This window comes from Ictalurus furcatus, chromosome 25 (assembly GCF_023375685.1).
Source record: "Ictalurus furcatus strain D&B chromosome 25, Billie_1.0, whole genome shotgun sequence".
Lineage (NCBI taxonomy): Eukaryota > Metazoa > Chordata > Actinopteri > Siluriformes > Ictaluridae > Ictalurus > Ictalurus furcatus.
In genome coordinates, this window is record NC_071279.1 from 408,131 (window position 1) to 534,848 (window position 126,718).

The 126,718-nt window shown below is 41.5% G+C and overlaps 5 protein-coding genes across 11 annotated transcripts; 3 read left to right on the forward strand and 2 right to left on the reverse strand.

Annotated features, from left to right (window-relative positions):
- Window positions 1-5,667: 5,667 nt before the first annotated feature.
- On the reverse strand, window positions 5,668-28,852 carry cnih3 (cornichon family AMPA receptor auxiliary protein 3). The gene is made up of 5 exons (XM_053614615.1): window positions 28,536-28,852; window positions 19,918-19,986; window positions 18,061-18,108; window positions 8,928-9,040; window positions 5,668-6,407 (listed from the first exon to the last, which is right to left on the reverse strand). Exons 1-5 carry the CDS (start codon window positions 28,611-28,613, stop codon window positions 6,260-6,262), a joined length of 456 nt encoding a protein of 151 aa, XP_053470590.1. The 5' UTR covers window positions 28,614-28,852; the 3' UTR covers window positions 5,668-6,259.
- Window positions 28,853-35,499: 6,647 nt separating this feature from the next.
- On the forward strand, window positions 35,500-50,325 carry ptchd4 (patched domain containing 4). Its single transcript, XM_053613974.1, has 3 exons — window positions 35,500-36,445; window positions 42,023-42,503; window positions 47,544-50,325. Exons 1-3 carry the CDS (start codon window positions 35,888-35,890, stop codon window positions 49,193-49,195), a joined length of 2,691 nt encoding a protein of 896 aa, XP_053469949.1. The 5' UTR covers window positions 35,500-35,887; the 3' UTR covers window positions 49,196-50,325.
- Window positions 50,326-55,388: 5,063 nt separating this feature from the next.
- cd2ap (CD2-associated protein) lies at window positions 55,389-79,069 on the reverse strand. Of its 2 annotated transcripts, XM_053613972.1 has the most exons (19): window positions 78,754-79,069; window positions 72,925-73,085; window positions 67,559-67,736; window positions 66,598-66,698; window positions 66,269-66,389; window positions 65,754-65,917; window positions 64,744-64,837; window positions 64,336-64,430; window positions 64,090-64,188; window positions 62,678-62,731; window positions 62,250-62,286; window positions 61,548-61,610; window positions 59,862-60,015; window positions 59,628-59,737; window positions 58,950-59,065; window positions 58,136-58,216; window positions 57,644-57,813; window positions 57,390-57,453; window positions 55,389-56,826 (listed from the first exon to the last, which is right to left on the reverse strand). In XM_053613972.1, the coding sequence occupies exons 1-19, from the start codon at window positions 78,755-78,757 to the stop codon at window positions 56,785-56,787; spliced, it is 1,908 nt and encodes a 635-aa protein (XP_053469947.1). In that variant the 5' UTR covers window positions 78,758-79,069; the 3' UTR covers window positions 55,389-56,784. The 2 variants fall into 2 exon arrangements, with proteins under 2 accessions (XP_053469947.1, XP_053469948.1); XM_053613973.1 differs by lacking the exon at window positions 64,090-64,188.
- A 6,071-nt stretch (window positions 79,070-85,140) lies between these two features.
- tnfrsf21 (tumor necrosis factor receptor superfamily, member 21) lies at window positions 85,141-105,334 on the forward strand. Of its 2 annotated transcripts, none has more exons than XM_053614350.1 (6): window positions 85,141-86,000; window positions 88,259-88,877; window positions 89,762-90,208; window positions 97,222-97,487; window positions 99,451-99,664; window positions 101,004-105,334. In XM_053614350.1, exons 1-6 carry the CDS (start codon window positions 85,977-85,979, stop codon window positions 101,231-101,233), a joined length of 1,800 nt encoding a protein of 599 aa, XP_053470325.1. In that variant the 5' UTR covers window positions 85,141-85,976; the 3' UTR covers window positions 101,234-105,334. The 2 variants fall into 2 exon arrangements, with proteins under 2 accessions (XP_053470325.1, XP_053470326.1); XM_053614351.1 differs by having other exon boundaries at window positions 89,765-90,208.
- Window positions 105,335-105,604: 270 nt separating this feature from the next.
- Window positions 105,605-120,453, forward strand: LOC128601337 (adhesion G protein-coupled receptor F5). Of its 5 annotated transcripts, XM_053614469.1 has the most exons (20): window positions 105,605-106,000; window positions 106,224-106,293; window positions 108,013-108,116; window positions 109,703-109,751; window positions 111,150-111,284; window positions 111,617-111,790; window positions 112,139-112,183; window positions 113,315-113,421; window positions 113,663-113,727; window positions 113,862-113,998; window positions 114,229-114,429; window positions 114,961-115,164; window positions 115,342-115,500; window positions 116,527-116,705; window positions 116,783-116,959; window positions 117,570-118,925; window positions 119,322-119,363; window positions 119,871-119,930; window positions 120,087-120,150; window positions 120,260-120,453. In XM_053614469.1, exons 3-20 carry the CDS (start codon window positions 108,015-108,017, stop codon window positions 120,340-120,342), a joined length of 3,339 nt encoding a protein of 1,112 aa, XP_053470444.1. In that variant the 5' UTR covers window positions 105,605-106,000; window positions 106,224-106,293; window positions 108,013-108,014; the 3' UTR covers window positions 120,343-120,453. The 5 variants fall into 5 exon arrangements, with proteins under 5 accessions (XP_053470444.1, XP_053470442.1, XP_053470443.1 ...); XM_053614467.1 differs by having other exon boundaries at window positions 105,605-106,293; XM_053614468.1 differs by lacking the exon at window positions 106,224-106,293 and having other exon boundaries at window positions 105,605-106,005.
- The last annotated feature ends 6,265 nt before the right edge of the window (window positions 120,454-126,718 follow it).

Consider the following 126,718-nt stretch of genomic DNA (forward strand, 5'->3'; position numbering starts at 1 on the left):
GTTTCAGGCATTTGTTAATGATGTCTTCTGGGACAAGTTGATCAAGCCTGCATTGAAGACATTGTGATTTTTTTTTTCCAGGAAATTGGAATATCATATCTAGTACATTAAAAAGTCTTGCACAGACTCATGGCCAACCATCTATTCACCAAAGATAAGAAGTATGCGTTTCACAATCTCTAAGTCACTTCCATGGGAAACCTTATCAGCAACGACTCTTAAACATTTTTAAACACTCTGAACTCAAACTGCACTGGTGAGTGTTGAAGTGGTTCCTTTCCCAACCTCGAGGATCCACAGTTAAATTTAACCCAATTGCCTTCTTGTGGGTGGCTGTGGATCAGGTGGTAGAGCGGGTTGTCCACTAATCGTAAGGTTGGCGGTTCGATTCCTGGCCCACATGACTCCACATGACTCCACATGCCGAAGTGTCCTTGGGCAAGACACTGAACCCCAAGTTGCTCCCAATGGCAAGTTAGTGTCTTGCACGGCAGCTCTGCTACCATTGGTGTGTGTGTGTGTGTGTGTGTAGGGTTGCTGTCCTCCACAAGATACACTGGCAAGTAGTCCTCAGCGAGTTGTACCACCTCTTCCTTCTGGGTGCGACCTGTCAGTCCGACATCCTGCTGTCGGTTCAGGCAGTCTGGCACTGAACTGTTAACCCTTTATCTCCACTCACGCACAGGTGCATGCTCATCACTACCACTTATTGGTGAATGAGACAATGTAAAGTGCTTTGTAGAACCGCTAAGGTTTAAAAAAAAAAAAAAAAGCACTATATCAGTGCAGACCATTTACCATTCTCTTCACAAAAGCTCAAACCAGCGGAGACAGCTATGACATATCAGAAACAGAGAATTACTGGCTGTAGTGTCTCTTCCTGATTCTCACAGACACAGCGGCATCTACAGTACTTCATAGACCTGGAGGGATGCTGTCCTGTACACATCTGGGTCACATCTGGGTCCCCTGCTCAAGACATCCTGGAGCTGAGGCTAATCAGGGAATTTGTGAAACAAATATGTGAGTTTAGTCCATAGTCCAATGCCATCTTAAACTAACCTGAGTTACAGAGGACGTGATGTGGAGGGAGGAGAGGTGGAGCTGGGATGTGAGAATGACATCACAGTTTGTAAGTGGCATTGCAGTGCAAAGCACAATAGAGCTCGGATCAGAAAACAGGACGATAAAAAGCCCCGCCCCGCTTCGGTCTCGAAGTCAGATATAAACAGGAAATTGTGTATGAATGTGTGCTTTGGATCAAAAGATCCAATACGAAAACTTTATCACTTTATCATTGCAAATCAAATTGACCTTACATTTACACCATGTGTGACCGTTTAACATCGCGTGATTCTTTCCTTAGGTTATGTATAATTGACCCAAAACACTGTACATAGATTTATTACCAAAAATTTACATAGCTCAAGAACTAGGACTAGTGTGCTCACGTTATCAAGTATTAGACTCCAGCAATGGCATAAAGTTCAGAAACTCTTGGTTTTTGGGGGTTTTTTTCAGTTATTATTATTATTTTTTATTTTTAAGGCCCTACTTTATCCAGTGTCATAGTCTACAGCAACAGGCGGTCGGATGTAATAAATAAATAACTAAATAAATAGAATATCGCAATGTAAAAATAAAGAAATGAGCTCAGAACCTGAAAAACAGTCTGAAATATGTGGAAACTAAAAAAAAAAAAACAGAATTAAAATTTGAAAGAAAATTAGAAGACAGTATATACATGGTCACGTCATGTTTTTTTAGCTTATGAGACACTGGAGGGACGCAGCTAAAGAGACTAGATGAGTCTGGGACAGGATCATGGCCAGAGAATAGAGGCAGGAATAGAGGCAGCGCCAATGACAGAGTCGAGATCAGAGCCTCAGACTACACTGGGGCAGGTTTAGGAGAAGGAACGGAGTATGGCGCAGAAACAAGGCTGAGTCAGAGATGTGATATAAAAGATTGAAAACCAGCTTAAATTAGAACAATACAGTGTTCAATTACAGTGTCAGAATACACCTGGAAAACATGGAGACAAAGAAAGTAGGAAATCGTATTTAATAGCACAATACAGGATGAGTTATTCCATTCCATGATTTTAAAATAGTATTTATTTCATTTCATGTACAAATATAATCGACCGTTATCAGATAGACACGTACTCCATAGATATAAAATGCCTGGTCATCATACATTATGTGTAACTACACAAGGCAATGACAGCTGTATTACAAACAACTAAAACAAGTTAATTATCCTTAAACAAGTTTCAACCAACATCAGAAAGGATTCATTTTCATTAAAAAAAAAATGTGTTACAATAATCATTGTGGTTACAACTTGTGTTGTGAAACGTTACAAGAAGAATAAACAATCAAAGCTTTACAATAAGTACTTCCTTTCATTAAGGAGCCGAACAAAAGGTGTGGTGACTAACAAAAAAGAGGGATAGATAGATACTTAAACCAACCAACAAACAAATGGATCTATCTATCTATCTATCTATCGATCTATCTATCTATCGATCTATCTATCGATCGATCTATCTATCGATCAATCTATCTATCTATTGATCTATCTGTTTAATTAAATCATTAATGAATGGATATTTTCAGGCAATACTGCTGAAAGTGTTTGTTGGAGATTCTCAATTTAGTTTGTATTAAACATTCACTTCATATCTCCATTGTGAATTCATTAAGTACTGAATTAATTTCTATGCATTGTTGCTGTTATGGCAAAAAACTACAACAACATAAAAAAAACCATGTGAAATTCTAACCTTGCAAAAATGAAAAATTCCAGACGCTCATTTTTCAGGCTGCATTCAACTCAGTTTTCTTCACCCCCTGAATGGAAAAACTGCTGCCTGGAGCTTTTTATGCTGATACAATCAGGGATATATATATATATATATATATATATACAGCTGTGGAAAAAATGAAGAGACCACTGTAAATTTTTCTTAAATGAGCATCTCTACATGCACACCAGCCATTCCATTCTGTTGCATTTCAACACAGGCACACATCACTCTACTGAGGTATCTGAATGAGGTACTGATTAGGTGATCACCTGAACCAAATCTTACTTAACGAGGAAAAGTATAAAAACCACCGCTGTGGTCATCACTATCCTCTTGTAACAGGCCCAGCTGGATGACAAAGACAGTGCTAGTCGTACCTCAAAAGTAACTGGAATAAAAAATAAAAAAAATACATAACTACTGACCATGCTAAAAGAGTTGAAAAGGAAAGTTTTGAGTGTGGAAAAGAAGGGTTCAGTTCTGGCTTTACTGGAAGAGGGATACGGTGAGGGTCAGGTTCCATCCTTAAAATTTCAAAGCGCAGTACATAAGAACAAGGTCAAGCAGCAGACACTGGAGACAACAAAGAGAGGGCGAAAACAACTCTCCGCTGACCGGGAAGACCGCCAACTCATTCAAATGTCGCTCAACAACCGTGGGATGACATCAAGTGACCTACAAAAACAATGGCAAGCTGGGGTGAAGTGCACGGCGAGGACGGTTCGAAACGGGCTCGTAGGGGCAGGGCTGAAGTCGTACAAAGATAGAAAAGCTCTACATCAATGAGGTTTGCAAAAGACCGTAAGGATTGGACCGTAGAGGACTGGAGTAAGATCTTCTCTGATAAGTCAGCTTTTCCCAACACCTGCTCATCCAGTGGTTAGACGGAGACCTGGAGAGGCCTACAAGCCACGGCTTCTCGCGCTACTCTGACATTTGGTGGAGGATCGGTGATGATCTGGGGCTGCTTCAGCAAGGCTAGAATCAGGCAGGTTTGTCTTTGTGAAGGTTGTCCTCAAAGAAAACTTGCTTCCTTCTGCTCTGACAATGTTCCCCAACTCTGAGGATTGGTTTTTCAATGCCAAGACACTTGTGCCAAGACACATGGTTTTTCAATGCCAAAACCATGTGAAATTCTAACCTTGCAAAAATGAAAAATTCCAGACGCTCATTTTTCAGGCTGCATTCAACTCAGTTTTCTTCACCCCCTGAATGGAAAAACTGCTGCCTGGAGCTTTGACTGAAATCAGGTCACTGAAAGCTGTGACTGGAAATCAGGGTTATTCCACCAAATATGGCTTTCTTTACTCTTCCGGAGTCAAAACATTAGTATTGTGTTGTTTAAAAAATGAACGTATTTTCTTTGTGTTATTCAAGGTCTGACAACACTGCATCTTTTTGTTGTTGTTATTTTGACCATTTTCTCTAAATAAATACTCTAAATGACTCAAATATTTTTTTTATTTGGAATTCGGGGAGAAATGTTGTCGATAGTTTATAGAATAAAACAAAAAATGTTCATTTTCCCCTCAAACACATTACCTAGAAATAGTAAAACCAGAGAAACTAATCATTTTGCAGTGGTCTCAATTTTCCCCCCAGAGCTGTGTATATAGTACCCACTAATATTTGCACCCTTGGTACATATGAGCAACGATCTGGAGAGGTTCTGTATGGAGGAACGCTCTCAGATCCCTCGCCATGTATTCTCCAACCTCATCAGGCGTTATAGGAGAAGACTCATTATCAAGACTCGTTATCTTGGCAAAGGGAGGCAGCACATTTTAGTATTGACTAAAAGGGTGCCAATAATTATTAAACACCTATCTTTAACACAGATTTTTTTTTTTATAAACCTATGTTGTGTTTGCAATAGTTTGATATCCATGACAGCAGCGTATTTATGTGAAATTTGGTAAACAAAAAAAAAATTAAAAAATCAAAAGGTTAAAAAATAAAGACAATTTTTCACAGCTTTCTTTGCTCATATTTACCAAGGGTGCCAATATTAATACACTGTACACACACACACATATATATATATATATATATATATATATATATATATATATATAGATCAAATAAAGCAGCCTGAACACTGTAACCATAATATGACCACTAACTAGTCCAAACTTTTACCAGCTAACGATCTACACCATGTAGCTTAGTTAGCTATCCTGCTTTTGAATATTATTAATAATAAAGGTGAGATTTATTTCTCAATATTTTGTCTAACGATGAAAGAAGAGACATTTTGGCTACTGTAAACAGCTGCAGTTGCAGACCATGACCAAAAACAAACAAATATGTTATTGTTAGTGACTTATTGCCTGAAATGAATAATAGCGTGAAACGTACTAAATACAGGAAGACTTGAGTGTAATTCTGTATTCTCAGTATCGTATAGAAATAATAATAATAATAATGTATAAATAATAATGTATTCTCTGTATCATATGTAAATATAGATTATTTAACTTTTTATCCTTTTAAAACAACTAACTACAGCAAAATACACAAATATCCACAAAACGTATGTGTTTCCTTTGAAAACTGCTTTTGGTCTTCACACTGTACACTGGCCTGGTAAAAATCCACCATTTTGCTTAGGCTTCCCGTCATTTCCCATAACACCTGTTTAAATTTCATATTTATCCTGGATATGTCGAAGGACACGTGATACGTCAGAGTGCAACGTTAATTCCACGTGTGCTACATGTATTATCCCAAGTGCCTCACGCTGCGCAGCTCGTAGGATTTCCGGAATTTCATGCTTTCATAGCCACACAGTCGAAGCCGTATTTCTTCAGCTCGCCAAACAATTACGTGTTTTTAAAAGGTTCTCGTTTGAGGTCCAGTGATTAGTTTTAATGCTACAACGTTTGAGAAAGTCCCAATATTTCCCCTCTGTGCCAAGAGCTCTGTTATGAGGTCACCAAATTGTAGATCATACTGGAAGACAAGAACGGAAAACGATTACATTCAGCTCATGCACAATTCATAAGAACACCTTCATAAGAAAAGGAGGAATAATAACAACAACAACAACAACAACAACAACAATAATAATAACAATAATAATGTCTCAATTCAATACTGCAGCGTTTATGCGAAACCAAGAGATGCTGATTATAAAGCAATTTAGAAGCATAAAGCAAAACAGACTGACGGGAGATACAGCCAATCAGCAACCACATACTGTGCGTATATTGTATGCTGTAGCCTTATAAATTCCCTTCACTGGAACTAAGACGCCCAAACACAAAGACACAAATTATTTTCTTATGCTACATGCTATTTATTACAGGTAGCTTCTACTACAGCAAACAGATATTTATCAGTGAAGGTATAATAATAATCACGTTTAGTTTTTTTAAATAAATTCCATTATTCAGACGTCACTTGAGCAGGTTGCAGCATTACAGTGGCGGTGTTAATGGTAGACACTCACCAGTAGAGATAATAGAAGAAGGAAAGCACGAAAAAGGACATCTTGCACCACGCCTCTTTCTGACAGAACTTAAGCGTGTCATCGTCCATGACACTCGCTGGGTCGTAAAGCAGCTCCTTGGTGTCTGTGGGGCTGTGGAAGTACCTGCCGAAAACGGGGAAGAACACACGGTGGGTAGCACTCAACATTAGATCGTTTCCCTCTTGCTGGGTAATACTCCACACAATCACAACTTTTGGATGGTTCGATTTCCCTCAACGCATTCAGCTGGAGCTTGTAAATGTGCAATCAGGGTTCGAACTATACTGAATCTCCTGTGGGTTCCCAGCTGGAGTCGTTCACTGTCAGAGCAAAGAGAATGTGACATAACATCTGTGCGCTACAATCTACTGCAAAGCACAACGCCTTCGAAAAATATATATCACGGGGTACTGTGATAAAGAGAGTTTCAAAAACTCAATCATTTCATATTTACACCGCATCTGCAATGTTTTATGCCATTTCCACATGTAATTTACCAACACCGGGAGTATATAACATAATTATAATGATCATTTTTAACCTTTTGACCCCTGGGTAAAGGTAACCGGATTTAAAAAGACGCTTCAGGAAGCTGCACTGTTTTTACTATCATTTTATGTCCTTTCATTTCATTTCACTATTTGCAAAGGCGTGCACCAGCAGTTATACTTGCCCTTTTCTAGCAAGGGGTTACAGGTGATAAACATAGCTGCTGTTAGTTCAGGCATGTAAAATATATCATATAAAATGTTTACAAATATATAAAAATATATCAACTGTCCAACGGATGGCTAAAAAGACCGTGTGGCGATGCCTTTGACAGGGAAGGTCTCAAGGTCTCGTTGCTGAGGTTAGTCGGGTATATAATTCCAGTTCAAATGCAGCAAGAGAGACAGTTTGGAGAGATTTTCTGCTCCCTCGCTCTGGTCCTTCATGAGAAAGAAAGCATCAGAAGCCATATAATATCTTGTATAGTATCTACCAACAATTAACAATATAGTAACAGACTATAAACGTGGTTAAATAATGCAATAATACCACAAAGGCTAGCACATTAACAACTAGTAAATATGCACAGTAGTGTCAAAGGCACAGAACTACAATACCCATCAGCCACTGCACAGCACCTGACCTGCACCTGAATCATGCTGTGGGATAATGAGCGCTGTGTATATAAGTCCTGTCTTGTTTTTCCGTTGTTCCGCCTTGCCCTCAGCCCTCGCCCGTGAATGTAGTTCACCTCGTGTTCCGTTGTTGTTTGAGTAACCTAGCACTAAAACGCAGAACTATATCACAAGGCCAACTTTTATAACTGTGCCGTGAAAGCTGACCCAAAAACACAGGAAGACAAACAAGCAGACCAGGCCAAACGGGCAGATGATCAGCTGACTGGTGAAAACAACAAGGTTCTGGACTGGTAGGTGGTGTGGTGAGGGTGGAGGCGTAGGATCATGAGAATTGTAGCCTACTACTTTGGGAGGTGCAGACACTGGTATAACAATCACTTCTTCACATATATTTATAACATAAACAGTGAGGAGTAAAGCAGAAGTATCAACAAGTATCACTCTTTTAACCCTAACCCTAATTCATATCTCACTCTTTTAACCCTAACACTCCTCATGCCTCACTCCTCATCTATCACTCTTTTAACCCTAATTCATGTGTCACTCTTTTAACCCTATATCTCACTCCCCATGTCTCACTCCTCATGTATCACTCTTTTAACGCTAACCCTAATTCGTCACTCTTTTAACCCTAACCCTCCTCATGTCTCACTCCTCGTGTCTCACTCTTTTAACCCTAACACTCCTCATGTCTCACTCCTCATGTATCACTCTTTAACCCTAACCCTAATTCATGTCTCATTTTTTAACCCTAACCCTAACATTCCTCATGTCTCAGTCCTCACGTCTCACTCTTTTAACCCTAAGCCTAACACTCCTTATGTCTCACTCTTTTAACCCTAACCCTAACACTCCTCATGTATCACTCTTTTAACCCTAACCCTAATTCATGGCTCACTCTTATAATCCATGTATCACTCTTTTAACCCTTACCCAGCATGCTCTGTTAGTGAGTGTAAAGCTGTAAGGGTTTTTGTTGTTGGTTTTTTTTTTTTTTTTAACCAAATTAACACACTGGCACTGTCCATGTGATGTGCATGCACCTGAGCCCCACAGCCAAGAGCAATAGAGCGTCTCCCTCACTTTCAGTAAATGACAGGACTGCAGCAGTATTTCCTTTAAAACGTTTGACAGTATATAGAGTCTCTAAACAGACTTAATAAGAGGCCTGAGCTACACCAGCGTTAGAAAGTTCACTCATTTCAACTAGAATGTTCATTCTTTAAAAACTAGACCGTTTCTTCAGGTTTCCCGATTATTGTATACAATCGTAATGGTGGTGTGTCATCACACTTCCAATTCTGATTGGTTAGACCATGGTATCATTTATCAAAGGTGATTCTTTTCTATTAATGCATAATTAATTTTTGTTTCATTTTTCACTTCCCATAACAATTCTAGCTTTAGATACCGCAAACAATATCGAGTTTCACTAAGCATCAATAACGGTTTGCCTGAAAATATCATTTTTTGACAAAATCAAAATAATTTAAAGGAAGTCAGCTCAGATGTTTACCTCCATGTGTTGTAGAAAAGCAGAGGGATGTTGAGGCCCACAGTTAGCCACTCTTGGGCACACATGAACATGATACAGAAGAGACCATGGATTGAATACTCTGGAAGCACCAGCTGGTGGAAAGACAGACAAACAGTGATCATTACCATTACTGTGGATTTTATGGTAACCCAGTACCCTAGAACATCTGAACAAAACAAAAGTACAACAAAGTAAACTTTATAAATAGACTTACTATTTCATATACTTTATACTTAAATATAAGTGGCATCTTTGGTATGTGAGAAAAATGCACTTGAACTTAGCCACACCCCTTACGGGTGAAAACACTCCAACTTTAGCACACAGCCTCAGAATCTAGCCCTCAACAGCCTTTTGCAGGTTTTGTGGATATCCATCATATATATCATGTGTTGTAGCTGTTTGAGTAAATGAATGGAATAATTAATTGGTAGGCAGCAGCCACATGCTTTACAAATGTCCACAGATTTTAAATAATACCACAATTTGGAAGATCTGGCAAAAAATCCTAGGAATAGGAACCTAAAGGAACCTATTATTCAAGTTTTGTGATGATTTCTCATTTTTAACCCTTTCAAATGCCTGCTCAAATCTGATTGGCGTCTGATTGGTGGCCATCTTTTTTTGTTCAATTCTCAATGTGAACACAGTGGACTGTACAGTCAAAGGTTAGTAAGAAATTTGAGACTGTCAGGACAGAACAGTCAGAACACACCATGGGCAAAACATGGTCGCTATGGACCACACATCACAAGATACCTTAGCATGCTCAATCACCTGATTTCTAACCATAAACACCTGTTCCTAATCATTACTAGCATTTTATATATATATGACTTTTACACACACTATCACTGCACAGTAAATGCTCAGTTTGTGTTCAGTGTTCTGGTTCTTTTAACTTTTGCTAGCCTTTTGACATTCACGGTTCGCCTAGGTCCTGGTTATCTTGTTTGTGCCTCGCTTGACCCATTTTGTGACCCTGATCTTGCCTCATGTATTGGATTTGTATACCTGGAATTTCATTAAAATCACCTTCATGTGCATCTGTCTCAGCCTTCTACCTTATGACTTTGCAGACAACATGGATGCAGCAGGAGAGCCTGATTAGCAGGATGTGCTCATGGGCAGCGGAGGCAGCAGCTTGCAGACCTCAGCGCCAAGGTGAATCTCCTTTCTCAAGCCCTTGCCTACACCACTTCACTCCACACTCCAGTTTTGGAAGCCAGCCCACCGATGCCAGCATCGTACAAATTCTCAGGTGACACGTCCCTCTGCAAGGGCTTCTTACTGCAATGCTTGATGTATTTTGCCAGTTTTGAGGGAATGCCTGAGCCAAAAGTTATTGCACGCTTCATGAACGTGCTCACCAGCAAAGTGCTGAAGTTGGCAATGGTGGTGTGGGAACAAAGGGACGAGTACATGACCTTGTATGAGCAATTCACGGAGGTGTTCCCAGGTGTGTTTGATCGTCGGAACAAAAGCGGTTGGTGAGCAGCTCCTGACAATTAACCAAGGTGTTCGACTGGTTGCGGGGTTTGCTCTTGAGTTCTGCACAACTGTGGAGGGCAGTGGATGGAACGATGCACCCCTGAAAGTTTCGCTTATGTCTTCACCCGGAAGTGTTAACTGAAATGGCATACCGTGATGAACCGCTTGCTCTCAATGCCCTCATTACTTTTGCTATCCTCCTTGACCACCTACTCCACAGACGTCGCCCCCACTGGAAGGCTGGGGTCCCCCAGGGAGCAATCACCAACCTGTGTTGTGAACAGTAGGCTATGGTGGTATATATTCAGGCCCTCCAACAGGGGTACATCTGCACATCCACATCTCCTGCTTCCTTGGGTTTCTTCTTGGTGGAAAAGAAAGGGGGTGGCCTCCAGCCATGCATTGACTATCAAGGACTAAATCAACAGTCACTGTCTAGTACTGGTAACCTCTGCCCCTTTTCCCAGAAGTCCTTGACTTTCACTCAGACCTTCATAAATTGAACCTCTGCAGTGCTTAAAACATGGTGCATAAACAGGAGGGGGATGAATGGAAAACAGCGTTTAGCACTACGTCTAGCCACTAGAGTACTGTGAGATGATATATGAGCTCTCTTGCACTACTTCAGCCTTTCAATGCTTAATCAACAACATCCTACAGGACATGTTGAGGAAATACCTTATAGCATATATCGGAGGAGAAAAGTGAGTTTCATTAACACACCATCTCGTTCCAGGGATACATCATCAGTCCAGATGGAGTTACCATGGGCCAGGCCAAGGTGGTTGCCATCACTGAATGGCCAACACCAAAGATGATAAAGAACCTGCAACCATTCCTCCCCAATTTCTAACAGCATTTCATTCAGGGTTTCAATTTCATCGCTCACCCCCTTATATCGGTCCTCAGGAAGGGGCCCAAACTCCTGGTCTGGAACTCCTCAGCCGAGAAGGCCCAAAGCCATGTTTACTACTGCTCCCATCCTCCAACATCCTGACCCTTCGAAACCCTTTTTTCATTAAAGTAGATGCTTCTGAGATGGGGGTGGGAGCCGTCCTGTCCCAGAGGTTCGGACAGAAGCCAAAATTACATACAGTAGCATTCTGCTCCAAGGAGTTATACCTTGACAAAGAAAACTACAACGTCAGAAACAGGGAGCTGTTAAACACTGGCTGTAGGGGGCCACTTACCTGTTCATGATACTCACCGGCCACAAAAACCTAGAGTACCTCAGGTCTGTGAAACACCTGAACCCCGTCAAGTCCGGTTATCCTAATTCTTCACCCGGTTCCAGTTCATCCTTTCGTACCAGCCCAATTCCAAGAACACCAAAGCAGACACTCTGTTACGTATGTGCATAGTCGAACCAAGAGAGAGCAGCATAGAGCCTACTCTTCCCCGTCCTGCTTCATGGGTGTCATCAACTGGGAACTGGACCAGACCATCACTTGCACCCTGCAGCAACGCTTCTCATTTAAATCAAAAATTATATTTTGGTCTCCTCCATCCACAAAACATTTTCAATTAGACTTCTGGCTCGTCCACGTGATCTTTAGTAAACTGCAGATGTGCAGCAATGTTCTTTTTGGAGAGCAGTAGCTTTCTCCTTGTAACCCTGCCATGCACACCGTTGTTGTTCAGTGTTCTGCTGATGGTGGACTCACAAACATTAACATCAGTTAATGTGAGAGAGGACTTTAGTTGCTTAGAAGTTTGAGACCTCACGGACTATTACACATCGTGCTCTTGGAGAGATCTTTGTTGGTCTCCACTCCTGGGGAGGGGAACAATGGTGTTAAATTTCCTCCATTTGTACACAATCTGTTGACTGTGGATTGGTGGAGTCCAAACTCTTTAGAGATGGTTTTGTGACCTTTTCCACCATGATGAGCTTCAACAACTCTTTTTTTTTTCTGAGGTCCTCAGAAATCTCCTTTGTTTGTACCATGATACACTTCCACAAACACGTGTTGTGAAGATCAGACTCCTGTAAAGATAGATTCCTGTTCTTAAATAAAACAGGGCGCTCACTCATTCACACCTGACTCTAATTTCACCTTCAAATGAACCTGCTTAAAGCACCACTGTATATACTGTACATTGCCCTCATCTAACTGGCACAAGAGGTGTGATATGATGAGTTTGATTTCAATAATCATAGTCTTATTAAAGCCCTATGCCCTTTCTTCTATATGCCTTGGCACTGAGTTCAACGAGGCAAAACCAGCCATGTTTTGCAGCAATGTCAAGTACAAAGCAAGAATCATAAATACAGGCAACTTCAACACACTTATCTTTTGTCTCGTGTTCAATGTCAGCAGGGAGCAGTATTTTCAAATCACCACAACACAGTTTGGTTGGCATACTGCATGTACATCTTAAAACTGAATACATGAAAACAATTAAAACTATACAATTCAGACTACAGTCTGCTGGGAACGGGTCTAATTAATGCTACTGAGAAAATCGAGCTCCTGAGTCTAGGAACGTCAAGGGTCTATCAAGTGCACTTTCCTCGCACTACTCAGTATTACAGGGATGTGAATGAGTGGCACTTCATGCCTCACTTACCTAATAAGTGACTACTCACCTGCTACTCTCTCTCTCACTCTCTCTCTCTCTCACTCTCTATTTCTAGTTCTATTTCTGCATCCTCACTAGCTGCTTTTTTTAGTGCTCAACAATTAACAGGTTTTTTTCTTCCTGCTAATTTCTACTTGTGGCAAAATATCCTCATGCACTGGGTGTCAAAAGAGCTCCTACTCTTCAATTACTGTCTTTTTCTTTTAACAGTGGCAATAATTAAGCACAACAATAAATACACACATTTTCTCCTTGAAGGACTCCTATGCTCCCAATATAGGACTGCCTGTGAACTGATTTTTCCATGAAGTTGTTCAGACTTTGCATTCCTTTGAGAAATTTGTCACTGAAGCTGTGGCTTCTTCCAGGTTGGAAAATGTTAAGTGTAGTAACACAAATGCTACAAACTACTGTTTACTATACTAACAACAAAAAAAAGTAAGTACACATTTTTAAGCCAGTAACAAAAGACCTATATAAGATTCCATAAACAATATAAATGAAATATAAAACGTTTTTGTTCTCTATTAATCTTTTAATGAAAAAAATTAATGTTTTTTCCTTCTTTATGATCACAGAAGTGTTGAGTCCGAGTCCACCTTTGTCAAGTTCGAGACCAATCGAGTCCAAAATGGCCGAGTCCAGACGAATCCAGAAAGAAATTAAATTGAAAAAAGTTTTGTAATTGCAATTATAAACTCAACACTGAGCTGTTAAATGAATATTTTAACCTTCACAACCCAATGGTAACATAAAACGTAACAGAAAATACCACTTTTACATCTTACCATTGCCATTTAATATTTTTATTTCATGTCATCGGCACCTCAACTAGTTTCAATGTAAAATAAAATAGACTTCACTGTATGACATATACAGTGATTCTTATTAAATTTACTAAAATTAACTAAGATAGTTAGTTACATGTGTCCCAGAAGGCAAAAAACTAATAATTTACACTGATCATCCCATTCCAAAGTTTACACCCCCCTCACTCTTAATGTATCGTGTTGCCTCTTGAGCATCAGTGAATGTTTGCACCTTTATATGATAGTCATGTACGAGTCCCTCAGTGTGAAAAGATGGATCTCAACACCATAAAGCCGCTGTTGGAAAGGACTCAAATATACAGAAGATGCTGGAAAAGCAAAGAATGAGCAGGACCTGGAGGATTTTTCTGAAGATTCATAGCACACTATATGAGATAATATCTCATGGACCCTAATGTGTGGATCTCCTCCTCAAACGTCAACTCACCACCATTTTCTCAAGTGTTCGTTTATACTAAGCTAATGTAAATATTTTACTCATTTTATCTTGCATTCATTTAACCAGTGAAGAAATAGTAACTCCAGTTCAACTTTTCAGTTAAAATGGATTTATTTAATCAATCACGAAAAATATATTAGAACTTCAAAACGGCAACACCAACAAAAAAAGCTTACAAATTCAACAAAAACATTATTATTGATGTGGAATTTACACATGGACGGATCTTCATAGAATGCTGCGAAGTCAATTGTCCAGGTCACATGTAGCCTTTGATCGCCAGCAAAAAAAAAGGTTCACAGGTCTTCAGTGGTTCACATTTCAAATCAGTATCCTGAATACAGAGAGGATAAAATAAGAGAAGATGTTAGTCTACACTGATGCATTCATTCACATTCATCATGATGACAACTGTTCTCATTCTCAAGACTGCAGATTGTGATTTTTCTTTTTAGTATTGTCATGGAATGAAGGCTGAGACGGATGCAGTTGCGGTTTTATTAGAATTGCGGGAAGAAAAAGCCGAAACGTGAGTCACATCCGAGAACTGGAAACGGGCAGAGGTCAGGCGATGTACGAACAACAACGCTAGGGAGAATCCAAAAAATACAAACTAGGGAACAGAATGAGATCAAGAACCGGAGAAAAACAAAACAAAACAAAACAAAACAAAACAAAACAAAACAGCTTGGTAAAGACAGGCGGGTACACGCTGGACAATACTTCACACTAAACAAAGATACACAATGGTTTAAATATACAAACCAATCAAGGGGCAAACAGAATGCAGGTGAGAGTAATTAGGAAACACAAGGGAGACAGACAGTGACAGGACATGGGAGCAGACAAGCAATGAATCAAAACAAAACACATTTGGCAAGGAAATACGTATGGGTAAATGATATATATTTTATTCACTAGCTGTCTAAAGTGTATGCAAAAGTGTACAGTGTGTTACTAGTCATAAGGAAAAAAACTAAAGGCTAAGCAAAAGTCAGAGGAGATGGCAGCAGACACTTCAGGAGTCACCTCAGGTCATGTGCCCATAAACACACCAAAGCCATCATTTCATTGCTGTGATATGGGATTTTGCAAATCAGAAATACATTTGGCCATGTTTGAGCAGATTGCTCGGAAGATGATGGACAAGTAGTGAAAAAAACAGTTTATGACATCATTCAAAATGGTGGACAGTCAACATGGCTGACATAATCCAAGTGAAAAAAAACCAATGAGTTTTCAATGAATTTCAAAAATCACTGACAGGACGTACACTCGATATTTTTAATGTTGGTGTGTGTTCACTTTGGCCTATTCCAGGGAATCGTAGGGAAAGTAGAACTGTGGATTTAGCACAAGTCTTTCAAATGATCTAAAGAAATACATTAAAGCTACTATAACACTTCACCACTAGGTGGCACTAGAGCAAAACTTCTTCTGGTACGTTCAGAGTGTGGTCCTGAATATACATAAGAAGTTTGGTGCTGATATGTAAATGTATTGCAGAGATATAACTTAGGATCCTGTATTTTGCCTTTGCGGCAACACTGCGGGAGAACGGTTAAGATGATATGATCCAAATGTTAATCATTTTTTGGTGCAATTTGTAGGAGGAGTAGAGAAAATACTGATTAGATTAGAACATCTAATTAAATGGAAATTGACGTCCTAGGGTCCATTGAACTGGCACTGAAATTTTGGCCAAACTGTTCAAAAGGGCATAAACATGTTTTTGAAATTTGGCCAAACTTTGACCTGTTGGTGCTGCTAGAGCTTTGGGAGCTTGGGGTCCAGATTTGGTGTATTTGTAGCTGAATGTGTCCTGAAGCTGTGTACCAAATTTCACAACTTTTTACCACACAGTTCTATGGGCTGCCATAGACACCCTAGCCAGAATAATAATAATACTAAGCAGAAAAACAATGGGTGCCTAATGAGAGCCTTGAATTCTGTCATTTTTGTCTGCATGGTCTGAAGATTCTATTTTTGTTAAAACTGGTCGAACGGTCTAGCAGGATTTGAAAATGTAGGTTTTCAAAGCAGTTCAAAATGGCAACCAGCAAGTTCGGTCGACCATGGTATTGGTATCACTGTTCTCGGCATGACTCGAGGAATCTATCAAGATCAGCCTCATGACAATAGGCAAAAGTAATCAAATGCTATTAGCATTTCTTTTTTTATTTTTTATTTCATACATTAGCTAATAGGCTACCTATCGATTCTGTCACATACATACTGTATATTACCGTAAATACAGAATATAATGAATAAGATAAATACAGAATAATATAATAAGAATATAATATAATATAATTATATCATACAGTAATAATCTTACATTCAGACGTTTGTTACCAAGTATATACACCTAATTTTTCTAAACAATTTCATTAGGCAGCATTTATCTTAACAAGCTATCAAGCTTAATCAACAAAAAGTTGACTAGCTGCACACTAACAAACTGAATGCCAAATAAATTAACCACTTTAGCTGCAATATTAACATATTTAACCTTTTAATGTTTCTACTGAACCACAACGTTTGTCATTTATTTTAAAAATCAATAAATGTTCAGCGATACTTACCCCATGAGGAAAGTCCATCCTGTCGAACCAGTCCATTAAGTTCTCACGCACTACATTTTTCAATTCTTCATGCTTCTCCTCCAGTTTCTCTCTTTCTATTTATTTATTTTATTTACATTAAATAAATAAATATGCCTATGATATAAATAATAAAACGACTAAATGCAGCAATATATACAATAAACGTGTCAATATTGTGAAATAATTCAATCAATATGTAATACTGGAATCACAATTATGAAATATTAAGTATTATTATTATTAAAAGAGCATTATGAAAAAAGTAACCTTTAAAACCTTCATGTAATAAAAAATAACATCACTGAGCATGTCAAAATATGAATTACTTATTTCATTTTGATTAAACGATATTGCGTAGTTGTTTTTTTTTACCTTACGGTTTGGCAAATCAATTTCAAAACCATCAAACCCCTTATATATTGCATAATATTGAGCATAATGCATGATATGGTGTGTTTCTTCAGATTTTGCAGTCTTGTTCCGTTCCAGTCTCATTTCTTGCGAGACAGCTACACAATTTTACACCAAATGGATCCATTTTAGATGCAGAATAACTCAATGAATTTAATATGCATATGGTCTGGTTAACTCTCTGATACTGATTGCAATCCATCCTGATCCCATCAATCCATCCAACTTTATTTAAAAAATTCTTTATTTTTGTTATCGCATCACATGCCTAAGCATGCAATTGGTCGATAATATGTGTGCTCTCAGACTAGCTGACTCCTGTTGACCGACCAGTCTGGGAGACCTGCCAATGCCTGCTGACCTGCCAGCCAGACCAAGCTGGTCAAGCTGGGAGGCAAAGTGGCCAACCTACTAGACCACACTAACACCAGCTAGACCAGGCTGGGAGACCAGTTAAACCAGCCTAATCCAGCTAAAACCAGTAAACCATTTTAGGCTGGTCTAAGCTGTTTTTTCAAGCATGGATTATGGGAAGAAACATTATAGCCACAACTGAACTAAGGGTTGGAGTAAATAATGTAGGCATTGTTTGGATAGTAAGCACCTAGTTTAACCTAGCTTAAAGCACCTAGAGGATCTAGTATAACCACAATATATAAAATCATAACGTCTGTTTGTGCTCAAAGCTGCCATGATTGGATATTTCTCATTAAACGTTGAATAGACAGATATGGTATAACAGTATAATTTACCTTTCGGAGCAGACAGCATATTCGCTCAATGTTCCGAAGTCTTTCACGCTGTGGAGAGAAACAAAGACATGTTAAGTCAGATCTGTCCATCGCCCTCATTTCGGCAAATCTGGCCAGTTGTCTGTAATTCTGCTTCCTGCATAAAGCAGAAATTTAAGCACCAAGAGAGGATGTAAAATAAGCTCCTTTTCCTGGCAGAATTTCAATTTTGCCCATCACCTCAATCCCTCAGCGATGACGCAGTACTTACTCGTGCTGCACTCGACCCTGACACAGTTGGACAAGAAAAGCACATCAGGATACTTTTTATTGACTACAGTTCAACATTTAACAGAACTGTACCAGCTGAACTGACATTAAAGTGAAGTAGGCTGGCAGGTCCATCTCCAATTAGGTATTGGACCTTCTGTCTAACAGACCCCAGACGGTAAGTTTTGGCCACATAGACAGTAAGTATGGGAATTCCCCTGGGCTGCTGCCTCAGCCCCCTGCTGTACATTCTGTTCACCCATGACTGTAGCCAGATACAGCATCAGCAATATCCTCAAGTTTGCAGACGACACAATGAGTCTGCCTACAGGAGGAAGATTCTAGACCTGTCCACCTTGTGCCAAAATACCAACCTGACTCTGAAGGTCAGGAAGAACAGAGGGGCTTACATTCCTGTCAACATCAACGGTTCACCTGTGGAAATTATCAGCAGCTTTAGATATCAGACTCGGAATCTTTACCCCCTAAACACCAGCAGCATCCTCAGAGAGGCACAGCAATGTCTGTCCCTTCTTAGGAGACATAAGACTTTGTGTGGTCAACTTACACACTGGAGAGTGTCCTGATTGGGAACATCACAGCGTGGTTTGACTATCTGAGCACAAACAACCATAGAACCTCAGTGAGAACTGCATCAGAAATCATTATTTACTTACTCAGAAGCAGGACGAGAGCCCAGTCTATAATTATGGACTCCTCTCACTGCACTCGTGCCTTGTTCACCCCCAAATTAATCACCTCCATAGCATTACAAAACAGTGTTTCTTCTCACAGAACTGCTGCTGACTGGGCATGTTTTTGTTTTTCCTTACCAATCTGTGTAAACTCTAGAGACTGTTACGTGTGAAATTCCCAGAAGATCAGCAGTTTCTGAAATACCAGCCTGTCTGGCACCAACAATCATGACACAGTAAAAGTAACTGAAATCACATTTATTCCCCATTCTGATGGCTGACGTGAACATTAACTGATCTGATTTGAAGCTCTTAATGCACATAACATCTGCATGATGACATGTGTTGCTTCTGCTATCACATGATGGGATGAGCAGGTGGACAGGTGTTCTCACACTTGATTATCATCCCATTAACTGAATACACCTGACTCTAATTTCATATTAACTGCTAATCCTAGGCGTTTACATACTTTTGCCACTCTCAGATATGTAATATTGGTTCATTTTCCTCAATAAATAAATGACCATGGATAAGATCTTTGTCTCATTTGTGTAACTGGGTTTTCTTTGTCTACTTTCAGGACTTGTGTGAAAATCTGTCGATGTTTTAGGACATGTTTATGCAGAAATATAGAAAATTCTAAAGGGGTCATAAACTTTCAAGCACCACTGTAGGCTTAAATTCAAGCATTAGTTTAAATTCAATAGCTGGCAGCTTGACAAGTTACAATTACAAAGTACTACAACTTCCCCAACAGTGTGAAAATACTATTTTATTACCGCAGTCTACTGCCATGTACCCTCACACACGCACACGCACACACACACACATGCTCACACACTTCATTTGTATGGAGAAGCAGGCCAGTACAAGTAACATCACCATCATTAAGTCTTTAAAAAGTACTTACAGCATGGAATGGATTGCCCTGATCAATTGGGACTTTAAAGTCCGCATGGAGCTCATCAAAGGCTGTAATCTAAATACAGAGAAAAGAACAGATCGTTAGAAATATATAAATATATATAATATACAGTACTGCGCACAAGTTTTAGGCACCCTATTTCTTTATTTTAGTATGCACTTTGTTATAAATTTTTTATTATATGACTTCTACATTATCAAGTCAGTACTAAAACATTTTAGATTCCCAAACATGAGCTTTCTAGCAGAAAATTCCATGTTACAGAAAAATGTTTGGATGTCAGTAAAGAAAGCAGCGTATTAAGAGGTAAGAGACACTTTTCAGATATAAAACACACACAATGACGGCTGCTGCGTTTCGCTACAGAAATAAGAAGCGAGTGCGACAGTCAAAGTCTCCAGAAGAACCGTGCCTGGTTCTGCAACACGCTCGATAACACTTATAGCTCATGTCCTTATTAAACTGCACTAATAGTACCGGAGACGACTATTTTTATTTATTTATTTGTTTGTTTGTTACACCAAACATTGACTTTGTTTCATTTACTACTGTTTACTGTACTTTACGGTATATTTTTAATGGAGAAACATTTAATTGAATTATTTTGAAGGCGTCTTCGCTCTACAGCATTTCTTTGCTTGTGCCTAAACATTTTGTTTATATTTATATATAATGTGAAAAATTTGGCAGCATGGAGGTCAAGAGTGTTAGTTAATGTTCACATCAAACACCAGAATGAAGAAAAAGTGTGATGGTGATGGAACCAATGGTTGGTGGTCCCAGACAGGGATTTTCACACACACACACACACACACACACACACACACACAACAGCCTCTAGAGTTTACACAGAATAGTACAAAAAAAAAAACTAAATAAAACATCCAGTGAGCAGAGGGTCTGCAGGCTGAAACACCTTGTTGTTGATGAACGAGATCAGAAGAGAATAATCAGACTGGTCTGATCTTACCGGAAGTCTATACTATATACTCAAATAACCACTCTTTACAACCGTGGTGAGCAGAAAAGCATCTCAGAACGCAAAAATTCATCTTGAGGTGAATGGACTATAACAGCAGAGAACCACAACAAGGTTCTACTCCCGTCAGCCGAGAACAAGAGATTCAGAAAAGACCCGGTGATTATTTATTTATTTATTTATTTATTTATTTTCAACTGTACAATTTGGGTGAGCCTGTGCTTGTGATAGCCTCAGATTCCTGTTCATGATATCCCTCGGGAACTCGACGTGGTCTTCTGTTGTAGCCCATCCACCTCAGGGTTTGATGTCTTGTGCATGCTGAGATGCTTTTCTGCTCACCATGGTTGTAAAGAGTGATCACTTGAGTTAGTATAGTTGATTAGATGTTTTGCATTGTGTGTATTATATTATATATAATTGAAGAAATGTATTCAAGATGCTGAATTAGAGTAATCTAATCATAAAACATCAACTGTGTGACATTCCAGTGTTTGAGTCCTTCCCATCCGCACCACACTGCAGTGTTGGAGCTGTAGATACGTTAAATCTCACCTTCCCAAACTCCCAAACTTCCCAAACTCTTGTATTTCAGCATGGCCAGATGTTTGTTCTGCTCAGCTCTGATGGAGTTGGAAGAAAGATATGATGAACGCCCGATATATTTGGGTCCAGGGCATCTTGACGAGTTCTGACAGCTTTGTACTAACTGCAGCGTAACGCTGATTTCTCACTGACGTGTGAAGCTTGCAGGCTTGGAGAATACTGCTGACATTACATTCCTCTGACAATGCGTGGTCACAGCAGGGAGTAGAGCAAACAGCATGCATGCTGCTGAGCCCTCTAAGAAGAATAAGATACTTAAATATACCTTCACGTAAACTGGGTGAACTTTGACCTCAGTGCCAAGGCATGAAATCCAAGCATACTTTCAGTTAGCTTAAAACTCCTGCAATGCCAGGGTCTGTATGCACTCCCTTATCTGGACAGTCCTAACAGCAGGGGATGAGCCAGACAATGTGTTTGATACAATGGTGCAACCTACCCTAAAGAAAAATAAAGCTGCTCTGAACAGCCATCAGCTACTAAAACACAGGCCAAGACACGGTCTACCAACTGGATCAGTCCGGCCTGTGTTTTGGCAGCTGGTGGCTGGTCAGACAAAGCTGGAGTTGCTAGGGTAGGACTAAAACGTCAATCACAATAAAGGTTCCATTGTCGGTTGCGCAGTTCATTGGCATGAGGTCTTAAATCACGTAGCAGGCGAGCCTTCCGGATGGGAAGACACCGCCATCTCAATTTCGCATACAGTCATGCAGTTTCAGTGTTAGCCGAATGCTCCGTGCCCATCAGCCATATCACAAAGGCCTGTACTGCTAGTAGTGACAAGGGCATGTGCATGCACCCTCCGGCGTTGGTCCAGTGCATGTTTCCTCGTTTGGGATGTGCCCTTTCATTAAGTGTTCTCCCTGTAAAGAGGGAAACTGTACTGACAGACGCCTCCATAGGTTGCCATCATATCAAAGTCTTTGAAATGAAATTTGTGTCTAATTCTGCAAAATCTTCAGGGGGTCACACACTCTAGTTCAGACTGACAACACGTAAGACGGTGGTGTCTTACATCAACCACCAAGGGTGCATAAAACTGCAAGCAATGTTGAGGTTGACAAGCAGATGTACAAGTAGACAAATGCACAATCCCACCTCTGCCTTGCGTACGTGGCGTTTGCATGTTCTCTTTGTGCTTTGGGGGTTTCTCCCGGGTACTCTAGTTTCCTCCACTGGTCCAAAGACGTGCATTATAGGCCAACTGGCATGTCCAAATTGTCCGTAGTGTGTGAATGAGTGTGTGTGTGCGATTGTGCCCTGTGATAAGTTGGCACCCTGTCCAGGGTTTCCCGTGCCCCGAGTTCCCTGCAACCCCGTGTAGAAAAAGCGGTGCTGAAAATGGACGGATGGATGTTATGGTCCAAACAGTTGTCCATGACTATTCTGCATAAATTTGCTTACTAGTGCATCCCTTTGCTATGGAATACAGAATGAAACAGGCATTCCCTCTATCACTTAAAATCCAGTCCATATCCTGCATTATTCATGATCGGCCATTCTATAATAATTGCATACAAATCCATCTTTCAAAAAAGTAAGTGGCCTTTGATGCAGAAAACACAAGTGACACATGAATAATTGAACAGCTCTCTTTAAATGTTAACAAAGATTGAAACACACTTGAACTGGGTCAGTTTCCTCAGTCTGTTCCTGCAAACAGTAACGAGTAATTTGATTAAAATCTTCATTAAGTCTTAATATTTAAGACCCTTTTCAATGCTGTCTAATCATGCAGACATGAACACATTAGCCCCAAAATGCAGGAAAGTCATGAAAAAATAAACCAGTATGAAATGTTCTGGAAAAAAGTAGATTAACACTGAGCGATGTAGCCAATACAACCACAGTCTATGTTCTTGAGAAAAATTTGTTTTTAAAGGGGCATATGTAGAATGAAGAACTAATAGGTTCTTCCAACACAAGTTTTATCAGCCTACCGATACACTTCATTTTTCTGTGCCCTATATTTCCCCTTCCAGTGCTCTATCTGTTCATAAGGACAACTGACTTTTATATTAATTCACTGAATGTGTCACACTCCTTTTCCATCTAGATTTCATTGAATCCTTTTTAATCAGATCATTTCAGCAGACTATCAGTAGAAATACAGAATAGAGCAGAAGGATCATTACAAATCTAAAACTGATCAGTGTTTGAGCTTTGATCAACAGCTACAGCCGTTTAGGTCACTGGTTTTACAGTTATTACAACATAGATTCTTCATATTGCTCCAATGGAAAATAGTAATAGATAATAGTAATAACAGGACAACAAACTGTAACTTTATTCCACTTAACAGCTGTTAAATGTCAGGTATAGGTCTTCAATCAGTAATGAGATTCAGTCTTTCTTTAATTATTAATGTACCTTTGTCTTGGGTTGCTTTTATTATTATTATTATTATTATTATTATTATTATTATTATTATTATAATTCTTCTTCTTCTTCTTCTTCACTATGGCAGCCAATAGAACTGTCCGGTACAAAGTTGTGAAATTTGGCACACTGATTGGGGAAGGTCTTAGGAACATTCTGACCAAATTTTGGCCAAGTGCTGCCAACGTTCTAGCGCCACCATCGGGTAAAATTGTAGCCTAATTTGGAAGTACATTTATGGTCATACCTTTTGAACCATGTGTCCACAATTTAAAAGCCTGGCTCTGGGTCGGGACGAGTTCAACGCACCCTACTATGGCAATTTATGCCTAATTAGATTTTCTGCCATCTTGGATTTTTTCAAAAACTGTTTTTCGCTAATCCTCCTACAAACGTTGTCCAATCATCACCAGATTTCGCACACGTCATATTCTGAGTAAGCCTCACAAAAGTTACTAAATGAGTTTTGAATACTCCAAACGGTTTGCCCGTAATGGGTGGGCAAATCTGCTGGTGACGCTGCCAAACAGGAAGTGAGTCTGCATTTCAACAATGAATTGCGCACTGACACAAAACTTAGTAGGCAACTTCAGGACCATGCAACAAATTTTGTGACAGCGCCACTTACTGGTCAAAAGTTACAATAACATGCCAAAAATTCCACCATTTTCCGTGGTAAAAACATACACGTCATGAGTGAAACAACAAATCACTCTTGAATTGATCTGCCTGAAGTTCTGGCTCTTCTTTCCTGTGATTGCTTGGCAACAATTGTAGTGCATCTGTGAATGTCTGGGTGTTGGCCCCCAAAAATGCTGCTTGCAGCTTTAACTATTATTATTATTATTATAATTATTATTATTATTGATAAAAACTTATATAGATGTACCAAAAGAAAAGAAAAGCTCATTTGGGAACACTTATTATAACGTGATGTGCAGTTTTATCTGCTAAGAATTTCCGTATCTGTTCTTCTGAAGGTTGAGGACAATAACATGATGAACAGGTTGCTCTCTCTCCTCAACTCGACTGCCTCAAAATGTACCGCCTCACCATTTTATCAGGTACACCTACCATCTAGGTTACTCAGTAAGTGTATACTGACTGCTGCTGTGCACAATTTGTCCACAACCCCAGTGAAACGAAACCACCGCAGGACCCGTGCTGACAATGCTCTGCACAGGACTAACACTGATATAGTGGTGACACAGCTGTGTGTAGTGCTGGTATGTGTGTATCAGGCTCAGGAGCATTACTGGGGGGTTTTTTGTGTGGTTTTTTTACACTATATATGACTGGCTACTTCAAAATACACAAAACACAAATCCTGAAAATGACTGGGAACTCTGAGTCCAGTCCTCATCCAACTCTGCAGAAGGAACACAACAGAAACGCACTAAAGAATAGAATCGTGCAAATTTGATCACATAAACAAAAAATTGCAATAAAAAAAGTGTGATTAAATGTGATTAACTGCTGCATACATTTTTTGAAGGTCTGTTTCCACTAGGTTTTGGAATATTCACTCTCTATGTTTACTTAGAGAATAGAGAAAATAAACTTTTCATTCAAAAACCATACAGAAGGCGATAGTGTGTGCACACTGCCATGCCACATACGGATCTAATGAGCTACAGCCGTCATTGAGAATTTGAATGGCCCTGCTGTGGTTAGGAGGCACTTCATCTTTAACACTAAATTAATCTTTTAACACTAAGCACTGCCATGAGCATCTCAAATTCACTCACTTCTTCAACAGCTCATGATTAACAGGATACTAAGCAACGATCATATTTGTACCTATGCACAGCGTCGTCTTGATGCGTCTATGTCCGATCTCACTCAAGATAAATTTTACTATTGGTATTAGTGCAGTAAAATATAAGTGAATCTAAGCATGGGGTTTAAAAGGACACACAGATGATTGGACCACTGTACTGTACATCATTTATGAATAAGATTGTCTGTAATGACTGTAATGGGTATTTTCTTTAAATATGATATGATATTTTATGATAAAGCATGCAGAATGGAAACTTCCTTTTCAGTAAATAAAACTCCACAGAGCTTGTCCTGCAAATCACTGAATCAAAGAAAAGGCAAAACAATAATCCCCGTTAACACTTGAATCGCTTAAACAAACTCAGGATGAGTGAGTGAGCGTGAGTGAGAGAGAGAGTGAGTGAATGAGTGAGAGAGTGAATGAGTGAGACAGTGAGTGAGTGAATGAGTGAGTGAATGAGTGAGTGAATGAGTGAGTGAATGAGTGAGTGAGTGAGAGTGTGAGTGAATGAGTGAGTGAATGAGTGAGTGAATGAGTGAGTGAGAGAGTGAGTGAATGAGTGAGTGAATGAGTGAGTGAGTGAGTGAGTGAGTGAGTGAGAGAGTGAGTGAGTGAGTGAGAGAGTGAGTGAATGAGTGAGTGAGTGAATGAGTGAGTGAATGAGTGAGTGAGTGAATGAGTGAGTGAGTGAGAGAATGAGTGAGTGAATGAGTGAGTGAGTGAATGAGTGAGTGAGTGAGAGAATGAGTGAGAGAGTGAGAGAGTGAGTGAGAGAGTGAGTTGGAGAGTGAGTGAGTGAGTGAGTGACAGAGAGAGTGAGTGAATGAGTGAGTGAGTGAGTGAGAGAGTGAGTGAGTGAGTGAATGAGTGAGAGAGTGAGTGAGTGACTGTGAGAGAGTGAGTGAGAGTAAGTGAGTGAGTGAGTGAATGAGTGAGAGAGTGACTGTGTGAGAGAGTGAGTGAGTGACTGTGAGAGAGTGAGTGAGAGAGAGTGAGAGAGTGAGTGAGTGAGTGAATGAGTGAGAGAGTGAGTGAGTGAGAGAGTGAGTGAGTGAATGAGTGAGTGAGTGAGTGAGTGATTGAATGAGTAAGAGAGTGAGTGAATGAGTGAGAGTGAGTGAGTGAGTGAGAGAGTGAGTGAGTGAATGAGTGAGTGAGTGAATGAGTGAGTGAATGAGTGAGTGAGAGAATGAGTGAGAGAGTGAGTGACTGTGCGAGAGAGTGAATGAGTGAGTGAGTGAGAGAGTGAGTGAGTGAGTGAGAGAGTGAGTTGGAGAGTGAGTGAGAGAGAGAGTGAGTGAATGAGAGAGTGTGTGAGTGAGAGAGAGAGTGAGTGAGTGAGAGAGTGAGTGACTGTGTGAGAGAGTGAGTGAGTGAATGAGTGAGTGAGTGAGAGAATGAGTGAGAGAGTGAGTGACTGTGTGAGAGAGTGAATGAGTGAGAGAGTGAGTGAGTGAATGAGTGAATGAGTGAGAGCGTGAGAGAGTCAGTGAGTGAATGAGTGAGAGTGTGAGAGAGTGAATGAGTGAATGAGTGAGAGCGTGAGTGAGTGAGAGAGTGAGTGAGTGAGTGAGTGAATGAGTGAGAGCGTGAGTGAGTGAGAGAGTGAGTGAGTGAGTGAGTGAGAGAGTCAGTGGGTGAATGAGTGAATGAGTGAGAGTGTGAGAGAGTGAGTGAGTGAGAGAGTGAGTGAGTGAGAGAGTGAGTGAGAGAGTGAGCGACTGTGTGAGAGAGTGAATGAGTGAGAGAGTGAGAGAGTGAGTGAGAGAGTAAGTGACTGTGTGAGAGAGTGAATGAGTGAGAGAGTGAGTGACTGTGTGAGTGAGTGAGTGAGTGAGAGAGTGAGTGACTGTGTGAGTGAGTGAGTGAGTGAGAGAGTGAGTGACTGTGTGAGTGAGTGAGTGAGTGAGTGAGTGAGAGAGTCAGTGAGTGAATGAGTGAGAGTGTGAGAGAGAGAGTGAGTGAGTGAGTGAGTGAGTGAGTGAATGAGTGAGTGAGTGAGAGAGAGAGTGAGAGAGTGAGTTGGGCCAAATCTTGCCCAGGGAGATGGACATATGATGCGTAAGCTACGTGCAAAGAAAACAGGAACAGAGAAAAACCCCAAACAAGCTGGAGACACATCATTTCTGTATTGTGTGGAAACAAAAGGTGTATATATATATATATATCAGCAATGAATTTGCACACTCAGAAATTTTGGTACGTGCCTTCAGGACCATGCCCTGAGGCTATGCAACAAATTTTGTCACAGCACCACTTACTGGTCAAAAGTTACAACAACATGCCAAAGAATGATTCCATGGAACTGCCATTTTGTCCAATCTTCCCCAAATTCGGCTCACATCATCTTAAGACCTGTCTAAACTTACACAAAGTGGAAGTTTCAGAAAATTATGGATGGGTTTATTATTATTTATTTATTTATTTTCCCCCCTTCATTTTGTCATGATCAGATCATTCCCCAGGTAAAACCTGTTTTGTACTCTGTAAGGGTGAACCTGTGATCACGAACCTAATGACCCAATCTCTCAGTCTCACTGATCAGCTCATTAAGACTTATCCACAGGAATCATGTTTATGCTTATCACTGTGATAGCTGTATTTGCATTACAGAGGTTATAGCCTCATCATATCTGCATCATATGATTCTACACAGAAATATAAATGGGTTCAAGCAAGTAAGCTAAGCACAAGTTCTCATAAGTCAAGAGATCATCTGAATCTACTGATCTACTAATAACCAAACGCACATAGACACTTAGAGATGAAGTCAAGGCATATCTATTAATCACAGACCTGAATGATGGTACTGTCTGAGCATGAGATACACAGGTAATGACAGATGCCAGCACTTACATGCCAGATGGCGAAGAAGATGAGGGAAGCGCAGAGGACGAGGGAAAGCATGTAACAGAAGGCAGCGAACGTGAACATTACTGATTATTATTTTAATTTCCAAACGCGGCGGCAGGAAAATAAAAACAAATAGAACTATTGGGAAGAGTGAGTGAGAGAGAGAGAGAGAGAGAGAGAGCTTTAAGCTTCAAACATCTTTCTCCAGACCAGCGACACGGCTCCTCTAATGATCAAGGCGGGTCTTTTTTTTTTTTTAAATAGACATTCTGACGTCAAAACGTACTAAAGTAAAATCCCATGATTGCAATCGCACGAGGAACGCAAGGAAGAACGAAGATCAAAGGCGCGTGCGGTTATCCTGTCTGTTGTGTTAGAGAGATTACTGCGGGAGGAGAGAGAGAGAGAGAGAGAGAGAGAGAGAGAGAGAGAGATGGGGTTGAATTAAACAGGTGGATGTACAGATCCCTCCCTCATCCCCACTCTCTTTGTCTGGATCTTCAACGCAACTCATCTGCTCTAAAACTGTACACTGTGTGCCGTTTTGTGATTGAACTAAATTGCTTGAAATGATTGTTAAACATGAGATTTAACACAAAAAACCCCGCCTTTCGTTCCTTTCCAGGGTACGTACTTCGTTTTCCAACCTCGCCAAGTCTTCCTCAACTACATACTAGGGCGCCATCTTGCGGACAGACTTTGAAATGGCATTTATTTTGTTGAGGAAAATGATCTAATATGACATATCTGTGAGTGAGTGTGAGAATTTTCTACTTTTCTGCATAAATATGACCTAAAACATCATCAGAGTTTCACACAAGTCCTAAAAGTAGATAAAGACAATTATGCTTGGTCATTTATTTATGGAGGAAAATGATCTAATATGACACATCTGTGAGTGAGTGTGCTTTCAGTATGTGGTGTGACCCCTTGTGCAGTAATAACTGCAGATAAACGTTTGGGGTAACTGTTGATCAGTCCTGCACATCGGCTTGGAGGAGTTTTATCCCGTTCCTCAGTACAGAACAGCTTCAACTCTGGGATGTTGGTGGGTTTCCTCACATGAACTGCTCGATTCAGGTTCTTCTACAACATTTCTACTGGATTAAGGTCAGGACTTTGACTTGGATGTTCCAAAACATTACCTTTATTCTTCTTTAACCGTTCTTTGGTAGAACGACATCGCTGGTATAATTCAGAACTCATTGTTCCATCAATGATGGCGAGTCGTCCTGGTCCAGATGCAGCAAAACAGGTCCAAACCCTGACACTACCACCACCATGTTTCACAGATGGGATAAGGTTCTTCTGCTGGAATGCAGTGTTTTCCTTTCTCCAAACATAACGCTTCTCATTTAAAACAAAAAGTTCTATTTTGTTCTCATCCTTCCGCAAAACATTTTCCATTAGACTTCTGGCTCGTCCATGTGATCTTTAGTAAACTGCAGAAGGGCACGATCTGTCTGACTGTGGATTGGTGGAGTCCAAACTCTTTAGAGATGGTTTTGTGACCTTTTCCACCATGATGAGCTTCAACAACTCTTTTTCTGAGGTCCTCAGAAATCTCCTTTGTTCATATCATGATACACTTCCACAGACACGTGTTGTGAAGATCAGACTCTGATAGACCCCTGTTCCTTAAATAAAACAGGACGCTCACTCACTCACACCTGACTCTAATTTCACCTTCAGATTAAACCGATAATCCTAGACGTTCACATACTTCACATTTCCCCACTCAGATCTGGAATACGGGATCATTTCCCTCAGATATCTTTGTCTCATTTGTTGAACTGGGTTCTTTTTGTCTACTTTTAAGAGTTGTGTGAAAATCTGATGATGTTTTAGGTCATATTTATGCAGATATGTGGAAAATTCCTATACATGTGAAATCCACACACTAGCATGTCCAATGAATCCGATATGGGGCTATTGTGAGTTACTGAACATTGGGGCAATAGCCTTTTTTCCCTTCATAGGCCCAGCGTGGGTTTTCTGTGGGGAGCCCACACTCTGAAATGGCCACATAAATGTGGTTTTGCCCACACTGGGCCACTAACCTTTCTCCACTAGTATGCCCACATCATGCCACACGTGGGGCCAATGTACAAATCCCTAATGGCTGTGAGCCGATATATAGTCACCATAACCTGATTGTACATCACCAGGAGACAATAACTCAAGTCATCCATCTCACCAAGTCATATGCATTATCGGAAGCCTTGAAAAATGTTTTCATTACGTTACCATAAAGAAACCACCCACGTCTTTTTTTTAATGAGTTACGGATTGTGTATTTATACAGATGGAGGGTTTAAACCCAAAGATAAAATGGGTTTGCAATTAAAAGATATGTATGTAATTATATAATGCATGATACATCAGTAAAACCCCAGTCTAAAAGTATTTAATAGTATAAAATTATTACTAGTATAAAAGTAATATCTGTGTATGTTTTATATAAAAGTGTCCTGAAATTCCCAATGAAATGAGTCGAGGGCCTCGGTTTAATTCCGTATGTTGACGTACAGTGTTTCCTTTTGAAGCAGGAAGTCAGACTGATGGCGTGCTGAAGTGCTTGACTGATTTACACAACAGCCAATAGTGTTCAAGATATGCCACATTCCCCTAACACCTCCTGTTCCTTTTTTTCCAGTAAGAAGAAGAAATTTGTTAAATTCATCTGGAACAAGAGATGCTCCAGGCTCTACCTATCACTTCTGTATCTCCCATACGAAAGAGGTGGGCTGCAACTTCCTAAACTTTTATGGTACTTTAAGGCAGTCCAGCCGAGTTCAGCATGATTTTGGTTTGCCGACCGATCTCATATTCGATGGTTTCAGATTGAAAGAAAAGGCACAGGAAGGTTTGAGTCTTGAATATATTCTGATTCTTTAAAGAGACTCGAACAGAATACACGTAACTAGTTTGCTAAAATGGGACTCCTGTCTTCCAAACAGTTCCACTTTCACCTCATCAGTCCACAGGACATTCTCCCAAAAGGTTTGAGGATCATCAAGGTGTGTTCTGGTGAAATTCAGACGAGTCTTAATGTTCTTCTGGGTTAGCAGTGGTTTTCACTTCACCACTCTTCCATGGAGCCGTTTTCCCCCAGTGTCTTTCTGATAGTGGAGTCATGAACAGTGACCTTTATTGATGTAAGAGAGGCCTGTAGGTCCTTTGATGTTGTCCTTGGCTCTTTTGGGACTTCCTGGATGAGTCGTCGCTGTGCTCTTGGAGGAATTTTGGAAGGTCGGACACTTCTGGGAAGGTTCACTACCGTGCTGAGTTTTTCCATTTGGAGATAACAGCTCTCACTGTGGTTCTTTGGAGTCCCAGAGCTTTTGAAATAGCTTTGTCACCCTTCCCAGACTGATGTACTTCAATCACCTTCTTCCTCATCATTTCTGGAATCTCTTTCAGCTTTGGTGTAGTGTGTTATGAGTAAGACCTTTTAACCAACTTCATGCTGATGAGAAAGTTCTATTTAAGTGTAGATGTGATTGAACAGGGTTTGCAGTAATCAGGTCTGGTTGTGTCTAGTCCAGCTGATCTCCATTATCAATGCACTTTCATAGAGTTGGGGAATAAGTAACTACGGGGGCAAATACATTTTCACACAGGCCCAATTGGTATTGGGTAACATTTTTGCTTCAGTAAATAACATTATCATTTAAAAACTGAATTGTGTGTTTACTCAGACTGCCTCTGTTTTATCTCAGATTTAGTTTTCATTTCTGAAACAGCTGTATAACCAAAATTTGTTGTGTGCCATGTCACAAAGATGCCACTCATAGTTAAACAAAGTAAAATAATAATAATAATAAAATAATTATAAGTGATGGTTTTACAATGCCGATACATAGGAGGTAATCACAAAAAAAACGTTGAAAAATGAAAAACGCTCAAGCCACCACTTGAGATGGAAAGACCCGAATACAAAAGTTTGTCGTCACATTCATCAATTTTGGAGGGACATCCTATTCTTGATGATGTCACTGTATTGCTCTAGCTTCTTTTCCACTTCAGCCTTCATGGCGTTCCATAGTACATCTGACGTTTTGTACCCATCTTAAGCTGATCTTTATTAGGGTTTTAATCAGAATCGTTCATTGACGACAGGTGTATGATAATTACGTGTGAATTTGGTTGGTTATGTGGCTATATCACATTAAAGGTGAAAAAAAAGAAAAAAGATCTTATACAATTTATTTTTACGTGACATTTTTACATCAGAAACTAGGCACGTGAAGACTATTTTATATTCACTTACGTTTTGTTTGAGGATCTGAAACAATTAAATCTGGCAAATATACTACAAAAAAACCTGAAGAAATCAGGAATGGGGCTAATACTTTTTCATGATGTACTGTAGATGTCGATTCCTGCGTTGTCTGCTTTGACATAGAGTTCAGTTCTGACATTCATAAAAACCTGTTGGAGAGCGAAAGTGGGTTGGTTGTGACCTCAAAATATGTAAGGCTCTTACTACATTATTTCCATCCATTTTGCTCACAGGTATTCCACCTAGCCTAATGACGTCTCCCACCAATCCCAGCGCTCCTGTAGTCCTCCGTTATGGCCACTGGGGAGTCCTTTGGCTGTTTTATAATGAGCACCACATGGATGGAACTCAACTAGTAATCAACACACCAGCACCACAACTCTGTAATGACGAATAGTCCTGATTAGTCCCTGTAGCTCTGTCTGAGCTGAGCCATCCCACCTCGCTGGATTACACACCCTCAGGTCATGAAATTAGTTTTCATGAAGAAAAGAAATTTCACCGTACTGTAATGTATATGTGACAAAAATTCACAATTCTTCTTAATTTTGCACATAATCATTCTCTAACAACGGCTCATGGAAGGTCCAAGTGTGGAGTTTGTTAGAAGCTCAAAAACTACTCAGTAACAGAGTGCAGGTCAAAAACAAATCCGAATGAGCCAGCGGAATCACAACAATAACACTTGCCGTTAAAAAATAAATAAAAATTCCAAATACCAGGAAATCCAAACAAATGGCTCATGAATGCAGAACAAGAACAAACGCAATGTGAGGTCATGTTCGTGTCTCTGAATGAGGAGGAGCCATGAAGTTATTGATTACAAATGAGCTGGGTGAACAGGAAGTGGACTACTTTCCGGTGGTGTGGACCTCTGGTGGTGTGGATCTCCGGTGTTGTGGACCTCTGGTGGTGTGGACCTCCGGTGGTGTGGACCTCCGGTGGTGTGGACCTCCGGTGGTGTGGACCTCTGGTGGTGTGGACCTCTGGTGGTGTGGACCTTTACACTGTATGCTAGTAGCGTGTAATTTAGTAGCTATTTAAAATAAACTGAAAGGTATTTCTGTCTGGCATGGTTGTGGTTTCTAGCTAGAAACACTACAAAACACAGTATTGGTATACAGTGTTTTGACTGTAATCTGAAGAGCACATGATGATATTTCCAGTCAGTTAAAACCCAAACCTTGTAAATTCCTAAACTTTAGATCATTTATATGCAGTGGTAATGCATGTTTATAATAATCGGACAGTCTATCGTCACAGATATGTGCGTGTTCTATTTAGTAAACCAGTGAAATTAAGCACATAAATGAATGTCACATGGCCAACGCACGGGCCACATTGGTTTGGGTGTAAAATGTACTTTATGGACATGAAAGTATTACGTGAAATGAATGAATATGTGATCCTAAATAAACTGACAATCCCAATTACAGTTGTACCTTATTATTATTATTATTATTATTATTATTATTATTATTATACTGCCTTTCCCTTTTCCCTACTTCTAAACCTGGAAGTGTTTAATGTGTCTAGTTTAATATCCATGGAATGGTCCCGTCATTCACTTTAATACTGGTAGACCTCCCATACTCATTTTGTGCAACCATAGCAACCATAGTGCTGGGGTGTTTCATACATCCATTCATGCATTAATTATATCCTCTCTTTACTGAACCATGCCGGACATCATGAAATATATACGATTCAAATATAAACGTATGCAGACGATTCGAACTACCTTATTACTGTTACATGCTATAAGCTCATCTTTATATAAACTCGGCAAAATCAACAACAACGACAAAGAATGAAAGGTCCTCTCACATTCACCTGCTTTTATTTCCAGCAAATTTCTTAACGTGTGTAAATATTTCGCACCAGATTGGTCAGTTCTTGCTGTGAGATGTTCCCCCACTCTTCCACTAAGGCACCTGCACGTCCTCCATCACATCTTTGTGGGGGGACACATGGTTGGTTACATGTCATTTTCCACTGCGAGGACGATTAGCTGTCCTTCCTGTCTCACTGTAGCGGCGTCTTACATTACAGACATCGCAGTTTATTGCTCTGAACACATCTGCAGTCCTCACGCCTCCCTGCAGCAGGTCTATGGCATGTTCACGCAGGTGAGCAGGAACCCTAGATGTCTTCCTTCAGGTGTTTTTCACAGTCAGTAGAAAGGTCTCTTTAGTGTCCGTAACTTATTGTGACCGTAATCACCTGTTTTTCCTAGCACAAGCTTTTTGGGGTCAACTTCCTGTTGATGCTGATAGAAATAAATCATGTTGTTTTAAGGGCTTAGAAAAACATATTTGACCTATATGTTTGCATGTGGAAATTCTCTACATAACCTGTCCAGTTTACCTTCAGCAGAAAGCTGTGCAATTAAATTATTTTTCATTGCACATGTGATCACTGGAATGTTTCACTATCCCTCCCAGATGAGCACGTCTAGGCCTACATTAACATCTCCAGAGGAAGCCAGAGCTAATTCAGACATTGACTGTATCTGGTGGATTCTGGGTCATATTCACATTCATATTCAGTTCAAGTTCATATATCACAGCCAAGTAATCAAGAGTTCTGCAGCGCCGCTTTACGTTCATCCAGACTAGAAAAGAGCACAAAACCTGGCTTGGGTGTTTAGGATGGAGAAACTCTTCCAAAAATAACCTGCCTTGCCTCAGTGGACCACAGTACAGTACAGAGCTACAGTGAAGCACATCAATCCGTCGATGCTGGAGCTGGAATGAGGAATAATGGAACACACACACTGCTGTAACCAGAGTGAGATTAACGCGTATCGGGTGGAGGAGGGAGGCATGTCTTGAGCAGAAACTAAAAAAAGCACACGCGCGCGCGCGCGCATACATACGCGCACACACACACACACACACACACATACAAACACGCACGCACGCACACAAAGGGTAGCCGATCAATAATCTGTTTTTTGCACACCGCAGCATGGGAGCGCGTGTCACATGCACTTGCTAGGTAAAAGCAACAGAGGAGGAGGTGGTGGAGGAGGAGAAAGAGGAGGAGGTGGTGGTGGAGGAGGAGGTGGATGATGCTGCGGCAAGCGATCTACGGCGCGCTCAAAGCCTCGTTCTACTGGCTCGGCTTGTTCGTGAGCCGGCACCCGGTATTCTTCCTGACCGTGCCCGCCGTCCTCACGGCGCTGCTGGGCGGCGCGGCGCTGCGTGGATTCGCGCCCGAGGCTGACCTGGAGCGGCTGCTCGCGCCCGCGCACAGCCTCGCCAAGGTCGAGCGGCGCCTCGCCGACAGCCTGTTCCCGGTGGAGCGCTCGAAACACCGCCTCTACTCGGACCTGCACACGCCGGGCCGCTACGGCCGCCTCATCTTGCTCGCGAAACGCGGCGCCAACGTGCTCGAGCTGGCCGAGCAGGTGCTGCGCGTGCACCGGCACGTGCTGGAACTGCGCGTCGCGCACCGCGGCTTCAACTACACGTTCGCGCACCTCTGCGTGCTCGACGGCCAGCGCGAGCCGCGCCGATGCGTCCTCGATGATATAATCGCGATCTTCGAGGACATCCGCGAGGCCATTCTAAACAACAACACGTTCGCTAAAGTGCCCGTGAGCTACCCGAACACCACGTTAAGGGTAAGAGGGGTGTCGCTTTAAAAAATACTTTCATATTCAATGTGTCAATATTATTGGGCTACTAATAAACTATTTGCATTTGCACGTGCGATATGCTAATGACTGCACTATGCAATAGGCCAAATCCATTCTACTTTATCACTCCAGCCGCCGTGATAGCTATATTTACACAATCTGTTGATATATTACGTGTTATATGATTCATACAGACACATATTCCGTGGTCTACACAGTGCAGCTGGAGAATAAAGATCACTGCCGCTGGTCGAGAGCGCGTGTGTGCGCGCGCGTGTGCGTGTGTTTATGGGAATGCTAAAGCTCTGTGAACGCTATGCTATGTAAGAGTGAAACTGCAGTACAGCAGCAGCCTATGAAACGCAGACTGTAGTGACGTTACCGCTACCGCAGCTCGCAGGGAAACCCTCGGAATGATGGTGGTCCCATATCCAGGTCTATGCAGTTGATGTTATGAATCAGCTGCATAGACCTGCATTGCACACAAGCTCAGTGCACGCGCGCCCGCGTGCGCGCGTGTGTGTGTGTGTGTGAGCGGATGGATATGTTTTGCTGTAGCAGTGCTCAGTAGTGAGGTTACAGTTTAGGGTTCGCGTGCACTCAGTGTGCATTGGATCATTTCCTTTCATGACACTGATCCACGTCTTAAATGTCGTTTACAACAGCAAAACTACAGTCCAAGTCAAATGATTGTCCCATTTTTGTTTTGTAGGTTGCACACAACTCTAGCCTACAGTTAGTGATGCACATTTTCACAAAATCACAGTGAAACCTACTGACTCTGAAAATAAGGTCAGAGGTCATGTATTCCAGCATGTCTAGGCCGTGTTCATGCGCTTACATACACCTCAATCTTTTCAGCCGTGCATGTCGATCCAGTTTATTTCTATGTGTTCTGAAACTTTAAACCGTCCTACTGTCCTGCTGTGGTGTTGTCGTTTTTTTAAAAACACCTAACCACTCGAGTGGCTCCTTCTGATTGGTTGTGGATGGATTTAAACTCGTGCAAAAAAAAGGGGACTTTTTTTTTAGCTTGAGGTGGCAACAGTTGTGACATGAAGTTCTGGAAATGGCAGGTTAATCACAACAAGTTTACCATGCAGTCAGGAAATCACGTTTTCAAATATTCCTAAACCCCCCTACTAGTCCCGGTGGTCTTTTCGGCCCTGGCGGGAATCACTTTGATCGCACCGATCCTTTAACACGACCACGCTGTGTTTAATCCGTATGGAATATTGAGCTTTCTACCACGTTCGTGAATCCGTCCGACTGGTTGGAAGGTGCCGATTCGTTTTCTTTGACGAGTAGTGCCGGCTGTAATTCAACGTTAACACGCTTGTTCGAATACTTTATCGTTTCTATAGTAACAACTCATCCACAGTGACTTATGGTACACGGTGGAGACGCTGAATAATCTAAGACGAAACCCATGATATTATTGATCAAGGTCTTTTAATCTTCATTTTTAACGTCTGTGGAAGGAGTCTCCAGTGTCAGCGCTCTGGAAAGTCTTTAGGGTGAAGGACTTCCCACTTATATGTCAAGCTGTGTTTTGCGAGTTCGAGTAGGTTTTATTGTCATTCCTTTCATTACAAACTGTAGGAGAGTATGGTTGCGTGTGACCCGAGTTCCCCAGAATCACGGGAGCGTGAGACGTCGTAACACAGTGACAGACGGTGCAAAGGGCCATCCAGCTGTCCATTTTCGTGAGGAGCCTGGAACCTTCTCGAACCCTGGTGTTGAATCCGACTTCCTGTGGGAATAAACTGTTGTGGAGTTTACACCTGCGTTCATTCCTGAAATGATTCAATTCAATTTTATTTCTATAGCGCTTTTTAAAGAAATATATAAATTCAGGATATACATTATAGATGTATGAATTTATCCCTAACGAGCAGCCAGAGGCGACAGCGGTGAGGAAAAAACCCCCTGAGACGATATGAGGAAGAAACCTCGAGAGGAACCCGTCCTCATCCAGGTGACACCGGATAGTGCGGTTGTAAATAATTTCCCTTTTATAACTGCAAAAAAGTGCAATTGTATAAACAGGTGCTTACAGCAGTGCTTGGAAGTTTGTGAACCCGTTAGAATTTTCTACATATCTGCATAAATATGACCTAAAACATCATCAGGTTTTCACACAACTCTTAAAAGTAGACAAAGAGAACCCAGTTAAACAAATGAGACAAAGATATCTGAGGGAAATGATCCCGTATTCCAGATCTGAGTGGGGAAATGTGAAGTATGTGAACGTCTAGGATTATCAGTTTAATCTGAAGGTGAAATTAGAGTCAGGTGTGAGTGAGTGAGCGTCCTGTTTTATTTAAAGAACAGGGATCTATCAGAGTCTGATCTTCATAACACGTGTCTGTGGAAGTGTATCATGATATGAACAAACGAGATTTCATAGGAGAAAAGGTCACAAAACCATCTCTAAAGAGTTTGGACTCCACCAATCCACAGTCAGACAGATTGTGTACAAATGGAGGAAATTTAACACCATTGTTCCCCTCCCCAGGAGTGGAGACCAACAAAGATCACTCCAAGAGAAAGACGTGTAATAGTCTGCGAGGTCACAAAGGAACGCAGGGTAACTTCTAACCAACTAAAGTCCTCTCTCACATTGGCTGATGTTAATGTTCATGAGTCCACCATCAGGAGAACGCTGAACAACAACGGTGTGCATGGCAGGGTTACAAGGAGAAAGCTACTGCTCTCCAAAAAGAGCATTTCCACCCTTCTGCAGTTTGTTAAAGATCACATGGACGAGACAGAAGTGTAATGGAAAATGTTTTGCGGAAGGATGAGACCAAGATAGAACTTTTTGGTTTAATTGAGAAGTGTTATGTTTGGAGAAAGGAAAACACTGCATTCCAGCAGAAGAACCTTATCCCATCTGTGAAACATGGTGGTGGTAGTGTCAGGGTTTGGACCTGTTTTGCTGCATCTGGACCAGGACGACTCGCCATCACTGATGGAACAATGAGTTCTGAATTATACCAACAAACACTAAAGGAAAATATCAGAACATGAGTCCATGAACTGAATCTGAAGAGAAAGTGGGTCATGCAGCAAGACAACGATCCTAAACACACGAGTCGTTCTACCAAAGAACGCTTAAAGAAGAATAAAGTTAATGTTTTGGAACGTCCAAGTCAAAGTCCTGACCTTAATATAATAGAAATGTTGTGAAGAACCTGAAGCGAGCAGTTCATGTGAGGAAACCCACCAACATCCCAGAGTTGAAGCTGTTCTGTACTGAGGAACGGGATAAAACTCCTCCGAGCCGACGTGCAGGACTGATCAACAGTTACCCCAAACGTTTATCTGCAGTTATTACTGCACAAGGGGTCACACCACATACTGAAAACACACTCACTCACAGATGTGTCATATTAGATCATTTCCCTCCATAAATAAATGACCAAGTATAATTGTCTTTATCTACTTTGAGGACTTGTGTGAAACTCTGATGATGTTTTAGGTCATATTTATGCAGAAAAGTAGAAAATTCGAACAAACTTTCAAGTCCTGCTGTACTTATGAATATGATCATCAGAGGAATTTCTGAATTCATTATAGTTGTAACTTAAGGTTTATTGTGTTGAAGTGTTCGTTGATTGAGACTTGAGCGCAAAACTGGTTGTAGCAATTGCAGTCCTAAGACTATCCAAGGAAGAACATCTACAGCCATCTTAATTTTTTCTATGTGGTTCCATCCACAATAATCCCATGATCTCCCAGTGATGGTTAGGCTGTCCATGTGCGGCCACCTTAGCAGCAGTGAGCTATTTACAGGTGATGAGAACTCCAAACAGAAGTAGGATCAGGATGGATGAGACACGTCTGGAGTGTAGCTCAACAGACAGAATGGGGGAGGGGAGGAATCATGCTCTTCTCCTATCATAGCGCGTCTGCCTCAAGGTTCGAAGTGTTGTGCATTCTGACATGCTCAGTAACCATTGTAAATAACGCTTATCGAGTGACCGTAGCTTTCCTGTCAGCTCAAACTGTTCTGGATATTCGCCTCAGGGCGTTTCCACCTGCAGAACTGCAGCTCACTGGATGCTTTTTTCTTAATGCTTAAATTGAATGATATTAAAGGGTAAAGAAAGTTAAGAGATATATCTGATTTATTCGGATCGGTGATCAAATGTTCTGGGACAGGAGCAATGCAAACAAGCCCTTAAAGAGCCTTCCCCCCAAACTGCAGCGTAATACCAATATCGATGCATGTAGCTTGCAGGCTATAAAAATGTGGCTGACTATTCATTATCCTAGCTTTGACACAGCAGAAAGTGAAGTGAACAGCAGGACATGGAAAAGAAAGAAAGAGAAAGGTAAGGTACGCTTTGTTGCATTGTGACAGCAGGAAAAGAAATGCGCAGAAGGCCATTGAACGGCCGGACTGAACGCCTTTACAAAGTTAGAATGGAGAGGAGTTTGAAGTGGGCATGTGAGAAATGTTAGCTGCAATGCAACAGTGCAGTGAACTACAGACTTCAGAGGAGCTTACTAAGGAAGCCTCACATACAAAGACAGACCCTGAGGTAGTCAGTGTCTGCTTCTTATTCTCTAAACTCGAATAACACTCCCAGGCTGAGAGCGCTCCTAGGCCACCGTATTGCAGGAGTGCAGCTCAGCAGCAGCAGCGAATGCGCCGCAGGCTTGCGTTAAGGCTGCCTGAATGAATCTGAAGCTTCTAGTGAACATAGCTGATGTTTTGGAGCCTGACTTTGTGTAGCCAAACCACTTCCATACTAGTCCACTAGTGAAATGCATTATATGGTGCATTATTTTCTAATTCACTGCGACGGTTTTCTTTACAAAAGAAAGATTTTTATTGACAACAACTTGAGTGAAAAGTAGAATCTTTTCTTGACGAGTTTGTCGCGAAAACTCATGATCCGTTTTTAGATCCAATCCGTCGGCGTGTCGTCTGAACGTGTGCTTTGACTAGCAGTTGACACGGTCCATATCAGGCGTTTGCTATGCGTTTAAAACGTAAACACTTGTGAGTTCGACTTTTCCACTGGTTACAGAGCTAGTGCTGGTAGAAATCGAGGGAAAAGCCTTCTTTATTCATGCATTTTGAGAAATGAACAGATGTAATATTAAACATTGACATACTTATAGCTTTATGCTCGTCATCGAGGTCTAAAATGGTCCTACATTTGATATTGGTGAACAGTGAAGCAACACATTTTGCTTTACTATGCTAATTATTCTCCTGGCTAGTAGTTTGTTAGCAAGCCATATACAGAAGTTATTGCACTTTTGCACGGAATCACTGCTTGTAAAAAAAATAAAACCTGCTCAAATCGGCAATAAAAAATAGCTTCAATTGCATTGTGTTTGCAAAGTCTGCTCCACGCTGTACCCTCCTCCGCATCTGCTAAAAGTGGCCATTCGAGTAACGGAGCCGGTGTACAGTCCAGCTGATATGTAATCCTGATGGACGTTAATGTGAGTGTGTAAAAACACACACATTGGAGCATGGGTGGGGTCATTATTAAGACTATCATACCGATAGGTTTTTTGTCCCCTCTCTTTTCTCTCCAGGATGGCCGAGTGGCATTTATCGGGCACCAGCTGGGCAGCGTTGTGCTGGCATCACATGGGCGTGAGCGGCACGTCAAGTCTGCACGGGCTGTCCAGATCACCTACTACCTACGTCGGCTGGCTCCCACGGTACAGGATGCTATTGCTGAGAAATGGGAGAACGAGTTTGGTAAGATGGCGCAACATTTAGCAACAGCCAGCCCTGACCTGCACGTGCAGGCGTTAACATCGTTTGGTCTGTGGCGCGACTTCCATGCGACGGGGGCACTGGCGAAGGGCGAGGTGCTGGTGGGCCTGGTACTGGTGCTGCTGGCTGCCACCATCTCCAGCTCTATGCGTGACTGTCTACGTGGGAAGCCCTTCCTGGGGCTGCTCGGTGTGCTGACTGTCTGCAGCGCCAATGTCACCGCTGCTGGCATCTTTTTCATCTCACATGGCAAGTTCAACTCCACGCTGCTCGGTATCCCCTTCTTTGCCATGGGTATGTGCTGCTTTTCTTCCTTGTTGCATGTGATTGTGCTAATTGCTATAATTGTCTTCTTAAAAGCATTTTTTTAAAAACTTTTGTTGTTCCTGGAATAAAAAAAAAGGATAAAAACATATCGAGTTTTTTTTTTGTATTTAGAGTACGAGATCTCTTTAAGGGTTCGTTATGGGGGGGGGTCATTCAAATGAATCGCTTTCAATGGACAAAAACAGGACGGTAAATCCGTTAGATTATGTATTCTCTACTTCACTTGTAGCGCTATATCTATTTACCCTCGCCGACCACTTTAATAGGAACACTTGTGTGAATCAACACCATTGCTCATTCATGCTATTATCCACTCAGCCAATCAGCGCAGGAGGCACGGACGTTGGTGCCTGGCTGGTTTGAGTACAGAACGTTTCCTTTTCTTTTTTTATTGCGCTTTTTTTTATTTCCTAAACTTATCTGAGACTTTTAACTGTACATTTCTCAGCTCTGAGCACGAGTTGCAGAAGTCCGTCCCTGCCACATGATGGTCTGATTAGATAACAGCATGAACGAGAGGCAGTACTTGTAGCCAGTGAGAGTATGCTGCACATTATATATCAGAATTCAGAAAGGAACTGCGGTGCTGTAGATGTAGTAAACCGGACGCCTGCCTGGAGCAGACAGTATGGCAGTCCATCTGCATTCTCCGACGGCAGCACAGCTGATGTCTGGGTGGGAAAAAGCGGTGTCGTGTATGGGGTCTGTATTGGGGTACTATGAAAACATGTTCACACACAGAGGCTTTCCTGTGGTTGTGCTCATACACGTCAGGCGAGTAGCGTTTATACAGTATGTGCGATAAGACAACATTTATTAGCAAGAATGAGCAAGACAGAGGGGGTCAGAGGCAAGGGAAAACTCCCTGGAATTGTATAAATAAATACAATACAATAAATGACCATGAAGAAATAATACTGAACTCATTATTATTATTAGAAAATATTATTACCATCATACAAATTTTCACTTGGATTTCATAACACCAAGATCTGACACATTCAGGCCAGAGCAACAGCACACATTACACATCCTGCATAGTGTAGGCCGGGTGAAAATATGGAGGAGAACCATTCCGTCAGCATTCCTTCACCGCAGCCTCGAAGACTGTCGCTGCCGGGGTCTTCCGCAGGATCTTCCTCGGTTCTCCGTCAGTGTTAAAACAACGACAACCGCATCAGCGTCTGCATCCACTCGTCAGCCTGAACACGTCTATCTATTTGTTCAGCTGAAGATTTGGCGTTCACACGTGGTTCCAACTGGCGGCTAGACAACACTGATTTGCCGCACACGTCACTAGAAGCTAGTCTTGTGCCCGGGATATCCCGCCCGCTCCAGGATTAGCAAATCGTCCGAATAAGTTCAGCCCGTGTGTGCTGACTGGACAGACTCGAGCAGCATGAAATTTGTGTCATTATGAAATAAATGTCATATTTTTTAGCGTAAATACTTTTTGAAACTGAAATATGACAGTGTTACTATGAAAATGAACATGCTGAAATATTTGATAATGAGTTGAGTATTATTTATTGTTTGACGTATTTATTGCTGTATTTCCTACTCACGTTATTATTTCTGTCATACACATATGAATTCAATTCATTTGGACTAAAAACAAATTACTAAGGACATAATGACAGAGGAAGAAACATGGAGAACCAGGCACAAAATGGACCTCATCGCCTTCTGGGTGACGCTCATATGCAGCGCAGTCCACTAATATCGGCACCCTTGGTGAATATGAGCAAAGAAGGCTGTGAAAAATTGTTTTTATTGTTTAACCTTTTGATCTTTTGTTCAAATAATTCACATAAAGACTCTGCTCTCATGGATATCAAACAACTACAAACACAACACAGGTTTATAAAAAAAATCTTTGTTAAATATAGGTGTGCAACAATTATTGGCACCCTTTTAGTCAATACTGCCAAGATAACAGCTCTGAGTCTTCTCCTATAACGCCTGATGAGGTTGGAGAATACATGGCGAGGGATCTGAGAGCGTTCCTCCATACAGAATCTCTCCAGATCCTTCACATTTCGAGGTCCACGCTGGTGGACTCTCCTCTTCAGTTCACCCCACAGGTGTTCTATGGGGTTCAGGTCAGGGGACTGGGATGGTCATGGCAGGACCTTGATTTTGTGGTCAGTAAACCATTTGTGTGTTGATTTTGATGATGTTTTGGATCATTGTCCTGCTGGAAGATCCAACCACGGCCCATTTGAATCTTTCTGGCAGAGGCGGTCAGGTTTTCATTTAATATCTGTTGATATTGATAGAGTCCATGATGCCATGTATCCTAACAAAATGTCCAGGTCCTCTGGCAGAAAAACAGCCCCAAAACATTAAAGATCCGCCTCCATATTTAACCGTGGGCATGAGGTACTTTTCCATATGGCTACCTCTCTGTGTGCTCCAAAACCACCTCTGGTGTTTATTACCAAAAAGCTCTATTCTGGTTTCATCTGCCCATAGAACCCGATCCCATTTGAAGTTCCAGTAGTGTCGGCACACTGAAGACGCTCGAGTTTGTTTTTGGATGAGAGTAGAGGCTTTTTTCTTGAGACCCTTCCAAACAGCTTGTGGTGATGTAGGTGACTTCAGATTGTAGTTTTGGAGACTTTCTGACCCCAAGACACGACTAACTTCTGCAGTTCTCCAGCTGTGATCCTTGGAGATGTTTTATCCACTTGAACCGTCCTCTTCAGTGCGTTGAGACGATATAGACACACGTCCAATTCCAGGTCGATTCATAACATTTCCAGTCGACTGGAACTTCTTCATTATTGCCCTGATGGTGGAAATGGGCATTTTCAATGCTTGTGCTATTTTCTTATAGACACGCCCCATTGTGTGAAGCTCAACAACCTTTTACTGCACATCACAGCTATATTCCTCGCTCTTACCCATCGTTATGAATGACTAAGGGAATTTGGCCTGTGTGTTACCTCATATTTATACCCCTGTGAAACAGGAAGTCATGGTTGAACAATTTCCTGTTCCTACTGTACTAAAAAACGTACAATATCAATAAGAATATACTTCATTGTTGTACACCTACATTTATTTATAATATATATATTTATATATTTATATTCATTTTTTTATAAACCTGTGTTGTTTGCAATTGTTTGATATCCACGAGAGCCGAGGATTTTTGTGAATACTTTTTGAACAATAAAGATGATTTTTCACAGCCTTCTTTTGCTCATTGCACCAAGGGTGCCAATATTAGTGGAGGGCAGTGAGGTATAGAAAAGGATTTACAGCACTGCACGTATTGAAGGAATGTTAAATGTTTGGTGTGCTCCTGTAATGAATAGAAGGGGAGTCAAAGGCGCACGGCGGTTTTTGTGCGAAGTCTCTAGTATACCCAGTTGAGATTATCCACAGCATCAGGAGGTGAGTCATAAATGCAGATCCGTCCAAGACAGGAGCAGGAGTGATGCACTACTCAGTAAATCTCTGTAATATTCAGTGGTGCAATAAATCTTTTATTTCAGACGGATTAAATGTAGCAGAGAGAGAGAGAGAGAAAGAGAGAGAGAGAGAGAGAGAGAGAGAGAGTGCATTTTCTTACCTGAGGAAGCCTGTGGAGGACGGGAAGTGATGGGAAAAGAAAGAGACATGTCTTGCTGAGACTGTGGCTATTTATACCATGAAAGATTAACTCCAACCCAAGATCTATGAGCAATGAAACTGATCCTTTCCTGAATTTCGAAGGGAGAAGGAATAGCTCTGGTCAGCATGATCTGGAACATGGAAGGGTCCATAACTACCGTGTTAGTACAGGCATGACCCTGAGACACCTGCATCCCTCCAAGCAACTCAAGACCACCGTCCAACTCCATGCAGTTCGACTGAATTTGATTTGCATAGCACTTTTAACAATAGCAGGTTCACAGAAATTGGGATGTATATTTATATTTGAATATTTATATGATGGCACTCAGGGACATAAAATGTCCACTCCACCATCAAAGCATCCCAGTTCACTCTGTATGTACGTGAACCCCTGAGCTGTAGATTTACCCAAGATGCATGTTCTCAATCTTGGGGGTCCCAGTTTCATGAACCTTCATTCAGTTTGGAGCTGGTCTTAAGTCAGTTTTTTAACCCAGACTGCAGCATGTTAATTAAAACAGCCTTTATGCTCAGGAAAATACGGCGTGAAATGCAGTCTGTGAACCGACTACACTAAACTTAAACAGGTTCCACTGTTTATTGCTTTTCCTACTGAGACAGTGTGGAGAGATGCATTTATCTACAACTTCCTGCAGAAATTCAACTCAATACTAAACAGTGAGAAAAAAAAAACCCAGTATATTTGTGGATAAATCGAAATAACTGCTGACTCATCATCATCATCATCATCATCGTCATCGTCATCGTCGTCCAATCGCCTGGCTGCGATGGCTCTACTGATGGAGTTTCAGAACTTCCTCAACCCGCTCTACAGTATAAATCCGTCACTATAACTAGTCCTCTCGAACATCCGGAAGCAGACATCTAATGCTCCAGTCTTCTCCATCAGACTGGCTGTTAGTCTCAGTTATCACGAACGAAAGACAAATAGCTACGCACGCCACACACAGGAAGTAGTGAGGATGTTCCGTTTATATCAAGGAGGAATGTGTGTGGGGAATCTGGTGGGAGGTGAAGTCTCTAAAGGCAACCATTTGTTGAAAAAATTATAGAAGCAGAAGGAAAAAAAAAGATGAAAGACAAATTCCTTGATCTCAGGACAGCTTTTGATATATATTTCTAGCTAGAGAACTTTCTCAATTTCTCGCCTTCAAACGAGTGAGGACCTCTTTGTTTAGTCAGGGATTTGATTAAATGGCTTGTCTCTTAGGTAGTGGCACAGTACTGCGAGTTTCATGGACATAGAATGTATTGCTAAACTGCGATTTTTTCACCCTTTCTCACACAAACTTTACGCTCCAGGGTGTGCTAATGCCTTTGTTAGTATATTTAAATACCTGAAATGTTTGTCTTTCTCCACAGGGCACGGAACCAAAGGAGTGTTCGAGCTCCTGGCTGGCTGGAGAAGAACCCGGGAGAGTCTGCCGTTCAAAGAGCGAGTGGCAGACGCCTTTGCCGATGTGATGGTATGCTACACCATGACGAGCTCGTTGTATATCATCACGTTCGGCATGGGCGCCAGTCCTTTCACCAACATCGAGTCCGTGAAAGTGTTCTGTCAGAGCATGTGCGTGGCCATCCTGGTCAATTACTTCTACGTCTTTTCCTTTTACGGCTCCTGCCTGGTGTTTGCTGGCCAACTCGAACAGAATCGCTACCACAGTGTTTTCTGCTGCAAAATCCCCTCTGTAGAATACCTGGACCGCCAGCCCACATGGTTCAAGACCATGATGAGTGATGGCCATGATCTTTCCACACACCATGACAGTATGCCCTACCAGAATCACTTTATTCAGCACTTCCTGAGGGAGCATTACACAGAGTGGATTACTAACACATATGTCAAGCCCTTTGTGGTCATCCTCTACCTGATCTATGCCTCCTTTTCATTCATGGGATGTTTACAAATCAGTGACGGCTACAATATAGTGAATTTACTCTCCAGCAACTCACCCAGTGTGTCGTTTGCCCTGACCCAGCAGAAACTGTTCAGCAACTATAGCCCAGTGATAGGATTCTACATCTATGAGCCTATTGAATACTGGAACTCCACAGTACAGGAGCACCTCAAGACACTAGGGCAGGGTTTCAATAAGATTTCCTGGATTGATAATTACTTTAATTATTTGAAGGTCACAAATGTCAGCGCATCAACCAAAAGCGATTTCATCAATATTCTCAAGACGGCATTTCTTAGAAGACCGGAGTATCAGCACTTCACGGAAGACATCATTTTCTCAAAAAATGGCGATGAGTATGACATCATTGCATCCAGGATGTACCTGGTAGCGAGAACCACTGAGAAGACAAGGGAGGAGGTGGTGGAGCTGCTGGAGAGACTCAGACCCCTCTCTCTTATAAACAGCATCAAGTTCATCGTCTTCAACCCCACCTTTGTGTTCATGGACCGCTACAGTTCCTCAGTTGTCTCCCCAATTCTAACATCAGGTTTCAGTGTCCTGACCATCCTCATCCTCACATTCTTCCTCGTCATTAACCCCTTAGGGAACTTCTGGTTGATTTTGACCGTCACTTCTGTGGAGCTGGGTGTCCTAGGCCTCATGACACTCTGGAATGTAGATATGGACAGTATCTCTATCCTGTGCCTTATTTATACTCTGAACTTTGCCATGGATCACTGTGCCCCTCACCTCTACACGTTTGTACTGGCCACCGAGCACACCAGGACTCAGTGCATCAAGATTTCGCTCGAAGAGCATGGGGCAGCCATTTTGCAGAATGCCTCGTGCTTTGTGATTGGGATAATGCCCCTGCTCTTTGTGCCTTCCAACCTGACCTACACACTGTTCAAGTGCTCACTACTCACCACCGGATGTACAGTGCTGCACTGTTTCATCATCCTCCCGGTCTTCTTGACTTTTTTCCCTCCCTCCAAGAAAAGGCACAAGAAAAAGAAACGGGCGAAGCGGAAAGAGCGCGAGAGGGAGCGAGAGAGGGAGGAGATCGAGTGCATCGAAGTCAGAGAGAACCCCGACCATGTGACCAGCGTCTGAGACGTTTGTGCGAGTGTAACCGGGAGCGTCCCGTCCACTCGGACGGCGCGAGATTACATGTAGCGTTTCGCAGTCATGTGGGTCGAAGTGGATCCACCTTTTCGAGTGACCCCTCAACAGCTCCACGAATACTAATAGGCACACTTGCTATCTAGAGCAAGAAGGTCTTCTTATGTTGCACCATTCATCCCAGACTAGTCTATAGCATCTGCCTGCTTCTGTGGACAGGTCACCTGTTATTTCCGTGATTGAAATGATATCACGACCTGCTAAAACCAACGCCGAGCTGTTTCTCGAGCATGGCCGGGAGTAGATCGAGAGAGTAGTACTAATACTAATAAGTCTGAAATTGTCCAAAATTGTAGCCGATGTACTAAATATGGCTGATATGTTTAGAAATGAAAGGCTGAAAAGAATACATTTCAGATGACTGAAAACCCTGAATATGTATTTTTCACTAGACAAAATGTATAGAGTTGAAATTCAGTCACTATTGTCCTGGTTATCAAATACGTGCGAGGGCTAACGAGTAAGTGTTCATACATGTAGCATGACATTATTATTATTATTATTATTATTATTATTATTAGAAAGTTTATCGAAGTTGAGCAGAGCAGATGTTATACACTGTCCATTCAAATGAACAAACGAACATGAAGGTACAATTTCGTGACATTACGTTGGAACCGGATGTCCTTGTTGGAATTCTGTCTGTGTTTCCGTTCGTTTTGCAGCATTTCGAAGGCGTAATACGAGACACGACAACTACGGGCTGAGAATGACGCGAACAAACGTTTCGAGTCATGTCCAAAACAGCAGGTGGATAAAATAGACAGTACAATAGATATTGAAAGTTGCAGCGAAAGAAGTTTTCCAAATGAATACTCGTTACAGTCAGCGCCAGACTTTTACATCCAGTGTTTATTCACCCACATGATGTTGTTGTTTTTTTACTTACTAGTAAGACAGTATACGATCCAAGCATCTGAGAGTAATGCAAATGTTGTAGAATTAGATATGCACCAGTTGAAAAGAAGACAGTGCAAAATAGTTGTAGGAAGAACAGCGTCTGCAGGAACTAAACACTGTAGTAGGACTTATTGCTAGAACATAGAGAAATATTAGTTACAAAGCAGTCCGTCAACTAAAACGAGAAATAATACAGAACAATAACAGTAGTGTACTGAGTAAATTACTATGGGCTTTATTACAACAGTACATTTTTATTTATTTATTTTTAAAGTTACAATACGTACCCTGTCATTAAAGAAATATAATGTTGTCAGGCGTAATTTTTTTATTTTAATCATTGCCTAATATAAGGATTATGGTTCTTTTGATTTTGAACAGAAACTAATGAGCTGATATAACGTATTATTACAGGTAGTTCAACCTCAGTTTTAGAACAGAAACATCAAACATTTGAAAGTTGTTTTTTTTTTGAGTATTTAAAGTTATTTTAGGGGTTAGTATTTTTAATTTATCCTTGTTTGTGATGAAAGCCTTGGGTAAATATTGTTGTCTGGGCAAAATGCTAGCTATTGGCTACAAAAAAAAAAAACCACACGCTGAAATATCGGTGAATCTTTTCTTGTTAAAACATTGGATTCGCAACAATTTGTATGAGAGTTTTATTTGTGAAAACGAGCGTGTGAGATTACTGCCGGAGATCAACGAGCTGTTTCCAGCGTTAGATCCGTTCGCCGTGACCGCGCCAGTCGAAGGGTCTAATAGTGAAGGTACTGGGGAATTATTCCAAAGGCAGATAAACTGTAAAAGAGCCACATTTTAATCAGTGTGTTAGGCAACATGTCAATCTGGAAGAATTCACATCGAAGAGTCCGCTCCCGTTAAAATGTTACAGGTGATGAAGGTTAGGGCATAATGAGCAGGTGTGTCTTTTATTCTGTCTTAATTTGTATGTAATTCAACGGCATCTTATTAACTCGTTCGAATGCCTGCTTTCTGTCGAGACAGGCGGATTATGTGGACCAAACAGGTGAAAGTGAGAGTGAATGTATTCAGCGGTGCTTGAAAGTTTGGGAACCCTTTCGAAGTTTCTAGATTTCTGCATAAATGTGAGCTAAAACATCGTGAGATTTTCACACAAGTCATAAAAGTGGCTAAAGAGAACCCAAATTAAACAAGGGAGACAACAATATCATACCTGGTCATTTATTTATTGAGGAAAATGATCCAATATTACATATCGAGTCAATTCTAAAGGGTTCACAAACTTTCAAGCACCCCTGTAGCAATTGCGGAACAATACATCGAATACAACACTAAACCCGTTTTTGAACGAGCAGTGGCTTATTGAAGACGACGGGTACGGTTTCTCAGAATGTCAGGCATCGAACACCGCGTGTAAACGTCCACCGTGTTCATCTGACCAGCCGTCGAAGCCGATGGAGATCTTGATGTGTACACAACGATGGCGTCACTATCTAATTTTATGTAGGAAGAGGGCATGCCAATGAAGTAGGCTATATAAAGAAAAGAAATGCATTCAATCATATACTTCCCAAGAACGACTGACTGCATGTAATGTACGTATGCATGTATTTAGTTACTGTGCATTTCTGTTTGTTTTTACATTTCGAGAAATGTAAATGCTTTTGTTTTAAACCAATATCATCTTGTTAGTAATTTATCTGTGTTGTACTAATGATGTGTGTATGTGTGCATATATATATACACATATATATTATATATATATATACACACACACACACACACACACACACACACACACAAAATTGTATAGGATTTTATAGTTTTTTTAAAGAAATGAAAAGTGAAAGATTTTTTTCTATCTAAAACTCTTAATATAAAAAGTGCAATAAAATGTGAAAATAAAAGCTGAGTAGGTCAGTAATAAATTATGGAATGTCAACTGCATTCTCAAATCATTTCTTTCCATACATGATACATGATAAACGTCAAATATTATCTTCCGGAGCCAACTGCCCAGGTGCCCTGTCCGCTGAAAGGTAAGGATAGCCTCCTCCTATTCCTTTCTACCTTGCTAATGCGTTCTTCTTTATTTGGAGTGTTTTTCCTACAACACTTGATAGAATTGTCAAAACTGGAACAAGCTTCTCCGTCCAAGCACCTTGTTAGCCAAAAACCTAGCGATGACCAACAAGGGTCCCCCACAGAACAGTCCGAGATGCTCTTTAGCTTATTAAATCAATCAATCAATAAATAAATAAATAAATCTGCATCTTGGCGACAGACACGGCTTATCTCAAGTCAATGATCAGGAGCTGAGATTATGCAACTCCATCTCGATTATTGACTACAGTATTTCTCAACAGAACCGTCTTCGTACAGTAGCTCAGTGACCGATTAGCTTCGGAATGTTCTTCTAAGCTGATAATTACCTACAAATTTTGATATAATTACCAGTTGAGCCAGCATTTTCAACATTATCAGCCTGAACGTGGACCCCAATGTCAGTGACAGATCCATGTCTTTGGCTCAGTGAAAGGAGTCCAAACGTTGGCTCTCAGGTAATGCAGGACATTCCTAACAGAAGGGGCCTGGTTGGGAGAAGTACCCCATCACAGAGATTTAATCGCTATGGATGCCACCGTACTGGAGGCTTGTAAGGACAAATCAAGCAGCTCTAATTGAGGGCAGGTTATTATGGCTCTGAAGTTCTTCTTGCAAGTATTCAGATGACAAAATATACTGATCTGCATAGTTGTTATAAAATACCTAGATCAACAATCAGGGTGGCAAACTGTTGAGCATGTGTATCCGCCGTGAGCGGAATCTCCTCACCGAGAACCCAGCAATGACTGGGTCATTCTCACTGAGAACATCTGCTGGGCTCCAACAGCAGAAGACCATACTGGGTTCCACTCCCGTCAGCCAAGAACAGGAATTTGAGGCTACAATGGGCAGGCCACACCTGGTCCTTTTCCAGTCTTCAACGGTCCGGTGTGGGCGTGTCTGTGCTCATGACGGACTCGGATTCTTGTTCAGAACTGGATATTACATTTGCATGCATTTCATGATACATGGAAAACTATGGTTTTGATTTGACACTTAGAAAGAAGGAGAACTGGCCAGTAACCCCAGACCAAATCCAGTGTTGAATCAAATGAGTAACACAGCATGTCTGTTTGGGGACAAGTACACCATGGGACCGCTCCTGTCTCCTGGGACAGCTGCTGTGTGTGATATTCTGTCAGGTTAGTACAACCAATTAGACACAAAACATGACAAATAGGCCAATTTGGCCAAATGTTTCTTGTCTGCGTTCTTGCCCAGGTTCTCTCTCTGGAATCGGAGAGAGTTCTGACGTCCACCCATATAGAACCATGGAGAACCATGGAGAACTTGCAAACCAGATGGATTTTAGCCACATATCCCAGTTCCTAGCACCCTCAAGAAGGACCATTTTGTCTTTGAAGGTTTGATTCAGTCTGGAGATTGCTAGGAAGTGACTTAATGCCAACAATCCGTGCATATTTTCTAGTGCGTGGAACATAGTGCCATGATCAATCAGATTGATTGTGACTCACAATTTCCACAGAATTCCCCCACAACATGCTGAGACCTAGAGAAGGCACAGCTGTAGTCCACAAGAATAAATACTAAGTGGTGTTCCATTATCTAATGGCCCGATGAGATCCGTACCGAATGCTTTCCACACCAAACGGATCTTGATTAAGGAAAGTGGCTCCCTCGCCAGCACGAAAGAGACTTGCTCCAGAGAGCCCATGATCTTTCTGGCTACCCAACAAAACCACCCATCTTCGTCAAGGGTGATGTGGGCCACATCTGGAGCACTGCAGAAAGATCCAAAGAATCTCCGCCTCCTCAGCTTCCTCAAATAACAAATGCAGAAGCACCACATCTTTCACCACATCCTGTGATGATGTTGACTCGTACACTCAGTGGCAGTTATAACCTTCTTGAAGAATTCTACCTGAAGCAACGGGTATATACGTATATACGTACCGGACACAATTTCTGCCGTCTTGTATCTTAGCAACTGCTCTTCGCAGACGAAGTTGTACACAATTAGTTGTAAATTCCCCACAAAGGCTACTGTGGGGACAATGCTTTTGCCGTGTAGGAATTTTGCTGCCATCATACACAGACCCAATTTCAGACATTGCTGAGGCCAGAGATGAGCATGGTGGTTCGACTGAAAGATATCCTCAGTATGGATGACTTTCATGTACATGGCAGTAGATATAGCATCCTGATGCTCCTCTGATACAGAGGAGTCACTGGGTTATAAGGAGGGCTGGTGGCGTTTCAGCACCTCTATCGTCAACGTCTGCAGCCGAGTCATTAATTCACCTACAAATTACCTTACTGACCGTTTCTGGGCTTGACATCACGCCCATCAGTCAATGCCAGACATGGTCATTTATCCCAAATGGTTTGGCTCAGAGCCAGGTTCTAATCAGATAAAACGTCTTCAATTTGTTAGGGAGCATAAAGATTGGGCTGTGGAGCAACGGAAAAAGGCCATGTGGTCTGATGAGTCCAGCAGAATTACCCTACTCCAAAGTGACGGACACGTCAGGGTTAGAAGGCAAGCGTGTGAAGGGATGCACCCATCATGCATAGTGCCTACTCTACCGTACACGCCTCTGGAGGCAGTGGTACAATCTGGGGTTGCTTCAGGGACATGTTCCAGGATGACAATGCCAAGATTCATCAGGTTCATATTGTCAAAGCGTGGTTCAGGGAGCACGGGGAATCATTTCAACCCTATTGAAAGTCTTTGGGATGCGCCGGAGATGTGTTTTTTATTTATTTATTTATTTATTTATTTTTTAAATGGAGTGTTTTGACGGTACTCTCACTTCCTCAACGCAAGCTCTTCTCTGGCCAAGAATGAACGCAGCACTGTAATCAAATTTTACAGTGTGAGATGAAAGGAGGCTATCCCCAGCTTGGAGGACAGGATACCTATGGCGGAGAGCTTAGTAACAAGCTGTTAAGGAGATAGCTCCATATGGTGGTACATGTGGTCCAAGATGTGTGCGAGGAGACAAGAAGAAGGAGAAGAAAGGGAAAAAAGAACACGCTGTATTACGGCTACGGCTGACGATTTTCACCATTCTGACGGAGAATAAAATGTATTTGTACTGCACGCTGCACCCCACAGGGGTTTCTGGGAGTACTACGTACACAAGCACCGGACAGTATTAGACTCGTCTGATTTCTGTACATAAAGACATTTATTTAGCTTGGAAAAAAAATTAAAGAAAAAGAAAACAAAAATCTCAGTTCATGCAATTCAGTTACAAAAATCATGTAAACTTGGAGATACGTGCTAAATGTCTGCACAACAGTTTCCCCAACATTTAAAAAAAATAATAATAAAAATGGAATGTTAATGCCAATTACACGACAGAATTAAACTGGAAAAAAACAAAAAACAAAACCGAACAGCAGAATTTATTTCATTTAACTGGACATTGTTTAGATGTGTTTATTTTATTGCTATAGGGATTAAAATCACACCCACACACACACACCCACACACACACACACACACCCACACACACCCACACACACCCACACACACCCACACACACCCACACACACCCACACACACCCACACACACACACTCTCTCTCTCTCCATGATGCGGAATACTTACAACCCTTTCTCACAGGAGTAAAGAGGCCTGAAGAGAGGGTACACTTCTAGTGTACTCAAACAAACAACAATGTTCAATCTCTCGAAAGTTAAGACAAATATATGATTCGTTACATAAATATATCCGATATGTACGTCTGCGCCAACCTTCCTATTGATACAACCCAAGATCGAGGTGGCTGCTAAGACATTTCACTGATACGCCATCCACAGTGTTTTGGAGATTTAATAACATAGGAATGTAGATTTTTCCTTTCTTTCCCTACCTGCGTATACGTGTGTACGTATATATATATTCCCATTCGTTGTAATGGCTGATTAAAAAAGATATATATATATATATGTCTTGCTGCAAAGCTAAGCAATAAACGAGCTTCCAATATTAACACTTTGTAAAACAGGCACGATAGTGTCACCCTGGATGAAAAGGTTAGGGAACAATTACAAGAAAAAGACCCCGCTTGACAAAGCGACAGAATATACGGTTAAGGATACAGCAGCAGAGTAGGTTATATATTATATATATATTCCAGAGTAATCTGAAGAGGAGAATATCAGAGGATTATTGCTGCAATCGTAATAGCTTGGAAATCTACACCCCGTCACATAAAAAAAAAAAAAAAAAGAATCCCATCCATGACTTTATACAGCTTCAGTAGTAATAAACTGCAAATTCGGCCACATGACCATGGAGCCTGCAGATCCAGCACAGTAGTTTATAATAAGGCCTCAAATGTTGTTGGCAAATAAAAAGAAAAAAGACAGCAAGAAAAAACATATACATCAGTCTTAATTGCACCGTTCTATACCATAAAAAAAACAAAAAAACACGCTCATTATGTGCAAATGTCAATCTTACAATTTCTGGAGTAGGTCAGAGACTCGAAGGATTAAGGGAACGATGCTAGCATCAGGTGGTGACGGCTTTCCGTCAGCAGCACAGGAGTCCCGCCTTATGTTGATTGTACCTGCTTTTTTAATTTCTCTATCTCCATCTGAAAATGAGAAACGCGCATTAATAACGGTTCTCTGGATGAAAAGACGACCACAAATCCACATCGGTGATCTGTAAAGCCATCTCAGATCTCTTCCTTATAATACCTTATATACACCTTATAATACATCTCAGCTGTGCAATCACAGGCCACTTACTGCTGTGCAGATTATAAATAAATCCGTGATTACGAACTCTCACTAAGAGCAAAAATCTATAGGTGATAGAGAGAGAGTGATAGAGAGAGAGTGCGAGAGAGAGAGAGAGAGTGAGAGAGAGAGAGTGATAGAGAGAGAGTGCGAGAGAGAGAGTGAGAGTGAGAGAGTGATAGAGAGAGAGCGAGAGAGAGAGTGAGAGTGAGAGAGAGAGCGAGAGAGTGATAGAGACAGCGAGAGTGAGAGAGCGAGAGAGCGAGAGAGTGTGAGATAGAGAGTGAGAGAGTGATAGAGACAGCGAGAGAGAGAGTGAGAGAGAGAGTGAGAGAGAGCGACAGAGTGTGAGACAGAGATTGAGAGAGAGACACACACACAGAGATAAAACATGGTTCCACTGAGAGAGATTTACCTGTAGAGCGACCCGCTTCAGCCGCTCTTCATCCAGCTCGCTTCTTAAGTCTGAAAGTTCTCTCCTGAAGTTATGAAACACACGTTATATCTTTATTATTATTATTATGATGATATTATTTTTATTATTATATCTTTACAGATGAAAGCCTTATTAATAAGAACAAGTCACACACCACACTGCACATGATCTATCGATCCAAGCGTTCAATAAGAGCCGTGAGTGATTTAAAGAGACGTCACGTCTCATCTTACGTCTGCTGTGTCTTCAGTAACTCCACGGAGAGCAGCAGCTCCTTAATCTGAGTCCTGAGCTCCTCCAGTTCTCTGCCTTTCTCCTCCTCCACCACAGCTTTCGCTTTGGGCTCAGGAAAGGAACAATTCGCCGCCTTATGCGCGCCGGACGATGGCGCTAAGGTGGAAGGCTGTACAAAGACGAGTCAAATGAAGAAATGACACACGAGTGTGGAGGGAAATAAATAAAATAATTCAATCCTACTCTCGCCGGACACGGACTATAGAAGGTTTGAGGCTATTCTGGCTTTCGCACGAGGACCGTCTGTGTCACGGTACCGTAACGCCACATGGTGCTCACATTCACGTTATGGCACAGCATGCGTTCAAACACGGTGCTGTTCCTTCCTGGCTGACTTGTTTTTACTTTAACTCCACAGTAAGAAGGGTTTTCCCCCGCGCTCCCACACATGATGATCGTAATGATGGATCAGCTGATCAAAGCTAGCCTACCTTGGACAGTTCACACGACTTTGGTCTTGGGGCTTCCTCTTCTTCTGGTTTTGGAGTGTTCTCGCCGGCGTCTTTGCTCGGCTGTGAGACGTACACAAACCGCATTTCACAAACGTGGAGCGTGGACATCATGACACGATGAGATAATAAGAGCATACATGCCACGCAAATGCCGCCGAGAGTTTCCCTATATGAATGATCTCTCTGTGAGCCTTCTGAAACAGTCAATTATATACATTAATATTTATTTATATAAATATATATATATATTTATTTTCCCCAACATACACTGCAACCAATCTGTGTCAGTCCTACAGTCTGTTCTATTTCACAGCGTATAAACGCTATTAAAACAGTGTCTTTAATTATTACGTGCACAGTAACGATTCATTAAATGCACTAATACTGATTATTAAAACAGATCGTCACACTTACAGAGCACACATACGCATAAAAGAGCATTCGTCCCTGCGTTCTACCATTCCATCTACACTGAAAAGGTTTCGAATCGCACTGTTCTGCAAATCGCAGAAATCTAGAAGAATCCAGATGAAGGGAAAACGTAGCTTTTCTAAAAAAAAAGGTTACATTTTTAAAATAAAAATAAATAAATAAATAATGCTGATTGTAATCTGATCTCCTGAGTTTCAATTCCACAAAATACAGTGCCACTTTATATGATCAGGGATTCCCATGTGGTGACTGTTCGGTACAGTGCTTTTCATCGTGCCTTCGACCTACTTTATCCTCCAGGCTCAGGTGGATTAAATGCACAAAAAAAAAAGGGAAATAAAAACGGCACGGTTTTACTCACAGACTGGCCTCCGACGAACTGGGCCGGGAGTCGCCTGCCAGGCATCTTTGGTCTGTTTGCAGTCGGGTGAGACAGCTTCTCCGAGGTAGAGGACACGTCGTCGAAACTCATTAGATCTAACAGATAAGCGAAGACGAGCGAGAAAGGCGTGGTTACAGCCTAAACATTACTAGATCACAAATCAGACTTCTGCCAAAAATTATTCAATAAATAAAATAAAATAAAATAAAAATCTCAATTTCAACTGAATCCAAACCTACACACTGTACACCAGCTCACTAAACTCGTCAAACATGAGCAGGTCTCGGTTTTTTACCGTACTAATACCCTGCAGTGCAGTCTGGGACACAGCCTTTAAAAACATCCCATTAAACTAGTCACCCACCGCCATGACGTTCCAACGGCTGCTGTCTGTATTCATCTATAGCAGATATACCTAAATACAGGGTATTACACAGGATATTATAAATATGAAATAACGCGGGATCTCCGGATGACGGGCGAACACTTTACCGTAGCCTGAGAGTACGCTGTAAATAAAAGTGCTGTAGATACGGTAATACCACTGCGTACTATTTTTTTTTTTAAATAAAGAAATTTAAAATGTAATTGGCCCTTAAAATAAATTCTTTACTGATTTCTTTTAGCTGCGTCTTTATTTTAAAAGATGTTACACACCCAAGGTGGCGGTCTTCTCAGACCAGTCCCCAGACAGCGTTTTTGGTTTGCTGGGTAACGACGGCTCGAAGTCTGACTTTGGTCGTGTGTGGGGAACCTCCCCATTATGCCTGTGGAGAAATAAACAACGGGGTTGAATTCGTTATTATTATTATTATTATTACTTCCTAGTAGAGAACATTTTTTAGCTAGATTAGAAAGAAAGATACATCCACAATGTGTAGAATCACTCACTTCGCTACTGGAGACGGAACGAGAGGTTTTTCAGGTCGTTTGGGCTGCAGTGCCGCCGGACGCAGCAGTCCTTTTCCCGGAGGAGGAACGGGCTTTTTAGGGGGCACAAGGGGAGCAGCCGGCTTGACGGGTTTCTCCGGTACAGCCCTGTCAACTTTTCATCGTAAAAGACCGGTAAATAAGATTATTGTTCGAGTGACAGGAGTTGGAGGGAGAAATACCATAAAGAAGAAAACGATTCAATTGAGAACGGCGATTGCTCGCAGGTGTAAAGATTAACATAAAGATTCACAGAGCACAGAGCTGCAGATACGCAAGGGTTTCATCCTACAGTGTGAAGATTATTCAGAAAGAGACGGCAAGACCAGGAAGACATTTCAACACGAGCAAAATGAAACTTCAGATTAATTTTAGAAAGAAAAATAAATAGAAACGGGGAGTGAACTCTTTTGGGGATGAATGTGACTTGTTTTAGCTGTTATTTAAACTGGTAATACTACTGAAATAAAGATTATGACTTGTGTTTACTTGTGTTTGGGAAAATGACCTTTATTATACGACCTTCATTCTTTTGGTGTTTCACTCCATTCTGGTGTGTTTTGTGAAATGTCTGCATGATGCCCTTTTGAGACATTTCCACAGTGCGACTGCGTACACGTTCTACTTTAAAACCGGGCTTTCCTAACCACAAGCACGGAAACCGTTCATTTCACTTTTAGTCTTATTTCAAACGCTCTCGATAACGTTTTTATCTCGTTCCCGACTTCATATCGTATATATTCATATACTCACATGAAGCCGTGTCAGTGACTAGCGATCCTACCGGAGGGGACGCTTTAAGCTTTCGAAAAGTGTTCAGACAGAATCACAAATAAAAATAACGTTTATTTATTCATTTATTTATTATACAGTTATATTTAACATTAGAGACCTGAAAGCTAGCCCGTGCTGGTAACATCGCTAGAAACTGAAACGACTCAATACCGAATATTAAGGCAGAATTCATGCAGTGAATTAGAATTGAATACACTTTCGATTTTATTTGAATAGACTGTTTATATTTAAATTAAATGTGGGGGAAATATAAATATATTTATATATATATATATATATATATATATATATATATATATATATATATATATATATATATATATATATATATATATATATAATTTATTTCATTTTGGCCAAAGTATTCCTTTACCTTTTGGGTACATAACATATTGGTCGTGTTTGATTAGATTTAATTAGATTTAATTAATTGCTTCATCAACATCACCTCAAAATAATACAGAATACACAAAAATGAACCCATCGTTTTAAATCCGCATCACACTGAGGACGTACTTTAGCTTTACTTTATTTATTTTTACATAAAGCTGCACTCTAGAACGCTACGAATACTAATGGTGGCAATATATATTTTACTGAAATACCAGCAGGCTAACTTAAATTTTTTAATTCATTTTCTAAAAAGTTTTCACAGTTAGATATTTTGTACCCTGACTAATGAAAAGAAGCTAAACAGGAAAAATAAATCTATATAAACATGGGGTTGACGCATTAGGTTAAAGACAGGTTGCAGACAGGTTGAACATTAGGTTAAACCCACAGGTTGTTGTTTTTTTGAGGATGTTTTTTTTTTTTGGAAAGTTTTCGACAGTAATGTCTGATCCCACGTACCTTTATCCTCATGTCGTGGCTGTGTGGGCTTCTTGTCAGCACTCGGGACGTCTGGCTTTAGTGCTGTAAAACGAAACATGGTGCATTAGCTGGCCCTCTCCCTCGCTCCCGCTTAACACTACAGACGGTGCACACGTACAACAAACAAAAGAAGAAAACCACATGCAAAAGCAGATATGCTGCAAACGCAGGCGCTGATTCAGTTTCCTGTGGGGGAAGATTCATGCCTCTTGCTGGGTTTACAGTACCGACGAAACGATACAACGCCGTGAAACGCTTCAAAAATACACAACGCTTCATCTTTACTGCGTGGTGAATTTGATTTTATTTTCCACAGCAATGTGGAGGGAAAAGAAACCAAAAAGAAACAGACGAGAAATCGGGAACAGTACAGGAAATGAAAGACAACGTACAAGAGGGGCATGATGAAATCACAGATGCTTTTTCAGCAGAAGAAAAAGGCAACAGCCGCGTGTTTCCTTCAGCTGTACACGCAGGTTGTACAGCTGGAAGGACTGTTTTTGGAAGGCAGCGTAAAGGACGGTTCTAAAGTTCCTTATTGCGATCGAATCTGAAGACAGCGTCGCACACAATGTGTCAGAACACTTTATTCAGGGGCATCGAAAAAACTTTACAACACCTTCACGTAAATACAAAAATAAATCATAAAAACACGTGACAGGAGAAAGTGTTATAACATACCTGCAGATTTGGATGGTGGTGGAGGCTTCTTTGGTTTCTGTAGAGAAACAGAGACAGTGCTGTATTTTATAGTGATAAATCTGACTCATTGCACTATGGGGGGGGGGACGACAATGGGAGCCGGGGGTGGGGGGGATCAATGGGAGCCGGGGGGGGGGGGGGGGGGGGTTGGTTTAGGGAGTGGATGGGGGCATGCTTCAATCCCAGGTTTTAAATATTTGATCATCTTTATTTGTTATGATGGCTTTTGATGACTGTTTGTTATGATCTAATTGTAAGTATTATTGTATCTTAATTGTGGTTAAGCTCGACGCTGGGGAGCGCAGTCGACCGTTTTCGGATCACAGTCTCGCATGGCCAAGCACGCAAGTTAAGGAAAAAAACAAAAAGTGGTGTTCTACATTCCACTCAATATAAAGTCTCCTTACCTCTTCCGGTTCGTGTTTGGGAGTCTGCTTAACTGAGCCTTTGGATACAAGTGTCTAAACAACATGAAAGAACAGAAACGGTGGAGGATGAGGAGAAGCACAGCAGTCAGGAACAACTCACATAAAACGACATAAAACACAGCTAGTTACTAGCTAGCGTACTTAGCACAGACCTAAGGTCACTTTACGGACCTCGAACAGAACCACAAGGAAAATGAGCTTTTACAGTTATTTTTATTCAACAGAAATATCAATAGATGTGAGATTCTCCTGTGGTAAAAGTAAGTACACCCTTGGCCTCAGAAGCTAGTATTGCCCCCTTTAGCAGAAATATCTTCTTGTAGGTGTTCTGTATACTTGTCCACCAGGCTCGCTGGAATTCTTGACCACTCGTCCATGCAATATTCTTTCAGTTGTAAGATGTTTGAGGATTTTCTTGCATGTTCTGCACGTTTCACATCCCCCCACAACACCTCAATGGGATTCAAATCCGGGCTTTGACTCGATTGTTCCATAACCCTCCATTTCTTCTTCTTGAGACGTTCCTTGGTGGATTTGATTCTACAACTTTCAGACAGATGGGCTCACATTATCTTCACGCACTCTTTGATATGACGCAGAATTCATAATTGAATCAATGAATGCAAGCTGTTCACTCCCTGAGGCAGTGAAGCAACCCCAAACCATAACATTTCCACCACCGTGCTTCACAGTTGGTATGAGGTGTTTCTCCTGAAAAGCTGTCTTTGGTCTGCACCAAACATGTCTGCTGTTACTGTGACCAAACAACTCTATCTTTGATTCGTCTGTCCAGCACATTATTCCAAAAGGTCTGGGCTTTGTCTATATGCTCATTGACAAACTGTAGTCCTGCAAAGGCTTTTTCCTGACACGCCTCCCACGCAGGTCAAATCTGTGCAATCTCTTTCTGATTGTAGAAGCATGCACTTTCACCCCAACAGCTGTGAGACTCACTAGCAGATCCTGTGATGAAATTTTGGGGTTCTTGGAGACTTCTTTTTGCATCAGACGGTCTGATCTTGGGCTGAATTTGCTGGGACGGTCAGTCCTGGACTAATTAGCAATCGTTTGAAATCTGCGCCATGTGTAGATGATTTTCCTTACAGCGGGATGGTGTATTTCAAATAATTTGGAGATCTTTTTAAATCTGTGACTGGTCAGATGTCCACACACTTTTGGCAATATGGTGTAGATTTGTGAACCATCAGCATAAAAGTGACATGTTAGACCATAATGAAGGAACCAAGGGGAATAATAACAAAGACAATAAACAGGAGAGGCCCCGAAAAGTTGAACTGTGAATAAGACCAGAATCTAAAGGTTGGACAATACAACAGGCCTACAATGACCAAGAGCAGCGGTATCTAGTGTGTATACTATTCACACTTTACCTCTTTTTCTGACTCTGAAATCAGCACCACAAAGTTGTCTGGAAACACTCCCTCTCTACCATTCACCTCTCCTCTCCACCAGCCTGGCTCCCCTGTATCCTAAAATACACGGCACATCGTGTTTAAACGACAGATCTCCATCTCAACGAGACTGTATCTACTCTTAAATTATCTGCCACTGCTTATGGAGGAAAAAAAAAACAAACATTAAGCAAAAGTTTTAAGAACGTAACTGATCAGACTCACCTTACTTAGTAGATGAACGATTTCACCTTCCTTAACGTCTAGCTCGTCCTGGTTCGTCGCTTCATAATTATAAATGGCCTTGCAGTATTCCTTTACTGTGAACAGAAACGAAACAGAAGCAGTCTAGCGTCATCACACACGAGGCAGAAGAATGCGTTAACGTTGTGCCGAGCTACAAGAGTGAAATCACGCAAGGTTATGAACAGAGTGACCTTAAACCTACTCTGACCTCTGACCTCAGACCTACTTAAACCGTTTTTCATTAAGAAGTACATACTGTTTTCAGGTTTATTTCAGCAGGGTGAATAACGTGCTCTGAGATGTCGACGACACCAAATAAACAAAGTCATCCGAACCGCACGAATGCTTTAGTCTGAGCTGAAAGATGAGAAATGCCCAGGTACTCACCTTTACCTTTGCTGTCTGCGTCTTTCTCCAGTTTGTGAGCATCTGACGTGTTTATGGGGCTGGGCTTAGCGGCTGACGGTAATGATGGGATAGGCTGAAATAAAAACACAAGCACAGACGGGGTTACTGCTGCAATGGCCACTGAGATGAAGACACCCTCAATCACATACGCTCAAAGAAAGATGTTATTTTAGATATTGTTATTGATATATATATTAGAGAGAGAGAGAGAGAGGGAGACGGTCTGAAGAGAGCCAAGTCCTACCTCTTTTTCCATGTTACCTGACTACAATTAGTACGCAGAGAAGTGGTGTATTTGTTGCTTGAGAACGGCAAATACGCGAAACATTTCTCTCTTCTAAAGTAGGATCTCGGTCATTAAACGCAGACCCGCTTTAAAGAGGCAAAAACCTCATGGAGCTAGAAAAAAAACGAACTGAAAAACAGAAGCGCGACAGAAATCCGACGCATCAAAAGTGGGTCACGATCACATGCCTGCAAAACAATCTGCTCGGAAAACCGAAAGGAACTTCCGGTGAAGTCACGGACATCTACGATTACCGCTCCGTGATCCGACGCCCGTGCGTCGACGCGAAGGATGTGGATGTGAGGAGACTCCAGTTCCAGTTCATCCACAAAAGGTGATGAGTCAGTGGGGTTGAGGTCAGGGCTCTGTGCAGGACACTCAGGAGTTCTTCCACCTTCTTCCAACCTTCACGGATCACGCTGGATCAGTGTTTGGGCCTCTTAGCGAAACTGTAATGCTTCGGCATACAGAGACGTTCTATCCAATGGTGTGCTTCAGACTTTGTGGGAAGAACCTCAGGTGTGTGTCCACATACTTTTGGCCCAAACAGTGTATTAATGAATGAATGAATTTGACAGCATGAATGTGTAGCGGGAAGTGCCTCTGAATTACCGGAACCGTCACTAAAAACACTGACGCTTGTTTTAGGCATTAGTTTGAACTTGGCTCTGAAGAGAAAAGTTGAGAGAGAAAGCAGGCTTACCTTTTCTCTCTTTTCGTCCGATTCCGAAGACGAGCGAGGTTTGAGCTTCACCGAGCCTTCGCGGAAAATGTCGCCGAACCCAACGCCTTTGATCTTTTTAGGCTGTGCGATGACCCCGTTTCCAGGGTGAGGGGAAGCTGGACTGGAGACGTCATCTTTACTGTCTACACACCCACACACACACACACACACACACACACACACACACACACACGACCTGGTTAGCATACACTTATAACCAGACGTTTTGTGCTTGGGGGGAGGAAAAGAAAAGAAAAACTTGTTTGAACACAATAAACATTGCCTTCATGCATGAAAATCACTCAATAGCAACACTACAACAGCAAAGCCTCCTGGGAAACGACTCTGAGTCACCGAGTCGTGTATAAGATTAAACGGGGAGTGTGTGCGAGAGTCTAACACACTCGAACGCGCTCCAACAAAAAGAACAAGAGCCTACTTTGAGGCCTGTTAGGACATGCCCTGATGGAGGAACAGTCTCAACTTCGCACTACCTGGCTCGTCAGCCACGTCGTTGCTCTCGCCGTCCTCGCTCGTCTCGATTTCTTTCACAAAGTTGGATGGGAAGAGGCCGGTCTTCCCGTTCATGATCCCACTCCACCAACCTTCCTCCACCTAAACACACACACACACACACACACACACACACACACACACACACAGTACTACTACATATGTACATGAATTCGATTAAAGAAACACGACATGCATATCTACCATTAAACAAACATTTCATCACGACTTGTGGAAAATCACTGGTGTAAGGGGACATTATGGGACAATTATACATATACCCTGTTGGACACACCGAACCGTCCCTTACCTCCTCAGAGATGTCGATGATCTCGCCCACCTTCAGCTCCAACTCGTCCTCGTTCTGCGGCACATACTCGAAAAGGACTTTACACTGACGTCTTTTCGGCTCTGCAGCAACACACACACACACAAACCCACACACACACACACACCCACACCCACACACACACACACACACACACACCACACCCAACCAGGGCACATTTTTTCATACGATTCACAATGCCCGAGAGGGAAAAATAAAATAATTAACACCGCATGACGTTCCTACTTTCAGACACATCTTCCAGATTTTGGTAGAAAACAGGACAGTTTTCCATCGCTAAGGGCATCAGCTACAGGAAATAAATATTACTAATAAAAATATTTATTTACTTATTAAAAGTTTGCATACAGGTTATACAGAAACACGTAGTTTATATATATATATATTTCTAATTATCATTATGATTATTGCTACACATTGAAATAACGACGTAATTCGAGGGATGTCCACGACATCTCCAAAAAGCGCTCACGTCCTCACGGAACTCGTAAACCAGGAACCACGCCGTCGTGCAGAAACGATCGAAATGTAGTTAAATAAATATTTCTCTTCGTACAGTTCGTACAAACGACTGTAATTCGTGTGGTGAAAATAAACGAAGGACCTACACAGCGTATGCATTTTGAAAAACGTCCACACCGTCGCCCTGGCGTACAGGAACGCCTCGCTCCCGAGCACGAGGACGTGAACGGCTCCGAGTAGATGTCGTCTGGTAATTACGGTCGTTCCGGCACGGCAAGAACGCGGCGAATGCCCCCGATAAACAACACGTGAATGGATTTCTATTCCATGAGAGATTTTATGACCCTGTTTATCACACCTCCATCGTTATAGCCAGGTTTACAGGGTAACCTCGCCCGAGACGAGATTTCACACGCCATCTTCGGCGAGACGGCTGTGCGAGAAGGGTGGAGAGACTCACTCTTTTTGGACGTTCGAGGCTGGAAACCCAGACCTCCTGTCGGAATGCCGTACGTGCTGATCCTCTGCACCAGGCTGGCCACGTTTCCTGACGACCTTCGCTGTGGCTGCGCAACCTCCCTCACTTCCTTCACCTCCTTCGCCTCCTTCGTTTCCTCTTTCGAGTCTTTCCTCAACTCCTGCACGCAGAGAAAGACAGATTAAAGTGACGTTAAGGATTTTGGGTCGATCAAACTTGAAATTATGATTTTTTTTAATAGTAGACTGCATGATTAATTCATATTTTTTAACCTTTCTGTGTTCGTGAGTAGGACTTAAACGGGCAAGCCGCTTAAATTATTTAGTAAAAAAAAGGAAGGGGCTGATTCGATTTGAAACCTAACTCTCCACTCATAACTGGATAGCACCGCGTATAGGAGTGCACGTGGTCAAATGTGACTCGTGAGCTGAATGTTCAAACCACTACACCTGGCCAGATTATGGATGTAGTTCTCATGTCTACTCTATAGTATGAAGAAAAGAGAAGGGGAAAGAAAAAAAGAAAAAAAAAAAGGTTAAGGTCGCTTGTCTCTGCGTTATTCGTTCCTGTGGGAAACTCGATCCCCTGACTCAGAGCTGAGAATACAAATCACAAGCTTCATCCGGGAGCAAAGTGCAACCTGGTGCTCTGAAAGGAACTGGCAATAATTTACTACGGGGAAAGATACTGGTCACAGGTTATCGACCTGCGGTGGATATAATAAACCTACACACCCCTGTTCAAACGGCAAAATAAATGAACCATGTCAGAACCTTTTCCCACCCTCAAAGTCAAACCCAATCAGACACATTTGAGGGAAAAGTAGGAGGGGACAAACACATTACAATAACCCTCTTATAATGGGGGGCGTGGCTGTGTTCAGAATGAACCAATCACATTCGATCTCATGTTCAACAGTAATTATCGTACAGCAGTCATCGAATGATATTATTCCGTCTTCACATCTTCTTGGTCTCATCTCACTGGTCCTGGAAGCCCTGGTCCACAAAGAGCTGACAAAGCATGTACCGGGTCTCGCTGTCGAAAGGAATCGATCAGGAGAGGGGTATAAAAAAAAAACGTCCAAAACATTAGATGTACTTCGGAACACCGTGAACGCCGGCATCGACAAGTGGAGAAAACGCTGCACCACAGTGACATCACCAAGAACAGGACGAACCTCCAAAAGACAAAAACTTACTAAAAGAGGCTGCCGAGAGACCTGCAGCAACATTAAAGGAGCTGCAGGAACATCTGACACGCACTGATTAATCCCTCGTATTCTTCACACGTCTGGGCGATGGGGTAGGGTGACTAGATGACTAGACGGAAGCCCTTTCTCACAAAAAAAAAAAAACCACACACCCAAGCTCAACTAAATCACCCCAAACCATGTGGCAAAATGTGTTCTAGTCTGATAAGACCAATTTCAAAAGGTGTGTTTGGTTGAACAACATAAAGAAATCACCACCGAATGAACACCATCCCCACGATGAAGCGCGGTGGTGGCAGCATCACGCTGTAGCGCTGCTGTTCTTCAGCCAGAACTGGGGATTTTACCAGGCTGGAGGGAATCATGAATATCTACAAATAACCGTCGATTTTAGTGAAAAACCTTCAGGTATCTGCTCGTAAACTAAAGATGGAAAGGAACATCACCTTTCAGCACGTCAACGACCCGAAGCATACATCCAAATCAACAAAGGAACGGCTTCACCTAAAGAAGATCAGTGTTTTTGAATGACCTAGCCCGAGCCCAGACTCTGTGGGGTGACCTGAAGAAAGAGCGGGAAAGTCACGCTGACAGACTCGTACCCGAAAAGACTGAAATGGAACCTATGAGCAAAAAAAAGCACTTATACGCCACACACTAGCTGCCCTCAGTCAGGCCCTCATTTACTGAAGTTTTGCATTTGTAAACTCACATGCAAACTTTATAACCCGTACACAAAACTGTGCAAATTACTTTACTAACAGTTTTATGAGCTTTCACATAAAATAGAAAAAAATTCAATAAAAAAATTATACAGGGCTGTGTATAAAACAGATTAGCACGGCACGGTTGAATTCTCGACTCTGATTGGTCAGAAGGTGTGTGTTATTATCGTAGGACAGTAGTTCCGGCTGGAACACGAACAACAGGTTTACATGAACGCGCTCGAGAGAGAACGACTGTTTATCGGAGCAAGGAACCGATTTTCTGACTTCCACAACGATAAAACCGTTAAAATGTGCCGATGCGATGTGTCGTTCAGTAATACTTTTTTTTTATTGATAAATTGCGGTGGAATAAGAGGAATAACACATTCCAGACCATGCGGTTATATATAGGAAAATAATCCAAATGGGGGTGGTACCAGTAACTCCGCCTCACACCACCCCAGCATCTGCTCCATGCACACTCTCCACTGGTGTCCCACAAGGCTCAGTACTTGGTTTCTCTTCTGTTCTCCCTTTATACTCGATCTCTTGGTGAGGTCATATCCTCCCTCCGATCCTCACACTCTGCTCGACTAGTCGCACCGTCTCTCAGGGTCCCTCCGCTGTTCTGGAACCAGGAGGTGGAATGAACCAGCTAGATGTTCGAACAGCTGAGTCTTCAAGCGACGTCTAAAGACCTACCTCTTCATGACGTGTTCAAGTTATTATTATTTTTTTTAATTGTAGTTTCGTCTTGTGTGTTTTTCTGACTATAGGAAGGTTAAGCCCGACTGATGGTACTCTTAGTCGCTCTGGGTTTGGGTGTCTGCCAAATGGCATAAAAGTAAATGCAAATAAATTATGATGTTTATAATATAACTGCATGGGTGTTATTCCTTACTTAATTTTACACCTGCATTGTGCTTTACTCAGCTTGAAAGCCACTATGGTTGGGCATTTCAGACAAAATTACTTATTCAAATTTTCAAGCAATTTTCGAATGTTTACACTGCTGCCCCAACACGTCTAACACACGACGACAAGCCTTTATCTGCTGTACATCTGGATCTGCGCTTTCATATATGCTAGATTCCTTACACATAAAGTGAAATATTTCAAGGTTTATTTTGTTTTAATCTTGATGATTACAGCTCATGGAAATCAATAATGGAGTCTCTCAAAATATCAGAATAAAGAATTTATAATGCAGAAATTTCGAGCTGAGAAGACTCTAATCAGATAATTAACTCAAAACACCTGTGAAGTAGGGATGCACCGAATGTTCGGCACCCGAAATAAGTGAAAAGGCCGAAGAAATCTGACCGAACAATGATGTGTTTAATGACGCGCCAAACAGCCTAGCAACCAGAGTGAGATGCGCGAATTTCACGACCTCCACTTCCGGCAGCGCGCTCGGAGAGATGAGGGGGCGCGTGCATGCACGAGCACAAGCGCATGCTCTTCGGCTGTTGACAACCGTGACATTGTTTACTGTGGACACGTGCGTATGTTTTGTTTCTGTTCCGGAGTATTCTGTCACGTCGCGAGACGTAAGGGAGTAGAGTACGGAAGCAGGTAAAGACGTATTTATTTAAGGGAACGTAACATTAACAGCGTATCTAACTATACTCTATCTACTCGAATACTCGGCGAGGTGTACAGGGGCGCGAGCGGTATATATCCCCAATATAATCAGCCCTATAGAACCCAATAGAACCATTTATCGCACTCATCAATGCACTTTTTGTTGTAGGCTACAGAGTGTTCCATTCTTTCAGCAGTCAGTTATACGCCGAACATCGGCTATTCAAGGGGCTCAAAGATGACCACATCAACATATTTTTATTTTACTCATTTACTTATTTAAAGTTATATTGTGCCTTGTTGGTAGCCTGTGCCTGCTGGAATGAAAAAAAAATGTTGTGTTAAATAAATATTTTGAAATTGTAGTTTTTGTAATTGATTTTTTTCTTTGAAAAGCAAGACAAAAAAGTAAAAAGCACATTTTGACTAATTAATGCAACGGTGAAAAAAATGGTAAAATAAATGGAAAAAACGTGTTCGGTATTTGGCTTTCGGCCAAGTTTTTCATCATATTCAGTTTCGGCCAAGAATTTTCATTTCGGTGCATCCCTACTGTGAAGGTTTCCTGAGTCTGTAATCTCTCAGTCTGGTTCAGTACACACACAATCACGGGGAAGATGGAAGTAAATGCTGCGTTTCATTCGGAAATCAAGGTTCCAGAGTCTGGAGGAAGAGTGGAGAGGAACAGAATCCGAGCTGCTTGAAGTCCAGTGTGAAGTTTCCACAGTCGGTGATGATTTGGGTTGCCATGTCATCTCCTGGTGTTGGTCCAGTGTGTTTTCTCAAGTCGAGAGTCGATGCAGCGTCTACCAGGAGATTTTAGAGAACTTCATGCTTCTACCTGCTGACGAGCTTTATGGAGACGCTGATTTCCTTTTCCAGCAGGACTCTGCACCTGCCCACAGTGCCAAAACTTCTAGTAACCGCTTTACTGACCATGGTGTTACTGTGCTTGATCGTCCAGCCGACTCGCCTGACCCGAACCCCATAGAGAATCTACGAGAGACACCAGACCCGACAATACAGACGAGCTGAAGACCGCTATCAAAGCAACCTGGACTTCCAGAACACCTCAGCAGTGCCACAGGCCGATCGCCTCCATGCCACGCCGCACTGATGCAGTCAGTCCTGCATGAATAAATATACTTTTCAGAAGGTCGACGGTTCTGTCGACCTACACATTCTCATTTTTGAGATGCACCTGTATATGATCCAAAAGACCAATAAATGTATAGTTTTGACGGCTGGGTACAGACAGGAGGTGAATCTTTTTGAGATGCACCTGTTGACCAGTAGACAGTGTGGTGTAAGTGAAATAAGCCCCTCCCTCTGGATGAGCTCAGTCCTCCACTCATGATCAAGACCAACCCCTAAACATCCTTGTAAAAACATGCTACTTCTGCTTAAGGTCAGAAACGATCCGTGTGAAAGCTAACAGAGCTGAATTCTAACGCAGGGTGCTGTGAGCAGCCGTGTTGATCTGACATCACTTCCTGAACCCAGAGTCAAGGCGTAGCTCGGAAGATCACCCCAACTGCAATTCCAGAGTCGAGGGGGCATTTCCTTTGCTTTTTTTCGGTCGGGAATAATGACTTGTAGTCCGAGACGGAATAATTCATGCGAGTGTTTCTTGATGACTCGGTTTGATTGGGATCATGTTAAAGAGCGCTGGAACTGCACTAGGGTTCCACATCTCTTTCAGAATGCTACACAAGGCTTTCCTTTCACTGCACTCGGTGAAGCAGGTTCTGGTCCAGAGCGAAAAGAAATGACGCCGTGTGTGTTTAACATGGTTCACGTTCTGCAGACGGTTCACTGAAAGGAGCTGGTGGGAAAACGCTCACCTTGACGAAGTTGTCTGGGAAAAGGCCTCTGCGTCCATTTAATTCACCTTCCATCCATCCATCTTCCTCTATCCGTCGCACGTTTCTGATCACGTCCCCTAGTCGAAGGGTCAGTTCATCCTCATGTACTGCTTCATATTCATACTCCACCACCACTTCAACTACAGAGGAGACAGAGAGAGAGAGACAGAGAGAGAGAGACAGAGAGAGACAGAGAGAGAGAGACAGAGAGAGAGAGACAGAGAGAGACAGAGAGAGAGAGAGACAGAGAGAGAGAGACAGAGAGAGAGAGAGACAGAGAGAGAGAGACAGAGAGAGAGAGAGAGAGAGAGAGAGACAGAGAGAGAGAGACATCAGTCTAACCTCAGTCACATTCTAACACTGTGTGTTTGAGTGGGTGTAGAAATGTTTAAACTTGTCTGAACATGATCGTGTTCTTGTTTAATACGTTTGTAAAACTTGATTCATCTGTTTGTGTATTTATTATTTATTGTTTTTTAAATTTTATTTATGCGTATGTATTTATTTGTTTATTTCATGGCCAATGCTTTGGCAGTACTGTACCACAGTCATGTTAATAAAGCTTGTTTGAATTGAGAGAGACAGACAGACGGACAGAGAGGGACATACAAACAGAGAGACACAGATAGAGACAAACAGAGAGAAAGACAGACAGACAGAGAAAAAGGGACAGACAGACATAAAGACAGACAGACAGACAGAGAATGAGAGCCAGCTACACAGATTCAGGGATCTGCTGCGCAGGACAGGAGATATGGTACGATTTCCTCTCAGATGCCCCTCAGGCACGTCGGTTCTTCCTCATCGCTGTACTCTCCAGCCGCAGAGAAGTTCTAGGGCTGGGCGATACCACGATATAATATCGAGATCCTGATAAATGACCTCGTGGTACACGTTTCGTATTTCTTTGCTCTATTTACTCTAAACATGCAGTACTAGCCTGTTAGTGCGTTATTGTGGCTAGCAGAGTGAACGACCCGTGTAAGCTGAAATCCTTTTTCCAAACCTTATCTGCTGAGCAAAGAAAGAAGGAATGAGGAAGAGTGACTCATGCTCGCGTCCTAGTCAAATCCACCTGCAATCAATCAACCGCAGCTCGGCAGTTCCCCGCCAACTTCAGCAACCAATTATGAATGAGTGACGTAGTTTAAGAACGGCGGGGGTCCACAACAAATCTTTAAGGTGTGCTGTAAAGGAAGCTCTTCCGGGCTTCCCCAGACGTTACGCCGCCGCCGCTTTAGTTCCATTATAAGTGTCTGAACGGATCGCAAAACACGGACGGTATTACGTTTCAGCTCTTTATTTTCATAAAGTTCAATGTTGTACTCAATTGAAAACAGAAACCTAAGGCACACACACACACACACACACACACACACAGGCACACACACACACAGCTGCGCATGCAATTGCTGGGCCCCTGCATTTGTGTGTGGTTTTTGAGACTGTCCTGCCAGGGTCCAATTAACAAATGTGATTCAAATGCACTTTGTCCTTAGCCTACTGGGCGTGTTCTCCACTTCAGCCAATCAGATTGCAGTCATCACGAGAAAGAAAGAGAGAGAGAGAGACAGAGAGAAAGCAAGCGAGAGCAACACGGCAATGTTTGTGAAGTGTGAAGTCAGTCATGTGTCACATGGGGGAACAGGTTTGTGTGTGTTTACACACACATACACACACACTTGGCAGTCGCTACTGGGTGAAACCTGGGGAAAGTGTCGAGTTGCTGCGTCCTAAAACCAGCGTCGTATCCAGATCATCTTCCACGCGATCCTCACAAGCGTCAGAAAGCATGACGCACAACTCTGCCGAGGGTTGGGTTAATCACGGGGTATCTTAAAAGGCACACCTATAGACAGGCTATAAATACACTAATTGTCCAACACACCGTTAACAGTCATATACATGCACACAGTGAGCACAGGTTCCACTGTTCAGATGAGCTGGAAGCCATTTTATCACCACCACCACCTTTAATATTAAACGAGACGGTAAAAAGCACGTTCATGGCGAAACACTGCTCTCTGTGAGCCAAAAAATGGTCTCGTCACTACCCGAGATACCTCTTTTACAAAACAAACGCTGGTAAGAAGCCCAGGTGACACGCAGGGAGAGGCAGTACAGATTCTTCAGATTCCATTGGCCATCACGCAGAGGGCGTGTCAGCGTCGTGCCCTCAGGGTTAGCTCTGCAAAAGCTTCCATCAAACCTCTGTCTTATGGAATGCCCCGCTTCACAATTCCATAATCTGACCGATGTTTGATATTTAACCGAGGGGGGGGGGGGGGGATGTTAAAAATAAAACTTGAAGATGGACCGACTCGTACCCGTGTGCTTGGCTTTGAGAGCGACAGTGAGGGAACATACTGAAAAGTGGATCGTTTTATAAAAATCACATCATGGCACACCAAATCATCTGGAGGGGTCTCAGGATTCACAACCCTTCCTGACAAACTCTTTATCACGGCTCCATGGTCCCCGGTTCCATCCTGAGCTCAGGTTCCCGTCTTTGTGGTGTTTCTCATAATTGAGAAGCACCAATGATGACGGGTTCCCGTTTGAGTCAAGGCATCTTCCTCACGTGGTCTCGGGAGGTTTTTCCTCATCACCCTCACCTTCGGTTTGCACGCTACAGGTCGACAATTTCTGCAAAGCTGCCTTGCGACCATTGTTAAAAGTGCTGTGCAAGTCAAATGGAATTGGACCAAAACGAACAAGGTGTTTTCATACCAAAGTGAGTAATAATAATAATAATAATAATAATAATCATCACTTCATATTACAAAGCTGTAACGTTCACCTCCATTAATCTGGACTCGTGGACTGTCATTAGCATTCAAACCCAGGCTGCAGATTTATAACAAGGCTAGAAGTGCTTATAATGTTTACTTCAGCTAAATGTGTGGTACTTTCTGTCACCTTAACAGCATGAGAGAGAGAGAATGAAAGAGAATGAGAGAACGAGAGAGAGAGACAGAATGAGAGAGAGAAAGAGAGAGAGAGAATGAGATAGAGAGAGAATGAGAGAGAGGTCACTACTTGAAGGTGTGAAATATTTACGTGAGTGTCAGACATGTTTTGTCAGCGTATAGTGCAGGGTATATACAGCGTATAGTGTAGTGCAGTGTATATGCAGAGTATAGTGCAGCGTATATACAGCGTATAGTGTAGTGCAGTGTATATACAGCGTATAGTGCAGCGTATAGTGTAGTGCAGTGTATATACAGAGTATAGTGCAGCGTATATACAGCGTATAGTGTAATGCAGTGTATATACAGAGTATAGTGCAGCGTATATACAGCGTATAGTGTAATGCAGTGTATATACAGAGTATAGTGCAGCGTATATACAGCGTATAGTGTAATGCAGTGTATATACAGAGTATAGTGCAGCGTATATACAGCGTATAGTGTAATGCAGTGTATATACAGAGTATAGTGTAGTGCAGTGTATATACAGCGTATAGTGCAGCGTATAGTGTAGTGCAGTGTATATACAGAGTATAGTGCAGCGTATATACAGCGTATAGTGTAATGCAGTGTATATACAGCGTATAGTGTAGTGCAGTGTATATACAGAGTATAGTGCAGTGTATATACAGAGTATAGTGCAGTGTATATACAGCGTGTAGTGCAGCGTATAGTGCAGTGTATATACAGCGTATAGTGTAGTGCAGTGTATATACAGAGTATACTGGTAAATGTATATACAGTAGTGCTACAGTATATACATGTAGTGCTATGTATATACAGCGTATAGTGTAGTGCAGTGTATATACAGAGTACAGTGCAGCATATATAGAGCGTACAGTGTAGTGCAGTGTATATACAGAGTATAGTGCAGTGTATATACAACGTATAGTAGTGTATATACATAGTATAGTGCAGTGTATATACAGCGTATAGTGCAGTGTATATACAGAGTATAGTACAGTGTATATACAGAGTATAGTACAGTGTATATACAGAGTATAGTACAGTGTATAGTGTAGTGCAGTGTATATACAGAGTATAGTGCAGTGTATATACAGCGTATAGTGCAGTGTATATACACAGAGTATAGTGCAGTGTATATACAGAGTATAGTGTAGTGTATATACAGTGTATAATGTAGTGTATATATAGTGTACTGTAAAGCAGTGTATGTACTTTGTATAGTGTAGTGTAAATACAGTGTAGTGTAGTGTATATACAGTGTATAGTAGTGTATATATAGTGTAGTGTAAAGTAGTGTATGTACTGTGTATAGTGTAGTGTATATACAATGTAGTTTAAAGTAGTGTATATACTGTGTATAGTGTAGTGTATATACAGTGTATAGTAGTGTATATACAGTGTATAATGTAGTGTATATATAGTGTAGTGTAGTGTATGTACTGTGTATAGTGTAGTGTATATACAGTGTATATATAGTGTAGTGTAAAGTAGTGTATGTACTGTGTATAGTGTATATACAGTGTATAATGTAGTGTATATATATTGTAGTGTAGTGTATGTACTGTGTATAGTGATACACAGTACATACACTACACTACAATATATATACACTACATTATACACTGTATATACACTATACACAGTACATACACTACTTTACATAGTGTATGTATAGTGTATATACAGTGTAGTGTAAAGTAGTGTATATATGGTGTAGTATAAAGTAGTGCATGTACTGTGTATAGTGTATATACAGTGTATAATGTAGTGTATATATAGTGTAGTATAAAGTAGTGTATGTACTGTGTATAGTGTAGTGTATATACAGTGTATAATGTAGTGTATATACAGTGTATAATGTAGTATATATAGTGTAGTATAAAGTAGTGTATGTACTGTGTATAGTGTAGCGTATATACAGTGTATAATGTAGTGTATATATAGTGTAGTATAAAGTAGTGTATGTACTGTGTATAGTGTAGTGTATATACAGTGTATAATGTAGTGTATATACAGTGTATAATGTAGTATATATAGTGTAGTATAAAGTAGTGTATGTACTGTGTATAGTGTAGCGTATATACAGTGTATAATGTAGTGTATATATAGTGTAGTATAAAGTAGTGTATGTACTGTGTATAGTGTAGCGTATATACAGTGTATAATGTAGTGTATATATATTGTAGTGTAGTGTATGTACTGTGTATAGTGTAGTGTATATACAGTGTAGTGTAAAGTAGTGTATATACTGTGTATAGTAGTGTGTATACAGTGTATAATGTAGTGTATATATAGTGTAGTGTAAAGTAGTGTATGTACTGTGTATAGTGTATATACAGTGTATAGTAGTGTATATACAGTGTATAATGTAGTGTATATACAGTGTAGTGTATATACAGTGTATAGTAGTGTATATATAGTGTAGTGTAAAGTAGTGTATGTACTGTGTATAGTGTAGTGTATATACAGTGTATAGTAGTGTATATACAGTGTAGTGTAGTGTATGTACTGTGTATATTGTAGTGTATATACAGTGTATAGTAGATATACAGATAGAAACTTTCCCCAGCTGCTAGTGCTGAGCATTTCCTCACAGCCATGATGGCGGTGTGATCCTGATCCTGATCCTGATCCTGAACCCGATCCTGCAGTAACACCGGGAGGTTCTGCTCAGGACAGGACTAGCCAGTCCACTATACAGGTTCTGTCCAAAACAAATATCTTAATATCCAGCATGGAGCAGTCCACTACCCGCACTCTTACTGCTCTCTGTGCTACCAAGTTTCTTCTTTTTCAACAACACACACACACACACACACACACACACACACACACACAGTAAGCCGTAACACTGACACTGACACCAACTTACCCATACTGCCCTTTAATGCACGAGCGTCTTCACGTCCTTTAAGCCGACGTTAGCTAGCAGCCTGGATGCTAGCGGTGTGTATTATTTCTCTCTCCGTGTGACTCACTTATGAGGAGTTGTGTTTCCGTGGATTTCTTTCAATTGTTGTTTATTATTACGATTCGAATTATTATTATTATTATTATTAGTGAAATAAATCCATTCGGTTTCGCCCTTCACGACGACTTGGCGGTTATTTCCGGAGCTCCGGTCCTTCTTTTTCTCTGCTTTTACGTGTGTGTGTGTGTGTGTGTGTGTATACAGTGCAGGAAGTTATCCCGAAGTCTCCACCTTTCTTGGATTGCCCTGAAACTACTGGGTGCCACAACAGCAAGGAAACTTCGCGATATTTCGGCAGCGGAATCGCGCGAGACTGAGACTGAGACTGTCGCGCGCGCGTGCACACACACACATTCACAGAAACACACACACACACACACACACACACACACACATGCCATGCAGCCTCTTAAAATAAAAAATAAATACTCAACAAAAAATGAGAATGTCTTGTACACTACATCCAGACAACAATGTCAACATGTCGTAGCGTTGTAGTTGCATGATGTGCACACTTCCATCTCTCTGTCTCTCTCTCTGTCTGTCTGTCTCTCTGTCTCTCTCTCTGTCTGGCTGTCTCTCTGTCTGTCTGTCTCTCTGTCTCTCTCTCTCTGTCTGTCTGTCTGTCTCTCTGTCTCTCTCTCTCTCTCTCTGTCTCTCTCTCTGTCTCTCTGTTTCCTCCCCCAGTCCAAACACATGCGTTGACATTTACAAATTGTCTGTAGTATCCCCTGTGTAGGGGATAAGTGGTACAGAAAATGGATGGATGAATATTTTGCCTCCCAAACAGTTCTTTTTTTTAATACCCTAAAAATCAACAAAATTAGGATATCATACAGGCCACAGAGCGCAGTGTAAACAATATAAACTAATCAATGCCAGGGGAGGCAACAAGCACTAAATAAATAAATAACCCCTGAAGCATGAGGTAGTATTTTTTATGCCGCATTCCACCGCTTTTTCAAAGAGGCGAGCAAGAAAAAAGAAGCAGATATTACACTGCGGTAATATTTGTTTTCCTTCATAAGCAGTAAATAAGCACAGCGGTTAGTGCCGACTACGAGTGCTGTTCCAGAGAACACCCCTGGGCTGGTAGACAGACAGACAGACAGACAGACTGACTGCGAGTGCTGTTTCAGAGAACACCCCTGGGCTGGTAGACAGACAGACAGACAGACAGACAGATAGACTGATAGACAGACAGACAGACTGACAAACAGACAGACAGACAGACAGATGTACTTTCTGATTCCGCTGAAGAGACCACTAACAGTCAACCTCTCTACAGAAAAGGAGGGGACAGGTTTATTTCATGCGTTTTGTGCTTGTAACGGTGTGAATGGTGTAGAGTGATCAGAATAAAAAAGCGTTAAACAGTGGATATCAGTAAAACCTGGCGGGTGAGATGGCAGTATTGTTGCCGGGAGGTTCTGAACTCCTCTGAACGTACATGTGGCTAAACTGCTTTGCATAAAATTTGACTTTCAAGCTGTTGACAGTATTCTGAAATCGCTGCAATCTGAATACATTCCAGCGCTCGCACTCTTCCTGTAGAACGACTCGCTTCACTTGCACGGTGATGAAACAGCTTCTTTCTTCTTCTTGTTTTTTTTTTAATCAACCTTAGTCATTCAAGTGACTTCCTCCTTGCACTGCGTTGAATCTGTGTGTACTGGAGGATGGGAGGATTGCGTTGATGGTGCAGTGAACAGAATATGAAGTTGAATGAAAACCGAGCCACTAACAGGGGGCCGTGTTGAATGTGTGGCACGCGCGAGTCGTCTGAAGATAAGACAGGACCTGGAGGCTGGAGCAGCTGTACTGTCGGAGTGAATCACTGCTCTTACACAGCTACTGTTTGACCCCTGCAATAAATATTCTCATCTATCCTTTGATAAATGTACACGCCCCTTAACAAATAGTCAGTTAAAGCACATTTTTGGGTGAGAGTCTACCAAGTTCTTCATTCTGGTCGTTTTATTTTATTCTACTCTTCTATCGCGAAATGTGTTCCAGACTTATCCGATCTGCAAAGGGATCTCCTGCACACACCATCTTGAAGGTTTCCGATAGAATTTAGATCTGGATCATTCCGAAATGCTGATCCTCTTCTTCTGAAGGCCTCCTTATCATTGCCGAAAGGTGAACTTGCTCTTCATCTTCCGCTGTCTAGAAGATGCCTGCAGTTTCCGTATACGCCGTAATGTGTACGTCCACGATTTCCTCTATCTCGACTAGAGCTCCGGTCCCAGCTGAAGAGAAGAGAAGCAGCTCCGTGGCATGGGTGCCGCCACCACCGTGCTTCACCATGTGGAATAAGCAGTCTTGTTTTTGCACGAATGATGCCTAAAACATTCTAGGTCTCATCAGACCACAACCTGTTTTGCCACATGGCTAGCAGCATGAATTAGGTAAGCCCCGGTTGTTTTCTTTTGAGAAAGGGTTCCGTCTAGCCCCCCCCCCACCCCACCGCAGAGTGTAGTGTTGCACATGCAGGAACTTGCCAGATATTTCTGAAGCTCTTTTAATGTTGCTGTACACACAGTAGGTCACTTGGTGTTTACTTGGAGTTCATCAGAATCACTTCATTAGTAAAACATGTATGATTGTGATTATTACTGTTGCACATGAGTTTGGATTCATTCTGAGGAGTGTTTGAATGAACACATTATGGAATGTCTTGTTCATAACATATATAGAGCACTACAATGTCATGGAAGAAACAAACAAACAAAAAAAACCCAAACAAACAAACTCATCACATCATATTCATGCTTTAAAATTGACATTCCTTTGTTAGAAGGAAGGGCCAAGCGAGTTGTTTTCCAGCAGAGGGCGCTATTTCTTTTGAGTAGCATAGGTCCGTTTGGTTTGTGGGTATTCAGGTTTGTTGTCACGTGAATAAAGAGACACAGGCTACATGTATGCAGAAATATATCGTGAATGTGCAAACAGGAACCACAATAACACAATACATCCAAAGGACTTGGGTGTAATATGATTAGAGTACAATGGTATATGATACAAATCATTTAGGATGTAATGTCACTCCGGCTTCTGTATATTCGCTCTACTTAATGGATGACTCTTCCAGTAATAACTGCTTTTACATTTACTTATGCACAGTACATTGCATACCCTAACATCCAGCTGCTGCTGCTCAGTAAGCCCGTTTTCCAATAGAGCCTTTTCACACCTCAAATCATTATCATTAAACTGTGTCCAGTCGATTCAAAAAATTTATATATATATATAAGTTTAAAAATGGCAGAAAACACCAGGGCAGCAGCTAAATTAATTCCACATTTCAGCTTGAATGAACTCGTCTGTGCTCCACTGAGTCACTAACCCATTTACAAGGATTTCCCTCAGCAGTGCTGTGTGTGAGGGCTTTCTCCTGTTTCTTCCTTTTGGTCCTTTAGTGCACATGCCCACCAGATGGTGCCCATCACTGCCACGAAGCGCTCACCCTTCACTCCCATGATGGTCTAATGCCAAACATGGATGTGTAACAGCATATTGGTGTTGAATTAATGTTATCCCTCCCATCCCTCCGTCTTTAATGCAAATCTGGATATTGTAAATAACGTGCAAAGTACATACAACTATTCTTTTTTTCTGCTCATTTTGAGGTGACTCTCTACAGAACAGCTGTTGATTACGTCATCATAAAGAGGTTCTTGAAGCCTTTCTCCTCTCTTCCACTCCTCCACCAGTGAGCTCCCTTTCCCTTGCCAGGATGGTACCCAGGATGATGTTGAGGCGTACCTGGATATGTCTGAGAGTTTGAGAGTCTCGGCATGCGGTTGGCCAAAATGAGTTGAGGCTTTGCATCCAGGCTCTTCTCACTGGAGAGAGGTTCAGCTGGAAGCTTGCTGCCCAAGAAAGAGCTAGCTGGATTATCTGTCAGTCAGAAGAGCCATGCTCAAGCGTGTCGGTTTGTCTCTGGGTAGGCTCCACAGACGATTCAGGGGACTGGACATTCACATTCACGCAGAGGTGTTGGTTTATAGTCAGAGGTCATGTCGGTAGCACAGGAGCAGTTTGTCACCCAACTTCTGGCCAGTACCTCTGAATGGGTCTAGTGCCACCAAACCAACACACTGGTTGGAGCCAGCTGGCGGAGGACCATCTTTCCGAAATCTATTGACCCAGAGTACACTTTCTTCCTGTCCCCAGGAAGAAAGTGTACACACAGTACACACAGTGTACACAGTACACACAGTACACACAGTGTACACACTGTCTGGAGGTGATCACCAGAGCTGAGAAGATCCTCGGTATGCTGTGGCCGCACATGTTAGTGTACTGGCCATGCCAAAATCCTTATCCACTCTCCTTCTAAACTGTCTCTTTCTCTTCACCCTTTTCTTCCTCAGAGTGCCAAGGCTGGTCCCCAGAGCTGGGCAGGTCTGTTGGGGCTGCAAGGATCCAGGACACTTCCAGGTAGACTGCCCCGTAACGTAGGTCTTGAAAGTTCCATGGCCCTCTAATCTGGGCGTGACATACAGAGTGCTGGTCGGTACTCAAGGAACATAGGGAACAAGCCATGGGGTGTACACCAGGTGGATGTGTACATGCATTGTGTCACATAACATTGAACATAGGGCCAAAAGCATAAAACAGTGGTGACGGGTACTACTTTTTCAAACCCAGTAATTTTGGGAATGGCTTGGCTAAGGTTTGTTCAATTAACAGTGGACTTAGGACTGGGTTGGGAGTGTGTAGCCACAGCAGAAGATGCACTTTCTGGTATGTCACATGACTGTGGCCAGGGCAGGGCAAGCAACAGGGTGGCAGGAGGCCTCCAGGGGATGCGTTCCCACCCTCTTGTGCAACAATACAGGGTTATTGTTTCGTATTAGTCCTCATGGGCACTGTGTCTTACCCTGTCTCTGCAGTGTGCTCTAAAAGTACTGCAAAGGGTGCATTATATTACAGAGATTATGTTCAGCTCATGTTGAACTGGGAGAAGGAAGGTGACCAAAATGGTAATTATAGTCCTTGTCAGATTCCATCCGTCTCATATTCACACGCACTACACTTGTGTGTAAACACTTGTGATCAACAGGATCCCTGAACATGTGAAGAGGATTTATGTGTCCATTTCCATAAATAATGATTGTAATAATTATAACGGTTTGTCAGGTGTCTAAATACTTTTAGCCATATAATGTATAAAAATGTTGTGATAGTTAAGATTATATAGGCATGTTTTATGTGTGGCATAAAGATCCTTCCAACACACTTATAGCACTGCTTGACACTATAGTATACCATTGTAGGAAAGTAATGATTATATTCTCATAGTGGTGTAACGATGCATCCTTACACGATAATTACTATACTGTATGCATCTAATGCAATTGCACTGGTTGAACACTAGAGGTCCCAATCTGTGCAACCCACAGAGTTAAACTATATAGTGTAAAATATAAGTGTGCACTGGGACCAGTAGCTCCACAACACTAGGACCAACATGCATTATACGTTATATGATTACACAACTATGTTACAACAGTTAAAAAGAGCTCTTCAGTAGCTTTCAAATGACACAGCCTCGCACTGCTGCAATCTAAAGTGCCCAACAAAGAGACTGCGGAACATGGGCATTTTAGCCGACTTTGGAGCTCTATTTCCAGTTACTGAGCGGTATTGTGACCTGTATTGTGACTCGAATCGTGAAGCCGGTATTGTGACTCGAATCGTGAAGCCGGTATTGTGAATCGAATCGTGAAGCCGGTATTGTGAATCGAATCGTGAAGCCGGTATTGTGAATCGAATCACGAAGCCGGTATTGTGAATCGAATCGTGAAGCCGGTATTGTGAATAGAATCGTGAAGCCGGTATTGTGAATCGAATCACGAAGCCGGTATTGTGAATCGAATCACGAAGCCGGTATTGTGAATCGAATCGTGAAGCCGGTATTGTGACTCGAATCGTGAAGCCGGTATTGTGAATAGAATCGTGAAGCCGGTATTGTGAATAGAATCGTGAAGCCGGTATTGTGAATCGAATCACGAAGCCGGTATTGTGAATCGAATCGTGAAGCCGGTATTGTGAATCGAATCGTGAAGCCGGTATTGTGAATCGAATCGTGAAGCCGGTATTGTGAATCGAATCGTGAAGCCGGTATTGTGAATAGAATCATAAAGCTGGTATTGTGAATCGAATCACGAAGCTGGTATTGTGAATCGAATCACGAAGCCGGTATTGTGAATCGAATCGTGAAGCCGGTATTGTGAATCGAATCATGAAGCCGGTATTGTGAATCGAATCGTGAAACCGGTATTGTGAATAGAATCATAAAGCTGGTATTGTGAATCGAATCGTGAAGCTGGTATTGTGAATCGAATCACAAAGCTGGTATTGTGAATCGAATCATGAAGCCGGTGCCAGGACTGTATCATTACACCCCTAATATTGCGGATGGGTTCCCTTTCGAGTCTGTTTCGTGGATAGATTTCTTCCTCATGTCCTCTCAGGGAGTTTTTTCCTTGCTCATTGTAGGGATAAATCGATATCTCTATCCAGACACGGATATTCTGTAAAGCTGCTTTGTGACAGTGTTAAAGCGCTGTATAAATGCAGTTGAACGGCAGTGTGGACCGGTTCGGTTCGGTTCGGTGTAGTGCGCTGTTGTTGTGAGATGAGGAGCCGTTTGTAAATAAAGCGCCGGTTTCCCAAGAGCTCGTGTTGCGTTTCGGTGGTGACGTGTGTCTCCAGAGCCCACCCGCTTTGCGACACTGCACAGCACAACAACACGGAGCCGGGGCGAGACCGAGCCAAGGAGGCACCCGTCGCCCAAATCCATCATCGCTATGGGAATTACAGCACCAGCGCAAAGCGAAAGGCTTCTGACGGTTCCCAGCTCGTCCATCTCCCTCAGACTCAGTATAAAAAGGGGAATGGAGTTACTAGCACTTGCCAGAAACTGTCTAGTCAGGAAGCGGTGCATAATGCAGAGCTCGTGCTGATCCTGAGGTGATCCTCCTTCATTAGGGAAAGGTCTCTCTCTCTCTCTCTCTCTCTCTGGACCTGGCCATATTCTCCTCAGAACTGTTGGAGTCTACGGAGCTAAAACAAGAACAACAAACAAACAAACAAACAAACAAAAGACAACAATGTCCATCACTTGGACGCTAACGGTGAGTAACGGGAGTCTTTTCTCTTTCCATCCTGAACATTTAAAGGGACCTGCTTTCAGAGCTGTACACAGGGCAGGATTACTGGAATACACTGAATCACATATTATACCGGTTTAAAAACAAATCCAGATGTGCAGAGAGACTCAGCAATGACGTGGAGTTTCACTTGTTTGTGCATGTGATGCTGCAGTGTTTGTGTTTATCTGAGCATATTACATACATTATATCTGCTATAACAGGTGTGATGTTTAACCTGCTCCTGATTCCTGATGTCCTGCTTCCACTGGGCCTTCATATAATCCCGGGATTAACACCTCCACATCATCACTTATTTAACATTCCAATGATACCAGTGCTGTAAAAGTCATTTTCATTGTCATATTGTCAGTGCCAGTACCAGTACCAGAGGACGAACCTAGACTACAACAAGCACATCGGAGTATAATCATATATATATATATATATACAGTGCTTCTGTGTTTGTGTATCTCATACTAAATAGTTTGATGAACTATTTAGGTAATAGTTACTAATTAGTACCTATTAATTATTAGTTACTAATTCCCCAAATCTGAGTCTGCATTGATAATGGGGTTCAGCTGGACTAGACACAACCAGACCTGATTACTGCAAACCCTGTTCAATCACATCTACACTTAAATAGAACTTTATAATCAACATGAAGTTGGTTAAAAGATCTTACCCAGTAACACACTATGCCAAAGCTGAAAGAGATTCCAGAAATGATGAGGAAGAAGGTGACTGAAGTACATCAGTCTGGGAAGGGTTACAAAGTTATTTCAAAGGTTCTGGGACTCCAAAGAACCACAGTGAGAGCCGTTATCTCCAAATGGAAAAACACAGCACGGTAGTGAACCTTCCCAGAAGTGTCCGACCTTCCAAAATTCCTCCAAGAGCACAGCGACGACTCATCCAGGAAGTCACAAAAGAGCCAAGGACAACATCAAAGGACCTACAGGCCACTCTTACATCAATAAAGGTCACTGTTCATGACTCCACTATCAGAAAGACACTGGGGGAAAACGGCTCCATGGAAGAGTGGCGAGGTGAAAACCACTGCTAACCCAGAAGAACATTAAGACTCGTCTGAATTTCACCAAAACACACCTTGATGATCCTCAAACCTTTTGGGAGAATGTTCTGTGGACTGATGAGGTGAAAGTGGAACTGTTTGGAAGACAGGGTCCTGTTACATCTGGAATAAACCAAACACCGAATTACACAAAAAGATCATCATACCTACGGTCAAGCATGGTGGAGGCAGTGTGATGGTGTGGGGATGCTCTGCTGCTTCAGGGTCTGGGCAACTTGCAGTAATTGAGGGAAACACGAATTCTGCTCTCTAGCAGAAAATCCTAAAGGAGAATGTCCGGTCTTCAGTCTGTAAGTTGAAACTCGAGCGTGACTGGATTAGACAACGATCCGAAGTGTAGGAGTAAGTCCTAGTCCTAGAAGTACGTGGAAGACTGATCTCAGTTATCAGAAGCTGTTACTTGGTTGTGGTTTCTGCTGCTAAAGGTGGCTGGAATCTGCCAGCAGAGACAGTAAGGCAGTGACTTTTGCCTTGCAGCACTGCAGCTGAAGGAAAGCAAACACATACACAGCACTATCTCTCGACCGGCCTGAAGATGTGATGCGTCATTCAGTAGACCACACTATATATATATGCAATACTCTGAGCATAGAATTTTCTCAGTATGAAAATCATCATCATCATGTTTTCATTGATTTACAGTGTTGTATTACGTTAAGGTATGGAGAGTTTACGTACGTATACAGTAACATGAATAACGTCCGGTCTCAGCAATACCTGGATGAAACTCCAGCTGTTAGATTTTAGATGTCAGTGGCCTGCCATATATAGTAATATAAGCATTATACAGATTTGCACACATCCCGTAGTCCCGTTTCCTACAGCTACACCCAGCGACACAGCTGTTTTAACCTCTGTATTGCTGTTAAGAGTTCATCTTTGACACAAATTCAGCATTTAGTACTTTAAAAAGCGATCGATTTGAATAAATCACGTGACGTAAGAGCGACGCGATGACGGTTTTTTTGCCTTTCAGCGTGGAATGTTTTCAGCCTCTCACAAATAAAAAGTTTATTGTTATTTGTTTTAACCTGTAATGTCCACGGTAGGCGTTTGCAGGATGAAGAACGCTGAACTACAGTCTTGTGTCTGTTTAGTGATGATTTAATCCAACTGATAGTGTCCATATTTTGTCTTTCTTTAGCTTCTCTATACTCTGCTTGGTGACATCTTGGTCCAGGCTTTAACCTCCAGCTCCGGCACAGAGGGCTCTCTATCCTCCCGTCACTATCGCCACATCGACCCTGCCACCGGTAGCCAGCTTATGTGCGACAAGTGTCCAGCGGGCACGTACGTGTCGTCTCACTGTACCAATAGCACTGTGCGAGAGTGCACCGAGTGCCCAGGAGGCACATTCACACGGGGTGAGAACGGTGTTCAGCAGTGCCACCGCTGCCGAAGTCACTGCCAAGCTCCTTTAGTCGAGAAATCTCCTTGCACAGCTACTACGGACCGCACGTGTGTGTGCCCGCCTGGCACTTCCGCCGAGCACGTGGAGTGCCTCCACCACCCTCTGTGCCTGCCTGGTTGGGGTGTGCGGAAGCAGGGGAGCAAGTTAGAGGACGTGCGCTGCCGCAGATGTCCGCGTGGCACCTTCTCTAACGTGCCGTCACGTGTGCTGAGGTGCCGAACGCACACCGACTGCCAGGCGCTAGGAATGCTGCTGTTGCTCGACGGCACCGACAAGACGGACAGTGTGTGTGGAACCTCGTCGCTAGGCCCGGTCTCGTCATCCTCACGCAGCAGCGACCCTGCACTCGGAGGTAAGAACGCACAGCGGTAGTCCGCCTAGCACTGATATCCGACTGCCTCGGTATCTGTTCCCACAAATCCCTCAGCACACTTTCCTTTTCTCAGGAACCTTTAAACCATTCAGATATCCACTTGTTTATTAAAGCGCCGAACGAGAGGCATGTGTATCATCAGCAAAGGTGACGGAACGTGTGACCCGTATCATTTAGGAGCTTTTGTTATTCTAATCCGTAACAGACCCCACCCTAGAGTTCTGAAAAGCCGTGCTCTTGACATGGCATACACGGACGGTGTAAAGACCTGTACCGTTTTATAAGTCCGGTAGAAATGACTAGCGCTTCACCTCCACTGCGCTCGTCTTACCTCGGACATGGGAAGTTTCCGCGGCTTTCCTTTTTTTCGACGCGTTTGAGTACAGCTCATTTGAATATGTGGACAGATCCCCCCCCACCCACCCACCCACCCACACCCCCTCATAAAGATCATCACGTTTTCTAGGGGATTCGCATTTCCAGGCTGCTTCAGTCCATGTTACAGAAATCATGGAGGTGATTTTTTCTGGGAATATCTGTGGAGAAGAGACTCCGTGAAAACGAAGAAAAGAAGACAAACACGACTCCGCTTTCAAATGCCTGAACATTTTTAGGCTACTTTCAGGTCTTTTTGTGTGGTTTTTGAGATGTAGTTGGGGTGGAAATTTCGCCGAGACCTGGGAACCCCGCTCATCAGTGGAAGCTTAGCTGTGTTTAATTTTGTTCCATATTACTACACAGCTTTTGGTTCGTTATACGCTGCTGAGAGTCTGCATGGATCACAGACCCTGTCATTACGTTTCAGTGATTGTTCTCTCTCTCTCTCTCTCTCTCTCTCTCTTTCTCTGTCTCTCACCCATTAGCAGCAGCTGCAGAATTAACAACTCCACAGACTACCCTAGTCATGTCGGACATTCTGACCCCCACAAGCCCCTCGGATGAAGCAGTAGTCCTGAATTCTCCCACACCGGATCCCGTGCCATCATGGAATCTCCTGCCGGCGAATCAGCGAGCTCTATCGGAAAAGAAGAACCAGGGTTTGTCCTACAGACCCATCAGGAGAGGCTCGCCTCGGCCAAGCATGCACAAGCACTTTGACATCAACGAGCACCTGCCCTGGATGATCGTGCTGCTCCTGTTGCTGTTTCTCGTGGTGATTGTGGTGTGCAGTGTTAAACGCAGCTCACGGCTGCTAAAGAAAGGGCCCAGGCAGGACCCCAGCAGCATCATGGAGAAAGCCATTCACACCAAGCCCAGCTCTCCTGCCGGGAACAGCAAGGAGAAGTGGATCTACTACTCCAACTGCCAGGGTGAGATCCCAAGTGTTATAACTCTCGCACTATAGTCGGTGAATATATTCCATTCTATTAAAGAACAAGTCATAAAATAAACATCTAACACACCATTTCGATATAAAATAGGAATAATAGAGTTATTAAGGCCTTTTTACATTGTACTGTATATTCTTTTTAGTTTTGAAAAAGAATTTGTGAAAAGTTCTGACTGCAAATAAGAGGCACGTCTACTTCCAGCGTCGGAACTCGCTCTTAGGTTGAGAAGAGTGTGAAGAACGCGATAATATAGTTGGACATACTGTAAAATCATTCCAGACTGAATAGTAGTTCATGAATATGCAGTATGTTTCCAATCGGGGTCACAAACAACACATTTTCTTAGTTTTATTTATTTATTTATTTATCTATTTATTTACTAAGATCATATTTGCCACGTAGGATTTATTATATCAGGAGATCCCAAACTAGAGGTCGTGACCCTATATGGTTTACAAATAGGATCGCAAGAGAAACGTACTCCGTCTTTACTGTCGTTCATTTATTTCACAAAGGAATATTCTAAATATGGAATACGGAGGTCGTGCGCTAATATTTTTAAACGTTACTTGGAGTCCGATTCAGAAAATCCACATTTGAATGACTTTTCACGATCCTGACTAATGTTCTCATGTCACCTTGGAACCTGCTGAGAGGTCTGTTTCGCTTGTCCTAGATTATTAATAATTCTAGATAGTTCTGGAGCACTATGGCTGACGTCACATCATCCAGGTGGTGCAGCACACTGGTGGTTGAGGAGATATCCGCACCCCCAACCCCTCCTCCTCCATGCTAGGTAAAAGTGCTTTAAGTGTCTAGAAAAGCACTATATAAATATAAATGTTACTAACAGTGTGTTTAATCATCACAGGGGTGTTTTTGGCTCTGACGGATGTACAGTGCTGTGAAAAAGTATTTCCCCCCATCCTGATTTCTTCTGTGTTTGTGTATATCTCATAATAAATAGTTTCAGAAATTACAATAAAATCTAAAAGATAAAAAGATAAAACAAAGGCAGTCTGAGTAAACACACAATACAGTTTTTAAATAATGATGATGTTATTTATTGAGCTAAAAAAGTTCTCCAATACCAACTGGGCCTGTGTGAAAATGTATTTGCCCCAAAGAACCACAGTGAGAGCCGTTATCTCCAAATGGAAAAACTCGGCACAGTAGTGAACCTTCCCAGAAATGTCCGACTTTCTGAAATTCCTCCAAGAGCACAGCGACGACTCATCCAGGAAGTCCCAAAAGAGCCGAGGACAACATCAGAAGACCTACAGGTCACTCTTACATCAATAAAGGCCACTGTTCATGACTCCACTATCAGAAAGACACTGGGGGAAAACGGCTCCATGGAAGAGTGGTGAAGTGAAAACCACTGCTAACCCAGAAGAACATTAAGACTCGACTGAATTTCATCAAAACACACCTTGATGAGCCTCAAACCTTTTGGGAGAATGTTCTGTGGACTGATGAGGTGAAAGTGGAACAGTTTGGAAGACAGGAGTCCCGTTACATCTGGAGTAAACCAAACACCGAATTACACAAAAAGATCATCATACCTACGGTCAAGCATGGTGGAGGCAGTGTGATGGTGTGGGGATGCTCTGCTGCTTCAGGGTCTGGGCAACTTGCAGTAATTGAGGGAAACATGAATTCTGCTCTCTAGCAGAAAATCCTAAAGGAGAATGTCAGTAATTTGAAACTCTGGATTATGCAGCAAGACAACGCGTAGGAGTAAGTGAAATACTGATCTCCAGTTATCAGAAGTGGCACAACCAGATTTGAAGTTTAAGGGGGCAATTCGTTTTTCACACGGATGATAGGTGTTAGATAACCATATCGTGTGTTTACTCATGTTACCTTTGTCTTATGTTGTATTTCGTTTGAAGATCTGAATCAGTTAGGATGGAGGCAAATACTTTTTACATAAGATACACTGTCACAGAACAATGTCACTGGTTCTGAAACTGGTTTATACTCACTGACCAACCCATCACATACAGCTCTCTATTAAATGTTTTTATTGTTATTTTTTTTATTTGTTGGTTTCTCATGTTCTGCATGCTGGTAAGGAGATACCCGGATCATCTCCTCTGCCTTGTGTGTCTCCTATTTCTTCACAAGCACACAAACATAGATGGAGATGGAGATATCAAGTTGGCTCTGTAGTAGTTTTTACGAAATTAATTCCCACACATTGACTCTCTCTCTCTCTCTCTCTCTCTCTCTCTCTCTCTCTCTTCTGTCGCTCTCTTCTGTCTCCTATTTATTGTACTGTTTGTCCTCTCACATAGTCACTTTTTGTTTTTTCTTTCTTTTTTCCCCTTACTCACTCCCTCTTTCTGCTCATGACTCGTATTTCCTGTTCTTTCTTGCACATGTTTTTGTCCGTTGGCGTCTTTCTTTTGTCTTTCACTTGTTTTTATGTTGGTTTTCAGTTTCTCTGTGTGTCATTTCTTTCCGGTAAACGGTGAGTGTATGGGGGAACGCTGCCGGGTTACACTAGTGGGACCACTGCAACACCGAGCAGTGACTGATGTAAGCTTAAGCCGTGTGTGTGTATGTGCGTGCACTCCAGATCCAACCACAAGCAGTTTAAACCAGATTATTCCAGTTCCCTGTTTGGTGAGTGGGTTTATCATTGCAGTACTGAAGCATAGTGGGACGAGACAAAGGAGGTTGTGTTACAGGAGGTGCCCGGGTTCAGGGTTTCCCACCATATTCTCTGTTAAAGGCCTCTTTACGTCTTGTACACATGCTGAATTACTGTACATGAAAAGCAAGCAGACATTTCAAATAGAAAACGTCAAATAAAAATGTACAATAGACAAGTTGCATAAGTGTGCGCACCCCTTCACTAATACAGTCCCCTCTGAAAGGATGGGGAGGATATTTACATCTACTATTACTTGTACATTGGCAGACCAGACCATTTTTATGTGAGCAAAAGTATTGAAACAGCTAGACTTAAAGTAAATGAAAGTAAAGAACACTTGATATTTGGTTGCTGGGGATAACTGCATCAAGCTGGTGACCCACTGGCAATTGGTGGTTTCTTCTATTGTGTTGCTTTTACCGTCACCTCTGTCAGTTGTTGTTGTTGTTGTTGTTTGTTTCTTTGTTGTATGTAAACTTCTGAATTCATTCTGCTGCTCCCATCATGAGTTCCATCATCAATAAAGATTAGTGAGAATGTTCCAGAAGCAGCCATGCAAGCCCAAGCCATGACGCTACCTCCACCATGTTCCACACATGAGCTTGTATGTTCTGGATCATGAGCAGATCCTTTCTTTCTCCACACTTTGGCCTTTCCATCACTTTGGTAGAGATTCATCTTGGTTCCAGAACTTTTGTGGATCATCTCTGTATTTCTTTGTGAATTCCAGTCTGGATTTCTGATTCTTACTGCTGATGAGTGGTTTGCATCTTGTGGTACGGTCTCTATATTTCTGCTCTCGAAGTCTTCGAACGGTGGATGGTGAGACCTTCACCCTGCCCTGTGGAGGTTGTTGGTGATGTCACTGACTGTTGTTTTTGGGATTTTCTTCACAGTTCTCACAGTGTTTCTGTCATCAGATGTTGTTTTCCTTGGCCGACCCGTTCGGTGTCTGTTGCTCAGTACACCCGCGGTTTCTTACTTTTTCAGGACGTTCCATTGTTGTATTGGCTATACCCAATGTTTGTGCAGCGTCTCTGATTGATTTCAGTCTTTTCTCAGCTTCAAACTGGTTTGCTTTTCTCCCATAGACTGCTCTCTGGGCTTCATGTTGGTTTATCCTTTTTAAGAACAAATGCAGTGTTCACAGGCGAAACCCAGGGCTCAAACCAAGAGTAGACGTTTAGAGCTATTAACCACTTAAACCGTTCCGTGGTACATCTAATGTTTTGGAAATTCTTTTCAAGCCCCCTCCTGATCAATACCTTTCAACAGTGAGACCCTGGGTTAAGGTTAGGGTTGGGTTAGGGTTAGGGCTTCGCCAGCTCTTTGTGGACCATGCCTTCAGCAGTCGGATGAAACCAAGATGTCAAGAGAATGCTAAAGAAACACACGATCTTTATTTGGGGTGAATCAGAATTACTTCATTGATGTAATGACTGGTGCATTTACTTTTGAACATGTGATTGGTTCATTCTGAACACAGTCCCTTTATAAAAGGGTGTGCAAACTTGTGCAACCAGATTATTGTGGCTTATTAATCATTTTTTTCCTTTTTTTTACCCCCTCATTAAAACATTCTATTCTATTCTATTTGTTTTCCACTTGAATAGACCATGTTAAAGGTGGAAAAATCCTGCAGTTTTAAGAGGGGTGTGCAGACTTTTTAGCTCCACTATATGTCAGTGAGCATCTCCATGGCACCTTCCTTGTAAGTGATACCTTACTTGAAAAATAAATATATGAAACATCAATTGCTGGCAAACTAGCATCATGGGCAAAAAAAGTAGTTTGAATAAGTTACTGGTTATACTGGTTAAATGGTTACACTGAATATACTGTACGGCTACGGTGAATCACAGCCGCGCCAATATTCAGTACAATTGCGTGATATCGCTTTTACACAGCGTTTCTATAAACAAGAAATTAATATTGAGTAAGTGATATTTCGCACACAGTATGGCCAAATTTTCTGTTTTATTTTTGCTCCGCTAGCAGAAAAGAAGCCGCACTCACGTTATAGCATGTCGGCTAATCGGCTAGCTATCTCACGCTGAGTTGTACATTCCCTTTAGCACCGCTTCTTCCTTTTCATCTGCATCATGATGATGACGATGCTTTCATATTTAAAGTCAGAAGTTCTATTCCGATTCGCGGCCCACGTGCCTCCACATGCTGTCATCGGGGTGTGAGTGAACGGGTGAGACGCAGTGTAAAGCGCTTTGTAGGGCCGCTAAGGTTAAAAGGCGCTATATAAGTGCAGACCATTTGCCATGTCCTCTGTTGATGTCACTAACTCTACTGTAGTAACCATTTTGAATTAAGGAGTGGTGCGAAGTGACACACACACACATACACACACACACACACACACACACACACAGAAATGTTCCAGTGCAGCTCAACCAATCACACTAGTGGACTCCATCCAACCAACCAGCAGGGCACAATTGCACACACAACAGACTATTTAGAGATGCCAATCAGCCTACAACGCATGTCCTTGGACTGAGGGAGGAAACCGGAGTACCTGGAAGAACCCCCCGAAGCATGGGGAGAACATGCAAACTCCGCACACACGGGGCAGAGTTGGGAATCGAACCTCCAAATCTGGAGGTGCGAGGCAAACGTACTAAGCCACCGTGCGCCCCCGGAACTAACCGTCATACCTGTAACCGTATAATACAGAATATTATTTTAAAAATCAAATGATGACCGCCTTTAACGTAAACAATGTCTTCGAACACCTTCACAAAACACAAACACATTCTGAAGCGCTTTTTACTGCCATGTTTTTCATCCCGTGTACCTTTTTTAAACTTGAATTTCATTGTCTCTAAACTCCAAAGACATTTTATGGCGTTTTACTTCCTAAAACAAGCAAACCATTTACGGTGCACCCCAGATAGGGTAATTTCCTCTGACCATGTGAGCATGTGGTTGAGGAGAAGGAAAAAAAAACTTCACGCAACAGTTTGATGCCCTGAATACATCCCCATAAGTTAGTGACTTAATTCATTCAATGTGTTTAATTGGTAAGGCCTGCAGGCGTTGGTGTATATTTACTAGAGTAGTTAAAATGTTGGCAACAGAGGGCTTTGTGGGTAACATATAAACTGAAAAGAGTGATCTTTAGAAATAATGAATACTTTCATTGGAGACTCGGCGGTGCCTTAAACAGCATCTCAAAGCCCACTTTATCTCAGATCAAAGGGGAGTAAACCACCTGTGTGTGCCCTACATTACAACGTCCTCCATAGGTGTTGTCTATAAAAGCCCACTGCTCAGAAGCCTGGTTGGCTGAGCACTTTTTATACGAGGTGATCGTAAAGTTTACGGGTGAGCTTAAGTCAGGCAGCATGTGTGGTAGAGTCGGGGCGCTCTGGAAGGAAAAGCGGTAGAAGCCCTCTAGAGTAACTCGAGAGTGAGGTTGTTATTTGTGAATTATCCCATTCATCTCGTCCGCCGAGTCCAGAACCGTTCTTACTCAACTTTCATCGTGAAAAGTGCACAGAACTAGTACTTATTCAGAGCAGTGGTTGAAAATGCATGCATGTAGAAAATCTCGGTGGGGGGTTTGGGGAAGACCAGAATATTGACGATGCTGCAATTCTGCTAACAAAATAAGGTGACATGAGTGTAGGTTTTATTAGAGTGATGTTGTGCCAAAGTCTTTCAAATCCATAACAGAGACTCTATGAAGCATGCAGGGGGAAGTCCCAGCTCATGTTTAGGGTTTCTTTGTTTCACAGCCAAGCTAAGACCTGTTGCAGCTGGTTTAGCTGCCTCGTTAGAATTCCCAAACAAACAAACAAACAAACAAACAACAACTTACAGCCTCGTTCAAGCTAGCTAGTGCTGCATTGCTCACCACCTGAAGACATAAAAATGAAACGAGTCTGCAAACACCATGTGGTCTATATTAAACATCATAAACGAGTCATCATAAACGAGTCACGCTCCTCATCAGCCTTAAAGGACGCTTGTTGATTGCACTTGTTGACTGGCGTATGCAGGACACGAAAAATAATCAGTCGACAGAATGTTTAGACGTCTCGTCTGTGTATCGTAGACTGTGTCAGGTCAGAGGAAAACAGCCACTAAAGCCCCTGAGCTTGGATACGGTTTCCTCTTCTTTCGTTGTAGTGGTCTTCGGTATATTTCGGCGTAGGTAGCACTAATAAAGAATGTAGTTTGAGAGGTAATCATTTGCTGATAATTTGGCTGTGGGTCTTTTCAACATGACCAGTTGGATTACTCCTGTGGGACACTTTAATAATAATAATAATAATAATAAACACAGTTTTAAAAAGCTGTCTCTCATTCACAGGTGTTGATATTCTAAAATTGGTGGCAGCCCAGATTGGCAGCCAGTGGATTGACATGTACCAATCCCTGGCTAATGCTAACGAGCGGGAAGTGGCTGCCTTCTCCAAAGGCTACACCGCTGACCATGAGCGGGCATACGCCGCCTTGCAGCACTGGACCATCTGCGATAGTGATGCCAACCTGGCCAAGCTGATAAACGCCCTCCATCATCACCGGCGCATCGATGTGGTCGAGAAGATCCGCGGTGTCATGGAAGACAACCCTCAGGTGGGTGACATGAAACGTCCAGTGTAGCTCCTCCCATGGGTACACGTGATCAACTCGAATACAGCGCGTGTTTACCGAGTAATACGAGTAACATACAAGAACAGCAACCTCACACTTTCTTTTCAGTTCTAACACAAAGCACAGCGCGATTCCTAGCATAGCGTATAGCAGCTGTAAGGTGTCACCTGTAGGTAAACATTCCTACATTTCTAAAGTTTAAGGTGTTTAAATGTGCCATATGCTGTCAGCCTTTATCAGTCTTCGCTAGCATAGTTTGGTTTTAGCACACTTAGCAGTTTTATCGGCCGAATCGGCTTGAAATGAGTAAAAATGTATAGAAATAGGTTTAACGTTTCTTATATTTGGTTTCTCAACCCCACCCCCCCTTTATTCCACCACACACAAAACCCAGGGTAAACCAACATCCTGTGACTGTTCTGGCTCCATCCCACATGGCTACACTACTTTACTTTATATTGTGTCCTGTTCTGTTCGGATAAAGAATCAATCATTAACTTTTCATTTTACAGCTTGAGCCAAAGTGTGCCCCATCTTCCTGTTCCCGGTCTTCATGATAAACCTACTCTGTGCTTTTGACCTTGTATCAAGGTCAGCTGTTGGGGAGAAGAATTCCTGATTCATTTTAAAGTTCCCATTGTACAGTGATTCAACTCATATATCCACCTCTCAGCGCCATTTAATAATCCCTGTATTCCTGTGCTAGATGTCCAAAACGTTATCTATCTATCTATCTATCTGTCTATCTATCAGTCTGTCTGTCTGTCTGTCTATCTGTCTGAAAGTACTGGAACAGCAAGGCCAATTCTTTTGTTTTCGGTACAAACTGAATACATTTGGTTTCGAGATCAAAAGACGAACTGTAGATCAGAATCACAAGTTAGAACACGGCATCCTTTGTGGCAGACCACTGGGTTTTTAGGTGAGCAAAAGTAATGGGACAGTTAGTAAATGGACCAGTGTAATGTCCAGTGGAGATCAGTTTTGGTGGTAACCGATTTGTCAAATACGAGTCACTGAAGGAAATGAGACAGTTTGGCAGATGGCACACGTTGACCGCATGACAGTGACGTACTGTATCAGCACGAGTTGTTTTTTAATTTATTTTTCCCCCAGTACTGTGGGCAAAAATCTCACGTTTATCCTACGTGAATGGCGTAGACCATGTGACCTGTGGGCAGTGAATTCCAAGGCTGTGAGTGTGGACAGAATCTCTTTCACTTGCTCGTCGTGCGTCTGTTCTGACGCACAGATGTGCAAAATGTTCAGATTCAACAATGTCATGGAACAATGTGTTCCGGTCTGATGAGACCAAAGTTGAGCATTTTGTCTTAATACTATAAGACGTGTTTGTCTTCAGTTAGAACTGGGGCTTTAATCAGGGTGCAGGGAATAACGAACAGCTCCAAATACCAGTTGATTTTTGGCGCAAAACCTCACGGCTTCTGCTAAAACACTTCAGATGAAGAGGAATTTCACCTTTCCTAATGACGACGACCCAAAGCAAACCCCCAGACCAACGAAGGAACGGCTTCACCAAAACAGCTTTCAATGAGTCCAGACCAGAATCCCAATCAGAAATGTGTGGGCTGACCTGAACAGGGCAATCTGACAGAGTTCAATGCTTTTGCAAGGAAGAATGGCAAAATATTGCCAAGTCAAGACTGAAGATTGAATGCTGGGATAAAATCTAAAGCTGCTTCAACTAAGTATTAGTTTAGGGGTTTGTACTTATTGCACTTATGCAACCAGGTTATTATACACTCCCCCACCTTAAAATACAGTGCATACATCTAAACAGCGTGAGAAGCACGTTTGTTCCATCGATGTGGGAAGTTTTTTTGTTTTTTTCTTTAAGCCCCCTGCCCTCCCTCCCCTACATTGTTAAAATTCCACAATTTACACACCTTTATTACGATGAAATGCTATGTTTGTGCCACTGCAGTTTGATCTGAACCAGTTGACGATGTCTGTGAATGTAAGCCAAGGCGCCAGCCCCAGCCATAAGCCTCTGGATGCACTGGGATTGGTAGTGGAGCACTCTCCACTGGACCGCACCAAAGGCTTCTTCCCTGACGAGTCTGAGCCGCTGCTGCGCTGCGACTCCACCTCCAGCAAAGACTCCGCCCTGAGCCGCACAGGCTCTTTCATTACCAAAGGTAAGTGTACTAGACGAGTTAAATAAAGCCTGCTAAAGAGCTTTGAATGTCACTCTGAAGACATCTAAGGACGTTACAGTTGATTTACGACAGTGTGTCAGAGACTTTCATTGAATCCCGTGTTGGTATCTCTAAAATTAATGCTAACTTAATATGATTTGATGCCGGTGTTTGCACACCCCGATTTGTCTTTGGATGTGAATGTTGTTTGGATTATTCGCTGACGCATCTGTGGGCAGATCGGTGAGCCTCGACCCGTCCTCGCTGTTGAAGGACTCAGCCTTTTCTGGAGGCTCCTTATATTCTATGATTCGACGATCGCCTGACCTGTTTCACATCACCTTCTTATTTCAACTTCTCACATCGCTACGAGTCTTAAATCGCCCCGTCCCAACTTTTTTGGAGCACGTTGCATCCATCAATTTCAAAAACTATGCAGTTGATTACATAAAACATCAAATATCACAACAGACTTGTCTTATCTTATCTAGAGGTCTTTTTGACTTTAAGAATTAAAACACTATTTATCTATCTATCTATCTCTGTATTTATGTATTTATTTATTTTACATGAAAGTGTAGTGAAGGGTTTTTGGATGTTTAAGGGATGTAGTCTTCTACAGCGGTTGTACCTGCAAACCTTTTCGTGAACCTTTTGGGGAAACACTCAGTTCTACACGTAGAGGTATCACAAAAGGAACAAACCGGAAATGAAAACCTTTTTAGTGAGCTAGATGTAGTCTTTTTTTTTCTTCCTAAAAATTTACGTATCATTTTTTCTTTTTCTACCTAGGTAGGATTAAAAAGTTAAAAAAAGTCATCTTAGCAAGTGTACATATCTTGAATATAGTCAAACATATGTAGTATTCACTAATCTGAAGCATTTAATTCTCGGAAGAAGCAAAAAAAATAGTCTGCCAATAGAATAAGAAACGAGTAAAAACATCTAAAAACCAGACTGAAGGATCTTATATTTTGTCAAGGGTGTATAGGGAGGAAAAACACAGACATAGTCGACCCACATATCACGCAAAAGGATCACATAACTGTAGCTTGCAGGTAGGGAACAAGCACATGCAGGATTGCCCTAAAAGTGACCTTGCTTTGATTATGTTTCCCCCTTGTGGATGCTTTGTGCTATTACATGCTCTTTTTTTCAGACATATTCAGCAGTACATCTTTTAGATTGCAAATATTTTATTCATTTTTAGTTCTGTCTGAATCATATTGGAACTTTACTATAATCACATTTAAGATTTATTTAATAATAATAATAATATAAAAAGTTAGTAATAATCGCCAGTGTCAGTTGATCTCTTCCTTTGTATTTTTTCCAACAGAGAAGAAGGACACAGTTTTGCGGCAGGTGCGCCTCGACCCATGCGACCTACAGCCCATTTTCGATGACATGCTGCACATCCTTAACCCAGACGAGCTGCACGTGATCGAGGAGATACCTACGGCCGAGGACAAGCTGGATCGTCTGTTTGAGATCGCCGGAGTCAAGAGCCAAGAGGCCAGCCAGACGCTGCTCGACTCCGTGTACAGCCACTTGCCTGATCTCCTATAGACGCGTCTCTGTTCGTTGCTGCTAACAGACATCGAATGAACAAGACGGAGAGCAAGAGAAGGACAGACAAACAACCGTGCACAATCCGTCACGTCCTTCTGGAAAAGTCACACAAGGGTCGCTAAGCATATTAAAAGCCATGGCTAGCCAAATGTAGCTTTCGTGCGTTGTCCTCGTTACACTTTGGAGCGTCTTTTTTGTTTGTTTGATTATAGTCCTAAATTCATATTGCTGTAACATTCCAGCATCTTTACTAGTCAACAATGTCTGAAACTAATGCACATTAATTGAGTGATTGACACTTTAGTTAGGCTCAAGCTTAGATCCTACAGCATTCTGCCAGAATGTGCTGCAACCCCAATTCAGTACAAGTTGGGACAGTATTGCATAGCTTTTTTGAAAATAATCATTTACTTATTTATAATTGATGGATGCAGCACGTTCCAAAAAAAAGTTGGGACGGGGCGAATTAGGACTCGTAGTGATGTGTGAAGTTGAAATAAGAAGGTGATGTGAAACAGGTGAGGTGATCGTATAATCATAGTATATAAGGAGCCTCCAAAAAAGACAGAGTCCTTCAATAGCGAGGACGGGTCGAGGCTCACCGATCTGCCCACAGATGCGTCAGTGAATAATCCAACACTTTGAGAAGAACATTCCCCAAAAACACATCAGTAGGATTTTGGGCGTTTCACCTTCTATAGCGCACGATATAATTAAAATATTCAAGGAATCCGGTCAAATCTCGGTACGTAAAGGGCGAGGCTGAAAACCGCTTCTGAATGCGCGTGATCTCCGCTCCCTCAGACGTCACTGTCTTACAAACCGTCACGAGTCTGTAATGGAGATCCTGACATGGGCTCGGGAATACTTTGGTAAACCTTTGTCAGTCGACACCATTCGCCGCTGCATCCACATTTACTATGCAAAGCAGAAGTCGTACATCAACACTGTCCAGAAGCTCCGCCCACTTCTCTGGACTCGGGCTCATCTGAGATGGACAGTGGCACAGTGGAATCGTGTTTTGTGGTCCGACGAGTCGACATTTCAAATAGTTTTTGTACAAAACAGCCGTCGTGTTCTCCGGGCCAAAGAGGAAAAGGACCATCCAAGCTGTTATCGGCGTCAGGTCCAAACGCCAGCGTCTGTCATGGTATGGGGGCGTGTCAGTGCCTATGGTATGGGGGCGTGTCAGTGCCCATGGTATGGGGGCGTGTCAGTGCCTATGGTATGGGGGCGTGTCAGTGCCTATGGTATGTGGGCGTGTCAGTGCCCATGGTATGGGGGCGTGTCAGTGCCCATGGTATGGGGGCGTGTCAGTGCCCATGGCATGGGTAACTCACACATCTGTGAGGGCAGCATTAATGCAGAAAGATATGTACACATTTTGGAGCAACATACGCTTCCGTCCAGAGCAGGACAACGCTAAACCACATTCCGCCCGGATTACAAGCGCATGGTTGCGTAAGCAGAGAGTGCGGGTGCGAGCATGGCCTGCTGCAGTCCTGACCCGTCTCCCATTGAGAACGTGTAGCGCATTATGAAGCGCAAAATAAGGCAACGAAGTCCCTGTAGAGTTACACAGCTGAAGAAATGCATAATGGATGAATGGGGAAAATTCCGCTCGCTAAACTTAACCACCTGGTGTCTTCACTCAGCGCCCAAACGCTTAATAAGTGTTATTAAAAGAAAAGCTGATGTTACACAGCGCTAAACAGTCGACTGTCCCAACTTTTTTGGAGTGTGTTGCAGTCATCACATTTGAAATGAGTGTATATTTTCAAAAAGAAATTAAATTCACAAAGTAAAATATCAAATAATGTGTTAATAATGTGTTTTTGATATAGTACAGAGTGAGCTGAATTTTCTAATGAGTCTTTTTGTTTTTTTTTCTTTCCATTTTCCATACTGTCCCAACATTTTCAGAATTGGGGTTGTACCTTAAACCCCGTTTTGTCTCCGCATTTATTATGAATACTGCGATTTGTATAAGAAGGATTTCCAATGTGAATGTATGGGCATTGAACAGCAGCTACCGGCTGCCACGTCACAACCTCACGTGACTAAAGTTATGCACTCTACTTGAATTGGTCTATCAACCTGTGGATACACTTCTCCAGGAAATGAACCACAAACATGCTTGATAGATTAATTAAGAATAGAAGAAGCAACACTTACTCGGCTAACTTGCTGTTTGGAAAGATCCAGGAGGCCAGTTACACCCTACTGAATTCTGACTACAGATAAAAGGAACAGATAAACACGTACACATGCACAGTCCCTGAAAACCTGCCATGTTGTCTGTCTGCGGTCACGCCGGGGGTCTCTACACTGCTACTCCACCGTAACCTTCACGCCTGGTCTGTACACTGTACCACCTGTTAAACTGCAGTATGTCCAGGGTCTGAGTCAAAGCATTCATGGTTAACCCTAACCCCTGATTCTACACCGTTCTCCCACAATGCCGCTGCAGCTGCGTAGAACGAGTTGAATTTAAAGGGTCATGACTGAAGACTTGGACGTTTTTAATATTCTGCTCGAGTTGGTCTCTCGATGTGTAGATGTGCCGATAAACACCAACTGTACGTTGATCCTTTTAATCGAGCCCCCAGTTCAGAAGACGCAGAAGCAATGCTGGGACCTGAAAGTTTATACGCCCATAGAAAGTAGTTTTGTTGATTATATTTCAGTACATATGTCGTATGCGGAATCTTATCTATTAATCTGAATGATCATACCTCCTAACATCTGATGACCTGGTGCACAGGGCTACGTGACCTTCAGGTGACTGTCAAGGTGAAGTACGCTTTGTGGAAGTGTTGAAGACTTCCGCTGGATGATAATCAATGGATAGAAGCGCGAGCATAGTATCAAACGGTGTCAAAAGTACAGTATGAACATCATATTCCAGTCACAGGTTTAAAACATGTAACCAGTATATTTACAGGTATGTAAGACAGGAGATTGATGACTGACCGATTAAAATGAAAACGTTTGTTACTGTATTGTGTTTTATTGTGTGTTCTGCGTCAAACCGAATCCTCATGCTCACTGAAAACGCTTTGAACCCAGGCAGTGTTCACCCAAGCAGCTGGGTGTCGGAGAAGACCACAGGGGTACGGGTATGGGTATCCACCCAATAACCCTTGGAGACCCACGTTTACAGTACACGTCAGTAAACGGACTGGAGTTACTAGACTTTTTGGCTTGCTCTTTGTCTATATTTATTCCTATTGTTTATGGCAGTTAATAAAAACTCTATCTCTCGTACGGAATAGTTTTAGAACTTAAAATTAAATATAACGTAAAACAAAGGTGACCTGAGTAAACACACCAATTCAGTTTTATTTATTTATTTGCTTGTTTGTTTATTTTATTGAAGCAAAAATGGCCCCTTTAAGCTTAAAATCAGCAGCAACAACTGCAACCAAACGTGTCCGATACCTGGAGATCGGACTTTCACGGCGCTGTGGTGGGATTCTGTCTCGCTCTACTTCTTACCAGAAGCCAAAAAGAATGGAGTTTCCACCGTGTTCAGCGTTGACTTTATTTCCGACGTCACACTCCACAGTCGTGGTGAATGGCTCATATGAACGTAGACATACAGCGCTTTAAGTGTTTTGTAGTTTTTTGGGTTTTTTTTTTTTTACCTAGCCTACTACAGTAGGTTTAAATGTTCGGATTTTATCGTGGTGCTTGTATACGGTGTTTTACTATTCTTTTTTTTTTTTTTTTAGAATAATAAAAAAAGCAAGCTCGAGTTGTGCTGATGTCTGTACCTGTTAACACAGGTGTAGAGGTGTGAATTGTTTGACCAGCAGGGGGCTCTCACGCCTCCGTTTTCCCATCAGATAAACCCAGAGTCACAGATAGTGTACACACAGAAACCCAACCCAGTCCGGACTCACCTTTATAACAGACCTGCAGTGATCCCAATAATTCATTTGTTTACACTGTTGTGTGTACGCGTGTGTACTGGTAGAAAGGGTTAAGGAAGATGATTTGTGTTGGACTCCAGTCGCAATAACATCGGTTTTTTTTTCTGTAAAATTTAATAAAAATGACTCATTTTCATAAATGCACCAGATTTTTTGCACCTGTTTTCCCAAGGATTTTTTTTTTAAATAGGTCCCCCGTACCTCCCCTCCCCCCTCCTCCCTCCCCTCCCCTTCAGGGGCTCTCAAGTTTAGCTTTCCTTGCTTACATACAGTATAATACAGTACAGATGTATTTTATTATAATAGAGTGATGTTATCATTTGGGGAGGTTTCGATGGAGTTTATAAAAAAGCAGGACAGGTGGGTGTGTCTCACAGACGGTGTGGCTTTCAATTCCAGTTGTAATAATAATAATAATAATAATAATAATAATAATAATAAAGCACAACGGATGGTTCATAAAGCTAAAACAGATAAAATAATGGCTTTTAGTTTTGGGAGAAGTAGTGGTGGTGTTAGAAGTCTTAAGGTCAGGAAAATAAAATGAAATGTAGTCCACATCTAAATATGGAACAAGATTTAACGTAGCGCATCCTTTATTTATTTATTTATTTATTTATTTATTTACCATTTTCGTATTTTAAACATTTGATGGAGAGAAACACACTGGACGAGACAATTAGTAAGGTGTATTACTTTGTTCCAGGAAGTTTTGTATATGTTTTGTATGCAGACCAGCTGTAGGGGCGGTTGGAGGGTGAAGCTTCAATCCCCAACCTATAGCAGGAGGATTAGTGTATGCTTTGGTTGGCTGGATGTTAGAGTCAAGGTAAGGTAAGAGTACTGATTGTTTTGGTTTTTTTTAATTGTAGAGGTATAGGTCAAAAGCTGAATGTTTTCAATATAAGCCTAATATTAAGAATTCATTTTTTAAACAATGTGATTTTTACATTGAAGTCTTTTGCTTGAAATTAATTTCATGTCTGTTTTTATGGATTCCTGCTGTCCCTGTTTAACTGAAGATGAATCATTTTATGCTTCTTACTCTCAAGACAATTTTATCATAGCATAGCATATCATTAGAGAACTACTCACTGAACCTGGACGTACAAGACAATCAGGGTATTTGTGCTTTTCATTTACATCTTGATATCTATTTCACATTAAGCAGATATTTATGATTATTTTAGTCAACAATATTAGATCTGTTGATTTGTAGTTTTCTGTTTCTGATTATTAGATGACTTTGGTCACTTTACATGCACAGTATTTTATGTGGACATAAGTATATATATATATATTGCATTTAAATGACACAAATTATTATATGTATGAATGTAATAAATATAATTAAGTATAAACATCTACAGTTTCAAAAAATACATTTATTTTCCTACTTCGATTCCAAACCTTGACTTTTGTCACAGGGTCTGGGCTTTCTGGGTATCAGAGGAGTGCCGTATCTAATTATTGTGTGTCTCCAAGTTATGATGTTTGACACAAACACTCACGGTCCCCTTTATTAGGTTTTATGATTTGTATGCATCGTGCAGCTGCCACATGATTGGCTGATTTAGAGAACTGCATAATATTGCAGGTGTACAGGTGTTCCTATTCAAGTGTACTGTCCATATCACATCATATCACATCATATCACATCATATGTCATTAAACGGATTATGTTTATATCATATCATTTTGTATAGCAAGTTATCTACCACATGAAATTAAGCAGATGGACATACCAAATCTTTCCTAAGCTACATTTTCAAGCTAGCTTAATGATATCGGTGACATTGGAAAGTTGAAATGTTCTGCTCATTTTCTAATAGAAACTTCCACTTTATTACACATAAACTTTTAAGTCCATAAATAATGTTGTGAATTCTTTATATTTATAGATTTCTTGAGTTAAAACTGATGTCTGGTGAAAATTTCATGTGAATAACCTCATTGGAAATATATTTACTGAAAAAATGTTCATGCGTCCAATACCTCTTTCCCCAACTGTGTGTGTGGTGTGTGTGTGTGTAATATATTATATATATATATACAGAGAGAGAGAGAGTGAGAGAGAGAGAGAGAGATTATATTCTTTAAAAAACTTGTGTATAACCCTAAAAAAAAAAAACTCCCATATTAATCATCATTACGTTGTTTTATAAACAGCCTGTTGAAAATTCAGGACAACAGCTCCAAAATCTAAACAGACAAAATGGCAACTACTGGTTAAACCAACAAGATTAGTACATTATATTTCAACATTCGTTCCAGAGCGTCTCCATTTCTTAATGTTTAAAAAAAAAAAAAGCAAACAAAAAAAAGTTTCTTAAAAAGATGTGATGTATGTCAAATATTAGGGCGAGCAATAAAGTTGGACACAAACCCTGTTCCGCGTAAACGTTTAGTAAATATGATGCTTGTTAATTTCCTCAAAAACAGAGGAATACTTGAGGATATTTCATAGAGAGAATCAGAAAGTAGAATGTGTGCAAGGTGGCATGACATTCAAAAAGCGTACACAATAAGGACATAGTTTAAACTGTATGTGATTATATATATATATATATATATATATATATATATATATGTATATATATATATATATATACTGTAATATAACAGTGGAAATACTACTAAGTTTTGGAGGAGATGCTGAAGGGACGGCATGCGTAATAAGGATAAATGAATCATATCAGTGTCGTTTCAGGAGCTCTTATGAGCATGTTTTATTGGGATCTGGCAGACTGCTTAGCACTGGTTGTGCTCTTTTTTCCCCTCCACGTGCATTATCAGTGAGGCATGTTTTGATTTCTTGCTTTTTCTCTGATCACCATATAGAGATGACGTCACACTGCCTTCTGACATTCACGGCCGTCTTACTAATGAAAACGTGTGTTGTGGAAACACAAGGATTCCGCGAAACATCAGCCTACCCTGCTGAGGTAGCTTTACAGTATACAAGAGTTACTATTAATAATAAAGCACAACTATTACAGACAAGGACACAAGGACTAGGGGTGCTGAGTGTGCGCCAACACGGAATTTCAGAATTCCTTTTAACTGCAAATGTGTGTCATAACAGTAACATTTAGAAATGTTTGTTTCTGCCAGTTCTTGTCACTGTTCGGTCATGCAGTAAGATTATGGATATTATTAGTAAACCTCATCCATTTTAGATGATGGTTATAACACAACTGTATCATAACTGACCTAGATTTGCACTCAGCAAGCAACTTATTATTATTATTATTATTAGGGGGCCAAGCACTAAATGTGCGTAAGCACCTGGCATGTAAATACCAGAAAAGGACTAGAGACTACAATTCCCATCAGCCACTTCAGCTGATCACGTCACATGACTGTCTGAACCTGATTCATGTTTGGGGTTGATCACTTATACATTGCACTGTTCCCATTGTCTTGTGTTTGTCTTAATTTGCCGTTGTTTCTGTTGCTACCTTCTTTGTGTTTTTGCCACTAGTTCTAGAGATCTTGTTTTGTGTCTTGTTTTGATTTGGATTAAACTCTTACCTGCACTTGCATCTGCCTTCGTCTCCATTACCTGACAACGCCATACTGTTATTCTACGTTTTCTCCTTCTTGTTCTCTTTTTTTTTTATCTTTTTGTTCTTCTTTTTTTCTTTCTTTTTTCTGCTACTGCTCATACACAGTAAAATCCCTAGTGTTGAATTAACACCCAGTTCATTTGTCTCCATATAAACAAATTATGTCCAATTCTCACCAAATTTGGCATACATCATGCTCAGACCAACCCGGACAAAATTTCTCAGAAGAATTTTGAATCCTCCAGACAGTTTGCCCGTAATGTGCCAATAAATCTGACAGTGAAAGCTGCCAAACAGGAAGTGAGTATGTATCTCAGCAACGACTTTGTGCACTGACACAAATCTTGGTAGGCTTCTTCAGGACCATGCCCCGAGGCTATGCAACAAATTTCGTGTCAAAGGTTACAATAACATGCCAAAAATGCTTCCATCTAAATACCATTCCTGGTACTTCTTCCCCAAATTTGGCTCACAACATATTGAGACGTGTCTAAACTTGTATAAAGATGAGATAACATAAATACCTTTAGATTTTTTTCAATTTGAAGAAGAAAACACAACAAAGTAGCAACAGATAACACGACAGTTCACAGCAGTAGAGGCAGCTGCAGTAGCAATGCTGCCTGTTTGTTCATCTAGACCCTTCCTCCTACAGTCAGAGAATTCCACCACCTTCTGTGGTCAAAACATACACGTCACAAACGAAACAACAAAGCACGCTGAATCCCTTTGCCTGTAGATATGGCGCTGCTTTCCTGTGATTGCTTTGGGCAACAATTGTAGCATGTCTGTGAATGTGTGACTCACTGAGTCTGGGTGCTTGGCCCCTGAAAATGCTGCTTGCAGCTATTATTATTATTATTATTATTATTATTATTATTATTATTATTATTATTATTTATTATTGCTGAAGTTTACTTACGAGCCTTTCTAAAATTGTGTTTAATTTTTTTCATTCTCAGCTTAATTCCGAAGACGGCCGACTCAATCACTTAAGACAAAAACGAGACAGTAAGCAAGAAAACCCTTTTCTATATTTGATTTATTAATGACTTATTAATGATTTATATTATATCCCATAAAATAATCCATTGAATTATTCTTTAATGTTGCATCAATTCTAAGTGATTTAATCTGATAAATGATGTGTAACTGGTGTGCTATTTCACCCATCCGAAGCACCAGGTACGTAACGGCTGAATAAACCCAACAAAGTCACATAATGATGCATGATGCAGTGTTCACTATAAATACCACGTTCTTACAGCGATCGTTCCCTGTTTCCTTCTTGCCTGCTGTGATGGCGTCCTGCTAGTGGGGGTCAGTAGGGGTTCTTTGGGGGTTCCAGAAGACTATAACTCCCATGGTGATGCTGGGGACCAGCTGACCAATTACATGAAAGTCCATCAGACTCTCTCAAGTAGCTGAAGAGCTGCTTGTTTGTGAATTGTGTGCACTACTCTGAGCCGAATGGGTTGGAGTGGTGTGGTGTTGTGTGCTGTTACAGCCATTGTTTTGACTTTGCATATTTCTGGAAATATATCTTTGATTTTGAGGTCTGGGAGAATGTCCGTGTATAGGCCCTCTGTCAGCAACATGGGTTGTGTTACAAATGTCAGATGTTCATGTGTGTAGGCTGAGAATGCCTCGTGTCTTTGTGACTGAGTGCAAAACTGTTTGTGGCAATTGCAATCCTGAAGCTATCATAGGAACTGTAGTCCAAGCCATCTTCATGGTTTATAAGTGGTACCATCCTCAGTAATCTCAATGATCTTCAGGCTGTCCATGTGGGGACATCCTCAGCAGCGGGGAGTGATTTCCAGTTGATGATGGATCAGACAAGTCCGGAGAGTAGAAGGAGTCAGGATCACTGGTTCATCTCAGGAGTAGAAACTTGTTTCCTTGCTGATAAAAGCATTTTTTGTTCTGGAAAAAAAAAATCTGTGATCTGGCGCAATGTCCCGGCCACAGCGATGCTGGACTGGTAGAAATGCGGACCACGTGTCAGGTAAATCCAGTCAAACATGCATTTTTGGTGTTTGGGAGAACCACGGGAATGAAGCAGCACCTGCTTTCAGGGTTGCCAAGTCTGCTTACAATACACAACTTTGGGATTCTTCTTTTTTGAAGTCGTTTTTAAAAAAGTCATGGGTTGCGGTTTTTGGGCTTGTTTTAAAAAAATATGGTTGCTCGTTAGGAAAATCCCATTTTTTGGTTACACTTATGCTCACTGTTTTCCCCAGTGCATTGATTGACACTGTCTGCTCACAGCTTCACAATAATATCAGTGCAGTTATGTATTTCATCCTCCCACAAATCCCCTCACTGACCTGTCCCGCCCTCTCCTCCCCTGAATGAATGCATACTTCAGAGGAACACGTTTTAATCCCAGTTTTATTGTTTTCCCAGCTAGTACATATGCACTGGAATACATCGTGGTGGTAGAGGTAAATGTTTCCGAACTGGATTTCATGCAGCAACTCAAATCGTTCAGTCTTCAGTTAGACAACTCCACTAAAATCTCTACTGTGGACATAACAACCGGTAAGTTTCAAATTCACCGTCCTTTATAAACAGTACAAACAGTACTCACGACAGGGGAAAGGAACCAATCCACAGACTGAGTGAGAAGACATAAACATGACTATTATAAGTGGGACACCGTTTACTTTGTGTACGGTATAATGCTATAATGGGGTAAGTGAGAAAAGATATGCTGGATTATATATGGTGTTTAAAACCTCAATACCAATTGACTAATAAACAACACTAACACAGTAGCATTACTGATTTGACTTTGACTAATTTGACTCATTTTCATTCATTAACAAACACGGTCTTACCAATTTCAATTTATTTTATTGTCATTTTTGCAGTGTGCCAATTAAATAATACTGGATACCAATGCAGGTGTGAGGACCAGTATATTTGGCCATGTGACAAGTGCATGGAATATGGGCAATGCAATGGCGCCACCAAATCCTCGTGTTCTTGCATCAATGGCGTTCCAAACGATGGACAGTTCTGCCAGCCACTACATGACATGTCAAGTAGGTACAAGCAGGAAATGTGATAAACTATACATGTGCTAAGAAAAATAGTACAAGCTATCTGCGAATATTAAAAGGGGTATGGTTTCCATGAGCCACAGCAACTCAGTGGCAGGTTACTAATACTGCAAAATGTGCCACAAGTTTCATTTGGCCCAAATCCAATGAAAATATGTATCCCAAATTTCATTAAAAATGGGCGTGATGAAAGGGACGTTTAAATACGAAACAACATTTTTCCTTCACACGCAGATAGAACAAAAAGGTTCAGTCTCCCAAATGAATTAAAAATAATTACTGAACAGCTAACGGTTTTCCCGTATTCATTTTTCACTTTTCTCCTCATAGATGGAAGTACATGTCCAACTCCACCACCACCACCAGCACCACCAGGTAGGAAACATGTAGTAAATTGTTTGATCCCATATGATATTCATTTTCTCCCCTATGTATTGATGGAAGGTTGATAATTATATGATTGAAATCAAGATAAAAAATCAAGACTAGGTTACACCGTTCACTGATGACTGAAGTGGATTGGGAAGTGCATCTGCTTAAAAAAATGCATTTTATATTTGCTGGTAGAACAGCACCAATATCTTATAGGTGTTGATAATGCCTTTATTTAAATCCAACTCCTTTATGAGAAAAACAAAGCCCTCAGTCTTTGAAACAGTTCGTTGGCAGTGTATTAACATGCACTGTAACATATACATGGAAGGTGGGATCTAATCTGCGCCTCCTACCGGGAAGTGTCCTTCCTCTTCATCTCTGTATTTGTTTACAACACATTGGGCTTTTCATCGATCAAGCTGGATACAAAAGAATTTATTGTTAAATTGTTCATTTGGTATTCATGAAAAATCCATTAAGTTCAGAAAACAAAGTTTGTGTCCTACACGAGCTCCAGAGGGTGTGTGAATTCACACGTACGAAGACTAAGTAATGCAAACCTCCACGATCAGCTTCAAATCATATTAAATGCATGGATTAGTGCAGGGGTTCCCAAACTTTTCCAGGGCAAGGCCCCCCGAATGGCATTAACATTTGACCGAGGCCGCCCTTTTGCAAGATCTTTAAAACACATTAAAAATACAGACTTCTGAATATATCCCCCCCCCTTTTTTTTTAATTAATAATTACATCTTACATCTTTACATTACATTACATTAGGAATTGATTGTGTGTGTGGTTATCTGAGAGTGAGAATTTATTTTCAACACCATATTGTTGAGGCCCCCAGGGCGCCCCCTGGCCCCCACTTTGAAAACCACTGGATTAGTGGATTAGTTTTCTTCACAGTTTATTTAGTCAAGTTTAAATAGCCGTTTAAACATTTGCACACAAAAGTGCAACGACCATTTGGGCGAACCAACCAATTGTTTCATATTAACGGCATTAATTACAGAAGAATTAAATATGAGACAAGTCATAATATATATATATATATATATATATATATATATATATATATATATATACACACACACACACACACTTACATATCTCTCTTTTTTTTGTTAGAGACCCCAAAAAATATGTCACTGAAGATAGATGAAAAGTTTGACATCGCACTCACCAACCCAACCAGTGTGAAGTACCACAAATATAAAACCACACTTGAGAATGTGGTAAGTATGGCAGTACTAAAAAAAAAAATGTTTTCAAAAAATCAATGATTATCTGACTGGGTATTGCATGGTATTAAAATATTAAATTCTTTTAAAAGAAGGTTTTCAATGAGACCCGGCTTTAATAAAGTAAGAGTGACCTTTAATGAACCGGTGAATAAATACTGGTCCAAAAAAAAAAAAAAAAAATTCTGTAGGAGTTTGTAGGAACTTGTGATATTTATTTATTTTCTTTTTCCAGATTGATGATAGTTACCGAAACATGGCTGGCTACAAACCTGGCTCCGTGAGAATTCTCAGGTTCAGGTAAACAGCTTTTCTTTTTTTCTCTCCCCTAATCTTCAGCAGCCATAAAGTTAGGTGAAATTACCTCTGGTGTTTTTTTTTTTGGGGTGAATTGGTAAATTGTTGGAATGTTGTTTTATGTGTGTGTTTGCTAGGCCTGGCAGCGTAAATGTAGACTTTATAATTACCACAACCACGAATGACCTTGATTTTAGATCTGCAAACTCGGAGCTCTCTCAAATACTCACTGCGAATGGATTTAAAGTTGTTGAAAATGCTTTTGCTTATAGCGGTAAGGGTTTGATTTCTTGTCTTGTGCACTGATTATATCATATTTCAGCAGTTTGCCTTGTGTTTCGTGTTCTTGAATACGTGTTTAATAGGTTTAATAGTCACAGATGATCGTGACATTCAAGTAGAGTTAGTAATACAATATTGCCATTAAAAGGTACATGAAATTCAGTGGCATGTTTTATTATTATTATTATTATTATTATTATTATTAATATTCTTATATTTCAGAGGAGTATGACCTAGTCCAAAGCCCAGGCAAAATATATCCTCTGCAAGATGTGCAGCTCAATTGTGCTCTTCCAGCGGCTGTAATGGGAAACATACAATGGCGAGTGGGTGGAGTCGATCCTTTTCTCAATCCCGTTAAATATAACATCCTTAATAACAACCGCACTCTTAAAGTAATAAGCGCGAGTGCCGTCGACAGTGGTAAGTAATCAATCAATAATTCACAACATTTGTCAGTCTTTTCTTGATCAGTCCGTTCAGGATTTGCGAAATCGCAATCGCACGAGCTAGTTGTGCACGGTCTTCCGCAGTGATGTTTGTCGATGTTTAAACGAGACGTTTTAGCTGTACTCGTTTTCGACGCACGTGAATCTGAGATGGCTTTGGCGGAATGTGCGTCGCGATGACGTCACGTGACGCATCTCGGCCCGAATTTGCGGGAAATCTGCAGTAATTTTGAAACCGCACGCTCCCTTTGTGATTTTGTGTTTGTGAAATCGTGGAATCCTGGAGGGACGGATTCATTTACATAAAACCTGCCTGTAGTTTTTTTTTTTTTTGTCCAAATTGTAGATTTGTAATTTTCTGGTATGTCTGCAATGTTGTTATTCTATGATATGGGTCATATTATTAAAACTTCCATTGAAAACTATGTTCGTGGCGGAGATTTATAACCAAAAATTTGATAGGTTCAGTGACCTAATATTATTGTCTGATCTTTTGTTCCTCCAGGTATATATGAATGCATAACCCAAAACAATTCACTCAGACTTATCCAGTGGCAACGAATTGTGATTCAGCCGTACCCCAATATCCAAGTAAATCCTGATAAAGTGTATAAATGTGGCGATGTGTCCATACCACTGCAGTGCTGTGCCCACAGCAGCTATACAGTCAAGTGGACCAAGGACTCCCCGGAACCACTAACGCCTCCAGGTCATACACAACATCAGTACATGTCACAGAATTCGTTAAGTGGTTATCGAGTACACGTCGTATAAATGAATAACCTCAACTATTTGAAAACGGTTAAGGTGCTGAAAGTATGCGTTCAATTTATGATTATTATTATTATTATTATTATTATTATTATTTTATTATTCTGTACTGCAGGTCCAGGGTCAGGCTGCATCGTATACAACTACACTGTCCAGAAACAGGATTGTGAGGCTGGTGACAAAAAAGTCACTTTCACATGTCAACTTTCAGACGATACTCTGAGTGTGTTCGATTATAGCTCAAAAAGCTTATCAATAAGTACGACCCAGAAAGGTGAGTTATCACGATCATGTTCTTCGGTTTCAAACCGTACGTCTTTTTTTTCTTTTGTTCAAACGAGTGGTACAACGTTTATATAAAAAAATCTACATTTATCATTAAAACTCAAATGTTCAAGTTAGTTTACATTGCACCACAGATACGCAGTGATTCCTCACAACAAGCATCTTTATTTTAATGTTGCTTTAGTGAAAAAGCTCCTATAAGCAAAAAATATAAAAAATCATCTTTTTATTATCATTATTATTATTTTATTTTTAATCATAGCTTGGATTATACCTAGATTGGAAATCAGTGTTGTTAAACATAGAGGCGGATATTCCGTCTAATTCCTTAAAATCAGTTTAAAACCGGGATTCACGAACGCAGGCTTGCGACCCCATGAGGTCACGAGATATTCTCCTCTTTCGTTTCATTCATTTTTTTTTTTGACAAAACCATGTTATTTTCGTCTTTTCACTCTCCTGAAAATTCCAGTTACACCATTGTGGGAAAAAATAAACCCAGAACAAATTTCCCCGTCCATTTAGCATCACTTAACAAACTAGCATTGTCTCTCAAATGTACTTGCTCTAGACAGTTCTTGTGTATTAACACGGACTGCTTTTCCTATTACAGTGAGTGTTTGCATTTTTTTAATGTCTCAAGCGCCTAAAGAAAGTCTCACTTGTGTTCCAGTCTTCTGGAGTTTCTAGATTGGTAAATACTTTTGAATTTGAACAAAACAAAAAACACCAACAACAGAAAAACGTAGCGTGCTCAAGACTTAATCATTTGGGTTTGTTCGGCAAAAAGTTTTGGGAATCCCCCGGGTGTAAAGCACTGAAAGCCAAACAACTTGTGCTCATTTTAAAATTTCATTTCTATAAACATTAAAAACACCAACACTGATTTGCATTTATAACGTTTTCCTCAGACTTTTATGTAATTATCTTGGCTATTTGTAGTCCTAGTGGTGGTAGTTTTCAAATTTTTGGTCCTGTACTATACTTATACACCTTGTACTCTTCCCCCCGTTAGCATTCACCTGCACTGATAGCAGCTTCGGTGTTGGGATTGTAAATCAGACAGCGTTCAGACACTGTGATGGAAATGAGATTGGAATTCAATGGGCAGTGTGCAATAAAACAGGACAGTGGAGCATAATATCGAACAACTGCACCCTTCGAGCCATCCAGGACCTGGCAGAGAGGGCTGAAGTAACACTCTGACTTGCTGTTAAAGATAAACATATGTGCAGTTGGCTGACTGATAACTTTTTTCTTTTTAACACCAGTATTTAGACGTAGAAGAAGTCCCAATGTTTGCTGCGAATCTCAGTAACGCTGCGGAAAAGAATTCGGAGGGTATAACCACCGTGCCTGTCAATCTCTTGAAAGTTGTTGATTTACTCAGCAGACTTGCGACTATTTCCAAAACAGGATCATTTACAGTGGACAAAAACATGATGGAGGTATGTATATATATATATATATATATATATATACACATATACAGATATTTAAAATTGCATTTATGTTTACACTTTCCTCAAACTAGAACTAGACATGTGATTGAAGACAATTACATCTATTACACATGGCATACATTGTGTAAAAAAATACGAGTTGCTGTTTAAGCCATAATTCAGACATGTCTTCCAGTCTCGTACTGCGAGTACGATTGTGCGTGTAAGCAGAGGTATGAAGGTGAGTGAGAAGGTATTCAACCGTGCAAGAGAACATCGCTTTGCGTCGACGTTTAATGATAACGAGTCTTTATTGATCACATATACACAGTGAAATTCTTTTCTTCACATACCCCAGCATGGCAGGAAGCTGGGGTCAGAGCGCAGGGTCAGCCATGATACAGCGCCCCCTGGAGCAGAGAGGGTTAAGGGCGACAGAGGCAGCTTGGCAGTGCTGGGGCTTGAACCCCTGACCTTCTGATCAGTAACCCAGAGCCTTAACCGCCAAGCCCCCACTGCCCCAAGTTATCTGTTTAGTTATTTATTTCGATGATGATTGTAGAAAAGGGAAACGCCGCACGTCTGACTCGTCTTCAACTTTTGTCTCAATTTGCAGGATTTCCTCAAAACTGTGGACGTCGTCACGTCTGAGAAAGCCCAAGCGACGTGGAAGAGTTTCAACGACGGTGACGCGAGTACGAACGCCAGCTCTGTGCTTCTTCAGGCAATCGAAAATATCGGGAGCAGCCTCTCAAACGATAGTTTTTCCATAGTGATGTCGAATATCCGACTCGTGAGGAATTTGAGTCGCTTCATCCATGAAACGTTTAACACAAATTCAACTACTCAAATACGCTTTCCAGAGACTGGCGGATCGTTCCCGGTCACCGTGGTTATTTTCTCAGCGCTTAACGTTGTGTTACCTGTTCGGAATGCAAACAACAACAGCAGTCAAACTCAAGCCAGCATCAACGGAGACTTAGTTGTGATTGAAGGAGAGTCGGCAGTGAACAACGTCTCCCTTGTTTTCGATGCTAAAAACAAGTCATTAGGAAACCCACAGTGTGTCTTTTGGAACTTTAACCTTTTAAATGGAATTGGTGCGTGGGACTCGACTGGATGTGAACTCAAGCCACTGAGTAGTCAAGCTGAAAGGTTGACATGCGAGTGCAACCACACAACCTCTTTTTCTATACTGATGTCACCAGCAGTTTTTCCAGATAACGATACCCTGACTTACATCACGTACATTGGCGTATGCATTTCAATGGGCAGCTTGGTTTTGTGCCTCATCATCGAAAGTCTTATCTGGAAATCGATGTCAAAAACAGATACGTCGTACATACGCCACGTCTCCACGGTCAACATCGCTCTGTCCCTTCTGGTTGCAGACATGTGCTTCATTATCGGAGCAGTAATTGGGAAAAAAGGGCAGAAGACACCTGTGGGTCCCTGCAGCACAGTGACATTCTTCATCCACTTCTTTTACCTTGCTCTGTTCTTCTGGATGCTCCTGTCAGCACTCTTGCTTCTCTACCGCACTGTCATAGTCTTCTCCAGGATGTCCAGGACCATGATGATGACCATAGCCTTTACCGTTGGCTATGGAGCCCCATTAATAATCGCTCTGGTTACTGTGGCAGCAACATCTGGAAATGGAGGATACATTCAAGAAGAGGATACTTGTTGGCTCAACTGGAATAAAACCAAGGCTATACTGGCGTTTGTGATTCCAGCCCTGGTCATCGTGCTTGTAAATCTCCTGGTGCTTATTATGATTGTATATAAGATCATGACGAGTGGAATTGGCGCCAGAATTCAGCGAGATGAGAAACATGCCATAGTAATGATTGCCAGGTGTGTGGGCATTTTAACACCCCTCTTTGGTCTAACTTGGGGATTTGGGATTGGAACCATGGTGTCATCAGCCTTTGGGATTCACGTGGTGTTTGCAATCCTTAATTCACTACAGGTACCACTATCACCTTCATACATTATTCTTGTAAAGAGAAGCACAGATGCAGTAGTCAGTCTACTTGTGAAGTAAAAAAAATCATTATTTGATTGATGTCCAGCACTGATTTGAAGCATTTAGCTTTATTAATGTAATGCTATTTCGAGAGGAACATGTGGGTTTCTTAAGAGTAAGCAAGCAAAGTAAATTAAATACAAATGACAATAAAGTGAGTATTGATAAATAAACCTGATAAATGTGTCTATACAGAATATATAGTAATAATAATCAGGATGATGGGGATTTTTTTCCTCTTGTTTAAAATGTTATTTTATAATTGTGTGTAGGACACTATATGTTCGTTAAATGAAGGATGGAGTAACTATGTCATTTGTCTCGTTTATGTCTTCAAAGGGCTTCTTCATTTTAGTTTTTGGAACACTACTGGACAAAAAGGTGCGCATTTTCATAAACTCCAGTTGTTTTGTTGACTAATTTTCAGCTAAGAGCAGCCAACTTACAGAAATAAACAGCTTCAGCACAACTTTTAGATCATCAGTAGTCTGGGTGCGATGTTCTAGTGTTCCTGTAGGAAACACAACCCCATTAAACACTAGAACGGTTTGAGTTTAAAGCCTCTACACTCTTTATGGGGTTCATGTTCCACTTTCTGACACGGAAACACTCTTTAAGGGTTCCCACAGAGAACCTTAAAGGAGTAAACAATTCATGGCACTTGAAAAAAAAACAAAAAACTAATCACCTTAAAATAATGGATTTATGGATTTCTATTCATATATCTGTATATATTCTGAACAGAATGATGTACAGGATTCAACATTTAAGTCAATTCCAAGGTCATTTTTTTAACAATATACATGTAAATGGAAGTTTATGACGTTTAAATGGCACTGAATTACATGACGCTATCATGAAACGATTCGTCGTTTTGTTTTTTGATAGATTTTTGGGGCTCTCCTAAGAAGGTGGAGGTGGACGAACATGAGCCTTAACCTCACTGGGGTAAAAACACTTTCACTCCAGCTCTCTGCGTGGCCCTTTATCTTAAAGCTAATGGCTTAAAGCTGCACTTTAGCATAATATGTTCTCGATTAAATAAGATTTGAGTTACATAAACCTTACAGAGTGAATAACTTGGAGACTACCTTTACATTTCAGAACACCAGTGAAGGAACATCAGCTTCTAATCGAAGGGGTTTCTATCACGTTTTCCCAAGGCGATGTGAGTAACGATCTTTCGCGAATGAAGCTCGAACTGGCTACATGTATTACTTGTGTATTGCTTTGTATCTCAGTGTCTTATCTACATCCTGTTTTCATGATGTTTACAGACGGCTACAACCTCTCGACAGCTGCCTACTCTTCACATGTACCGTCAAACTTCACGGAAAGTTTTAAGTTCACTGACAAATAATGCGTCTCACTGCACATGCAAACAGAGCGTCCCTTCCACACGACTGCCATGACTCGACTCGAATCAATTCCATTTCTTTTATTGTTAAATAAACAGCTACTGCAATGTTAATGGCTTTAAATTTTTTTTTTTTTTAATCTATCAGTTAAGATGTACCAAACTGAGATGAGCATTTACATAGTTTGTGGTGTTTGCTTTTCATTTGTAGGGAGACAGTAAGTCAGAGAGAAATACTGCATGTATTCTATTAAGAGGTAAGCTGCAGTTGTTCAGATTTTCATCTAGTTGGCTAGAATGGGTAGAAAGCAAACCACTAAGTGTCAATCATTACGCTCTTAAAATGGTGTAAATGGAATAGGACGCATAGGAGTCCTTGATGTAAAATACAACATTTGTGACATGAAATCTTGCCATATATTTATAGATTCAGTAAAATGATGATCACATGAAATATCTTGGTGCACAGCAAAATCCACAGAAACAAATCAGCTCTATTGGAGTTAATTTCAACACTTTTAAAGTGTCCGGAGGGGTCCACACTCCACGGTGTCATTTGAACACTTTTTAAAGAGTTGGTATTTGAACACTTTAATAGAGTTCACATCAACTCTTTGTATAGTTGAAATTGAACACTACCCAAGTGTTAGTTTCTCAACAGCAGTGTGCAGTGTTAGAAATTCATTCTCATAGGAGTAATTCATTAACATTGCATACTATAAAATGAGTCGCCTCTAACACTATAAAGCGTTAATATGCTACTGCACAATTAAAATGTCATTTAAATGATTACAAATCTAAAAGTCAAATAAAGGAAAAAAAAAAACAAGTTGATTGCTTTCTAATAGTTTTATTTTTCAAGGGCGTTAACATTACTGACCCTCAGGTCAAGTCTTTCTAAATATAACAGTTGGGCACTATGTACTCTCTGTGATTATTCTCATTAGAGCACTGCTGGTCAAATGGCCTACAGCAGCGGTGCCCAATACATCGATCGAGATGGTATGTATGGTCGATCGCACAGGAAGTGCGGGTAGATCGCCATTCCAAAAAAACAGATGTTAGCGTTGAGGTGCAGGGCAGCCAGTCTGAGATCCCGTCTTTTCTCTCACCGAGCGTGCGATCAAACGCGCCAGTGCTGAAGGCCAGCGAGAGAAATCGCGGGGAGAGGACATTTTTCAGTCTTTTAAAGACTTCACTGACAAAACCCAGCTCCAGTGTGCAAACTGATATCAGTCAGTGGTTGAGCAGCGCAAATGGATTCATTGCCAAGTGCAGGGAGGACGATGCTTTCCCTGACTTCCTTAACTACCACTGCATAATACACCAACAAGCCTTATGCGCAAGAATGCTAAACATGAAAGAGATCGTGGATGTGGCAACAAAGATCGCCTGTTCTATACGTGCTAGATCACTTCAAAGACAGCTGTTCCGTGCGCATCTGGAGAAGGCAGACTGCGGCCACTCAGCTCCTGCTACACACTGACGTGAGCTGGCTTAGTAGGGGTAAATTCCTGCAGAGATTTCGAGAGCTCTGTCCGGAGATAGGCGAGTTTCTTTTTGCTGTTAAACATGCAGAATGCACCCAACTCAATGATGATCAGTGGCTGCTGGACCCAAGTCCAGCATTTTTAACCGATCTGACCGACATGTTAAATGAGCTTAATTCAGAGCTGCAAGGAAAAGACAAAACCGTGGTCAATATGATCAGCTCAGTTAATGCCTTTAAACGGAAAATGCAACTTCTGTCCTCAAAGCTGCAGCGCCATGATTCTGGAAACTTCCGAAACCTCGCGTCAGATCTGGAGACGCAGCGGAATTGCGGCTTGTGCGCAGTTGAACATTGCACGCTACACGGAGCAGATTGACAGCTGTCGGTCAGAGTTTGACAGACGCTTTCAAGACTTTGCTTTACTGGAGCCAGTCGCTACATTCATGTGCTACCCGTTCAGGGACAATGTTGAGGTTGATTCACTCGCATCGAAAATTGCAACGCTGTTCACCTGAACTCGTCTGAAGTGGAGGATGAGATTTTGAAACTACAGACTGACATTCAGCTGAAGTCCAGGGCTCATGGACAGTTCTGGAACTTCCTCACAGGGGAAAAGTACCCAAACATGAGGAAATGTGCCACCTCCTTGACTGCATTATTTGGCTCTACTTATTTATGTGAGTCAGCCTTTTCCCACATGAAGATCATTAAGCCCAAATACCGTTCCACAATGACTGATCATCATTTGGAGGCCTGCTTGAGGCTGGCTACCAGCAGCTACTGTCCGGACTATGATGGTCCGGACTATGATGGTCCGGACTATGATGGTCCGGACTATGATGGTCCGGACTATGATGGTCCGGACTATGCACCCCTGGCTGATTCTATTCAGTGTAAGGTAATGACCAAAAATGTACTGAATTGTAGTGTGCCATAAGGGCTCATGCAGTTATCCAAGGTACATGAACATTATTGTGTGTGTGTATATATATTTGAAGTATACTCAGTGTATATATAAGTAAATATTTTTACATTTTTAGTGTAGGTAGATCTCTTTGACTGGTCCTGTTAAAAGTAGCTCGCAAGTCAAAAATGTGTGGGCACCCCTGGCCTAAAGTGTGTCAGGTCATTCACAGACATGACAGAAAACTCATCCATTTGGTCATCTTCTATACAGTATGCACTGAAGTGGTCATCATAGTACATCGTTTTTACATTACAGGAAATTATGAAAGCACTCTCTTCATATATTATTATATCTCAGATCTTTTTGAACACAGGGAGATCACAGGTACATCCAGTGCATATGAACACACCAACCTGATACTCAGTACCATAAAGTCTGACCCACTTTGTACTTGTAACACTCAGACAGGCTTCTAAATATAAAGTCCGACTGAGTTCTTCCCACCTTGCAAGTTACAGATGGTTTTTGATGTAGGACCACATTCAAACCTTCTAAAACAATCATTGTCACAGTTAAATGCCAATTGACGTTGATGTTGCTCTACTAAAGATTTAATGAGATTCTTAAAATTTTTGCCACATCTCTTGAATATATGGTGCTGAGCTTCAAATCGCATTCACCACATATGGATAAGAGGGCCAATTTTTTTTATGCATCTCAGTGCATCATCAAGTGGTGCTTGGGAATCGACCTCTTGTCAGGAAACAATTCTTTGAATAGAGTATGGTGATCACAGATCAGATGTTTTAAGTAACATATCATCCCATCAGCTCTGGTGTAGGAGAACACTATATGGACAATCTGTATCAAAAGCAGGAGAAAGTTCCAGTGATTGTTATTCCTTTCAATGACATCACCAAATCAGTGGAGTGTTGTGCAGAAGACACCATGACTGTATGGCATTCAAACCCAGGTGTTTGCTCTTATCATCCATTTTTAACCCACTTGGTTTGTTTTTACAGTCTGTGTAACCATAATTAAAGCTCTGTATCCTATCTGACAATGTGTTCAAAGAGACATAATCCTGTTTAACAAGGGACTCAAAAACCAGCTTAAGTTCATACTGTACCACAGTCTCTAGCAGATCATGCATGATGTCAACAGCATAGTTATCAGTACAATAGAAATACTCTAATGAATTGAGCACACATGACTTTTTGACACCATATATTGACCGCAGTTCAGGATTTTCATTTAGTGCCTTACGATGTTCAGTATGAAGCTCTTTGGAACGGAAAATTAACAGAATGACCTTCAGTAAATATAGATTGAACTTCTTCCTTACTAATTAAACAAAGCCTACAGAAATTAGTTGCACTGAAAGATTCGCAGCAAGCCATTTAAAGCTAAATTATCTCCTGTTACTTGAATTACTGAGCCAAACAATGGTGGTTCAAAACAAGGAAGCTGTATGCCTTCGGTTTCTAAGATTTTCAGGTCATCAATAAGGGGCTTTAGTACCACATCAAAACCACATGTCTTAAGATCTTCCGTGTAGAATAGAGCTGAAGGATGTACATTAATCCGTACAGAGTTACACTTGGGTGGAAGATTTATTTATTTATTTATTTATTTATTTTTTAAGAGTAAAATAGATACAAGAAGTTTGTGGATCCCCCTCTTGGAACCTAGAGGGTTAGCAGTTTCAAAATCGTCGTAATAGAGTAGAATCTGTAAAGCGTGCTTTTGCTGCGAGAACAGTGCATGGTTTTGGAAATACGACCCATCATTAATGTCTTTGTAAACTCCAATCCCGCTCTGTTTGTCCTGTAAAAAGCTCTCTCTAACTGGAGTGTTTTTGAATATGGATTTCAGTGTACCCAGAATGGGTACATACATGCACTTGTCCGTTACGGGAACCTGCCTGTAGATACCTGTAGTTCTATCTCTGCGCAAATCCATTCTCACCCCAAGAACACATTCTTTAGGTTCAACTATTTCCCATTTCTCATCATAATATTTATGCCTCTTTGACTCAGTGTTTAATGCTGAAAAAGGATCACATAATTGATCAAAACAGTGTTTTATTCTTCTACAAGTGTCTGAACTTGTACTTTCACGAGTAATAGTTTTAAGAACTGCATCTCGTGCTTGGATTTTAACATCATTAACAACTTCTTCCACTGAACAAACGATTGTTTGGACCGCACTTTCACAACGACCTGATGCTTGCAAATGAGCAACAATTGATCCACACATTGAAGCTGACTTGTAACAACGGAACTTTGTGAAGTATGTAAAGTGGCAACAGAATTTGGGCGATCATTTGAACATTCCGCCTCATATTCTCCCTGAGTGGAAAGATCCTGATTAGTATCAACCTCTTGATCCATAGTGTGACTATGTACCTTGCCGAGGTGTTTTCGGAAGCCACTATAAGTACAAAATGATAACGGGCGACCTGGCTCTCCACATTTTAAACGTAACTTTTTGCTAGGATATAATCCATGTTGAAATTTTAAATGTTGACGAAGAACCAAACAAGTTCTGAGGTGTGCTTTACATACAAAACACGTGAACATCTTCAAGGCTGTTAATCTCACTGCAGCAATCGTGCTCGAAGTTCTTTAACACGCGGGCTCTGCTTTGCTCTTCCGACATCGATGTTATAGATAGTGGTTTGGATCAATGTGTAGAAATAACAAAGAGCTTCATCAAATGAGAAACTGAAGACATAGTGAGCTTTGAACAGTTCATCAAAAGCTGCCACGGATGTGTGCGCCTTACATGGGATCGGTTTTGGGTCGATAATAACGTAGAACTTTTGGATGTCCTTCTTTCACTCACCGATGCAGAGGAGGAATGGTTGTCTTGTGTCAGCACTCTCAGTGAAGGTAGTCACACTGGCTCCTTCCTGAAGGTCAGCAAAAGGACATCAAATAAATATGAAAATAAAACTCTTTGCATGTTTTTTACATGATCACTAGCACCGTCACATCTTGTTTGCAAGTGGAGTAAGCAAAATGAGATGCAGGTCTCAGAATCCCAAAATAATCTACACCTCACGAGTTCTAAAATTAAGATCTGATGTTTAAATATTAACTTTTGCATACCTTAAGATATCTCACAAGATGGCTGGTTGCTTGAGCTGAACTGATCTTGGATGTTTTTTCTGGCCTCTTGAGGTTGGAGGGAGCAGATGCAGCAGCAAAAGGATTGAGGACATGTCGCTGTCCCATCCTAAAGACATCACAAAATAATTAAATGATCTCTCTTTAATTATTTTTTTAAAGACTGGAACATTTTTAAAATACAAAACAGTTTATACTTAGTCCTCAGATTCAGGTTCAGTTCCTGACAGCAGCTCGCCCATATTCTTAAGAGTCTTGCAGTCTGCAATGATTTTTGGCTTGAAGAATGTTGACCACTTTGCCAGGAACTTCTGAGACACTTCGTCAGCAAACATCATGGAGAAATCCTGGTCGATCTATAAACAAGGTTTATACAGGTTTAAACAAAACGGACATAAATGGATGAAAGGTCAAAGACTAAAAATTAAGATCTGCTGTGTTATTTATGCATACATTTGGGATATAAAAGATTAAAACGTCGAATTTCTCCGTTTGGACCGGCCTGTTGGTGTTATGGTGATCGTTGAACAACTCTTTTCTCTACTGTACCAGTGAACTCATTTAATAACTACAGAGAAGGTCATTTCCTTTTCAAAACTACTTCCAAAGCTAAAGATTTTCTTACCAATCCAGGTACAGCAAGGAAACGAGGTTAGGGTTAGGGTTGCCTTTAGTATGCATGAAAAACCTCTTTGTGAATGAGTCCTTCAAATTTACTTTCCTAACTTCAAATTAACTACCCACACATGTCTGATAATCTGAATTTAAGTTTGATATGCCCAGTCCTCATATCAGGATCTTTGCTTCCATGCAGCTAACACATGCACAGTAAAATCCCTTGTGTTGAAT

Excerpts from the sequence above, each read along its gene's own strand:
- cnih3 (XM_053614615.1), bottom strand. The coding sequence starts at position 28,613 with ATGTTCACGTTCGCTGCCTTCTGTTACATGCTTTCCCTCGTCCTCTGC. Across the intron at positions 19,987-28,535 it reads TCTTCTTCGCCATCTGGCAT|ATTACAGCCTTTGATGAGCT; the intron begins GTAAGTGCTGGC and ends CTCTGTATTTAG. Across the intron at positions 18,109-19,917 it reads AGGGCAATCCATTCCATGCT|CGTGAAAGACTTCGGAACAT; the intron begins GTAAGTACTTTT and ends TTCTCTCCACAG.
- ptchd4 (XM_053613974.1), top strand. The coding sequence starts at position 35,888 with ATGATGCTGCGGCAAGCGATCTACGGCGCGCTCAAAGCCTCGTTCTAC. Across the intron at positions 36,446-42,022 it reads ACCCGAACACCACGTTAAGG|GATGGCCGAGTGGCATTTAT; the intron begins GTAAGAGGGGTG and ends TTTTCTCTCCAG. Across the intron at positions 42,504-47,543 it reads TATCCCCTTCTTTGCCATGG|GGCACGGAACCAAAGGAGTG; the intron begins GTATGTGCTGCT and ends CTTTCTCCACAG.
- cd2ap (XM_053613972.1), bottom strand. Across the intron at positions 64,431-64,743 it reads CGCAGACAGCAAAGGTAAAG|TAAAGGAATACTGCAAGGCC; the intron begins GTGAGTACCTGG and ends TTCTGTTCACAG. Across the intron at positions 62,732-64,089 it reads TTTCAGAGTCAGAAAAAGAG|ACACTTGTATCCAAAGGCTC; the intron begins GTAAAGTGTGAA and ends CATGTTGTTTAG.
- tnfrsf21 (XM_053614350.1), top strand. The coding sequence starts at position 85,977 with ATGTCCATCACTTGGACGCTAACG. Across the intron at positions 97,488-99,450 it reads TCATGGAAGACAACCCTCAG|TTTGATCTGAACCAGTTGAC; the intron begins GTGGGTGACATG and ends GTGCCACTGCAG. Across the intron at positions 99,665-101,003 it reads AGGCTCTTTCATTACCAAAG|AGAAGAAGGACACAGTTTTG; the intron begins GTAAGTGTACTA and ends TTTTTCCAACAG.
- LOC128601337 (XM_053614467.1), top strand. The coding sequence starts at position 108,015 with ATGACGTCACACTGCCTTCTGACATTCACGGCCGTCTTACTAATGAAA. Across the intron at positions 108,117-109,702 it reads CATCAGCCTACCCTGCTGAG|CTTAATTCCGAAGACGGCCG; the intron begins GTAGCTTTACAG and ends TTTCATTCTCAG. Across the intron at positions 120,151-120,259 it reads TCACGTTTTCCCAAGGCGAT|ACGGCTACAACCTCTCGACA; the intron begins GTGAGTAACGAT and ends TGATGTTTACAG.